This window comes from Equus przewalskii, chromosome 16, assembly GCF_037783145.1.
Source record: "Equus przewalskii isolate Varuska chromosome 16, EquPr2, whole genome shotgun sequence".
In the NCBI taxonomy this organism is placed as follows: domain Eukaryota; kingdom Metazoa; phylum Chordata; class Mammalia; order Perissodactyla; family Equidae; genus Equus; species Equus przewalskii.
Window position 1 is genome coordinate 9,453,543 of NC_091846.1, and position 144,179 is coordinate 9,597,721.

The 144,179-nt window shown below is 39.3% G+C and overlaps 1 protein-coding gene and 1 long non-coding RNA gene across 15 annotated transcripts; one reads left to right on the plus strand and one right to left on the minus strand.

Annotated features, from left to right (window-relative positions):
- Window positions 1-32,594: 32,594 nt before the first annotated feature.
- On the minus strand, window positions 32,595-112,205 carry KATNAL1 (katanin catalytic subunit A1 like 1). Of its 13 annotated transcripts, none has more exons than XR_011527751.1 (13): window positions 111,792-112,205; window positions 93,483-93,658; window positions 91,206-91,366; window positions 71,133-71,301; window positions 63,083-63,210; window positions 62,582-62,687; window positions 58,829-58,987; window positions 57,737-57,863; window positions 57,031-57,165; window positions 43,016-43,142; window positions 41,272-41,481; window positions 33,125-33,232; window positions 32,595-32,776 (listed from the first exon to the last, which is right to left on the minus strand). XR_011527751.1 is itself a non-coding variant. In XM_070577903.1 (12 exons), the coding sequence occupies exons 2-11, from the start codon at window positions 93,642-93,644 to the stop codon at window positions 41,283-41,285; spliced, it is 1,473 nt and encodes a 490-aa protein (XP_070434004.1). In that variant the 5' UTR covers window positions 93,645-93,658; window positions 111,792-112,205; the 3' UTR covers window positions 32,595-32,776; window positions 41,272-41,282. The 13 variants fall into 13 exon arrangements, 10 of the variants coding, with proteins under 10 accessions (XP_070434004.1, XP_008515660.2, XP_070434006.1 ...); XR_544480.2 differs by lacking the exon at window positions 111,792-112,205 and adding an exon at window positions 111,391-111,607; XR_011527752.1 differs by lacking the exon at window positions 111,792-112,205 and adding an exon at window positions 111,452-111,605.
- On the plus strand, window positions 111,626-112,780 carry LOC139076312 (uncharacterized). Of its 2 annotated transcripts, none has more exons than XR_011527754.1 (2): window positions 111,626-111,804; window positions 112,121-112,780. It is a non-coding gene; the product is annotated as an uncharacterized lncRNA (long non-coding RNA). The 2 variants fall into 2 exon arrangements; XR_011527753.1 differs by having other exon boundaries at window positions 111,645-111,819.
- Window positions 112,781-144,179: the final 31,399 nt, after the last annotated feature.

Genomic DNA, 144,179 nt, shown 5'->3' on the forward strand with positions numbered 1-144,179 from the left:
AATTCTTTAATAGATGATCTTTAATGTTCTACGTTAACCTCTCTTAAGGCTCTATTGAGCATGAAAAATGTGTGGACTATTCTTAGTTTTCATTGAGAAGATAAAACATTAATATATTAAATTTGCATTTTAATCAAGTTTTTCTACATGAGCCCTTAAATTTTAGTGTTGTTGTTGACAAATACAAGTTTCACATTTTCCAACCAATGCTGCCCTTTCCCTTTGAGATGTCATCGATGCTGGTTGTAGTCTAGCTTCTCAGAAGCATTCTCCATTTGGTTTCCCAGGTGGTAGAGTCTGTGTCCAATGCAGTCACATCGTGTGCTCCCAACTAACTTTGAGCAGTTGGGTGTCCTTCACAACTCAGGGGAGTACGGCGTGCTGCTTTTGAATCAGATGCCCCCCTCTAGAATGAACTCCTTAGGACACATCAAGGATTGCAAATTTACGTCCTGCCTCAGCAACATGTCATGGAAAGTTTTGAGCTCTGAAACAGCATGTCCTTTGATCTTCAAAGCTAGACAGCTCTTGGGTCTAAGAAGGAAATAGCTTATTTGGGTTGAAAAAGACAATTAGATTTTAGGATGGCTAAACACAAGGTTACCAAAAAATTAAAGCCAAACAAGTTTTAGCCTAATAAGAAACCTACTTTTTTATAAATCATTAATACCACCTAAAAACCAGGCATCCTCCTGCTGGAAACTACAACACTGAGGTGCATAATGGGTGAGATGAGAAGAAGCCTTATTAGGGATTACGATAAAACAGGTTAGGAAGACATATTTTGGAATAGGATTATGAACCATGAGACAGTAACAACATAATCCAAAGTTATCTTACTTGCATACATACACGTGTGTGCATGCACACTCACATACAGTCCATGAACCTATCAGAGTTTGCAAAGGTTACTTGCCTCCTAAGCCAACAGGCTTTCACTAATAACCATGGTCTGGAAGGATTCTGACAGATTACGTTTGACCATAGAGATTTAAAATCTTATTATTATTAGGCTAATTAAACTACTAACTGTGTGACCTTAGGCAAGGTGCTCAACCTTTCTGACCCTCAGTTTCTTAATCTATGAGGTAGATTAAGTAACTCCTTTTATGCATTGTTGTTGATGAGGATTAGCAATAACATAGGTGAAGCGTCTAATACAGACCTGGAACACAGTGAGTGCCCAATACACAGTACTAATTGCTATGACTTTTGTTCTTATTTACAATCAGGGCATGAAGATAAGGAATTTGAGAGAAATGAATGTCAATGATCTTTTTAAAAGGAATGTCCCAGGACTAAAGTAGTTTTCCTTTAAAATTTTGCCCACAGTATCCCATCTTTTCACGTTTTTAAGACTGCAGCTGTGTGTGTGTGTGCATAAATAGCTATTTCAAGATCTTTTAAAATGTGTTAAAATTGCATGTTTAAAGAAAGGATAGGACTTCTGGTTTCCAGTTCCACATGTAAGGAACTTGGAAGTCGCCACTCCATCCTAACAAGTAAAATGCTGAACAGACTGAAAAACCAACAACTCCTCTTGGATCCAATAAGAGAGGGGAGGACACAAGGCAAACCACTGCCCCCAAGACTGGAGAGACAGCAAGTGAACACAGGGAGCTGTGGCTGACCAGAGCAGAGACTCCAGTGGAAACCTCCATGGGAAGCTGCACAAGGATAGGAAAGCCTGAATTGTGATTGAGGTAGAGGCTCAGTGTAGACAGGTCTGAGAGTAAAAAACTTCATGGGGACCCAGTCATGGGGGGCCCCTACAATACTGTGAGATTTACCTCCAGGAGCTCAACCAGATTTCCACAGTAAATATCAGAGAAAAATCCCCTCATGCTTCCAGCAGGGGGAGGGGGAAAGGAACCATTTTGAGTAGGCCAGAGCACTCTGTTCCTAACAAGGCCTGCCCCCAGGGGAAACTAGTTAACCAGAACCCAACCTGCTGGGGTGTTATCAGAGCCTAAGTGAACTAGGGAAGGGAAATACCCAACTCCAGTTCACTCTAGCCATCTTGCTCCACCTAAAAGAGGAGAAAAATACTGAGAAACATGTGAAGCTCACAGTCCAGAGGCACAGCCTCACTAAAATACTGAGATCTAATCATAGGACTATAGAATGCTTCCCCTCCCCTCATGTCTCACCACCACATCACTAAAGGCCTATTCACAGCAGTTCCTTTTACCTGGTACATCATGTCTAGCTACCAAGAAAAATTACAAGGTTACCAAAATGGAAAAATCACAACTGAAGAGATAGAGCAAGCATCAGAACCAGACATGGCAGAGATCTTGAAATTATCAGACCAGGAATTTACAAAGACTATTATTAATATGCTAAGGGTTCTAATGCATAAAGTAGAAAGTATGCAAGAACAGATGGACAATGTAAGCAGAGAGATGGAAATCCTAAGAAAGAACCAAAAAGAAATGCTAGAGATAAAAAAACATTGTAACAGAAATGAAGAATGCCTTTGATGGACTTATGAGAAGGCTGGACATAATTGAGGAAAGACTCTCTGAGCTAGAGGATATTGCAATAGAATCCTTAAAAAAACTGAAAAGCAAAGAAAACAAAGGCTGAAAAACAATAGAACAGGATATCCAAGGACTTGGGGACAATTACAAAATGTGGAACATATGGGAATACCAGAAAGAGAAAGGAGCAGAAGAAATATTTGGAACAATAATGACTGATAATTTCCCTCAAATTAATGTCAGACACCAAACCACAGATCCAAGAAGCTCAGGAAACACCAAGCAGGATAAATATCAAAAAATCTACACCTTGGATCCTCAAAAAATTAAGGATAGATCTACCATATGATCCAGCTATCCCACTGCTGGGTATTTACCCAAAGAACTTGAAAACACAAAGGCATAAAGATACTTGCACCCCTATGTTCATTGCAGCATTGTACACAATAGCCAAGACTTGGAAGCAACCTAGGTGCCCAAGAAGGGACGAATGGATAAAGAAGATGTGGTATTTATATGTAATGGACTACTACTCAGCCATAAGAAATGATGAAATCTGGCCATTTGTGACAACATGGATGGACCTTGAGGGTATCATGCTGAGTGAAATAAGTGAGAGGGAGAAAGTCAAATACCATATGATCTCACTCATAAATAGAAGATGAAAACAACAACAAACAAACACACAGCAATGGAGAATGGTTACCACAGGGGAAGCGAGGAGGAGGGAGGGCAAAAGGAATGATTAAGCTCACATGTGAGGGGATGGACTATAATTAGTTTTCGGGTGGTGAACATGATGTATTCTGTGTAGATGTAATCTACACAGAATTCAAAATATATTATGATGTACATCCAAAAATAAACAAATAAATGAAAAAAATAATAAAAATTAAAAATAAAATCTTTCGATATTTTTGAAAAAAATAAACAAACGAAAAAATCTACACCTTGGTATATCATTATCCAATTACAGAAAATCAAAAATAAAGAAAAAAATTGTGAAAGAATCCAGAGAGAACAATAACCTTATCTATAGAGCAAGAAAGATTCTAATTACATCCACCTTCTCCTCAGAAACTATGCAAGCAAGATGAGAGTGGAGTGAATATTTAAAGTGTTGAGAGAAAATACCCACCAACCTAGAATTCTGTACTTTGTGAAATTAACCTACAAAAGTGAAGGAAAAATACAGATTTTCTCAGACAAACAAACATTCAAGGAATTTGTTGCCAGTAGACCTGCCTTGCAGGAAATGTTAAAAGAAGTTTTTTAGAGAGAATGAAAATAATATGGGTCAGAAAGCTGAATCTACAAAGAGAAAGGAAGAGCGTAAAAGAAGGAATAAGAGAAGGTAAAACAAAAACTTTTATTTTTCTTATTTTTAATTGATCTAACAGTAACACTTTGTTCCAAATAATAATATTGAGAAATGCACAGATCCAGCTGGCAGAAAATCAGTTAGGACATAGTTAATTCAACAACACCATCAACAACTGGACGTAATTGACACCTATAAACTACTTCATCTTAAAACAGTAGAATATATATTTTTCTCAAGCTCACATGGAACATTTACCAATATAAACCACATTCTGGACCATAAAACACACCTTAACAAATTTAAAAGAACATAAATCATACAATGTCTGCTCTCAGAACATGATGGGATTAAACTAGAAATCAATAACAGAGAAATAACTGAAAAATCCAAAAACAAATAGGAATTAAAAGACACACTTCTAAATAACATATGGGTCAAAGAAGGAATCTCAAAAGAAATTTTAAAATACTTTGAACTAAATGAGAATGCAAACACAACTTATCAAAATTTGTAGGATGCTGCAAAAGCAGTGCTTAGAGGGAAATTTATAGCATCGGATGCATATATTAGAAAAGAAGAAAGATTTAAAATCAATAATCTAAGTTTTCTGCTTAGGAAAGTAGAAAAAGAAGAGCAAATTAAATCCAAAGAAAGTTGAAGAAAAGAAATAATAACAATTAAAGCAGAAATCAATGAAACGGAAAACAAGAAATCAATAAAGAAAATCAACTAAACCAAAAGCTAGCTCTTTGAAAAGATTAATAAAATTGATAAGCCTTTAGCCAGACTAAGAAAAAGAGAAAGAGGACACAAATTACTAATAACTGAAATGAAAGAGGGGACATCACTACAGATCTCATGGAAATGAAAGGATAATAAAAAAATACTATGAACCACTCTCTGTCCACAATTTGATAACTTAGGTGAAATACACCAATGCCTTGAAAAACACAATCTGCCAGGACACACAAGAAGAAACACACAATCTGAATCGGCCTCTATCTATTAAAGAAATTGAATCAATAATTAATAACTTTCTAAAACAGGAATCTCTAGGCCTATATGGGTTCACTGGTGATTCTACAAACATTTAAGAAAATTATATTAATTCTCTATGGTCTCTTTCCACAGATAGAAACAGATGGAATACTTCTTAAGTCATTCTATGAGACCAGCATTACCCTAATACCAAAACCAGACAAAGACATTACAAAAAACTACAGACAATTATCTTTCATGAACATAGTTGCAAAAATCCTCAGAAAAATATTAGCAAATTGAATCCAAACAGGTATAAAATGAGTTATATATCACAACCAAGTGGGATCTAACCCAGGTGTGCAAGGCTGGTTCGACATTCAAAAATCAATTAGTTCATGACATCAATAGACTAAAAAGGAAAAATCACATGATCATAACAATAGATGCAGAAAAAACATTTGACAAAATCCAACACCCATTCATGACAAAACTCTCAGTAAATTAGGATTAGAGGAGAACTTTCTCAACTTGATAAAGACTATCTACAAAAAACCTACAGCTAACATCATATTTAATGGTGAGAATCTCGAAGCTCTCCCTCTAAGATCAGATACAAGACAAGGATGTCCACTCCCACCACTTCTTTACAACATACTGGAAGTCCTTGCTAATGCAATAAGGCAAGAAAAGAACAAAAATGGTATGCGGACTAGGGAGAAAGATGAAACTGTCTTTGTTTGCAGATGACATGATCATCTATGTAGAAAATCTTAAAGAATCAACAAAAGAACTCCTGGAACGAATAAGCAATTATACTAAGATTTCAGGATACAAGGTTAATATACAAAAGTTAATTGCTGTCCTATATACCAACAATGAACAAGTGGAATTTGAAATTGAAAACATAATAACTTTTCCATTAGCAAATTAAAAAATTAAATACTTAGGTATAAATCTAACAAAATATGTGCAAGATATATGAGGAAAACTATAAAACTCTGATGAACAAAATCAAAGAAGAACTAAATAAACAGAGAGATATTCCATGTTTATGGACAGGAAGACTCAATATTGTCAAGATGTCAGTTCCTCCCAACTTGATCTATAGATTCAATGCAATCCCAATCAAAATCCAAGCAAGTTATTTTATGGATGTCAAGAAACTCAGTCTAAAGTTTATATGGAGAGGCAAAAGACCCAGAGTAGTCAACACCATATTGAAGTAGAAGAACCAAGTTGGAGGACTGATGCTACCCAATTTTAAGACTCACTATAAACTACAACAGTAATCAAGACAGTGTGGTATTGGTGAAAGAATAGACAAATAGATCAATGTAACCAAATGGAGAGCCCAGAAATAGACTCCCATAAATATAGCCAACTGATCTTTGACAAAGGAGCAAAGGCAATACAATGGAGAAAAGATAGTCTCTTCAACAAATGGTGCTGGAATAACTGGACATCCACATGCAAAAAACTGAATCTAGGCACAGACTTAGGCCCTTCACAAAAATTAACTCAAAATGGATCATAGACCTAAATGTAAAACATAAACTATAGAACTCCTAGAAGATAACATAGGAGAAAGCTTATATGACCTTAAGTATAGTGATACGTTTTTAGATACAACACTAAAGATAGAATCTGTGAATAAATAATTGATAAGCTGGACATCATTAAAATTAAAAACTTCTGCTCTGCAAAAGACAATATCAAGAGATTGAGAAGACAAGCCCAGACTTGGAGAAAATATTTACAAAAGACACATCTGATAAAGAACCGTTATCCAAAATATACAAAGAACTCTTAAAACTCAATAATAAAAAAACAAAAAACCTGATTAAAAAAATGGTCAAAAGACCTTAGCAGACACCTCACCAAAGAAGATATACAGATGACAAATAAGCATATGAAAAAATGCTCCACACCATATGTCACCAGGGAAGTGCAAATTGAAACAATGATGAGATACCACTACATACCTATTAGAATGGCCAAAATCCAGAATACTGACAACATCAAATGCTGATGAGTGTCTGGAGCAACAGGAACTCCTATCTATTGCCAGTGGGAATGCAAAATGGTATGGCCGCTTAGGAAGACAATTTGGTGATTTCTTACAAAACTAAACATATTCTTACCATACAATCCAGCAATTGTGCTCGTTAGTATTTACTCAAAGGAGTTGAAAACTTCTGTCCACACAAAATCCTGCACATGGATGTTTATAGCAGCTTTAGTCATGGCTGCCAAAACTTGGAAGCAACCAAGATGTCCCTTAGTAGGTGAAGGAATAGATAAACTGTGGTACGTCCAGACAATGGAATATTATGCAGTGCTAAAAAGAAATGCACTAGCAAGTCATGAAAAGACATGGAGGAACCTTAAATGCATATTACTAAGTGAAAGAAGGCAATCTGAAAGGCTGCAAACTGTATGATTCCAAATGTATAACATTCTGGAAAAGGCAAAACTATGGAGAAAATAAAAGGATCAGTGGTTGCCAGGAGTAGGGAAAGGAGGGGAAGGATGAACAGGCAAAGCACAGAGAATTTTTAGGGCATTGAAAATGTTCCGCATGATAATATATGTTCTTATATGATGGATATATGTTATTATACATTTGCCTAAACCCATAGAATGTCCAACACCAAGAGTGAATCGTAAGGTAAACTATGGACTAGAGGTAATTATGATGTGTCAGTGCAGGTTCATCCTTGGTAAAAAAATGTACCATTCTGGTGCGTGATGTCGACAATGGGGGAGCCTGTGCGTGTGTGGGGACCAGGAGTATATGGGAAATCTCTGGATTTCCTCTCAATTCTATTGTAAACCTAAAACTGCCCCGAAAAGTTGTCTTTAAAACAAAAATTAATTTTTAAAAAAGGAAAATTTACGTTTAGATAAGACTTTATAATAGAAGCCACTGTGTGGAATTATTTCTGAAAGAACTGTTAATATGATATGCCACCTATTTCCAAAAAGACATAGACAGTGAAAACGAATAGTCAAAAATACGTAAGAATTCCTTTTAAAAGTTTTGTTTTATTTTGTTTTTAAAGACCAACTACAAAGCAATAAAGACTGGGAGAGAGTTTGGTCCAAAACCCTAGACCAATATAAGGCTTTATGACTGAGCATAAGACTTAGCTAAGAACTAAGGCAAAATGAGAAACACACGTAAGCTGCACAGCTTTCATTTTTTAACAAAAGGAAGCCCATCAATGCAAAGGGATAGAAACTTTGAAAGGAACCAGTCATATACAGGTCTTTATATAATAGTGATTTGATATGATTGTTTCTTACATGGACCGTCTTTAAAAGTCAAGGGCACAATGGATTTGTAGTTCTTTGATGGGATTTCTGTGTGGTGCTATTACAATGTAGCCTGGATATATCAACTTTCTGGTGATCAAGTTGACATGCCATGTTAGACATCTATAAATAAGGATGACCAAATCAGAAGAATGTAAAATGAGTACAGATGCCTTAGTAGTGTCTATTGAGTGCCAACGATCACCCACTGCATGTGCTCACTGGCTCCAGTCACAGCTCCCTCCTTGGTGTCTGGCTTTGGCAACTTCCTTGATGCCCCTTCCTGTGAACTTCTGTTACCATCTTTCTTGACACTTTCTAATACAGCTTCTTGGATGGCGAGTCACACTGGCCTTCTATTCTTGTATTACTTGGTACTAATGTGGTCCAAAGTGGAAAGAAGTTTCCAACATTATCCACCTGTTGCTTGGGCTCAGCCTGCAGGAGTAGAGTGTAATTAGAGAGTTTAGTACGCTCTCTCATAATCCTTTAAACCTGTGCCCTCTTTTGATAAACACGCATGTCTCACTCCACTTGTGAGGGGTGGATGAGAGAGGAGCACAGCTCTTCGCTTACCCCCATCCACCAGAGCTTCACATTCTACAGTCTTTATTAAGAAAGGGATAGGTCATTTTTCATTTTTGCAAAAATAAAACTATATTATAAATTTGAACATTCTTTCTCAGACCACTCCTCCCTCAGACTCCAATCTGGGGAAGGGATATGCACCCTCACCTCCAAAACCACTTAGGAGGAAGGGGAGGTTAGAGACCCTTAGGCTCTTTCTTAAAACTCATGTTCACTCTCTTGTTTGTGCAATCAGCGTGGGCTGTAGAAAAAGTAAGATAACAAGAGGTGAATTGCCTGACATGCAGGTATTCTGAACAGTTGATTAAAAGAAAGGCCAAAGCTTTGCTGGCAGTGATGCAGGAAGCAAATCTGCGAATTTCCTATAAAAATTTAAAAGCCAGTTACATACACTTGCCTGGATGGAAGGTCATCTCATCTCCACCGAGAACAGATTAGAAGAGAACTGGAAAGCAGACCCCAGACTTGTCTCAGAAAATAGCTTCTTGGATATGTCCAAATGCTGAAGTGCACAGTTGAAACCCCAGGCTTTAACCTTCCAGAGAAGAGAAAAGGCCTAGAAAAGTTTTAACATGCTTCTGTAAAAGGTTTTGTTTTGAATGGCCACATCCTGTCACACACCACGCTGAGTTGGTCATCAAACACATTCCAGAGAGTTAACCTGTTTACTAGAGTTTATTCACCAGGACAGTCCATCTGGATGGTGAAGAGAATTGCCAGAATGAATAGCATTTGGCAAAATGGACGTTGGACGTGAATATTGAGCTGCTCTTTGATTACAACTGGACAGCAGACTCAGGCGCTTCCTGAGGACGTTCCTGGCACATCAGAGGAGGACCACGCCATCAAAACTCATTTACCCTGGCAGAACTTACGCTCATCTGACAATGACATCACATTTTAAAGATGTTATCAAATCAGAAGGTTGAAAGGAGAGGGCTATAACATTGTGCTATGCCGTTTGGAGTGGAGATTTGCCCTCTCAGGAACCCGTTTTCACCATTTTGTGCCTTGAGGTGATTCTTTTATAAATTCTCAAAAGGAGCATTACACACCCTTATATAGGTTATTCCTGAGGGAGCTTCTATTTATGGAATCAAAGATAGGAGGTCGACCACATTATGTGCCGTGCCAAAACCATTTAGCCTAAATCTGGTCATGAAGAAACAGGTCCCTACTCAGGGCCACTCTACAAGACAACAGATCTAGGCTGCTGTAGACTAACGAGATGTGATAACTAAACTTAATCAGTGCTCTCTGATTGGATTCTAGAGGGAAATTTCGCTGTAAAGGACACTATCTGAGAGGACTTTGATATTTTATTGTCTTAATGGTAAATTTCTTGGGTGTGACAGTGATATGGTGGTTGTGCAGAAGAAGGTCCCTGTTTTTAGGAGACACCTGCCAAAGGATTTAGGGGTAAGAGCCGTGATGTTTGCAGCTTACTTTCAGAACGTTCAGAGAAAAAAGTATATGTGTACAGACGTATCTGTGTGTGCACATGCACGTGCATAGAAGATTAGTAGACACCAAATGTCTTAAGGATGTTTTGGTCAGGACCAAATGTCCTGCAAGGGCATAGAGAGAGACACACAGACACACACACAAAAACCAAATGTTGCAAAACATAAACCACTGGTGAATCTAGGTAAACGAGTTCACTGTATTTTTCCAACTTTTCTGTGGGTTTGAAAGTTTTCATAACACAACAGGTGGAGTGGGGACGTAAGTTCTCTCCACAAGAAGCTGGTCACATCAGTTTCCTGCAGGTAACGGGGTGGCTGTGGGGCAGCAGAAGGAGGGAAATTTTTCACTATGGCATATACCTTTCTGTACCTTTGAAATTTTGAACCAAATAAACGTAGTATTGTCTATACCAAAAATAAATAAAATTTATATTTAAAAACTTAAAGGGGGCCGGCCCCGTGGCCTACTGGTTGAAGTTCAGCATGCTTCCCTTTGGTGCCCAGGTTTGGTTGCCAGATGCAGACCTACACCACTTGTCAGTGGCCATGCTGCAGCAGCAACCCACATACACAATAGAGGAAGATTAGTATAGGTGTTAGCTCAGGGTGAATCTTCCTCAGCAAAAAAAAATACTTTATAAAAAGATAGGTAGTTGATCAATAAGTTTCAAAAATTACAGTGTTGCAAAAAAGCCTTAAATTATTCTTAAATTTTCTCAAATAAGTGAAACTGAGTGTAGCAATAGTTAATTCTAGAATAATTAGGCCTTAGAATATCTGCTTTTTATGTAATATATTAAATCGCGAGGCCCGGGCCTGTGGTTCATGGAGAAGATTATTAACACCATTGACAAGAACGTGAACATTTCCCCAGTCACTTCTGGAGAAACTGCAGATGTGTGAGGGAAGTGCGCGCGGACGTAAAGCACTAAGAAGAAGCCGTGAGAAAATCCTGGAGAAACTGAAGGTTGCTGCTCCCAGCAGGGGTGGGGGTCGTCGGGCGGGGCCGGCAGCCTGGTGCTGCAGGCTGAGACAGGAGCAGGAGAACAGCTGGAAGTTCTGGAAGTTCAGCTCCTGCCATTCTCCCACACTGCCTTGGGACTACCAGAGCTCGTCCATCGTCACAGAAATAGTCAGCAACGGGCCAGGTCTTGAGAGTGCCAGCTCCCCAGCCCTGCTGAGCAGAGAGGATGATGAAAGCAAGGCTGATCTAGGCCCCAGGCCTGGAGCCTTGCAATCTGGGGACCCCAGCACCTCCCAAGGCTGTGTCTCTCTGGGGCTTTACAGATACAGCTCTGAGCAGGGGCATCAATGATGTGGTAGCTGTGAACAGGGAAAATCAAAGGAGAGGCTGCATGGTTCTGTGGTTCCTGGGACTCCTGCTCTGGGGCTCATTCCCTCCTCTCTCCGTAAACTCACTGGGAGGGACACACACAAGGGCCTGAATTTTGGCTTCCCTGCTAACACACATTAGCAGAGGGGGAAGCTGACACTCTCAGGGAAATATGAGCCCCTAGGCCAAACCACACCTCTGAGGAAGACAACCTCTCTAAAAGAAAGACAGCCAAACAGCACACACCCCGATGCAGAACTGGTGGAACAAATGGACCAAGAGTTAGGTTGACATAACAAGCTCAGAGAGATATGGGAGTATAAAAGCAATGTGAACCAGGAAAAAGAAGTTATCAAATAGGAAACAAGTAGCAGTTTTTAGTGCCCGATATACTCAAAGGGGGCAGGGGCGGTTCCAAGACCCAACAAGATTCCCGGTGCAGCAGGGGACTGCCGCCCCTTTTTCTACCTCCCCAGTGTGAGTGAAAGAGGTGATGGGAGCAATGTTAACTCCACCCTTCCTTGTTGTTTTAAGGACGTCCTTTGCAAACCTCAACACTCTGAGCGTAATGAGTTCTCTACCACACGTCTCACAATCAATAGCCACACGCCCGTGAGCTGCAGCACTGAAGTGAGGACTACACTGCGCATGGAGGTTATTTCTGCAACACGGCTCCGACTGCGTTATTCCCCTGCCTAAAAACTTTTAGCGGCTTTCTGTCATCAACAGAAGGAATTCAGAATGACATCTAAGGCTCTTTAGATCCTGGTCCCAAACTGCCATCCCAACTTTGTCCCAGCTTCATCACCTGCCGTTCTTCTCTAAGCCCCTTATAATCCAGCGACACAAAAACTGAGTCCCAGATGGCAGAGAGGCTCCTTCTCAAGCACTGATTCCACAGCCCTGTCATAGCTGCCTGGACCCCTCTGGCGAGGCAGCCTGGGGAGAGACTGCTGTGGTTCATTGGCTTGTCGGCGGTGGGCTCAGGCGGTGGGGAATGGCTTGACGTCCTGTGACTTAATGAGCCTCCACTAGACGATACCCATGTGTACCATGGTTTTTCACAACTTCGTATCTTTGAAAATGCTGTTGCAATTATCTTGAAGGTTCTTTCCCACGCTGTGCCCCAATTAAACTCCTACTCATCCTTCAAGACTCGAGCCCCTTGGCCAGTAGAGCTGGTGTCTTCCTTTCTTTGTGACCACAGCTGGGATTACAGGCACATGTCACATGGTCCTGGTGGTAGTTGTTCACGGATCCATCTCTCCAGCTGTTAGCCCCTGGAGGGCAGGGACCACATTTCACTCTTCTTTGCATTTGTGCAATGCCTGTCATATAGACTCCGTTTAATAAATGCTTGATTAATTAATTAAATATGAATGGCTAACTAGCTAATTAATCACAATGGACCATTATGCATTACTGGAGGATGCGTCCAGGACAGTTCTTTGGAATTCCTGCCTTGAGGGAGGGTAAAATGGGTTGATTCTGGCTTAGCCTAGAGGCTAGTCGGAATGATTTAATTACAGACCCTTGTGATGGCTCCCTCCAAACAGTGGCCTGTTCTCGAGACTGAGGCTTTCCCCTGAAGCGTCCTCCAGCTTCCTGCTCAGCGCAGAGACTGGCCGCTTAGTCCTGCTGGCCAGGGTCAAGCAGTGAATGTGTCAGAGATTAAAGGTTTGCTTTCCAAACCTCCTACACCCAAAGGATGACCTTGTTCTGTGGAGGGAGACTTCATGTTCTTTTACAGGCACAAAAACCTTGGGCCGTTTGCTCAGCCAGGATGAATGATTTTCAGTGTAACGCTAAGCGTACTCTAGGGTCGGGGCTTCATCCAGCGAGAGCCTAGGAGTCCTGGGCACCTTGGTATCTCATCTTTCACTGCACCCCTCCCCCTGCACGTAGTCCCTGTGCTGCCTCATCTTCGGTTGAGGTGTTTCCTCCACCTGGAATTCTCCGTTCCTCTCCCACCCACCCCGCAGTCTACTGATGAATACCCACTCTTCTTGTAAAACTCAGGTCAGGCACCATCTTCCTGAGGAAGCCTCTTTGGATCTCCCATCCCCCACCGCTCCCAGGCCCCAGGAAGCACTGACCCCTCCCTCTCTCATGCCCTTCTATCTGGCACCTGTCACTCCACAGTGTTATTTGTGGGACTGAGTCTGCAGAGGTCCCCGCTGTGAGGCCAGGACAACTAGGAACAAAGAGCCAGGTCCTCCCATCATCACAGGAGACAGCCCCAGACCAAAGCCTGAGACCCCATCCCCAGATGCAGCACGGGTGTGCATGTGGCGCGGCAGGGTTGTGAAGGCGGGTCGTGTGGTCCTGCTGGGTGTGGACTGTCAAAGGCCTACACAAGAGCCAGAGAGTGTGCAGTAGGGCTAGCAGCCAGGATGCAGAGCTCTCCAGGCCATGCAGCCGCTGGCTGTGGCTTTCAGGCCTCGCTCAGGAATTTGTCGGCTCTCAATGGCAACAAGCAGCTTTGAAGCACTTCTTTCTTCCCTCTTCTGATAGAGAGAGAAAACTAACTTAGAGCACAAGAATATTGCAAAATAAATTAAGGTCTTCCTTGCAGGGAACGCAAACATCCTTGGCAGGGTGCAGAGGCCACCTGTGGTTAAGCAAGAGCAATGATAGCTCAACTCAGGGATAAGGAGCCCAGGCACGCCTCAGCGAGCCAGCACGCAGCACGGAAACACCCGCTCAGAAGAGTTTTCGAGCTAAGATCCTGAGTCAGTTCACGAGGAAGATTAAGAATTAGAGAAAATGGTACCGACTTTTCATAGGCATTTCTTCCATGGTTGTTCTTCAGGAGTTAATATTAAGTTCAGCTTTTTCAGGGAAGAGAACTCTTTTCAAAATTACAGACAGAAAAGCATCTGGAATTCCCTTCCCCTCCCTTAAGTCTGGTTTTGATTTTCGCCTTCCTGTTCAGGCTGGGTGGCCAGGCATGCTAAGCACGATGCAATAGCGGCACTCCTAACATTACAGAAACAAGTTCTGAAAAGCTGGCTTAGCTTTTAAAGATTAACTTAGCAAAATAGTAAATACATAGCACTTCTTATGTGCTAGGCCCTGTTCTAAATGCTTCATATGAATTTATTCATTTAATCTTCCCAAGAACCCTGTAAGGTAGCAACTCTTAGGATGTCCATTGTACAGATAAGGAACCTGAGGCTGAGAAAGGGTCACTGACTTGCGCTGGGTCTCACAGCCAGAGAGAGTAAAAGCTGGGATTTGCAGCCAGCCAGCAGCTGGGCGCCAGAATGCACACTTTTAACCACTGTGCTATCCCACGCTCAGCATAAAGGCCACAGACAGCCATGTGCTGCATAACAACATTTCGGTCAACAACAGACAGCATATACCATGGTGGTCCCGCAAGATTACTACCATATTGCCTAGGTGTGTAGTAGGCTATACAATCCAGGTTTGTGTAAGTGCACCCTATGAAATTCGCACAGTGAAGAAGTGGCCTAACAACACATTTCTCAGAACATATCCCCACCATTAGACAACGCACGCCTGTAGTGAAGTGTGCAGGACATAAAGGATGGTCACCCCTATCGTAGTGGGGCTATAGAAAGGCTAAATGGATTTGGGGGGTGACTGTTCATGAGTGAGGAAGAATAAGAAACTGGAGCATCCAGCGGGGGCTCTAGTCAGAGAGGCTATTGCCTGGGTGAGCAACGACTGAGAGCAGTCAGGGGGTCCAAGAGAATGTCAAAGGTCAAAACTAGAGAGTTCCATAAGATAAGTGAAAGCCAAGATGAATCCTAAAGTTGGGGATATGGACAAGAGCAGAAGCCAATGAGGAGCCAAGAGACCAACATGGATGAGGAACAAGGAGATAAGGCTCCGTGTGGAGAGGCAGTGGGGTGGCTCAGCCTGAGCCTCCTGGTATGTGGCTGATGCATCCATCTGAAAGCCACCAGGTCAGGTTGGCCATGAGGAGGAGGCCTGGGTTAGGGAATGTCATGGTAAAATGACCACAGACATTTGAGTCTGGCCACCAGCAGTGAAAACATTATCGTAGAAAGATGAACCAGGATGGACCCATCAGGGTCATGTGGTCAGGAAACGTGTTGGCTGGACCTCTGAGTCCTGCTGGACTAGGAGGCCACGATTCCAAGCTTCTCCCTCAAGGACACCAAGGAAAATCTCCCTTCTGCAGCCACAGTCTCGCTTGCTCTGGCCTTACTTGCTGAGGGTGCTGATGACTTAGGGCAAACCTGCCACCACATCACATCCTATAAATTTTGGGCACTGAGCAAATCCTAAGCAATAAAACAAGAGCACAGAAATCATTAGCAACGTACCAGTGATCTCATAATGTCACTGTGGAGACTTCCCAAGTAAATAATTTCCTTTCCAACCACCAAGTATTATAATGATACAACCAAGAAAGGTTTCTATTTATTCCTGGCCAGTCTCTCTCAGATTTACGTTCCAATCATGAGATGGGACCTCTCACTGCATTTCAATGCATTACTTAATCAAATGGTATGCTGGTTGACCCCAGCGTGTCTTAAAAGTTGGGATTATTTATGGATATGGTTTCTGTGTAGGGTCATCGTGGGGCCTAATCTGCATATGTCTCTTAGGAGAGCTGGGAAGTTATTTGCATAAGAACCCCTGGCTTCCTGGGAGGGCCTACAAAGAGGACTTTTGAGCAGCTGAAGGGCAGATTTGCCACATTTAGGGCCCAGCTACCCAAGGGGACGCTCTAGCCAAATCCCAAAGGAGAGCACTTTGGAAAAGCAAGCCCTTACCACCACCTCAAGTCACAAGTGAGCCAGTCAACATTTGCTCTGCTTGAGAGGGCACCTCAGTTGGTACAGTCTACCATGGCACTGTGAATAGTCTGTCTCCTCAGCTCCTCTGAGATCCTTCCTAGAGAAGGGGGTGTCCTTGTGAGCCAGAGTGCAGCTGCCATGAACTTCCACTGCATTCAGTCAAAAACATTTCTTAAGTGCATCCTGGGCAGGTGAGGTGAGAGAACAAGACCAAAGGCTGTTACGGTCCAGAAAGGAAGAGACAAATGTCATCAAAACCAGAGGGGGTTATCTTTTGTTTTACGGCTTGATGTCTTCCAGGTAGCTTGAGCCTTCTGTCACTATGTAATGTCCCTCTTAGTAATTTCCTTTCCTCTGAAGTCTACTTTATCAGATGTGAATATAGCCACGCCTCCTTTTATTATAACTAACGTTCACATGGCATATCTTTTTCTATCTTTTTAATTTCAACCTACCCTGGTAGTTGTATTTAAAGTGAGTTTCTTGTAAATAACATATGTTGGATCATTTTTTCTATCCACTCAGTCAATGTCTGTCTTTTATTTAGTGTATTTAGACCATTTACATTTAAGCTAATTGTTGATGTGTTAGGACTTAAATCTGCCACTTTTTTGTTTTCTGTTTGTTTCCTCTAATTCCTCCATTTCTCTTTGTTTACCTTCCTCTGGGTTACCTGAGCATTGCTTAAGATTCCATCTTGATATATTGATAATGTTTTTTAGTATCCTGTTTTGTATAGTGTTCTTAGTGGTTGCTATAGGTATTACAATATATACATAACTTATCACAGTCTACTGGTTGCAACATTTACCACTTTCAATGAGGTGTAGAAATCTTATTCCATTTCAGTCCCTTTACCTGTTGCATTTTTAAAATATGTTTTTCTTAAGTATCTCCTCCATCTATACTGAACACTAGATCAGATGGTGTTATAATTTTTGCTTCAACCATCAAATATGTTTTAAGAAACTAATGAGAAGTGGGATACTTTACCCCTATTTTACCCATTCTGATGTTATTTTTCCCTTTTTGAAGTTCCAAGCCTTCTTTTATTATCATTTCCTTTATGTATAGAGAGTTTTCTCTAGCCATTCTAAAAGCATAGGCTTTCTAGCAACAAAACCTCTTAGTTTTTCTTAGTCTGAGAATGTCTCACCCTTGAAAGATATTTTCACTGGATATAGAATGTGTGGTTGACAGTTCTGTTCTTTCAATACTTGAAAAGTGTTGTGCCACTTCCCAATGGCCTCCATGGTTTCAGACAAGAAATCTGCTGTCATTCAAATTGGTGTTCCCCTGCTAGTAACACATTGTTTCTCCCTGGCTGCTTTCAAGAATTTGTTTTTTTGTCTTTAGTTTTTAGCAGTTTAATTAAGATATGTCTTGATGTGAGTTTCACACCATTTGTGTTTATCCCATTTGGATTTCACTCTGACACGTGAATCTATAGATTTATGGCTCAAACCCACTGATACCTTCCCAGCAAAAGACAGGCACCAACTCCCACTGTCCCATTGCCTCCAAGGGTGCGTGTGAGCTCCATTTCCCCCCAGTGCCCCACTGACACCTGGCAGAGGGGAAGTGGAGGGCTGACTCACGCTGCTTTGTTGCTGCAGGGTTGGGGCAGAAGCTCAGCCCCTTGCTGGGCCCTGCTGACACCAGGGAAGGGCATCAGTGAGCCAATTATCCCTTCCTCCCACCTCATTCTGTCTGTTTGATACAGGTGAGTGTGAGGCTCAACCAGCTACTGGACTCCACTAACCCTGGCAGGGAAATTAGAGCACTGCCTGCTTCCACTGAGCAAAGGACGGAAGATCAACTACCCATTCGGTCCACAGACAGCAACCCACAGGGGAATTAGAGCACTTCCTTCTTCCACCAAGTTGGAGATGGAAGATTAGATCTCCTTAGCCCTATGGGTAGGGGAATTGGAGTGCTACCACCTGCTTCCTTGGGGCAGCGGGGTTGTGGTAGAAGATCAACTCCCTGTTTGGCCCTGCTGAAACTCCAGGGGCAAGGAGTGTAGTTTTTCCACTGGTGTTTGGCTGGAGTGGGGTGAGTATGGCCTAAAAGGTTTTCTGTTGTTAGGTCACCCCTTTCTCAGTTTTCTGGCTGTGGGGAACAGGCTTTTCTTTGAGGAAGATTAGCCCTGAGCTAACATCCACCGCCAATCCTCCACCTTTTGCTGAGGAAGATTGGCCCTGAGCTAATACCTGCGCCCCTCTTTCTCTATTTTATATGTGGGATGCCTGCCACAGCACAGTTTGACAAGCAACGTGTAGGTCTGTGCCCAGGATCCGAACCGTTGAACCCTGGGCCACCAAAGCGGAGTGCGTGAACTTAACCACTATGCCACTGGGCTGGCCCCTAAACAGGGTTTTCTTGAAAATTTTTTTGGTCTGTGGCTGTTGGCAATTCCAGTTTGGAGGTTTATGTAGAGCCCCGTTTGGAATAAACAGGAGGCAACAAAGAGACCTGGCAGAGCTCCACTGTGCTGTTCCTGAAGTCCTGAGGACCCTGGGAAGTCTGCCTTCTCCTTTCTGCCTTTTGGAATCTTCTTATGCTTGTATGGTGTATAACGTCTAAGGTCTTTCAGTTGTAAGAGGGAGGGAGGAGCTGGGAGGAATGGGGCTACTTCATCTTGGCTGGAACCGGAAGTCTGACTATATCTGGCAGGTCTTGGAGAGGTCAGATATGTTCCAAGAGACCTATAGTTCCCTTTGGGGTTACAGGCAATCTCAAAGTTCCCTCATGACTCATCCCTCAAGCGGGGGAGAAAAGCTGCAGAGAGAAATTGCCAGTGAGCTTGCCAAAAGGTTGTTATGACATGGAAGGAAAAGTTTTTATTGCTTTAAACATAATCCCTTTCCCACAAATTAAAACTAAGCAATGATCCAGGAACCCAGCACATTGAGCCGGTTTCAAAACATAAACTACAAACTTCACAGAGCACAGCTTACACAGCTCACTTTCCCAGGTTGGAGGGATACATTTGGTTATTATTATTTATCACTCAGTAGGCTACCCAAGGTACTTAAAAAAATTACCATGAGCACCATAAGTAAGCTAACATTTCTAGAACTTAAATTCTACCATTTCTTAGCTGTGGCTTTTTAAGACATTGTCATCAAAGGCCTTTTATAAAGCATAACGTGCACAAGGCACTATGGTTGCACTCAAGCATGCTGGAGCAGCATGCGTGGTTAATTTAAATGGGCTTTCTGGGGAATGTGGTATGAAGAAACCAAATCAATAAGATGCCCATTGAAAAGGAAGACTTTGATATACTGCAAGGAACAGTGACTTTTGTCCCCAATTTCTGACATCTCTTTTAACATGAAGTTTTTAAACATCTGTTTCTGAAGCAGAACAGGAAATCTCTAAGCAGCCATAATTCTTTGGTTGTGTCACATGGCAACTACAGGCTGTCTGCATTTTTTTTTTTTTAATCCTACCAGGAAATCTTTCTTTTCCCTTTTAAACTAGTTCAAAGCAGAGCATTTTAATGGGCATTATATGTAGGGAGAGTTTGAGAGGCCACTTTTACAAACGGTGTCATGAGATGAGTCATGGCTGAGGATGTGTGATTCTGCTTTCAGCAGGGTCATGAATGGGGCTGCTTTATGAACAAGCCATGGGGCTGGGGGGACCACCTGATTCTGCGTCAGTCTCACGGAAAAGGCAAATTGCAAATGTATTTGTCAGGTACTTCTCTTCTGAGCACCTCTTTGAAGCCCAGAATAACTGTTCTGGCCCTTTGTTTGACTGAATGGCTTTTGGAACTGTGTTTCCAATCTTTGTGACAGAGGCTTACATCGCTTCAGTGGCCATGGATCAGACATAGAGGGTGTGGGGGTATGTGTGTGTGTGTGTGTGCCTACGCAGTAGGGGGAGGTCAAGGTAGTTTTTTTTCCTTGATGAAATATATGAGGTGCCATATGGTGGAGCAACCTGAGAATACCAGGTGTGCCTGCATCAGAATCTAATGTGCTGTTACCATGGAGACCAGAGCTCCCTCAGCAATGCAGGGCCTCTATTTCCCCACTCTGAGGCACTTACTTGTCTAACAGGAGCAGGTGCTTTGACATACAAAAGAAGTAAACCTTGAAGGCAAGCCTTTAGTAATTTCTAATTTCTTTTTCCTTGGTTCTTCCTGGAGAGTTTTCTCCCTCTCTACTCTGGCTCTTACTTGAGCTAAGGCCTTGGTAAACTAATAATAATAATAATAATAATAATGACTTTTATTAGGATGATACTTTGTGTTATCCATACCTTATCTACCCTCTGGAGTGTTTTATCTACGTTTTTCAGATAAGAAAACCAAGGCTTCAAGAAAATAGGATAATTTCCCAAAGTCATAAATCTCACAAACAACTGTCCAAGTTGGAACCTGAACCTAAATCCAACTTCTGCTTGTGCCTTAACTTCCTGCAAAAGGTAATGAATTCATTACATCTGCAGTATGTCTTTTCAAAGGATCATCAAACTTTTCTGTCCCATCTGGGCTTTTCTGAATAAACCCACAATGTAATCCAAGATGGTAATGGACTAAGAACTGAGAGGCCAAAGAAAAAGGATGCGAAGTTCCTGAAGGTTTTAGAACAGCCAAGCAGTGACTTATTAACAAGACATGCCACAACTACATTGAGAATGAATGGCTAAGATTTATTAAGCATCTGTATGTGTCACTCACTCTTTCATCATGTATGGAGACCCACCTTAGGCCAAGCATTGTTCTCAGCTCCGTGGATGCAGTGGTGAACAAAACAAAGCAGACAAAAAGCCCCACTTGCAGGCACTTCCTGGACTCCCCAATTTGTGTCTGTGTCAGGCGCTTGGCCCTGGGAACTCAGAAAGGGGTAAAACATGGTCCTTACCCTGGAGTTTACAATTAAGGAGCCAAGACAGATACACAAATAACCTAACTGTAAAGGACGTGGTAAGTGCTCGACTCAAGAGAGGTACAAAGTGCTGTGAAGGCTGGGTTACTGGGTGGGCACGGGCTTCCAAGGCTTTCTCACTAGCTTTCCATGACTAGAGACCTCAAGAGATCCCAGATCCACTGACCCGCCTGGAGGTCCTCTGGGACCCTTAGGACAAACTTCTGGGAAGCTGGAACCCCTCAGCTGACACATACTAGCACAATTTTGTCATGTAGTGACTATTATATCAGGTCTCCCTAACTTGTCTATCAGGCAATTGATAAGTATAGGATTTTACATCTGTTCCTACCTCATTTCACTTCTTTACATTTCACTTTGATCATTCCAGCTCTGCCTTAGACCTACTGAGCTCTTTTTAAATGTTTCAATAGTCTTAATCTAATCTGTCCTTCCCAGCTTTGGGTCAGCTAGAAATTTGTTAATTCATCTTCACCTCCTGTTAAAACACCTGGAGAAGAGGATCAAGTACAAGGCCCAATAGCATGGTATTAATGGAGTAGTCCAGCACAGATCCACTAATTAATACCCTTTGAGGTAGTCATTCGACCAGCCAGGGATCCACGTAACTATCATTCAGTTACATTTCTCTACCTTGTCCATAAAGACATCATTGGAGATGTTGCCAGATGCCTTGGCAAAGATCCTTATTCCACTTTCAAAGACACACACACACACCCCTCGATCTTGATAGAAGGTTGGGGAGACTATAATTGCTTTGAGATTCAAAACGTAAGATGAGAATACCCAACTATCTGGCTGGAGCCTTACTAGCAAGCTCAGGCCCATTGTTTACACTTGGGTTTTGTTGCAATGGTGCCAAACTGTCAGTCAAACACAAATGTAATGTTACCAGACAATCGTCCTACTTTGTTTTATTAATTTTTTAGTATACAGGCATGGTATCAGAGCAACACACAAACACAGTTCAGTGTTAGCATTAAATAAAACTTAGAACAAAGTAAATCTAATACATTTTAATGATGTGCACAGCCATGATTGTGCTGTATGGTAATGAAATTAAGAATGATAAGACATTCACAACAATTGAAATAACTTTCTTACATAACAAAAAACCCCTGGGGTGAAAAATGGGTAAAGAGAGGTTCCAATAAAAAGGAAGAAAGCATATGGGGGAGGGAATTAGGACCATCTAATAAGATCAGGCTCAGGGGTGGGTTTTGCCCTTCCTTAAACCAAGCAGTTTCAAGGACTATAGTATTTCTAATCCCTGCTGGTGGCTGAATTTACAAGCTAGGAATTGGGCAGGCAGAATAGAGTCTAAGAATATTTAATCAGCCCTTCTAAGAGAAAAGAAATTGAAGAATTCTAAAAATAAAAAGTCAACTAAAATCAACTAAAGCTGATTCTAGGAGTATTACTAAGGTACTAAGGTGACAAGCAGCACCTCCCTCTATTACGACAAGCATCAAGAGAACGCAGGCTTTCCTATGCAAGCGTTCTTTCCCAGGGAGGCAAAGAACTACATGATTCCATTCAAATGATCTAGGAAGCTTATTAAAAATTCAGACACCTACAACACTCCAAAGCCTCCAATTAGCAAATCAGGATCTCAAGGGAGGGGGTTTAGGCATGTGTATTTCTAAAAGCTCCCTACGTGGTCCTGATAATCACCCTAACTGATTATCTAGAACCTTTATGGATCTAAGTTTTGTACCTCAGGGTAATTAGAAATTGTAGCCACAGAGAAAGGAAAGATTGGGGAAAACAAGCTGAAGAATACGCAAAGTACTGCAATGTCAGTACATACAACAAAATTGAACCAGATTGCTTTCCTAACACCGCCACTCAGGGCAAAGGCACCCTGACTGAGACGGCGGGTGGGGATATTTCCTTGACGCAATATGGAGCAGGCTGAGTGGATGTTAAAGCGTGAGGTTTTAGAAAACCTAAGGGAACTGGGCAGGTGATTTGTAGGGAGATGTTTTAGGAGGCGAGGAAGTGAAAAAACAGAAAGAGGCCTTTTCAAAATTTAGTCGGACTAACCTTACCTCTAGTCTCCAGAGGCCAAAGCAGTTTTCAACCAACTCCTTTTAGGTGTGTCCTTTCCTCCCCTTTCCTCCCCTTTCCACTGCCATAGGGTAAAGGTGGAAACTGTGTCCAGGGAGGGGGTGCCCCTTCTACCCTATAGCACTACTCATATGTGCCACTTAACCTCAAGAAATTCCCTACTTTTGTGGCCTACATTGTCTAAGACACTGACAAATGCAATCAAATATTTAAATTATTTTGGTCACAGATGCAAGAGATTTTAGAATGAGAAGCATGATTGTTAACCTAGATTTGTGCAGTCATTCATCAATAGGTTCTTGTCTGTGAGCTTTGCCTCCGAGAAAAGAGATTACACTGTACATTAAAGGCTTAGTGGGGCACTTGAGCAATCATCCCACTCACTTTCCTTTCAAATCTTATTTGTAATCCTCTCACGCAGTAAGCACTTGTGTCTCCCCCATAACCACCCCCTCCCCGACGTAGTGGCAGCTCCTATTTTGCCTCCTCCTGTTGTCTCCCAACTACAGTCCTCTACATGGGAGCTCTTCCAGTAACTTCTATCCATTTTATCACTTTGTCATTGGTCATTGACTTCAGAATTTGAAATCTGTGAAGTGGGGTGCTGGGAACGTCAGTAGCTGAATAAAGATTATCCACATTTCCCGCAGGCAGTGCTGGGTTTTATTTTTTATCAGTTAAGCACCAGGAGAACATTAGAAGCCCATGGAGTATCCAGTGAACAGCTCTCACTCAGTTGAACGTCTCCAGTATGAACTCATCCACAGACTGCTCCCCCACACAAAGGCTCAAAGGAAACATACTGCATACTACATACAGATTTTATTTTAAATCAAATAAGCACAGGGTACAGACTATTTATAAAATAGAGATGCAATTTGCCTTGGCAGGAACTGTGACTTACTGTAGCACTAAACAAATCCTGGTGCTCTGTTGATGCTACATAATAAATTTAAATAAGTTGCCCCTAATACGAATGTGGCTGAGAAAAAAAATTGATAGAAAATTGAGCCAGTTTTCATTCCAAGACTGACCATTCAGGTTCTGTTTTATTCCTCTGTCTCCCAGGAGGGGTATGATTTCAGGAACAAGAGAACCATTTTCCCTTACAATTAGCAAAGCAGCAATTCTTCTCCAACATTTTCCAAGTTGATGCTGTGAAGAGAGCACTGTAGTAAAGTCTTGCTGTGCAATCTTGGGCAAATCACCTCACTAGGCCTCAGTCCCTCTACTAGAAAAATAAAAGCACGAGATGAGATCTCTAAATGTCCATCCAACCCTAAAGCTTTCCACTTCTAAAACTTGCAATTGAGAAAAAATGAAAATTAAAAACAGAAAGCCAAACTGAAGAGCCCAGCCAGCCAGAGTGACGAGCGATGGTGAGGTGCACAGCTCTATGGGTTGCCTGTGGTGGAGTGTATTATTGTTCCCAATTACTCAACCCCCTGCCTGGAAGAGGATTATACAGTCACGTGCTGCACAACAACATTTGGGTCAACAACAAACCCCATACACGACGCCGGTCCCATAAGATTAGTACCACACAGCCTAGGTGTGTAGCAAGCTGTATCATCTAGCTTTGTGTAAGTGCACTCCAAGATGTTCACACAACGATGAAATTCCCTAACAATGCATTCCTTAGAACATATCCCCATCGTTAAGCGACATATGACTGTACATCTCTATCCACGGCCATGTGACGCCTTGTGGAGAGAATAATATTTCCCAGTTCCACTGACAAAGGGTTTGGCCATACAACTTGTTTTGGCCAGTGGAACACAACAGAAATGATGTATGGGACATCTGAAAAGAAGTTTTAAGGGCCTGAGTGTTTCAAAGCCTTCTTGCTCTTTTCCTTATGTCCTGAAAACAGGGGTAACTGCAGGTACCATAGATCTCAAAATGAGATAATGCAGGGAGCTGAATCACAGCCAAAACAGAGCTGCAGATGATGTGTGAACAAGAAATATACTTTTGTTATTGCAAGCCACAGAAATTTTGGAGTTATTTCATTACCTCAGTCTTACCTAGAGAAAGCTGACTGATCCACCACCCTCCACTGGGCATATGTGATAAATACTCAAAGAATGACAAGGATGGCTTGGCTAATGTGTGACCTAAGAATGAAAGCTCCTGACAGCAGTAACCTTGTAATTCAGACAGTATGATAGACATCAGAAATATACAACTATTCAAATCTGTAGCACAAGCTGCCTCCCATAGGAATTTGGGGCTGGCATGACACCACCATTATAGTCATGCCCTCAAAACACCATACATCTCATTGGAGTCCAGTGTGGTGAGAGGGACCCTGAACTTGCCATCCAGAGGCCCGAGGCAGCTCCCACTTGCTGAATTCCTTTAGGTTTGCAGGAAACCTAGATCCTATCACTGGAGCCAAATCATGCGACCTTTGAAATCTCATGGTTCTCAATTCAGAGAGGTCATCCCCATAGGCCAGACTGTGCTTATATGTTTTTTGTAATTGTTCACCTAATGAAAACACAGTATTTAAACATTTCTCAAAGGACAAATAGATTTTGTAGCTCAGTATGAGAAACACTGGATTCAATGATCTGTAAGGTTCCTTTCAGCTCTGAAATAAATCAGTCTTAAAGCATTACCTAATCTGGACATAATTTTCCTCACCATTTCACAGGTGCATATCACATCTATTAGTGGCACACATGAACTTGACGCAGCAAATTAGTGCAGAAAAACAGATGCATCTTCCAAGTGAACTGACAGAATAACTTAGGTATGATGAACATGGTTATAAGGCAAACCTGCCCCTAGTTATCAGTCTTTGTTCAGTGAGTAATGCAGATGTTACTTTAAGAGAAAAAAAAAAATCAGAGAACTAATCAGATTTACAATCTGTGAACATAGTCAAAATAAAGGGCTCAAATTTTTTTTTCATTCTTATATGGCCTGAGGGCAATAGCCAAAAGAAATTACTATTAAGTGTGAGTAATGCAAAATAGATTGTGTGAATTTCCATCTGAAATGTGTGAATTTAATATACAACTGCAAATTAAGAAGTGCCTTTTGATTCATAAAGTAGGCCTGGTTCATAAGTGGAAAACATTCTATCCTATAGACAACTCCAAGATGGACTAACAGACTGCATGCGGACCTGGAAAAATGGAGGGCTTTCATAGCACCAAGAAGATATTGTGACTGCAGCGCTGTGTCATCATCCACGGCACATAAACATTAAACCACTGAGAGGAAAGCTGCTGCGCCTCTTGAGAAAGCAGGCAAAGCAGTTTATCAACAACTCAATGACCAGTAATCACAATAACGTACCTTTAAGCTACACAAAAATGCAAGGAAGTGAAGTTTTCTGTTTATTTAGACCATGGTCACAGACAAGACATCCAATTTTGCTCTGGGCTTTCTCTTAGAATCTGACTTCAAATCTGAGCTTTGCCATCATCACGCAGTGAATACGTTTCTTCATGTCAGTGTTCTTCAGAACAGCCTTGCTTACAGGGTCACGACGAAGAAAAGTGACCTTCTTGTATGGTTACAGATTCTCACTGCCCACTGAGGATATGAACACCTACAATACTCAAAGCCTTGTGGAGGAGGCAATGATGAGAGACTGCTCCCTGTGCTCATAGAGATCACCATCTAGTGAAGAAAAGAACTCGCTCTAATAAAAGGCAACTGTAACTCTAACACAAGTCACCAGGAAGGTGGTGACTGTTTCCTCTGCATGGGTTAGTTTTCCCTCTCTTGCCACCTAGTATACTCTTCTTCATGCTTCAGAACATAGCTGACATCACCTCCTCTGTGAAGCCTTCCTTGTCCTTTTCCTCCTCCACACTTCTCAGTCACATACTCACTGTTATTAATGCACATACCGTCACGCACCGCATAATATTTCAGTCAACGACAGACTGCGTACACGACGAGGTCCCGTAAGATTAGTGCCACATAGCCTAGGTGTGTAGCAGGCTATGCCATCTAGGTTTCTGGGAGTACACTCTATGACGTTCACACAACGATGAAATCGCCTAACGATGCATTTCTCATAACATATCCCCGTCGTTAGGTGACGTATGACTGTAGCATTCTATGAGGGTTTGTTTCAGGGCTTTCTCGACCAGGACGAGTTCCTTAAGGCACGGGCTGTGCTTAGAATCTGTGGGGCATTCAATAACTTAAACTGACTTTATAAAGGTCTAAATAAATTTACATAAATAATAACATATTTGTCTAAGATTCAAATTCAAATAGATGGAAAAATAAGTCCTGGCTAGATCCTCCAGCCCCCTTTCCTGCATAATTCCCCATGGATTACACAGAAACTTCCTTACACAGAAAACCTTGGAAAGCTCCCCTTTCTGGAACCTGAGACCCTCTGACGTGATGTAATGCTTTTTCTTTCTTGTAAAAAGCAAATGAGTAACAACCTGCAACTCTAGTCTGTGATTCTTAAGAAAGGAACACAAAAACTTGCGCGATCCTCTTGCGAAGATATGTATTTATCTGCAATAAGACAGAGTGGAGTTGGTAAATTCCCTATTTAAAGAGCTGCTTTTTTGGGAAATTATGCTTGTTTTTTTGTTTCTACTGTAAATAGGGAAAAATTTGATCCTTAGTGTGCTAAAAGAGACCTCTAACCGGGTGCTACCACCAAACTCCACTTTTTGGTTCAGGGAAGATACTAAAAGAAGTGAGGACAGAACTCCCTTTCCTCCTGCCTCTCCTACCTTTGCTGAAAAACAGCCAAACACCTCTCACAAGCACTTGGCAAAACACGTCCGTGTGCAAGTGTCTGACATGACCACGAGGTAAGCCAGCCCAGTTTGGGGGTTCAGAACCTTTGGGGAGACTGAAGAATCTCACTGTTAGCAAAAGGCTGAAGGCACTGTGGTATTGCCTAGAGCGAGCTCAGACTGGATCAGTCAGGGAATGAAACGGCAGTGAAATCCTGTGATCTATTTCTGGCATCCTAAGATTTCTGTTACACTGCAGTGAAAGCATCAGAGCAAAGTCTAGCTCAGAGAAGAGAGTGGTCTCTAATTTTGGCAGATCCCAAACAGCCATTCACCCCTGGAGACGAAAGTGGCTCACTGCAAATTAAACTGACCCTATTTGCTATGACTGGTGAGGGTTAGGAGTATTATTCATCACCACAACTACTTGTTTCAGAGGGACTGACAAAGAGCCACGCTAGTTATCCAGAGCTGCTCTATTTGCAGAAGCAAAAAAACCCCACAAAATAAAGATAGTAACCAGTGATGTGCCGGTAAACTGGCTCTCCAAGGGAGTTGTGTGAAGGAGGGAGCCTTGACTTGTAGAGAGTGTAAGGACTCTCACTATGGCCAATTTCAGCAGTTGAAAGACTTGCAACCTTCCTTAATATTCAACAATTGGCTCTGGGAAAGCCTGTTACGTGCCAGCTCTAGCACACCTTGCAGCTAACATATACTGAGGTTTTATCACAATGCTAGAAACTGATAAGCACTTTAAATTCAGTATCTCATTTCATCTTCTCAACAGTCCAATAAGGAATGTACTATTATTATCATATCCATTTTAAGATGAGATAACAGAGGCTCAGAGAGAATAAGTAAATTTCCCAAAGTCACACAGCTTGGAAGTGGCAGAGCTGGGGCTGGAATCTAGGTTTCTGACTCCAGAGTTGAAGTTCTCATAATTCCATAATGCCTCTCATGATCCAACAGACAGACCCCTCGTTTAAACAGCTAACAGATCTCTAGCCACAGACCAAGAAAGATTCTTTGACTAGAGTACGCACCATCCAAGTAAGACCAAACATCTATGGTTCATGCCACTCTTCTTCACCCAGTCATAGAATACATGGGGATTTCTTCCCTTGGAAAGCTCAAGGTCCTCCTTCCCTGATTCTTCCTTCCAGTCTGACTCTCATACCTTACCACTTTCCTGTTAGTAACTAAAAGTCTCTCTTCTACTCTTGGTCCTCCCTTTGACAATTCCACTCACATCTAGTTGAACATGAACAAGGAGTCAGCAAGCAACAGCACTGCCTCTGGTAGCTGACAGCCATCTGAATGTCCTGCACCAGAACCTGGGGAGCTGCAACAAGCTGGTGCCTCCCAGGGGAAGTCCCTGACATAAGCTGGAGGGACTGCTGTGGACACTGGCACAGAGACCACTGATAACTGAAGTGGAAGAAATGTACAGTGACACACTCATACTATACCTACAAGTCAGGAATTACTTTAAGACTGAGGAGGATGAAAACTCACAACAGGAATTAAACTTATCCTAAGTCATTTAAGGACTGTCATGTCCAGATGGAGCAGAACCAGGAAAACACTCAGCGGGACTGGCTGAGAACTGGAATTCCTGGGCACATGAGGGTCAGGCAGGCCGAGGGAAGACTCCCTGACCTAGAGCATTTATTTCCATTGTTCCGTGATTTTGTTGCCAAAAACAAAACAGTGAATCTCTCATTAAAAACTCTAAAATGTACAACTTAAACTTGAAACAATTTTCCTATTTGTTTAAAAATCTTCCAAATGAAGAGGTTCAGTGGGTTTTGAAACTATTCATATAAAATGCAAACTTCCAATTAATTTGCAAGAACTGACTGATATCAGGGAAGATGCAAATTTAACAGCCAAAGTTAAATGGAAACTTCTGCATAATTAGAGGGCATGATTAAAAAATGAAGCTCATGACATGTACTTGCAGCCAGTGATTCATTTCTTCCACTTGGATCACACACCATTGTGAAGTAACTTTTTCACCTCCAACAGTCATTAAAATTAAGCACTAAAATAAACTAAATCGCTGTACCTGGTTAGTACAAGCTTTAAAAAAAACGAAGCATATTTAATCTCATGGCCCTCAATACAAATATTATTCAGTTTTTTTAGGGCATTTTGTACCAATAAAATTATTTTTCAGTGTTTTCATATTTATAGTCTTTAAATTTTCTAATTTTGTATTTTTATAAATTACATACAAATACTACTGTAAATTACAAATATTCTGTAAAGCATCAACATAGTAACAGTATAAAACTCACAAACATTTTATTGATGGAGAGGCATCATCACAGAACTTTGCAGATCACTGATCCAGGTTACAGTGACAATGGGGATCACTGATCAATGATCCCAGGATCATTGTCACAGTGACAATGACCAGAACAATCTTGCCCTGTGAGTCAAATGAAATAAGGTCCAGAGCCACGACCGACTTTTAGGCCAAAGGCTTTTGGGAAGCAGAAGTAAGAGCAGGCATTTACTCAATTTCTATAAATATTGCTTTTTAAAAACTACCTTAATATTTTGTAAGCATATTTCCTTTGTAAAGTAAAATAATTACCATACGGAAAAATACAAAGTAAAACTTAAAAGTCTCCCCTCACGCATGAAGTTTTTCATTTTGGTTTAAACAAAGAAAAATTTAGGTGTTAATTCTTAAAAGGAATTTATCTATTAATTTATTTATCTATATTTCCTAAAATATTAAGAGTTCATTAATAGCACAAACTAACAAAATATGTAAGAAACTGTATGGTTTAAAAAGTACAGAGAAGATGGTTTCATTGTTTAAAAATCCCACACTAAAAAATTCAGGGGAAAAAACGATAGTTTCCATTAAAAATAGGAACTTAAGAGGCTATTTCTTGTGATTAGCACCTATGTATTTCACACAATTCCCTAATGAGAACCCAAGAAAATGCTGCTGTCTTTCTTTTAACGTGAACATTTCTGAATGCAGGTTCTAGCTGCCTTAAGCAAACCCCATTCTTTTGTTGCTATGTTTCTGCAAATCTTTTCCAGAGTTGCTGTGGTGTATGACACTCTGTCCAATTAGCTGTCAGCTTATTTCCTTTTACCTTCACTGCAATGACCTTAATTTTTCTAAGAAGATTTCATACAATCAAGCTGTTCCATTAAAACTACACAAAGAGCTGTTCTCAAAGACCTACTTGCTAGGCAACAGAAACCTGTTGACTAAGTCTCAAGTGAAAGACATTTCTGAAGAGAGATGAGAACAATAAATCACTAATTCATCCAGAATACAGTAATGTCTTGTGAGAATTATAAGTAGAGGTAAAAACAAAAAAGATAGCCTATAAAAATTTAAACATTTTTATGAGTGTGTACATGTATATTTGAATATGTACAAATATGTATACATATTCAGCGCACTAAACAGACACTTCAGTTTGACATGTTTGATCAACCCACGTCTGTCACCTGTGCTATGACAGCATAGAATGTCAGGGCACTGTGTTTTCAAAAGAGCACACTGTGATTACAAGCTCTCTGCAGAGACTTGCTTTGAAGAGAGACAAAGCAAGTTCTTACAGTAAAGGCAGAGTAACATTACATTAAATTCAGAACTAGCTTAGATTGTGAAATATGGGCTCTAAATTGTAAAATGAACTGAAACATTTCATGCACATTTATCCTTGGAGAAAAAAGTTTTGATTGGGGAAAAGGCTTTCAAAGGATGATAGAATTCATGAGAAGGGTTCCTAAGGCTTCTTGGAAACCAAATTGTTCTTAAAAAATAACTTAGATGAGTTAAGTGCAAATGAATCAGAAACATATGGATTAAATTTCCCTTAAAATACACAAGGGTTTAAAAATTAGAGGAAATCTGCTTGGTAAAGTATGTTTGAGAAATGTTACAAAATATATTTCAAAATGTTTGAAAAATAGCTTGAGGTATTTTACGAATCCCAAATGAAGTTGATTCACCCATCTCTAATTACACAATAATTACTAACACTATAGCTTAAGATTTATGTTATGGAATACAGTAGTCATATCATGATTAGTTATGTCTTTAAATAAGTTATTTAAGATGTGCTAAGTGAAACCATTTTGAACATTCAGGACTAAACTCAGCTCTGGGGTAGTGCTTCAAACACGGACACTGAACCCTGGGCCAAGTACACTGGGGCTGCTCTCCTAGTAACTGACGGAGACCATGCATACAGCTAATGACTCTGGAGCTGCCATCCGGGGGGCAGACCGCTGTCAGGAAGCTTACTAACAAAAATGACTGACAGCGCTCTAGGTCACTGAAGTTGGTGGTCTAAATGTAATTCATAAAAACTCTTGGAATGATAGGCTCATTTCATAAAGCCTTCCATGAAAAACAAGTAGGTATATATTTACACTCTGATAATAATAAATGGCAGCAATATTCCCAAATTCATTTTAATCTCATAACACAAGAGCCACTATTTTTTCCTGTCATTATAAATGTAAATACTGTAACAGAATATATCACAGCAGTCTGCCTAAAAGTCTGGTTAAAAAAAGCATACAGGAAAGGGAAGGTAAAAGACAGATTAATAACCTCAGAAAAATGGGTGAATGTAACATATTTATTTCAAGAATTGAGTTTGCATTTAACATTGTTGAAAGTAATCTTGGAACATGGCAAAGGAATAGGTTCTACAACTAAACTGACCTAGGTTCCATTCTTTCTTCCATTTCTTAGTAGCCAAATAACTAGAGCAAGTCTTTCTATAAAGCTCAGTTTCCTCTCCTGCAAAAAGAGAATAGCAGTAAATACATTTTAGAACTAGCGTATGAATTCAATAAAACAATAAAAGTATCTAGCACATAGTAAACACTATAAATGTTAGTTCCAATCCTATGGTGTCAATTTATCCTCCATTTCATATTCTTAACATCAACTTGGGTGACTACTCTGTATTGGTATCATGCTTCAGAGGCTTAAAGATCCTTAATAAATGTTTGGTCATCTGGCTTGTCTGCTTTGCACGTTATCTGCAGCCTTCTTCAAGATCAGATATAGATAGAAGTCTTATTTCCCAGTTCAGAATGTGATCTTGAACACGTATGTTAAAATCCCCCTGGGTTCATCCTTCACCTGTAAGATGAGGGGACTGGACCACACCATTTGCTCCCAGTTTCAGGTCTCAAGGCCCTCGGTCACTGCTGAGCCTCTCCAAATTTACAGGGAAGGTCCCAAGAAGACCTTAGAACAATTAAAATTAGAGAAGAGTTGGCCATAAAACTTTTCTGTTCAGAAAGAAGACAGAAAGTAGCCACTGAACATGTGTCCTCCCCCTCGATCCCTTTTCCCACTGTTCGGGGTAGAAGGAGCAATGGCTGTAAGGACTGGAGGAACCCCAGGTGAATCCCCAGGGGTGTCCGGGACAGATGCAGCTGCCTGTGGCAACATCCAGTCAGGGAGCGAGGAAGGCACATTGGCACCAGCCTCAGGGATCTGAGCCTCAGTGGATGGAATCAGTCAGTGAGACTTGAGCCCACCCTGCCTTTCCGTGTTTCCATTTGAAAGGCAGCAGCTGGCGCTAGCCAGGCAACGCCTTTATCTTCCCTCATAGTTTCCAGCTAAATTCCTGGCTTCTCTGGGCAAACATCCCGACGCTCAAGTATGTTCTGCCGTATGAGCCCATCGCCATGTCACATCACTAGGCAGCACTGGGCATATGCACTGGAGAAAGTAGAAAGGATTGAAGGGAGAGGGGGAGGCTCTAGCCGTAAATATTTCCTATTTTTGTCCCACTTACCTCTTTTCCTTTATATCCTTTAATAGATCAAATCCTCATTAATGGTCACAGCAAGAAAAAAAGAGTGGAGCCATGGAATTAAACTGTTGCTAGGGGCCTTCTAGCTATAAGTATTACACAACTACACGACAACACAATCATGCATAAACATCTTCTTCACACTTGTCTACCTGGAACACTTCTGGGAACCAAAGATAGTGCTAAAAAGGCCACAGATGGCCTAGAGAAATGACATAAAGCACTAAAGATCACAGAGGAGACTGCCCCACCACTTCCTTATCCCCAAACGGCTGTACTCCTAATTCACTCATAATTCTAACAAGCCTAACAACTGTTTCGCTAGGTTCACTGAAGACTAGAGGTGGGAAATCGGAAGAGGAATAAAGGTTGACAGCCTGATAACAGACAAGTAAAAAAGGCTATAAAGGCAAAATCAAAACTCACATAGGGACAGGCAGAAAACCACTGCTACCCCACCACTAGCTGCATATCATAAGGACAACTCTGAATCACAAAGAAAGGGTTAAGTTCAAATTCTCTATTTTACAAAGCCAGACAACAAGTATGATACATGTTAGCAAGGTTTCAATAAAAAACAATTTAAAAACAGATAAGCATATGAAAAGATGCTCAACATCATGTCTTTAGAGAACTGGAAATTAGAACAGCAATGAGATACCACTACACATCTATTAGAATGGCAAAATCAGAACAGTGACAACACCAAATGCTGGTGAGGATGTGGAGCAGCAGGAACTCATTCATTCCTGGTGGGAATGCAAAATGGTACAGCCACTTCAGAAGACAATTTGGCAATTTCTTACAAAATTAAACACACTCTCACCATACCTTCCAGCAATCGCACTCCTAGGTATTTACTCAAGTGACGTGAAAACTTACATCCACACAAAAACCTGTACATGAATGTTCATAGCAGTTTTATTCATAATTACCAAAACTTGGAAGGAACCAAGATGTCCTTCAATAGGTGAATCGATAAACAAACTGGCACATCTATGTAATGGAATATTATCCCATGATAAAAAGAAATGAACCACTAAGCGACAAAAAAGACATGGAGGAACCTTAAATGCATACTGCTAAGTGAAAAAGTCAGTCTAAAAAGGCTACATACTGTATGATTTTAACAATGTGACATTCTGGAAAAGACAAACTACAGAGACAATAAAAAGATTGGTTGTTGGCAGAGGAAAGATGAACAGGCAGGACAGAGGATGTTCAGGGCGGGAAAACTATTCTGTATGATTCTGTAATGGTGGATACACGACATTATGCTTTTGTCAAAACCCACTGAACTGTACAATACAGAGTGAACCTTAATGTAAACTATGAACTTTAGCAATAATAATGTATCAACATGGATTAAATTATAACAAAAATACCACACTAAAGCAAGATATAAAAGGGGAAACTACGGGGAGGAGGTAGGAAGTATATGAGAACTCTCTTTGCTGTTTAATTTTTCTGTAAACCTAAGACTGCTCAAAAAAATAAAGTCTATGAATTAAAAAAATAGCTTTGGAGGATTCATAAAATAAGACACAGTCATCTGGAAAATTCACCATATGGAACATCCATTTTGCAAGGGTGACACACAAATAAGACAAGTATATTTATTAAACCAGTTGGAATTAATTGAAAAGCCACTCTTATCTTACTTGCATCAACCTTGAACTTATTAGTACAATGCATGGCAAACACAAAATGTCAGGTTTACCACGTGATTTTATAAGAACTAAAACTCTGGGAAAAGTCATTCCTTCCTGGTGAGGGGTTTGTTATTCCCACTGGTGGCAATAAGTGGACCAGTGACTATAGATCAAATATGAACCACAAAGAAAACACTGACAAGCAACACTATAAATTTATTACCAAACTACAACCTATGTACAAACACAACTAAGCTCATGAGACTGGCAAAGTAGCAGCACAAAATGTAGGCAAAAGCACATTTAATAAATACAATTTAGAAACGTCTTTTTCTTTAAATTAGGTTCAAAATACTGGGAGACAGACAATGAAACAAAAAACTTAACGACACCCTTACAAACCATGGTAAGCTGTAGTGATCTCGCTGGACATGTCCACACAACGCTAACTGAAGGAGACGCCCTGCTGCTCTGCCATATGAGCAGACAGGTGTCCGTTTCTGTATGCTGTCAGTAAGTACTCAGGTTCTTAGAGAACGGACACAGGAACTGCTAGGGTCCAAGGCTTTTCATGTTGTCACATTAATTTGTCTTTATGAAGCTATGAGAAAATAGGAGGACGTGTGTTGTGTTTCAAACTCCTCCTTGAAATGAAATACATCCAAATAATGAAGATAGCCATAACAAAGAGAGAAAAAGAATTCAGACATTTCACAGAGGCTTAATTTGGAATATATGGCTTTGCCAGAGGAAGAAAGACAAATGTTTTAAATTAAAATTTCAGGATTAAAAAAAATTAACTAGAGTAAGGCAAGAGGAGAGAGAAGGAACTGCTTAAACAAACAAACCTGCATAGATGATGAACCGAATTTAAACATGGTTTCAATTCATTCCTACCTAAAACTAAACCTGGTTAACTGAGGTAGACTCTGGAAATAACATGTGCAAAGATTCAGGTTTTCCAAGGGCAAGATTTAGTCATTTCAGAGACAGTAAAACAGAAGTACATTATATAGTTTTGAACATAAAATCAAATGGAAGCCCTTTTATAGGAGGAAAACCTCTATATTAATTCCCTATTTGCTGTGTGAAATTTCCAAAGAGGGGCCGGCCCCGTGGCTGAGTCATTAAGTCCGCGCGCTCCGCTGCGGCGGCCCAGGCTTTCACTGGTTCAGATCCTGGGCGCGGACATGGCACCGCCCACATGCCACAACTAGAAGGACCTACAACTAAAATATACAACTATGTACTGTGGGGATTTGGGGAGAGAAAGCAGGAAAAAGAAAAAAAAGAAGATTGGCAACAGTTGTTAGCTCAGGTGCCAATCTTTAAAAAAAAAATAATTTCCAAATGTTCAAAAACCTGTACACTCCTGGTGACCAAGCAGTATCCAGGTTATTTATATACATATACAAAATAAGGTCAATCAAGAAATGAGAAAGGTAAAATAAAAAGAATAAATTTTATGACATTACAGTCTTGTGTCACATAATGATGTTGCGGTCAACAAGGGACCACATATACAACGGTGGTCCCATAAGATTAGTACCATATCGCCTAGGTGTGTAGTAGGCTATACCATCTAGGTTTGTGTAAGTACTTCTATGATGTTCGCACAAGAACGAAACTGTCTAACACTGTATTTCTCAGAACTTATCCCTGTCTTAGGTGATATATGACTCTACCTTAATATTTTTCCTGTTTTTATTAACAAGTCACCAGGAAATGTAGAAATACCATTAAAGCCGAAGGCTGTCCAGAGTTAAAAAATCTAACAAAAATTCAAAGAATTATTGTTAATTTCTGAATGTGTAAAAACATATTATCTTAGGGATTTTATTTCTAAAATACTCATACAGTTTCCATATTAAGAAACAATACTAAAAGTAAATGTCCTTAAAAAATTAAATAAATAAATATGAAAAGCTTAACTTAGTATAAATAAGTAAACATAGTGTTATAACAGCATTTTTAGTTTTTTCCACAAAAATAATTGGTGGAGTCGAGAATAAAACATTTGGGGTTTAAATATTTTTATCCCCTTAACATGCCCTCCAACTGTAATTCCTACTCTTTTCTATTGTGACAGATTCTTAGAGTCACGTAAATATTACATGCATCACAAATTAATTGGTATGTAAAAAATATTATACAATCAAAACAGTTAAGGAACAGTAGGTACAAAAAAAGGTTAAAAAAATAATTACTATTGTTTCCTCATACAAGTTAAGGTGGCCCTTTCTTGGAAAAGGCCAACAAATACCCTTAACATTTTATGCCTGTCATATAGGATATGTCCTAAGATGATTTATCATTAATAAGAAGCGTGGGAATCTACCATTATGCAAAAAAGACAATAATCCAGACAATACTGAAGGAGCCAAAGCCCACACCACATGAAACACCTGCCTAAGTCCTTCACTTCTCTCAGGCTGGGGTGGGGGAAAGTGAAATATATCTATGTCAACTAGTTACTGTTTTGTGATTCTCATCATGGATTTGACAGTGTCTATTTCCAAGGAAGGAATTCAAACAAACTCAAGCCGTTCAAAACCTAGAGTATCAATAATTTTATGTTCAATAGAGTCAGGCTACAGGGAGCAAAGTGAAAGCGTGACAATTATATTGTAAATTTGGGCTGTATACACATATTTTTTTCTGGTGTTTGTTAATAGCAGATTCACCAGATACTTGCTCACTTTTTAGTAATTAGTGATTTCAGCCTATTTTTTGACAGTCAAATATCACATCATAAAAATGGCCATTTCAGGAGCTCAAAGGAAGCCCCTAGTTACACAGTTGGACCACAACATGTTTCCTCTTCCAAGCTGTCTTGGTAGTTTTGGAGGCAGAGTTCCGAGTCCAAATGACGTTTTGGTCATTCTGGAATACCTATGCTGCTACTGACTAGAAGATGCAGACTGTGACGCCATCGTCTATTTTCTACTTGGATTACTAGAAGGTTTCAGTCTACGCTAGAGGGCCATTTGTCTGGTACATTTCATCAATATTAATTTCCTTTAAAAAATAAAGGAACTATGAGAGTAAAATGTTTACAATAAACATGTAGCTGGGAAACAGAAATGGTTCATGAAAATAGTTAGACCTATAACAGTTATATTGTTCAAACAAATGGGTATTGGTTCTAATTTTAAAACAGATTTAAAGAGAGAAAAACTTTTATGTATCATCTTTCCAAAGCACACACAGATTACTGTCCCTCTCTGTTTATGATATGAACTCGTTTCATCAGTTGGAGTTAAGACGCTGTACACTGTAATTACACAAAGTGCCCAGTCGGAACTGCACTGCCTAGTCCGACTCTGTAAGCCACAGAGCTCCCACGGGAGGGTGGTGCACACAGTAGGCAACCAACGCAAGTCTGCTGAATGAAGGAACCCTCTGATCAAATATCTGCAAGACAGAATGGTACAAAACTTAGTCCTAACATCACTGTGTTGCAGAACCCAAAACACTCATGTTTTCAGATGAATTAAAGGAACCAAATCTTTCTAATTTGATAACACAACATCAAAAAATAAAACAAAGCAAACTACAACAATTCTTTCATTCTGCGTAAGGCAACACACTGTCTTGCAATAAAAACAATGTACATACAACGGACAGTAACAGTTGGACAGAACACCAGAGGGACCTCCTCAAGAGCCTTTAAGGAGTTTAAGATATACAAAGCACTATCTACTGACAGAGCAAAATGAGAAACAACAGAAACAAAATAGCACACTTAACATCGTAAAGATAAGCTTCTAGGAAGCCTGAGTAACTCCAAATACTGCTTAACTGATCATTTTTAAAAATCATAAATACCATGTTATCCATGAAGAATTCAGGAAAAAAAAACCCCAAAAGGCATGCCAAAACAAATAACACAAAACCTGGAAAAATGGTCTAACTAATCAACTAAAATACACAAACAAGTTTTAGCAATAAAACACTAATGTTTTAATGATTGCTCCTAAGACTTCAGGAAAAAAACAGGTTACTGGATGGCAATAGTTTGCAAGATTATCTTAGTGGGATTATTTATTTCTTTATTTAAAAAGTTCATGAATAAAAGGAAACTTCAATTTCTAAGATGAATTAATTCAACTGAAATAAAATCACGATGCCTTCTGATTTTAACTCTTATAATCTATGCCTCAGAGGAAAGGGGGGTAATTTATAGCATTAGATAAACAATGAAGTTTAAAGGCAGACTTAAGTTATCTGAAAACTACATAGTTCTTAGTGAAAAAAAATCTCTTAAGCAAGATACTAAGAGTTTTTAAGTATCTAAAAAGTTGTATTATTTTTAGTTTTAAACCAGTAGGTGCTGTCAAAAATTGGAAATTCAGGATATCATCAATACAAATTTTAAAAAGCTTGACCATTAAAGCACAGGTTGCCCAATTAAAATACGATAAATGTAATTTTTAAAAACTAACACCAAACTACAACCATGCATCGCTTAACAATGGGGATACACTCTGAGAAATGTGTCATTAGGCAATTTTGTCGTTGTGCGAACATGATAGAGCGCACTTACACAAACCTAGATGTGTGTAGTCTACTTCACATCTAGGCTGTATGGTACCAATCTTAAGGGACCAACGTTTTATACGCAGTCTGTCGTCGACTGAAACGTCGCTACGTGGCGCATGCCTGTACTCTACTTGCAATTAGACATGTGCCATCTACCTTTTCTGGCCTCTTTCTATTGTGTAATTCTTGCTAAACTGAATGAGCATGTCAGGTTTCTATCCTAATCTTACTGTGTGTACAAGTTCTCAACCTAGGCAAGGAACAATTTTAACATTTTCAAATAAACATCGTCCACTATGTACGATGTTATTTTCTTAAACAAGCTGTCTGGAAAACTACAAAGATTTTGTTTTGTATGTTTTGCATTAGCCATAAGAGAGTGGACTTGTTTAGAATACCAAAGTATTTATTTAGAATACAAAAGGCAAATTCAGCAAAACGCAAACAATGTTGGAGCTGAGAAAAATAAAGGGTTTATGTGTTTGAACATATTGAAAGAAAAGTGAAAACAAACTTAGAAGTCTAGAATGAAGAAGTGCATCTTCTGCGGTCATAATACACTTCCCACTCTTCTGATATGAAATATAAAAAGTACCGGCAAAAAATAATAAAGAACAGAGAAACAACCTGGCAAAACGATTCAAAAACCACAAAACATGAGGATATTCCCCCATAAAGCTTAATAAGTGATTAAATAGCTAAAAGAAGAAATGGTGGGGAAGACAGGGTAAAACTCCAGACTACATAGATAGACTCTAATAGTCATAGGTGAATTCTAAAGGTTTAACTAGCAAATTCATTATTTAATCCAAAACTGTCATTCTTAACAACAAATAAGGAATTTGACACAAACCCAGTTTTGGTGTTGAAAGTCAGCATATACAGGTCCCTCATGTTCAGAGCAAAGAATAGAAAAAAACAAAAAACAACAAATGGGAGAGAAATAGAGGTCCTTCTAAATCTTCTGTAAACAAGTTCCTACCACAGCATGCTGATCTCTTTCTGCAGCCCCCCTGACGCCCTGGTCTGGGCGTGCAATACCAATGCATGAGCACGTGGAATACCAGCACAAAGCCAGGGGACGGAGACTATCAGGCTCTCTACGTAAGCTTTTCTTATTTCTCAACTACATTTATATTCTTTGTGGTTTTAGGGGTTTTTTTTTTCCTTTACGTGAAAATCTCTCCAACGAAAAGTTCCAAACCTATTTTTTTTTTTTAATTGCAGGAATTCTTCACATTTTATAAACAAAAATACCAGAAATGAAAGACCTGTCAGAAATTCAAGCAGATCCAAATTCAACCATCCATTTTTCATACTTCTCCAAGTCTGCGGCAGAGACAGACTTAGCAATTTTCTTAAGAGCCAATTCGAAGTCTCCTCTGGTCACAGGCATCTGAAGCTCCTCTTTAGAAAGCGCACGGATCTCTTCTGGACTTAAGCCATTGATTCGCCGTCTCATTGCCATTAAAGAGGCATCCCTAAAAATACACCAAAATCAGTGAATACTCACTGTGGCAAATATTTTAAACACTTTCAATTGTAACCAAGTTAAAAGAAAACATTCAAAAGATCATTTTATATAATTTTATGATGCTGCTCAGAATTTTCTACTTCAGAGATATCCTGAAAGTTCAGAAAAGGTTAAAACAGCAAGCAAAGGACTTAAACATAAAATGTATTGTTAATGAATCCTAAAAGTCTAGGTTGTGCTCAGATAGTACTGAATTTTCAGTGTAATTTTCAGTACATTCAGATAAATTGAATTTTCTTCCCCACTGTTGCTTTCAAAGACAGCCAAGAAGCTTAGGAAAATGAAGTAGAATTTTGAAATACTGAATTGCACACTTGAAAATGCGTATATGGCTAATGTTAAGATAATTCAAATCTTATCCTGGTTTGTCTACAACCTAATTAGAGGAAGTAAAGCCAGGAAGCTGTCTCTCTGGAACATGAATATATCTACATATAGGATGTGGAATTCCCTACATGGAGTATTTGTGGGCAACTAAAGAGATAAAATCTGACTTCTCCAGATCCTATTTTCAGTCCCATTCTGATCACTTGCAAATAATTAAGAAGGTTTGGAAGAAATGGACAATTACTGCTCACAAAAAAGCTTATAGGAAGCCAAGCCAACCAAAACTTCAAATTTTTATATACTTTACTATAGTGATAGTGGAAACTTGTGTGAGCTTATTGAGTGCCACCCAACTTAGATGCACACAGAAAAAATACTAGCAGAAAAAGTGAAAAATACAGATGTTATAATTTTAAAGAAAGCCTACTGATGTCAATTTAAGTACACTTAGGGAAGTAACTAGAAGAGGGGCTGGCCCCGTGGCCGAGTGGTTAAGTTCACGCGCTCCGCTGCAGGCGCCCCAGTGTTTCATTGGTTCGAATCCTGGGTGAGGACATGGCACTGCTCATCAAACCACGCTGAGGCAGCATCCCACATGCCACAACTAGAAGGGCCCACAACGAAGAATACACAACTATGTACTGGTGCGCTTTGGGGAGAAAAAGGAAAAAAAAAAAAAGAACTAGAAGAAAAAAATCCTCTTCATTGAGTGATGTGAAATGTCTAAAAATTATGATGTCACTAAATTGAAAGAGAAATTTTAATATATATCTTTCACAGCTCAAATTGATCAAGTTTGTTCATCTGCATGTGGTAAAATGCCAACCAAAACTAAATGATGATATTTTATGTTGATGCAGCTAGGCTCCAATTTAGGGCTAAATTAAACTTCAGTTGTCAAAGTCACTAGTACCAAGTTAGATACAATAATTTCTTAAAAATCAAAGGACAGAAAAGGTGACTGTATTCTTACGTAATTATTCAATCAAACAAGGACCAATGAAGTTATGCAAAAAAAAGACAAAGGGGAAATCATTTCAAGGCAACAGGCAGCTGCTTTCATGTCAAGGGCTAATAACTACACTGACTTTAAGACCAGTCCTCCTGCCAAACCTATAACTAATGTGTAAGGTCACAGATCATTAAAAAAATACCTGCAAACATTAGTTATATCAGCACCAGAATAGCCCTCAATCTTCTCTGCTATATCTTCCAGTTGAATATCAGGGTCCACTTCAACCTCACGAAGATTGATCTTCAGAAGCTCAGTTCTTCCTTTTGCTATTAGAAGAGTTTTTTGTTACTGTTAGATGTTTTATTTTACAAGTCATTTTGATGAGAAATCACATATTAACATTCAGGAAAAGAAAGAGACACTAACGCAAAGAAGAATCAATAACTGTGAGTCCACGAGTTTCATCAATTCATTGCATGACTCATGGAATCATTTAACTTCCTAAGTGCCCTGGCTGCAATAACCAAAAACTGAAACAAAACTCAGAGTTTTCCTTATAGATTGGGAAGATACTTGCTGTGAGAACAAAGGGTCTGAGATCCTTTATGAAAAATAAAAACATTAGCATGCAAGCACCAGAAATGCTTTTAGTAGAAAAATATTTAGCCTAGTTTTATAAAACTAGATTGCATGAAGCGTAACTCTGATGAATTACTATGCTCACCTTTTGGTACGATATAGGAAAAGATTTCCATAACTCTAATCAGTAGTTTAAAAAAAAACTCAGTTTTCTTTTTCTGCAAATCAACAATTGGCACAAAACATTTATTAATGTATTTTTTTACTTCGAGAGCCAGCCTACAGACATTTGCTGTTCCAGTATGATTGAAATGTGTATTGAGTAAGCGCAAGCAAACTACAGCATGTTTTAAAAAGACAATCGCACTTGCTGTTTTACTATCAGTTTTAGTGGTACATCTCCTTAACACAGCATACCAAGATAATGCAAAATTAGCATGGATCTGGTTCTCTACTATCCTGACATACAAAATGAAACATAATTTTCCCCAACTTTTATTTCGAAAAAATTTAAAACTACAAGTCAAAAACAAAGAATCAATGAACACCTATTTACCTTTCATGTGGATTCACCAATAGTCAACATTCTGCCATTATCACTCCTTTCGCATCTCCTCTCCTCCCCCCCAACACTTTTTTGAATTGAGAGCTAGCTGTCGGCACCAAAACACTTCACCTTAAATTCTTCTGCATGTATCTCCTAAGAACAAACGTATCCATACAATTATCAAACTTATCAGGAAATTTAACATTGGTACATGAGTATCATCTAATACACAATCCAGACTAAAATGTCCCCATTTGTCCCAGGTCTTCATAACTTTCTTAAAAACTATCACATGATACATTTAGTTATCAGATCTCTTTAGTCTAATCTAAAACAGGCCCCCAGTATTTGTTTGTTTGTTTTGTCTTTCATGACATTGACAATTCTCCCCCAAATGATCTTATAGAGTCAAGTCATTCCAATAAAGATCCCAATAGGTCTGTTGCAGAACCCAACAAGTAGATACTAAAATGTTTATGAAAATGGAAAGAACCAAGAAGAATCAAGACACTCGGGAAGAACAGGAGCAGGCTAGCAGGAACTGCTCTATCAGATTCCAAGACTTATTACAAAGCAATAGGATTCAAATCAGTGTAATACTTCTGCAGAGATAGACAAACAGATCCGTGATACAGAAAAGGAGCCTAGAAGCAGATCAAAGCATATACTATGGACATCTGACTTATGACACAGTGGGGGAAAGGAGTGTCTTTTCAATAAATGATGCCAGAACAACTGACTATCTACGGGGGGAAAAATGAAATTGGGTCCTACCTCATGCCATACAGTTGTCATGCTGTGGTGGTGGCTCATATAGAAGAACTAGAAGGACTTACAATTAGGGTATACAACCATGCACTGGGGCTTTGGGGAGAAGGAAAAACAAAAAAGAGCAAGATTGGCAACAGATGTTAGCACAGGGCGAATCTTTCCCTGTCAAAAAAAAAAAATAGACTACAAAGGAAAAGACTGATAAACTGATCACACTAAAATTACGAACTCCTAGTCATCAAAAGAGACAGTAAATACAGTGAAAACACTAAGTTACAGAGTTTGAAAAGCTATATTCAACATATATAAGTAACAAAGGACTTATATCCAGAGTATTTAAAGAACTCCTATAAATCATTAAGGAAAAGTCAGACCACTTAATAGAAAACTGGGCAAAAGACTTGAACAGATATATCACAAAACCCAAATGCCCAATAAATAAAGGAGAAGATGTTCAAATTCTTCAATAATAAAAAAACACAAATTAAACCACAATGAGATAGCACTTCACACAAGAGACTGGTATAAATTAAAAAGTCTGGCAATATCAGGTGCTGGGAAAATGTGAAACAAGAAGAACTCTCATACACTGCTGGTAGGAATGTAAATTGGAACAATCACTTTGGAAGACAGATTGGATTTATTTATTGATGTTCCAGCTATGCAACAGGACCTGGCAATTCACTCCAGGATGGAAAGCTCCCTCCCAGCCTAAAGAAGCTTAGGGATTTCCACCATTATACATGTGTGAGAATGTTCATAGCAGCATTGTTCATAATAGCCTAAAACTGGAAACAATCAAAATATCCATCAAATAATATGAAAGACAATTATGGTATAATCACATAAGGCATGTTATGGGCTGAATTGTGTTCACTGCTAACTTCTTATGTTTAAGTCCTAACCTCCAATATTTCAGAATGTGACTGTATTTGGAGACAGGGCCTTTAAAGATGGTAATTACGGTAAAATGAGGTCATATGAGTGGGCTCTAATCCAGTATGACTAGCATCTTTAGAAGAACAGGAGATTAGGACATAGACACACACGGGGGAAGACCACATAAAGACACTGGAAGAAAACGGCCATCTACAAGTCAAGGAAAAAGGCCCCAGAATGAAACCAATCCTGCTAACACCTTGATCTTGGACTTCCAGCCTCCAGAACTGTGAGAAAATAAATTTCTGTTGTGTAAGCCCCCCAGCCTGTGGTACTTTGTTATGGCAGCCCTTGTAAACTAATACAACAGAATACCACACAGCAACAAAAAGGAACTGCATCTACATGTCACAATATGGGTGAGTCTTAAAAATGTATTGAGCAAAAAGCAGCAAGATATAAATGAACACAGTCAGTGTGATTTCATTTATGTAAAGTTTAAAAGGAGGTAAAACCGTTTGGGGATACATTAGTAGGTAATAAAATTATAAGGAAAAACAATAAATTATTTCCATAAAAGGAATAACAGTGATTACCACTAGGGGGCAGGAAGGGAGCTATGCTAGGGAAGGAACATACTGGAGAGCTTCTGAGGTCTGATAATGCTCCATTTCTTGTCCTAGAAGGTGGTTATATTGTTGTTTGCTTTGCCAATTATTGGATCAATTGAACATTTTAATACATGTTTCTGTATCTGAGTTACATTTCTCTCTCTCTCTCTCTCTCTCTCTCACACACACACACACACACACGCACACACACACACATTCCTGAAGTAAGACAAAGCAAAGCAACACAAAGAGCAGCCACAATGGAAAGAGAAGGAAGCAGGCTTTATCTGGCATTGTCAGAAAAAAAGAAAAGGTGTGACTACGAAACCTTTACCTCCAGAAGTCCTTAATCTCAGGAGCTCCCTGTCCTTGACCATCCCCAGCCAACAGGCCCACAGTTCACAGGGGTACACCACAGGTGGTATATGGCCAAAGAAGTGCTCTCAGGTGGTCAGCCAAAGGGGTGTGGAAAGAAAGAGGGAAGGGGAGGAAGATCCTAGGTTTGCTGTTACAGAAGGTGGCTATGCTCCTGATGCCCCAGTAAGAACTCTGAATTTAACATAAGAGCATCCTTTCATAGTGCTCCACACGCAGCAGGTGAACGTTAGTGAAGGAGTATCTCTTTGCTCTTTTAGCCCCAATGTTAGAATACCACTGTATTTGTAAATCAAATGTTTTACTGTGGCCTGCCCTAAGAACTTAAACACCAAGCTTAACATAAGGTACTCTCCCACAGAAACAAAGTTCCAGACAGCCAACTTAAACGAACTTTGGAGCACAGACCTGTTCATTCATGAGGGCCTGGTGATACTGAAGCTGAGTAGAAAGCATCTTCCTTTTCCCTAGTAACCATGATTTGGTGAAAATTAACTTTTAATACTGGTTGTATCAGTGATTTCTTAGAAGAGACTATGTAGGATTTATCAGCTCTATAAAACTAAATTTACAATATTTAATAACCTTATGAAAGGATTTAACGAGGGGTTAATGTGTTAATAATAGTATAAAGATCTGCGAATGCTACATAACCAAGTTAAGACACATTCTAAATTTAAATAAACACTGTTAGAAGGATCATACACTTCTTGTAATACCAATTCTTCCTGAGCATACTGGGCAGTCAAGGGCAGTGGACAGAGCATGTGCTCTGGGGTCAGACTGTCCAGGCTCACATCCCTGTTCTGCCACACTGGGTAGCATACCTAACCTCTCAGTGCCTCAGTTTCCTCGTAAGTGAAGTAAAGATAAGAAGAGAATCTACCTCATAAAGCTGGTGTGAGGGTTAAATGAGTTAATACATGTAAAGTCTGGTCCACGGTCAGCACTCAATACATGTCCATTGTTCTATCACCACCACCATCAGTCAATCAACAAAGAGGATTAGAGGCAGACAAAGAAAACCTAGATATCTTCTACTACCGAACATCTGGGAGATAGATAAGACAGATGAAACACTCAGGAAAGTAAGTCCACACAAGGGAGACAGGCCAGAGCAAAGAAGACTTCATAGAATTGGTATGCTTTAATGTCAACTTTGAAAAATCACTAACATTGAAACAGGAGGAAAGAGATGGAACAATCTGGGAAATGGGAACACCATAAATAATGACATGGAAGTAGGAAAAAGCAAGTGTATATCAGAGTGAAAAAAAAAAGGTTAAGTGGAAAAGTACAACAGAGCACCAAGAGATGCAAATAGGCACAAATAGGATAGATAAGGTGTGAACTTGCAATTTAAAAAAAGGACTCTGACAATGATGTGATAGGAAATTAAAGTCTAAGAGACTTTATGATGCCTTGGTGGTTTAGGGAGTTTAGTCTAAAAAGCAAAATACAATTAAGTGAAGAGGCTGGAGAAAGGAGTTCACTAGGCTGAGCAGGTCGTTGCTGCCATAATTTAGATGCATAAAGAAGAGACTTAGTGTAAGGCTAAGCTGCGCCTGTGCCTGTCATTGCCTGTTGTTGAACATGGCAGACTGTATTTACAAGATGGCTGCAAGAGTCTCTCTCATCCCACACGTGCTTCGACAATGTGGCTGTGCCACTCTCCCACCCAGAGCTGGTCTAATTCCCCTCCTCTTGAAAATGGGTGGGCTTGTAAATGCTTCAACCCAGAGTACAGCAGAAGTGACACTACATGACCTCCAAGGCTAGCTTATAAACAGCAATGCACCTTCCATCTTTTCCAGTGGAGCCCTGAGCTACCGTGTAAAAAATGTGACTACCCTGAGACCACCATGCCTGAAGAAGCCCAGGCCACATGGAATGGCCACAGGTAACACAGAGGTGCTCAAGAAAGACAACCCAAGCTGAGGCCCCAGGCCTCAACCCCCAGGTATGTGAGCAGACACTCCAGACGATCTCAGGCTCCAGATGCAGAGTCACCCCCAGTCTCTGATTCCCAGTTGAGACCCCAGGCATCACAGAACAGACACAAGCCATCCCTGTGGTACCCTATCTGAATTGCTGATCCACAGAATCTGTGAGCAAAAGAAGATTGTTTGGAGTGGCTTGTTAAACAGCAAGAGTAACTGATACACTGACTTTCTTTGCCATCAAGTTCTAATTGCCTCTCAGTCTTAAGGAAATTTGCATATTTCTTTATGTAAATTACATAATTTATAATATGCCTTTTTGGGTGGCTTTTCCTGTTTTATCTATTTTCATTCTTGCCTTTTCCAACTACAAGTTTCTTTTCATGTTGATTTTGTTCATAAAATGTCCTTCAATTTTTTACTTTAATATAATCCATAATTTTCCATTAATTTTACTCTGGATTTCCAAATCATTCTTTCATGTGTCTCCCATCTTTCCAAATTGTCTTCATTGTTCTGCCTCTTCCAGACCCTTCTATCCTACAGATGCGCGAGCCATGACAGCTATTCATTTTCAAGCAACCAGGCCTTTGTTCTGTCTTTCTCTATGGAAATTCAGTGAAAATGCAACTTCCTCCAGGAAGTCTGCCCTAAGCACGTCAGTCAGAATTTATTATTCCTTATTCTCCATTCCAAATGTAGTCTGGAGAACTCCAGTATCACACGTTCTGTAGTTTTCACTGCAGTTAGGTTAGTGTATGCCCACCTTCTAACCACACAGTGAGTTCTCTAAGGCCAAGGATTGTATGTTATTTACCTTTATATTCCCACAGTACCTAATAAATATCTTTCAGATAGCAAAGAGTCAAAAACCACCTGTTGAATTCATTAATAAAGATGAAAGAAAAAGTTAGAAAAAGTGGCATTCTAATTATGATTATTTGTTTGGGAGCCCTCTAAGAGAAAGCAATTTCTCAAGTTCTATGGTCATAAGGTACACACCTTCAGACTAGTAATGAGCAAAGGGACCATCCAAAAACGATTACCTAAAACGGACACAACCTTTTCATAAAGGAAAACAAGTTTAGAAGAAAGTCCTTTAGTCAGCCAAATCTATTTTCTTCTCCAATACTTCAAAGAAAGCTAAATTCCCACCTTTGTACCACAAAGCATGCCTTTCCCTCAACACCTAGGCTTTCCAGCAATTTATAAAATTGCTGTCATTAACTCTTTTTCCAATTGCATTTTTTTCTCCCTATTATAGTGAATTAAAGTTCAAAGTAAAAAAGTTTAAATGACATCAGTTTAAGTAGTAAAACTTTTCTTCCCCCATCAGTATTAATTTTTTATTTATAATCATGGTATATGGTAGTAAAATTAAAATATTTCATATAAATATAGTAGATATCACACACATTTTTTGTTTAGAAAGCAAGGAAAAAGAGAAAAAGGGGAAAAAGAGGAAGGGAAAAAGCTTATTAAATCAGAAGTGATAACAAACCATTCACATCTCAAATCTTCAAGTAGCTAACACAGCAGTGAGCCAGGTAGGAAGGAGCTGCCTCTGGAGGTGTAATATTCCAGGACAGCTTATACGTGCTAAATTGAATCACTTCCACTATTGCTTTCAATAAGCTTACTATTTTGTAAGCTCAATCAGTAAATTAAGCACTGTTTTAAGAAAAAGAAAACTGTTCTTTTTAAGTAATGAGATTATTAGAATTAATAAAATACACAGTAGTAGCCAGGAAAGACAATACAAAATGGAATCTGAGAGAAATCTACCAATTAATTATAGGATACAGCCTTGAGATCTAGTCACAAAAGTGAGTAATGAATATGCTACAAAAATTAAGCTTCAAAACTCACAGACGAGGCTTCCACTTCCGGTCATTATGAAAAAATTCGTACCAGACTTGTCCTTCTATGGTAAACAACTTTAAAACAAAACGTAAGAGGCAACTGTCTTCAGGCATTAGCCAAGAGACAGCAAAGACTGTAAGGTGGCTTTTTCTTATGTTCTGCCAATAATCTGTGTGCCTGTCAGAACAAAACTGCACACTCTTTAAAGGAAAACAACATAATCCAGACTCCCTACAATGTAGAACATACAATAAAAATTACTGGACTTGTGAAGAAACAGAAAAATATGACCCATAATCAAGCAACTTAAAAAGTAGCCAATAGAAACAAATGTTCCAGATGTTAGAATTAGCTGACAAAAACTATAAAGCAGTATATTAATTACCTATTTCTGAATAGCAAATTACACTAAAACTTAGTGGTTTAAAACAACCATTTATTATTCTCACAGTTTCTGTGCATCAGGAATTTTGGGAGCAGCTTAGTTAGAAAGTTCTAGCTTAGGGTCTGTGACAGTTAATTTTATGTATCAACCTGGCTGGGCCACAGTGCCCAGATATTTGGTCAAACATTATTCTAGAAGTTTCTGTGAGGGTGTTTTGAGATGAGATTAATATTTAAATCAGCAGACTCTGAGTAAAGCAGATTACTCTCTGTAATATGGGTGGGCCTCATCTAATCAGTTGAGGACCTGAACAGAGCAAAATACAGCCCTCCCCAGAGCAAGAGGGAATTCTGCCAGCAGAAAGCCTTTGAACTTGAATTGCCTACCCCGTGGATTTTGGCCTTACCAGTCTCCGTAATCGCATGAGCAAATTCATTAAAATATATATACACACATTCTATTGGTTTCATTTCTCTGGAGAATGCTGACTAATACAGGGTCTCTCATAAGGCTGCAGTCAATCTATGGGCCAGGACTACAATCACACAAAGGCAGCTAACTCATGACAGGCAAGCTGGTGCCAGCTGTTGGTGGGAGACTTCAGTTCCTTCCCATGTGAGTTTCTCTACAGGCTGTTTGCCCTTATAGCGTGGTAACTGGATTCCCCAAAAGCAAGTTATCTGAGAGAAGGAGAGCCAGGCAGAAACCATCCTTTTTATGATCTAGCCTCAGAAGTCATATAGCATCATTTCTGCCATATTCTATTCCCCAGAAGCAAATCACTAAGTCCAATCCATTTTCAAGGGGAGGGGAATTAAGCTCCTATTTTTGAAGGGGAAAAGTCTCAAAGAATTAAAGGAAAAAATATACAAAATGAATGTACAGATGAGGAATCCCAGCAAAGCAATGCAAATTATAAAAAATAACCAAATGGAAATGCTAGATTTACAAAATATACCTGAAATAAAAAATTCATTGAACAGGATTAAAAAGAAATTGGCGATGGCAGAAGGAAGTGTCAGTGAACATGAAGATATGTGAATAGAAATTATACAACCTGAAGAACAGAAAGAAAAAAGATTGAAAAAATTTAACAGATTGCCAGTGATCTGTGCAACAATATCAAAGAGTCCAACATATATGCAGGATAAATAAAAAGAAAACCCCACAGAGGTATATCATAGTCAAACTGCTGAAAAACAAAGATAAACAGAATAACTTTAAAACAACCATAGAGGACAACTACTCAAGAAAATGTCAACCTGTTTTCTAGAGTTAAACATATACTACCACATGGCCTACTTATTTCACTCATAGGCATTTATCCAAGAGAAATAAAAGCACACGACCACACAAAGAACTGCACATGAATGCTGATAGCAGCTTTATTCACAATAGTCTCAAACTGGAAATAATCCAAACATCCATCAAGAAGAGAACAGATAACTAATCTGTGGTATGGTTATATAATGGAATTAACGAATCTCAAAATAATTATGCTGCATAAAAGAAGCCAGTCACAAAATAATACATACTATAGATCCTTTTTTATATGAAATTCAAAATAATCTATAGTGACAAAAATCAGATCAGTGGTTGCCTGAGTTGGGCAGTGTTGGGGGGAGAGAAGCATAGGGGCATAAGAAATTTCATGATTAAAGATATGTCCTGTATCTTATTTGTGGGGTGGTTTCATAGCTGTATACAACTGTCAAACCAATCAAATTTTAAATGGATAAAGTTTATTATATATAAATTATTATGCAATAAAGTCAATTTTAAAAAACAATAGCCAGAGGGAAAAAGATACATTATATACAAGATACATTACATACAATGACATGAAGGACAGCTGATGTCACATCAAAACACAATGGAGGCGAGACGATGATAGAATGATATCTCTACAAGTACTGAAAGAAAAAACAAACAGAAAAACCCTCTTCCAACCCAGAATTATTTATCAATGAAAAATATCCTTCAGAAATAAGGGTGAAACAGATACATTTTAGATAACAAAACCTGAATTTGATGTTAGCAGACCTTAACTAGAAGAAATGCAAAAGGAAGCTCTTAAGATAAATTGGAGATGAACCAGAAGTTAAACTTGGACCTTAAAAAAGGAAAACAGTGGGGGCCACCCCAGGGTCAAGTGATTAAGTATGTGTGCTCTGCTTCAGTGGCCCAGGGTTCACCAGTTCAGATCTTGGGCATGGACCTACACACCACTCATCCAGCCATGCTGTGGTGGCATCCCACACAGAAGAACTAGAATGACTTACAACTAGGATATACAACTACATGCTGGGGCTTTGGGGAGGGAAACAAAAAAAAAAAAGGAAGATTGCCAGAGATGTCAGCTCAGAGCCAATCTTCCTCACCAAAAACAAGTACTTTAGTCAACTACCAAAAAAAAGGAAAGTAGAGCAGCAGATGGTAAATATGTGAGTAAACAGAAAAGACTACTTTTTTGCGCTCCTCTTAATTTCTTTAAGTTTAAATTGACAATTTAAACTCCATTATATTGTGGGATTTATAATGTATGAAGATGTAAAAGACATAACAAAACAGCACAAAGGCTGGGAGAGGCAAATAGCTCTTACATTTTACATGAAATGGTACAATATCTCTAAGTTGACTGTAATAAGTTACAGATGCGTATTGTAATCCCTAGAGTAACTGCTAAGAAAAGACAATTAGGTATAGCTAAAAATCCAATAAGGGATTTAAAATGGATAAATAAAAAATAGTCAATTATCAAAAGAAGTTAGGAAGGAGGTACAGAGAAACAATCTTAAAAAAGGGACAAATAGCAAGATGGCAGACCTAAATAGAGCCATATTAATAATTACATTATACTTAAATGGATGAAATACTCCAATTAAAACACAGAGATAAACTGGACAAATAGCAAGACCCAATTACATGATACCTACAAGAACTGCACTGCAAACATAAAGACAGAGAGGGTAAAAATCAAAGGAAGAAAGCAGATCCATCATGCAAACAGTAAGCAAAAGAAAGATGGGGAGGCTATATTAATGTCAAATTAAATATCAAATCAAAGGGTATAACCAGAGGTAGAGAGACATTTCATAATGGTAGAATGACCAAGAAGACAATTGTTTATGTACACCTAATGAGAGAACTTCAAAATACATGAAGCAAAAATTGACAGAATTAAAGCAAAAATGACACAAATTCACAATCATAGTTGAAGAGTTTAACAACCCACTCTCAGTAATTGATAGAAAAACCAGAGTAAGAAATCAGTAGAGAATCTAGAAGATTTTAACAATACTATCACATCAACTTGATCTGACACTTATAGAATATTATAATCAACAGGTACAGAATGAAACATTCACCAAGATAGATTATATGCTGAATCATAAAATAAATCTCAACAAAATTCAAAAACCGACATCTTATATAGTAGTTCTTGACTATAATGGAATTAAACTAAAAACCAACAGCAACAAGATACCTAGAAAATCCTCAAATATTTGGATACTAAGTCACACATGTCTAAATAACCCAAGGATCAAGGAAAGAAAGAAAAAGGAAAACTAGAGACTATTTCTAAATGAATAGTAAATACAATACAGCAAAATTTGTGAGATGAAGCCAAAGAAGTACTTAAAGAGAAATTTACAGCTTTAAATGTTTATATTAAAATAAAAAGAAAGGTTTAAAATCAATAGTCTAAGTTTCTAACTTCAGGAAAAGAAGAGAAAATAAAACAACATATAAGGGAAAAATAATAAAAATAAGAGAAAAAATCAATGAAATAGGAAACAGAAAATTAACAAAGCAAAAAGTTAGTTATTTGAAAAGATTAATAAAATTGATAAATCTCCAGCAAGAATGATCAAGAACAATACAGATAAAACACAAATTACCAATTTTAGGAATGAAAATTGAGCCTTTACTATAGATCCTACACACAATAAAAGGAAAATAAGGTGTATGGATTTGTATTATGTTCACTTCAGCAAAGCTGGAATTTCACCTCCCAGAATTCTTTCACTACATGGTTCTGGGTTAGTATGGACCACATGAGTCATTACGGGTGAGATTTGAAAGGCAGAAATGAATTAACTCAGAAAGCTGGTTCAGGGCATGAGGTGTATTTGCAGCCCATGCATACTGTCACTTGTCTGCTGGCTCACTTTGTTAGTGAGGGGCAACACCTGAACTCCAACTCTTTCCAGATCCTGCCAGATTTCCTCTTTGAGCTTTTTTGACTCCTGAGCCAGGTGTATATTTGGTACTTATATTTGTTGGTCACAAACAGTGCTAGCTTCTTCTATAGGACACCCCAACCATCAAAATTGGAAGTCTCAGGGGAAATGAGAGCCCAACATGGGTTCCAGCACATCCCCACAGGTTACAGTTTGTCCTTGTTTCCACCACTTCATCTTTTCTATCTGACTGCTTTCCCTGCTGAGTTCAGGCTCCAGAAGCAGACATGAAATCAACAGCTTCACACAAACCATTTAGTGAGCTTCCACATTTCTATTAGGTCAAATCCCAATAAATTAGACAACTTAAAGGAAATGGATAAATTCTTTGAAAAACACAAGCTATTAAAGCTTACTCAAGAAAAAATAGATAACCTGAGTAGACGGCACTATATCTATTTTTTTTAATAATTAAAAAAAAATTACAACAAAGGTGCCAAAGAAATTTAATGGAAAAACAGAAAACTCCTTTTAACAAGTGGTGCTAAAACAATTCAACATACGTATGAAAAAAATCAAACTCAACCCCTAACTGATACATGTACATAAAATTAATTCAAGATGGATCACAGATCTAACTATAGTTTCTAAAAGAAAATATAGGAGAAAACCTTTGCCCTCTTAGGGTAAGCAAAGATTTCTTAACACATAAAAAACACTATGCATAAAAGGAAAATGACAAGAGGACTTCATCAAAATTTAAATGCCTGCTTATCAAAAGACAACATAAGGAAAGCTGAAAGGCAAACCACAAACTGGAAGAAAAGATTCACAATGCACGTATCTGATAAAGAACATCACAGCATTAGTAAAACAGCAAATAAGCCAATTAAAAACTGAGAAAAAGACTTGGAAAGACACTGCACAAAAGATATACCGATGACCAATGGGCACATGAAAAGGTGCTCCATCATTAGTCATCAGAGAAATGGAAATTAAAACCACAATGAGACAGCATTTCTCACTCACTAGAATGACTAAAATTCAAATACTGACAATACCAAATGTTGGCTAGGATGTGGAAGTATTGGAATTCTCAATCCTTGATGGTAGGAGTAAAAATGGTACAACCACTTAGGAAAACAGTTTGAGCTTATAAAGTTAAACATACACCTACCCTATGACCCACCTATTCTAGTCTTATCTATACTACCCAAAAGAATTGAAAACATTCATCCATAAAAAGATTTATACAAGAATATTTATATGGTTTCATTCATAATAGCCAAAAACTAAAAATAACTCAAAATGTCCCATCAAAAAGAGAATAAACAAATTTTGGTACTATCATATCACAAATAAACTACTGATACATGTAGCCACATGGATGAATCTCAAAAACATTACACTGAGTGAAAGAAGCCAGACACACAAGAGTACATACCTCGTGATTCCATTTATATGAAGTTTAACAATAGGTAAAACTTATCAATGGTGATAAAAATCAGAAAAGTGAATGCCTAGAAGGGGCTTGAATTAACTGGTAGGGAGCACAGAGAAACTTTCTGAGGTGACAGAAATGTCCTACATCTTGATTAGGGTATTGATTAAACAGGAGTATTCATTTGTCAAAACTCACCAAATTATACACTTAAGATCTAACATTTCACTGTATGTAAATTTTATCTCAATACAATAAGAAAAAATTCATTTATGAAAATTTCAACATTCATCAATAGGATGAAATTATATTTTTCAAAGCAGCATATTTTGAAAAAGATCCTAAGAGAACTTTACCTGTAATCACTTAAGGTCTACTGAAGACTCTTCAAGTTTAAAACTAAAAACTTAGATGTCCTACCAGGTCTATTAACACGAATACAGCTCTGAACGTAAGAATTACTCTGAAATGTAAGGAACTTCAACAGAGTCCTGTGACCTGCTGTCTACTACAAACTGCTGGTGTGATGCTACAAACTTCTTTAAGCAGAATACTAATGGAATAAAGACCTAGAGAAATAGAAAAAGGTAACAGAAAGTAAAAGGAAGAGCAAAATACAGCAAAAGGAAGGTATCATACCTGTTGGGAGTGGTATATATATCCTTTTTTCTAATCTCCTTCGCAAAGCTTCATCAATGTCCCATGGGAAATTAGTAGCAGCCAACACCATAACCATTTTGGAAGGATCGTCATTCTCTAAAGCTCCTCCAACTCCTGTACACAGTAAGGGGGAAAAAGATTGTTTTTCTTACAATCTTTTATTCTTTCACTCGACCAACATTTCTAACCATCAGCTGCAGGCTTGGTGGCAGGCTTAGTGACAAAAATAATGCAGTCCTGCCGACCTCTATATGGTGGCAAAACCAGACACATCAACAGGGAACTATAAAACAAAGAGGTAGAAGTCACATAATCTATCGCAGGATTCTAATCCAGTAAGAAAAACCAATTTTTTCTGTAAGAAAATGAATGTATATTTCCTCTGAATAGAAAAAGCAGGAGAGATTACGCTGTTTTATTCCTTTCTTACTTTTTTAAATCATGAAGTTCCTCAAAAATGTTATTTTAGTTGTTAGTCTAATTTACTTGATTTTCTCAAGAAGAGAGAACAGAAGAGGATTCACATTTACTTAACATGCGTGCAACCATAAATTTGAAAGACAGGTTACACTGTAAATCCAGGCTGCCATTTAGTTCATTCATTAAGAATTTCCAAAGTATGAATCTACATAAAATTCAAAAAGGCAATACAACAGTTTTGAGACAGTAATAAAATATCAATTACCATCCATCTGAATGAGTAGTTCAGACTTGACTCTGCGACTGGCCTCATGTTCATCAGAGGTTCCTCTTCGACTGCAGATAGAATCTATCTCATCAATGAAGATTGTGGTGGGGGCATAAAATCTAGCCTTTGTGAAAAGATTTTAAAGAAATCATTCAATTCTCTCATAAAATAACCTGAATTTTTAAAACTGCCATTTCTTCCTTCTTAAACAACATTCTCACTGCTTTAATCCCACCAATTGGCTACTGACAGAGGTTAAATCAATCATTCATATCAGAAAAAAAGAAATTTCTAAAAGTAACAGGTAAGTTGTATGTTGAGTGAAGTTGAGTGACAGATACACAGGGATTCATAGTACTATTATTTCTACTTTTGTGTTTGAAAATTTCTGTAATATAATTTTTTTTTCGTGAGGAAGATTCACCCTGAGCTAACATCTGTTGCCAATGCTCCTCTTCTTTTGCTTGAGGAAAATTAGCCCTGAGCTCACATCTGTGCCAATCTTCCTCTACTTTGTACGTGGGATGCTGTCACAGCCTGGCTGATGAGTGGAGTAGGTCTGCACCCGGGATCCAAACCTATGAACCTGGGACACCAAAGTGGAGCACAGGGAACTTTAACCACTAAGCCACAAGGCCAGCTCCTCAAAAGTTTTTTTTAAGATAAATTATCAACCTCTAGCCTCAAATATGCATTCTTACGTAACTACTGCAAATCCTTTATGAAAAAGAAACAGATTTTAATGACAGGTTAATTCCTAACTAGTTTTTAAAATATACTTCTGTTCAATCAGTTCATTAAAGATCCAGAAATATCGGTCAAACCACACACATTTCCAAAGTCTCTTCCACACTCACTGGACAGGATGCCAAAGGGCCTTCTTTTACCTCAGAGAGGAGGATACATTGAAGACACATCGACTAGTCCACAAAACTCACCACCCCAAATCTTGTTAGTGTGTTAAGAACTATCAAACGAAACTACACTTGCCCTTTTTAAAAAAAATCCTTGGGTGAACGGATCTAGATTATAGGGACATCATTCGTCTACACAAACAGTACCTTGAAATCTGAATATATCATCACTCACCATTTCAAACAACAGACGGACTAACTTCTCAGATTCACCTCTATATTTAGACGTCAGTGTAGAAGAGGAAACGTTGAAGAACGTTGTGCCACATTCCGTGGCGACAGCTTTAGCTAGCATAGTCTTACCAGTGCCTGGGGGTCCAACCATCAGCACACCCTGAAATTTCAAAAGGTGTATTAAATGATTTATCAGATTAAAATGCCTTCTTAATGTACATGAAAATTTTCCCATCAAAAGACAAACTCAACTGTCGCAGTAAAATCATGGTGCATTTAGCACAAGTATCACTTTACAGACAGAAAAAAAATGAAGAGTGATTCCATAAAATGTCTCAAACCAGAGGTACTCAGAGATGGGCTAACAAACGGTCTACAGAACAAGGAATCTTCTGATATATTTAGAAAGAATCTAGCCAATTTTCCTGAACCTGGCAGAAGACAACTATGTGGAGTCTTGAACACCACTTAAGAATGACTGCTGTTAAAACACAATGAAAACAAGACAACACCTTCTACCACGTGTAGAATTATACATTCCTTGCCCTTCTAAGGGACAAAACTAATCTTCCAAAACACACTTACAATATATAGCTTTTAATCAAAAATAAAGATTCATTCAGTAGCTATTAGTAACTAATACTAGTTATTCTGGGGATTTAAACTTTGAAAACTGTGTGCATCAAAGTTTCATAAAGTCTAAATTCAGAAACTGTCCAAATCCTTTTCTAGCTATAGAGTTTTGGTACCCAGAACAACTAGGGATCACTAGGATTTGAAACGTTAGTTTTATAAAAAATTCGTGCTTTGCAAAGAGCCTTTAGCTGTGCATGAGACTGATACTTTGAAAATTGTAAAAACAACTAATGGGATAGGAACAACTGTAGCAAAGTTCATATTTCTCTTTCTAATGTCCCCTTTCAATGCCCTCTCAGTTCCTGTATTGTCATTAAATGGCCCTCCAGTAGGAGTTAATTTCCACCGTTAGCACCTGTACATAGGTACAGCTCATAGATACAATATTTATAAACTTCACCTCCTCATGACATTACTCCTTCAATCATCTCCTCTATTTTCCATCTCCTTCTCTATTGGCTCTTTCTCCTCAGTAGAGAAACATACTCAAATCTGTCCCATTTGAAAAAAACCCTTCACTTGACCCTACAAATCCTTTAGCTACTATCCACCTCTCCTTCCCTTCTCAGCCAAGCTTCCTGAATAAATGGTTTATGTTTACTATTTTTTCTCCACAAGCTACAGTCTGACTTCTGCCTCCACTACCTCACTAAAAGTACCTAATTCACTAAGTCAGTGGTCAATCTTCAATTCATATCTTCTTTCCTTCTCTCTGACCTTTGACACTGTTGATACCTGGTGTTCATTTTCTTCTTCTTGAAGCCCTTTCTCCCCAGGTTGGTTCTGTGGCACTGCTCTTTCCTGATGCCTCTCCTGCTCAAGACAGTGTCTTTCAGGTCTCCTCTTTCCCCTGCCCTTTACATTCCCAAAGCAATTCTGAGTCTTTTGTTCTTTTCCCTTTATAAAACTCCTTGAACAATTTCTATATGTATATTATCAATCACCACTTACATCTTACAATTTTAATTTAAACTCAAATTCTATTTAAGCGCTAAACCTCTATTTCCAATTACTTACTGAGTATTTACCTACATATATTTTGTTTCTATTTAAACCTTCTCCTCTTCTCAATATCCAATATCAGCTCATTGTACTGGCCTTTTCCCCCAGTTCCTGGGAGGTAGACTCTAAATCCTCAGAATTTCCAAAGTGACAGGATTACCTTTGTTGTTCATGTTGGGCCCTGAATGAGGTGACTCATGATGGGCCCCTATATACTTGATGCTAATGAGATGACTTAGGACAGAGGCTGGCCTCACCAGAAAAGCCAACCACAAGATTAGAGGACTGGGGCTTTAAGCCAGTGCTATCAACTGGACCTCTGGGGAGAGAAGGGGGACTAGAGACTGAGACACATGGGCAATGATTCAATCAATCATGACTTTGTAATGAAACCCCAATAACAACTCTGGACACCGAAGCTTGAGTGAAGCTCCCTGTTGGCAGTACTCTACGTATCGTCACACATCCACGCACAAGGAGGGTACAGCATCCTCATTTCACAGGCAGAAGACAACAGGAGCTCCACCTTCACTATCCTCCCAGATCTCGCCCTGTGCATTTCTTCTTTTGCCTAGTGCTGATTTGATTCCTTTTGCTATAACAAAACTGTAATTGCAAGCATAATGCTTTCCTAAATCCTGTGAGTTATTCTGGGGAATTGTTGAACCTGAGCAGGTAGGGAGAATCCCTGAATTTTATAGCCCACTGGTCAGAAGTGAAGGGGACCTGGAGACCCCCAAGTTTGCAGCTAGCATCTGAAATTAGGGCAGTCTTGTGGAAAACTGCCCTCAACTTGTGAAGTCTGGCTCAATTTGGGGTAGCTGGTGTCAGAAGTAACTGTATACTCCTTCAGTTCAAACCTGGAATCTAGGAGTCATACAACTGGTCCCTCTCCCTCATCCCTATAAATTATCAGCCATAATGTTATCACTTGTACCTTTTAAACACCTCTCAGAAACACACCCATTTTTCATTAGCCAAATAAAAAATGCCTTTGTTCAAGTCTTCATCATCCAGCTAGACTACTGCAACAGATTCCTCATCTACATCCATCTATGCCCATCTCCAACCCATCCTCCATACTGCTGCAATCCATCTTTCTATATTTGCAAATCACTCTCCTGCTAAAAACTTTACAGAGCTCATCATGATGGATAGGTTACACTTATCACTCCAGGTGTTTCACAATTCCTTTAAATATCTATTTTAAGACCTTAGTCTCTCTTTTAAATATTGCTGTAAAAGTTATAATAAAGGGAAAATGTATGGTAATACGTTCCCCAAAATACCTAAATCTATAACAAACAGTCTATAAAAGTTTTTAAGTTGTGAGAGGCAATCAAAATGCCACAGGTGTTCCAAGCTACTTATGTAAATACACAATTTCTCCTCCTCTCTACTTTTGGGCACCTCGAAAGAGGAGGTTACTGAGAAGAGAAAGAGACCTTCCTAGCTAATTCAGAAGTGCAAAGTAAGATCACGCTTTTATTCCCCTCTACCAGCCAGAATAAAGGAAGACTCTGCCTATGGCTAAGACCAAAAGGAGTTCCAGGCAGCAGTCGCTGGAAGGATTTTTAATACGCCAAAATGGAAACACTGGACCTGGGAGGAACTAGTCCCAGGCAGGCTTTAAACTCAAAGCAGAGGGTAAGCTAGAAAGAAGCAAACATTCTGATTATGTCTGCGAATTATACCAAGCCTTGATGAAGTGATCAAAATAATTAATTCGTGAGAAATATGCCAACTTTTAGAAAGATATTTATTTGATAAAACACTTATTCTGTAAGACTATGCATTATTACTATTTAGTTTGCTTGTTAACTTTTTACTTATAGAAACAAACATCTAGGAAGTTCTTAAAACTAATCTCTAGCTCAGTGCCCCTGAGGGAAATGACTTTAAATAAAGACTATAGTTCCAAAACTCCAAGCGCCTCTCCTGCTGTGCAGAGGGAGCCCACCTCAATCACAAATTCAAATCCAGATATCTGGAGGGCACCCAAACCTCCCTAACTTTTACAAACTGTGTCAATAAATACGTTAAGAAACTACAATGCTGTCTTTCATTATCACGCAAGCAGCATTTTTATCCCTATATTATTTTAATAAATTCTCACCTTCCATGGCCTTCTAATCCCTTTGAAGAAGTCAGGCATCCACATCGGAAGAACAACAGCTTCCCTCAGCAACTTCTTAGCTTCTTCCAGATCCGCTATGTCATCCCTTTGCGAGAACAGCAAGTTTCATGTTTATTCAGGGACAACTTTCAGTTATGGTTAATACTGATTCTTTTAAATTTTTTTACTTATGAAATTATTATTATATTAAGAACATTATTCTAATTCTTACAGCATAAAATGATCAGTGAAAACATACTGCAGTTATTAATTAGGACATGTTATTCAATTAACAACCTTTGTCAGTTATGTCAACATCAAATTAACATGTAAAATGTCTTGGTTATATTCTGAAAGATCTGTCCTATCAATTCTACACACTCACGTTATGGATGAAGTCACAGTCAGGAGGTTAATGGATAACAAGAGAAGACTCACATCAAGCCAACCTATAGCTTACTTTCTCCACCGTTTTAATTAAAGAACTTAAAAGACTCTAACCAATGAATGCTAGGATTCCTGGACACGATGTCTCTCTCGAGGGCCTCCACCAAGTCCTTATCATATCCAGCACCATCAAATTTTGGAATTTCACCATCACTTGCACCATCTTGCATATGTTTCCTTCCCTGGGGACAGGTGTAAAAAAAATACTGGTCAATAATTAAATTAACATCGTTAGGCTTTCAAAATATTGTAATGTAATCATTTTTAAAATGACTTTTTATTATTTTCTTATTACCCAATGCCATCCTCCCCTATTTAATTCATCAATAACAGATGAACTAGCCAACTTTATTATACACTTCTTCAAATTTACATTCTTGGGGACAGTTGTAGGTGAGACTAATACTTGCTAGAAACCTCTGAATTTGTGGATGCAGGGGATCTCCACCACCACCAGAGAATATTTAGAATATTAATGCAGAGGAAGAAAGAAAATTAATTTACTGAGAGCCTACTATACGGCAAGAAATCTCACCTACATTATCTAATTCAATACTCACAACCACCCCACAAGGTAGGCATGATTATCCTTATTTTTAAGGATAAGGAACTGGGACTCAGAAAGGTTACGTAACTTAAGTTCACAATTATTAAATATCTGAGTAGAGAGGTTAACTCAGGTCTTCCTGACCCCCCAAACCCGTGCCCCTTCCACGACATCAGACTACCTCGCGCCTGGCCCAGTCAGCTTAAAGCTTACGAGAGGGCTGCGTACGGCAGAACTATCACACCCTCCAAAGCATCCAGGAAAGAGCCTGCGGGTGAGGAAAGAGTTGGGACTCTGAACTGCACCTCACAAAGTCTTTTCCCTGTTACTCTAAGTACAGCATTCAGGGTTTCTTCCTAGTAAGGTCCTTGGACCACATCATAAAGTCACCGTAATGACAATGGTAAAGGAGCTTTTTAAATTGTAGTATTAATACCATCAAAGCAATATACTTTACCCCAAATTCCTTACTTAAAAATATGGTGGCTTTAAAAAAGAATTATATACTATGGTTTCTATGGGGTTCTCCCAAGACTTGGGGAGCTGTGAGGAGTTTTAAATGAAATGTGCTCAGGCCCCAGAGTTGGTTCAGCCACTGGAACTGCTTCAGCAGACAGAGCCAAGTGCCCCCCAGAACGTCAGCCCCACAGCTACTGCTGAAGACAAAAATGAAGGGGGAAACGCTCAAAACATGAGTCCATTTCCTAAGCTTAAATCTGAAGAGAGAGAAGAGGATGAACCCCTCCTACCACACTTCAGCTGAGATAAACTACAGGCTTGACTGTAAGTGCTGAGAGGGGACTAAATAGGTCCCTTTGGGCAAATGAATAATTTACTGTTTCTAGGTAGCATGATGACAATATTAAGCTAAATTTTCAGAAAGATTCTTGTACTTCAGATGACAGATACCAATATTGACACTATTAAAAGGAGTAAATTTCATGGGGCCAGGCTGGTAGCATAGCAGTTATGTTCACACATAGCAGCCCAGGGTTTGCTGGTTCAGATCCCAGGTGCAGACCTGCACATCACTCAACAAGCCATGCTGAGGCGGCATCCCACATACAAAATGGAGGAGGACTGGCACAAATGTTAGCGCAATGACAATCTCCCTCGAGCAAAAAGAGGAGGATTGGCAACAGGTGTTAGCTCAGGGCCAATCTTCCTCACCAAAAAAAAAAAAAAAAAAAAAGGAGTAAATGTCTGACATACTTACACAACAACAACATAACAACATCAACAAATTTAAAATAAACTCAGCCTAGAATAACATTTTATAATAAGATAGGCCAAGGCTACAAAGTCACATTCAAACAAATCATTGGAACACTCTATAATCATTTTAAAACTCTTCTAGAAATAAATCAACTAAAGAATGCAACAGAAATGATATATCTGGGACTTAAAAAGCCTCGATATGGCATTGCAATTTGAGACTTACCAAAATTTAGTATTAAGAAATATCAGCAGACAGCCATTTTAAGATGAATGTCCAAGAGGTCGGGAGGACTTGATAAGCACTACCAAGGGAAAGGAAAAGCTGTACACTTACCTGAAAGTAACAGGAATCATAGGATTTTAAGGACAATAAAGATGTGAGCATCTATGTCTAACACATTTTATTGTGCATTAGGTCTTAGATTAGTGATTGAGAATACACTATCTGCCTTCATGGAGCATCTAGTCTAGTGGGGGAAACAAGTAACAAGTAAACAAACCAAAAACACATTATTACATACTGTGAAGTGCTATGAAAAAGCTGAGTGGTCACTGTGGCTAAAAGGTATTGAGCAAAAGGAATAAATTGGAGAGACGGGCAGAGGCCAGCTCACCCCAGCTCCTATAGGCCATGGGAAGGAGTCTGGATTTTATTCTGAGTGTAGGGATAAATTTTTGAAATGTGTTAAAACAGGGGAATGACAGGATCTCACATTTGTAAACGACCCTTCTGGCTGTTGTGTGGAAAAAGGATGAAGCAGAGGGAGCAGCAGAAGCAGAGAAAGAAAAGCCTATGGAGTGGAGCACTCCAGGCCAAGCCTCTGAAGCCACAGAAGAGCAAACGTGGGCACAAGCCAGTCAAATGACGTGCCCTAGAATCCAGTTCCTCTACAGTAGGGATGAGACTCGAATACAAATTAAGTCCTCCAAAGAAGATTCTAGGAACTTTTTCAAATCAAAATGGTGAGGTTATTAAAAAATAGGTGTAGGAAAAGTAAAAATAAATAATTTGGTTACATTGGGAAATAAACAAAATGGGGGACTATTACCTTTCAAAATATGTACTCAAAGAAATTGGAATAAGATATCAAATATAAGTAACTGGTTTCAGGTAACCAGCTAGACTAACTGCAATACCCAAAAGAAACTTCGTTTTTAGGCAATAAAGCTAACTTCACCCAAGACATTATTACCTGTACAGTTTATAATAATACTAGCTGCAGTGCCACTGAAATGATCTTACAATTCTCTGATTAGATTTTCATATTAATTGACTAAGGTCAACACTGGCAAAAATTTGACATTTATCGTGAAATTTGAAACACTTTTTTTCTTGTTAAAGCAAAACATTTTAGCTTCTTTTTACTAATATCCAAATTACCCCTATCAAGAAAGTCTGTTAATGATCTTTCACTAGTATTGGCTAATCATTCTATTTGAGGGAAATGGAGCTAAAATTAGTGACTTATTCAAAGTAATACAGCCAGTCATGACACAGGTTGACCTAAAATGCAGATGGTTTTTGCACTTTACTGTGTGCTTTCTCACGGCGGCAGCTCAAGTGAGACACGGTCAGTTACTAGCTCTCAGTCGTACATCTTAAGAGAAATGCTGACAAGTGAATTACCCAAAGAAGGATGACCAGGGTGATAACAGGTTCAAAAAACAAGTCATACGGAGGAGGATTGAGGGCCCTAGAGACATTTAAGCTGAAGAAGAAAATGCTAAAATAGCAATACAACCAACTGACCTATTTACCTCTATTTACATTACTCCAAAGGAATGAACCAGGACCACGATGAAGTGACAAAGAGGTAAATTTCAGATCAACAAAAGAAATAATTTTCTAACAATGAGTTCTATCCAACAAAGGAGTCATCTCTCTTGTTAGGTAGTGAGCGTCTCACATCAGAATTACTGGCTCATTAGTAATAAAAACCACCGATCCACAGTCACAGGGACGTCTAAGCTGAATGATAGCTGACCTTTGGTTCTTTCTGTAAAGACACTGTCTCTCACTTGCCCACTTACTCATTTGTTTCCTGAATTCAACAGCCCAAGGCAAGTGCAAAATTTCTTGGAAACCTCATTTTCTCTTTTTTAAGAAAGTGATTTATATTCTGTACCATATCTGTGTTAGTTCCCCACTTTCATGTTACCTTTATAGCTAACACTCACCTACTGCTTACTGTGTGCCAGGCACTGTTCTAAGCACTTAACAGAACCATCTTAAAGGTCCTATGAGGCAGGTACTCTGATTATTTTCATCTCATAGATGACACCTGAAGCTCAGAGAGGTTAAGTAAATTGTCCAAGGACACACAGCTATATCCTTGGCTGTCTGGCTCCAGAATCAGTGCTTCCAACTACTTTGTACACTACGGCATACTGCTGCACACTTGGGGCTACTCCTACCCCGGTGTGGGAAGCAAACACAGGAAAAGTTAGACAAGATCTCTCAACTGCATCTCATTCTAAGTCTTTACTATTTTACAAAGGAAAATAGGTTGATCAATGCAAAACAGAGCTTACTAATTTCAGTGCTATGCCCTGTACTGGGATGTTAATACAAAATACATTTAAGTTGAAATAATGAACCCACAGCTTCTGCATACTTATCAATAAATATGTTCTTTCAACACATTTCTATCTACGAATATTTACTATGTGCCAGGCACTATTCTACCTCCTGGGGAACAGCAATGAACCAAACAGACAAAATCCCTGCCTTCATGAGGCACACGTTCACATTAGGGGACACAGCTCATAAATAAGTAAAACACACAGTAAAACACTTAGGGACAGAACAGTAACTACTTTACTGTAATCTAATGTAATAAGGTAAAAAGCAAAATAAAAGCAAAAAACACCACTATAAATTAGCTGCCATCAGATGAAGAATCTGTAGAGTGATTGAATATCCAAAGGATAGAGAAGATATTTCTTAAAAACAAGTCATTGATAACACAAGTGGCCAATAAACAGACAAAAGCATTTTCAACCTTGTAAGTTATCAGGTAAATATACAATACACGTTAAATATACTGATAAAATCACAACGAGCTATGATTACACCCACGAGAGACAGACAATATCAAGTGCTGGTGAGGATGGGAGCAACCAGAACTTTTATACTCTGAGGTGGGAGTGGAAATTGGTATAATCACTTTGGAAAACTATCTGGTGTTATCTACTAAAGCTTAACACACGCATATCCTAAGACCCCCCAATTCCACCCCTAGGTATAAGCTCACTAGAAATGACTGCACATATATACCAAAGGATAAGCAGAAAACTACCCAAAACAGCACTACTAATAATAGTTCCAAACAAAAAGCAATCCAAATATCCATTAACAGTAAAACAGATTTAACTGCGGTATAATACTGCGTATGAATGAAAACAAACAAACTTTAGATATATGCAACAGCATGGAGAAATCTCACAAACATATGCTGAGTAAAAAAAGCCAGACAAAAAATAATACTTACTGTACATAAAGTTTCAAAATAGGCATCAGTCATTTACGGTATTAGAGATCAGAACAGTGGTCACCTTTGGGGGGGAAGTGGCGGAACAGTGGTCATTTGGGGGAAGGACATGGCAGGGATCAGGAGGGACTGTGAACATGCCTTCCGAGGCGCTAACTGTTCTGCTCTTGACCTCTGAGTGATAGCTGCGTGGATTATACGGTGGTTACTGGGGTTACATGCAGTGGTATGCTGAAGCTGACTCTTAATGGTTTGCAAGAGCCCATCATTAAATTTTCAGGACATTTGCAAGCCAGCTGTAACACACACCCATTAATAAAAATTAAATTACACAAATTTAAATTATATTAAAAACAAAGGTAAAAAAATACTCAAAACTGCTCACCTTTTCATTATTTACCTATTATCCATGCACTTGGAGTTTATAAGCTCACTGTATCTGTTTAGTGGAAACACTACATAATGGTAGTCTACTACCCATACCTCCTCTCCACTCTGAGTTCGGTTCAGCTTGAAATTGGTCTTAGTGGAAGTATTTATACCATAGAAATTAGCAAATACTACAAATCGGGGCTTGACTTGTTATTTTATTAATTGTCTAGACTTAAGAAAATAATGGGGAAAATGTTAATAATGCAGATGAAACTTAAAAGTGTGTCATTTCTGTAGCTGCTACATTGTAAATAGCACAAAAATTAAGGAAATATTTTTCGAGTATTTGAAAAGTATTATCTGATTCATCAAAGTTGCTCGAGTGATGGACGAATGAGTGAAGTTCCAGTGTTTTTGTCTCACTTTCATCTTACTAATTAATGGAAACAAAATATCAACCAACATTCACACCAGAACTACATTCCCACTCATCTGTCCACTGCAACCATAGGTTGGCTACAGATACACGAGCTGAGCAAAATACAGCAAAGGTGGTTCTGTGAGAGACCACTGGCTCAATGAAATTTACAATAAAGAGCATTGTATATTTTATTATTTGTAAATTATGTGCTACACATTCTTATAGACAGACACACACACTTTTTTTCGGAAAATTAATTATTAAACACGTACCAGTACACTGCTGGTTAGATGATCATCATTCATCAGTTAGTACCCTTCTAATTTGTGCACACTTCTTCAACAATAATTTTTTTAAGTCACTGTTCATTTGTGCAATCACCAATCAACAGCTCTCAAAAGAATACTCCAACCCAGTTTACAACATTTCTGTACATCAGACATCCCTCGACTTACTCAGTTATGAGAAGGAGTGTATTCAAAAATGGCCATCTGTTGTAGGTAATTCAAGGCTGAAGTCAAGTTTAATAACTTTAAGTTAATTTTATGAATATAATTTATCATACTTTAATCTGAATTCTATTTAAAAGTATATACAGCTTTAATCATGAGATCATAATGGAAACACTGCTCATTTCACTAAGAGTTAATTAACCATAAAGTTAGTCTTAAAAATATTTGAAAATCAGAGTTTTATGAATTAAATTTATTTTTTGTTATAAGACAAAACATTTCTTCTGCTAACTAATATTTTTAGACTATCTCTTTTAAATAAAAAATGGATTTGTTATTTCTATGCACATTTCTATACTGATTCAAGACAATAAAATAATAATACATCTAATTTTCTCAGGTACATTCAAATAAGACTGAAAAATACAGCTGTAAAAGTTAATTTATTCATCTGACTCCCTCTCTTCAATAAGAAAAGATCAATTTGAGGCCAGGAGTTATACTTTATTAAAGTTTGTATTCCTAGTACCTAGACATAACGACTGACACAAATACTCACTTAAATGTGCTTCAAGTAAATGGGGTAACAAACTGGCCTTATGATGATTCTGTGACCATCAGGGGAGAAAAAACTGTAAGGCCTGAACAACACATCACCATAGAAAGTGATTCTTACTTACTGAAAAACAGTGTTTTTAAGCTTGGATCTAACTTGAAGCCTGTCAACAGTTTAAACAAAGTTAAAGAAAAGATTTAATCACTCTCAGAAAATGAACTGGTACTCTCATAAGAAACAGGTATTCATGATACATTAAAATAAGACAGTAAGCATTTTCAAATAAGAGGCTGCACAGTCTAATGATTAAAAGCTCAGGAACTAGAGTTCAAATCCTAGTTCCACCATCTACTTGCAGTTATGACTTTGGTGCCTCAGTTTCTTCTTACGTGGAACAGGAGACATAAAGATGAGTTCACAGGAATTTATAGGAATTAAATAAGCCAAAATAAGTAAAAAGCTTCAAAAAGGGCCTGGTACGGCAGTACAGAATTTCCATCCAATACTATGTTTATTCACTGACCAACCTCCCAGATAAAGTCAATAGACACAGTGAACCCTAATCGAGGGAAATTTTCTCATTAAAGAAAAAAGAAAACCATGTTCTACTCTGAAATTTACAGATAAATCAAAGATTTTTTTTTTATTTTTAGCAGCAGTGAATCACATCCATCATTTTATTCTATGAATGTATACATCTATTTCTTTATAGGTCTTTTCCCCACAATTATGTTTTCATTTATTGTTCATTTCAATTGAGAATATTCATTAAAATATTTTTTAAAGTTTTAAAACTTTATTTTAAATATTTCTACAAAAGACCCATTTTACTAAAGATCGTGTGTGTGTATTTTTTTAATATACCTCTGAGGTTACTGGCATTGTAGAATGGCCTTCGAAATGCAAAGACTGCTTAGGGTTTTGAATCAGACTTTTTCTAATCTCTTCCATGTCAAAATCAGGGTACTCTGAAAAGCCAACACAAATTATAATATGCACCAAAAGTCACAGGCTTCACGTGAGTGAGTTACAAAGAGACGGTCTTGCCTTGTCATCTCTCCCTTTGGCTCTGTAATCCTTGTCCCTACTTGTGGAGGGTTTTTCACTCTTTGATATAGGATGCGCTCGGCCGACAGGTCCCCGGGCTCCTACTCCTGGCATTTCTTTTCTCAGAGGTCTTACTTCTCGATTGGGGCGCCTTATCTGAGGCGGAGCTCTGAGAAGAAAAAATTAAAATTAAAATTAATCAAAGGCAAAAGTATTTCAATACTATCTTAGTCAATAAAACTATTAAATCAAGAAACCCAAAATATCAATTTTTCTCCCTTTTGCCAATTCACATCCATAACTATTAGGTCAGTTTTTAAAAGCACTTTTCTATAAAATATACTGGTTGATACAATTATTAAATACACATAAATGACATATATAGCAGCAATTATTTTGTAAACAATAACTAATAATCACCAATAGAGGGCAATACAGACTATTCCCATCCAATAATCTTAACAGTGCAATGGAAAGTCAATTACTTTATTCATTACTATCCCAAACCAAGAATAAGTAACTTTAAAGAAAAAAAGCAGTAAAAGCTGAAAGGACAAAAATTCAAAATATATCTTTTTGCACAGTTTACTAATTTATATTTTACAACCAAAGTTATTTTCTCTGCTTCTGTACTGGAAAATCCAACATTTCATTCAACAAATTACAAACAGCAGGGCTTAACAATGAAATCTCCTTATAAACAAAAGTAATTTCTGGGTAAAAATATCATCCATGCTTTGAGGGTGTCAAAAATCACAGGATCATTCCAATTATATAGGCTTCTAAATGGAAATCAAGAATTCTGATAACTATATATGGTGACAGATTTTAACTAAACTTACTGTGATCATTTTGCAATATATACAAATACTGAATAATTGTCATACATCTGAAACTAATATAATGTTGTACATCAATTATACCTCAATAAAAAAATAATTTTTATAAATATATAAATGTAACCATGCACACAAAGTGGTATATTTTGTTTCATGTAATAAGAAACATGTCTTCTTCAAAGAGTGTAGCTGTGAGGTTTCTCAGCACAGTATTTGTCTCTCTTTGGGTGCTGGGGGGACTCTAGCATTGTGTGAATCTCTCAGTTCTTCTTTGAACTCTCTCTGCCTCTGTTTTCCTACCTTTTCTCTCTCTACAGCTCTGCCTGTATTTTAGCTCTTCAGATCCCATATGTGTATTCCTTTTTCACCCATATGCCATATCTATTATTATCCTTCTTCCAACTTCATGCTTTTAGTTCATCTAACTCATCATGGAGTTTCTCTCCCTGGTATCAGAAAAAGTGACACAAGTATATAACTCAAGAACCCAGGAAAATAGGAAAACGGATGAAAGGCCAGGAATGTTGCAAACTCAAGTCAAAAAAGGTAAAAAATTGTTAACATATTGCGGGTCTAATATAGCACCTTCAGATTGTTGGAATTAGACCACCACATGACATTGCTAAGGATTTAAGAGACGCTGGTGAAAATTATCTATCTATTAGGTTACCATACATTGATATCTGAATCCTTGGAGTTCAATGCAGTGAAACAATTTTTTACTGAACACCCATTAGGAGGTATATAGCCTTTACTATGCCAGGCCCTAGCAGGAGACAAAGAGGAATAAGCAATCTTGTGAAAGAAATCCATAGGAAAGGAACTAGAAAATAGTGTATAGTAAAATGGTTATAAGGTATTTTATAATTTAAAATTTATAAGGTACTATTCAAATTTAAAGGTACTGTTACATTATTAGTTTGAGTACATTATTAGTCTTTTAAGCATTCTGATAAAATAAAAATGTGATGAGACTAGTAAAAAATAAAAAACTAAAAAGGTTACATTGCTCTATTCCCAGTATTTCATCACAATCACTATTTTTTGATTGAATGTTTGTTTTGGTTGACGAAGGGGTGGAAAGTAGTAGAGCAGAACTCTACACTTATTTATACACATTTGTGTATGTATAAATGTCTTTCCTGAATCAGATTCATGCATACGGCCAAAGACAATAAAATGAGAGCAACAATCTCTTCCACACAGAACACACGTCAAGTTTGCCCTTCCGTTAGCAGCTGCGTCTGCTATGTAAATAGCCTGGCATTGTCTGTGGTCTTGCTTTTTCAACGCACAGCCAGCCTGAAGCTTTTGCTCACAAGCAGCAAACCCATCCCTTACAGCTGCATGCCAGGCTGCTCGTCAGCTGCTGGGCTTACCCCAATAGGCCTCGTTGCTTAGGGGTGAATTATAGTGAATCTTGAAACATTTCTTCTGCCTTCTTGGCTTGTGCTTCCCCACCTCAGCTTGCTATTTAACAGGTGCTTAGGAGTCCTGCTGTAGTTCATTTTGCACTCACATCCAGCTCGGCAAAGCGGTTATGAGAAGAATTATTTCAAAGCTTGTACATAGGCTGCATTCCAAGTGTTTGTTGCTGCTGACCTTGTCCTGCCGCTCAATATTCTGAGGAGCTCATAAACAGTCTGAATGAAACTGCTCAAGAAGCCAGATGTGCCATTTGTGGCAAGTCCCATGTCTCACAGAAAGCCTGCCTGTGCTTTGCAGGTCTTCAGTCCCACCTCACTGCAGTTTGATATCACATTTGTAACAAACTCTGTCAACTTCCCGAAGGACACCCTTGAGGCTGTTCTGCACTTCTTCCTCCATTAGCGTATCACTGCACAACGTCATACTTCAATTTACGGACTCAGTGACAGCTTCCAGGCCGCATGAAAATTAAGTCTCAAGGCTTCTTTTACTAGTCTCTTTTTAAAAAGAGACTTTAGGAGGGTTATACAGCATCATCAATCTCTGCCCTAACGGTCAAATAGAGACTGACACTGTACTAGCTTATATATTTCAAATACAGAGAATAACTGGTGGATCTGCAGATAAAATACTAGAATGTCTACACCATGTTCAGTTCTCCTATTTGAGGACATTTTCCTAAAGGAGTGAAAAAATATGCCTTATTCTATCATATGCAATAAACGATTTCCTCCAAAATCCAATACATCCTCTTTCTAAGCTATATTAAATATCACTATGATATGTAAATGTTCTTATCAGCACTGCTTGTAATAGCAAATACATGGAAACAACTCACATGTCCAGTATCAGAACAGATACATTATTATATATTCACATAATGGGATATTACATTCACATGAACATGAATTACGGCTACACGCAGTAACAATACACGAATCTCAAGACCATAGTGTTGAGTAAAAAAGTAAGTTCAATGAATACACACAGTATAATTCCAAGCAAAGTGGAATTACTTTTTGGGAATACAAATGTATGTACCAAAAGTATAAAGAAAGGCAAGGGTATGATAAACCCCAAATTCAGGATAGTGTCTAACTCTGAAAGGGGAGGAAAGGAAATAGGATGCAGAGGAGCTCATAGGGGGACTTCAGAGGTAACAGTAAAGTGCTTTATCTTAAACTCCATGGTAAGTACATAGATGCTATTGTATTGTGATTCCCTATACCTTATACAAATTTTAATTATTCATATTATCTACTCAGTAGTTAACAAAACTTTAATTATGATTATACTTCAACAACACTAATTAAAATATCTGAGTACCTAAAAAGTGGGTTGCTACAAAGTTTTTGGCATGTTCCAGAAACACATGTTCTAGGGATGCGGGCTCAGAGTATCCACCTTCAGTTGAATATACAGGATTACTGCCTGGCAAATCTCCATAAGAGATCGGACAACAGAAATGGGACTATCTGTCCCAGAGCACCACTCTTCCATGATTCCAGAAATCAAAGGGAAAGAGACCTCTTCTGAAGATGCCTTCATTCCACATCATATTAAGAAAGAAGGTCTAAGATACTTTCACAATTTTCTCTAGTTGCTATCTAGGCGCATTCTTAAGATTCCCATCTACTAAGTTCTTTCCATTTCTTCTAGCTTTCTGTTTAGCAGTTATTCTGAATTCTTTGGTTATATCTATTTGTTTATACATTGTTAGAATTTGGTATAAGAAAAAGTAATTTGGAACAGGTCCTATACATGCCCAAGAAGATAAGCCAGATTACCTACAGTTAACTTCTGGAAAAGAAAAAAAAATTTTTACTTTGCTAACTCCAGAATTAAACAAACAGGAAAATATCTCTCTCCAGAGCTAATAAAAAGACAAGAAAGTTAAGTTCCAAGTAGTTCATACTGATATTTTTACTATAAGGATTTGGAATCAATACATGAGGCTTCTGAGTCCAAGGGAAATTATTTGGTAAGAAATTAGGAGGCAAAAAACAAGGCTTAAACAGAAATTAGAAGACCTATGATTTGAAATTAAACATTCATGTTTAAGAATTTTAATGTCCACTCTCATCAAATTTATGACTGCTATTTTTTCAAATCAGTAACTTACTGATTGTTTACCTAATAAGTACAGGAACTATGCTGGATGTTATATTGACACAAAAGTGTTAGAAACATAATTCCTACCTTCACAGACAAATAGCATGGTGATTTGAAGTCAGCATTAGATTTAGAATCCTAAAACCTGGGTGCCTTTTTACTCCCAAATCCACCAATTACTGATTAAATGAGTATGTCACTTGACATCTACAAGCCTCATGCTCTTCCTCTATAAATGGAGATGATAATACTTCACAGAAGTTTTTAAATCTATTTTTCATTGAGATATAACATATATACAGTAAAATGTACATATATTAAGTATACTACTCAATAAATTTTGGTACCGTATAACCACCAGTAAATCAAGACAGAAAATTTCCCAATATCCCAGAAAGTTTTTTCATGGCTCCTTTTAGTCAGTATCAGCCCCTAAAGCTAACCACTATTCTGAGCTTACTATCATAGATTAGGTTTGCCTATTCTAATAGTTTCATATAAATGGAATCCTACAGCACATACTCTGTGTCTGGTTTCTTTCTTTCAACATTACTTGTGAAATTCATCCATGTTCCTGCATATAGCATTAGTTTATTTTTCTTCATTGCTGTGTAGTATCCTATTGCATAAATATAATACAATTTATCTATTCTACTGTTGATGGACACGAGTTGTTTTCCATCTGAAGTTGTTATTGCAGCTTCTATGCATATGGGGATCATGTTCTTGGTAAACATAAGCATTCCTTTCTTTCAGGTATGTACCCAGGAGTAGAACTGCTGGATCACAGGGTATATGTAAGATTGGCTTTAGTAAATATAGCCCAACAGTTTTCCAAAGTGGTGATGCCATTTTACACTCCCATGAACAACATAAGAGAGTGCCAGTTGCTCCATCCTAGCTATCTTGGTGGAGGTGTAATGGTATCTCATCGTGGTTTTACCTTGCCTTTCCTGAATGACAACGGACGTTGAATACCTTTTCAACAATATGCTTATTGGCCACGTGAGTATCTTCTTTTATAAAGTATCTATTCCAGTCTTTAGCCCATTTTTTTTCAATCAGGCTGTTTGACTTTTTCCTATTCGTTTATTGACTGTCATTCTTTATATATTCTGGATATAATCCTTCTTATAAGTCCTATCTTCTCCTAGTATATGGCTTACCTTTTTACTCTCTTAATGGTGAGTCTCTTGAAGAAGAGAAGTTCATAATTTTAGAATTCTGAGTCATCAATCTTTTATCTTTAATGCTTTAGTGTCCAGTTTAATAAATCTTTGCCACCCGAAGGTCATGATGATATCCCCCCATGTTTTCTTCTGTCAGCTTTATTTTATTACCTTTTACATTTTAGGTAGTTATCTATTTCAAATTAGTTCTTCTACATGGTATAAAGCAGGGGGTCAAGGTTTTTCCCCCACATGGATATTCAGTTAATCCAGAAGCATTTATTGATAAGATGTACCTTTCCCTATTGAATTGCAGTAGTGCCTTCTTCATAAATCAAGTGACTTCATAAAATTTAACCTTTAATGAGAAGTTCCAGTTCTAAAAAGAAGTTTAAAATTTTAGTTGTTTGCTATCAGAAGACTATAAACAAATATTTTATTATGATATATTCCGGAGTCTGTTCAAAATTATTAATTTTTTCAATATCTGAACTCCTAATGAATCCAAGATGCTACGCCACACAACACGAAAGACGTCATTAGATTAAGTCTTCCTTCGTTGTCTAACAAGCAAATCAGCGACGTTCAGAATACATTAAGGACAACAAGCCATGCTGACATGAGTTGTCTCCTATACTCAAGGGTGCTTTTTGTGCAGAAAATATACTCTTCAAAGGCTTACTCTGATTTTTTAAATATTCAACTTATTAAAGTAAAAAAGGCAAAAACTCAGTTATTCCTTGAATTTTTTAGATTCATTTCTTCTATGCACAAGTAGCAGATTTTAGAAGTCACTTTTAGGAGGCTTTTGAATAATGTTTGGTCCCATTTACAAATCTGGTTAATTAAATGCCACCAAAATGTTTTACCTACATTTATAAATTTAATATATTTTATTTCTTTCTTAGTTCTCCAATTGTCTTACTTAATAAAGCATAATGACTTACATATAAATACTTTTATAAACCTAGTAAATTAAATTTATAAATATGGCAAGCCTAAATTTCTCCTAAATGTTCCCCAAGAGGAGTTAACATAAATTTTTATGTAAAAATTCACAGATCTAAATTATTCCATAATACATTTTAAATTGGACTTGCACGCTATCACCCTTATTAGACATATTTTCTTAAATTACAAGTACATAAAAATAATAAAATAAATATGCAAATATGCACATATCCCTTAACAAAAAAATATTATTACTATAGCTTTGATTCTCTTAGACATGTCTATTCTTAATTCTAAGTCTTCCTGCAGTTAAAAGATGGTTACCCACTATAGAAAGCAATTATCATCCAAGTTAACCAAGGTGACATTTAACCAGAAATTTCAGCTGACATGAGATCTAGAGCTACATTACTTCTCACACCAAATATTATACAATCCCATTTGATATCATGGGGGTTGTCTTCTTAGCATTTTGATGTTACCCACAACCAGATATTTCAGCGAGGATAGTGACTGAATTCTTGTCAGTGATTCTGATGGGACACGCTAAGCCTAATTTAAAGTCGCTAAGCCAGTGGTTCTCTCGCTTCAAAGGTGTGGGGAAAGCCGACTAGAACACTACTGATTTAGTCTAATGGTAGAATTCCACCACTCCCCGGCAGGGTAATTACTTGATTGTACCTTGTTCTTCTGTGGCTCTAAAGATAGGCGCTTGTCTTTTCCATTTAACTCTAAAGACCCTTGAACTTGCAAAACTTAAAACATTTAATTTATTTTCTGCCTAACCCTAAAGACCTTAAAACTAGATGGACAATGGCATTCTTTCGGACTAGAAGGACTACACAACTTTTACAGATATTAACATGACACCACTTTACCTTCAGCTACCTCACAGTCCTCTGTCTAGCTTACAGCCAAGCTCTGAGAGGATTCTACTGATTTTCAAAACACGAGGATATGAAAAGCATGACATAGTCCCTGTATTCAAGAAGCTTATAATTTAGCTAAAAATATACACATATTTTAAGAATTATACCGGGCATCCCTTTCTGTCCACACATAAATCCTACAACTAAAGCCTTACTGAAGAAGAGTTCCCAACTAAACTATCAAGAAGAGTCCTCAAAAGTAACAAACCGTGTGATAAGACCCCCAAGAACTTATGACAATAGAAATACAACAGTAATAAATATATGGTAACAACAACAAAAATAAGCTGAAAACCTTCCCACTATAAAACATGTAGGAACTCTGGATAAAATAAAACAAATATCCTTTTACATGATCCTACCAGAGGGTAAGAGAAATACCTAATGACCAAAAAATAAATAAAAGAAGAGAGCTGATGACATGGCAGTCCAGTAGGGTTTCTAGGCCGGAGACACCTAAGGGCTTGAGACCACACAGCGAGACCTGAGACAAGGTCTTAAGTTTGCACAAGTCAGAGAAGTTGAACGGAGACTACCACATGGAGCCAGGACTCTCAAAGGGCTACACCTTCAGTGAAAGGGGTAGAATTAAAACACACACACACACACACACAGTTCCAGGCCTATGTTCTGTATCTGGGGAGCGAGGCAAAAGTCTCCCCGAGACATAGAAACCAAGGGTCTGCTCTCATGTGATCTGGGATTCAGCAAAGAAATTTACCTAAAAGTGGTCCTAGGCAGGTGATATCCTTAAGGCACTTGGCTGAAGCAAACAAAGACCCTCTCAGGAGTGACATCCCGCTAAACAAGCCACACATTAGAATGACTAAAACCTTGAAGAGACATTCTCAAATTTACCACAAACAAGAGTCACCAGAAATAACAAAAAAAGATAACACTCCCAATAACTTCTGATAATAGAACTATCAGATATAGACTATAAAATGAATCTTTAAAATGGTTAAAAGCATTAAAAAAAATCTGAAACAAAAGAAACACAAGTCTTAAGTAGTAAATCCACACTTAGATAATTCATAGCAAAACTGTTTAACACCAAAGACAAAAAATAAAATCATAAAAACAATGAGAGAGAAAAGAGAGGTTATCTACAAATAAACAACAATTAGACTGATAACGTAAGCCAGAAGGCAAAATAATACTATTACTAATGTCACCTTCAAAGCAGAGAATAAATAACTACCAATCTAGTATTCTATATTAAACTATCAATTAAGAGTGACAAGAAAATAAAGATATTTTGAGAAAAAAACCAAGAGACCTTTGTTAAGAACTACTAAAGAATATACCTCAGCAAAGAAGAAACTGAAACTAGAAAGAGCGAAATGCAAGGAATGGTGAACAAAACAGTTGGTAAACACATGGAAAAATCTAAAAAAGCATTTTATTCACTCATTCACTCGATAAGTTTTATTGAATGCCTACACTGTGCAGGCGCTATTCTTGGTGCTGGGGGTGCCGCAGGGAAAGAATCAAAGGCTCTGACTTACAGAGCTCACAACATAGGGGACGACAAACAATAAACACACAATACAAGCAGTAAGTACTAGGAAAAAGAATAAAGCAGAGTAAGGAGACAGAGTGATGACAAGAGAAGGGGGTAAACATTTTAAATAAGGTGGTCAAGGAAAGACTCTCTAGGGGACATCTGAACAAAGACTTCAGTGAGGTGAGGGCACCGGCTATCTGCGTACCGAGTGGGGCAGTGGTGAGGGGGAGGGGAGTGAGTGATGAAGACTGCAAATGTCTCTTGAGCACTTCCTATATCCAGGCTGCTCTTTAGACTTTACTTATATTCAATCATTTAATTCTCAAAATAACCCCATGAGGTAGTGTAATATCAATCACCAATTTATAGAGGAGGAGAATGAAGGAGAGGTTGAATGACTTGTCCTCACACACACTAAGTGGCAGAGCTAGGATAAGAACCCTCAGTGTTTGGTTAATTACCAATCTCTGGGCAAGGGAAACAGCCTTCCTAGAATCTGAGCACCTGGAGAGCAGGAACCTTCCTCCTCCTCTATGCACCCATAGTGCCTAGTACATAATGGGCTGGATATGTTGAGCTGAACTGAACACAGAAAGAACACAGGCACAGGACTAGGGAACAACAACGAGATAAAAGAGAAGAGGCCACAGCCAGAAAAAAGAAAAGCAGAATAGTCTAACATCACAACAGCTACACGATGAAGAGAGTTCCAAAGAAGAACGATGGTAAACAGTATCGAAAGTTACAAAAGTGAAATAAGTCTTGAGGATAGGTGCTGCATTATCAAATTAGGAAATTATCTTCAAGAATTCAGTCCCAATACCGCAATGAACAGAGATCCAGGATTTCTAGTTATTAAGGAAAAAGGGCAGTGAAGGCAACAGATGTACAGTATACCTTACAGTAGTTTGTAAAAGGAACAAAGAAGGGAAATGACAGTGTCTAAAGTGCAGCAAGGCAAAGATTTTTTCAATAAAAATTTAAAAGTAACATGTTATGATTTCATTCTGACTTACCACTATCTTGTTCCCATTCCTTAGTTTATCTCTAATGAATTAAAATTTCTATCTTTCAGTTGTCTTTTCTGTAATATAAAAAAAAATTATAGGGGCTGGCCCCGTGGCCGAGTGGTTAAGTTCGCACGCTCCGCTGCAGGCGGCCCAGTGTTTCGTTGGTTCAAATCCTGGGCACAGACATGGCACTGCTCATCAAACCACGCTGAGGCAGCATCCCACATGCCACAACTAGGAGGACCCACAACAAAGAATATACAACTATGTACTTGGGGGCTTTGGGGAGAAAAAGGAAAAAAAATAAAATCTTTAAAAAAAATTATAGAAATACCAAGTTTTTAGGCAATTACTGTAATAAATACCTAGGTTCCAAAATAAAGATTTCAAATGAGTGACTACTGAGTTCTATAAAATAAGACAAATGCTCCCTAGAGAAAACTTACATAAAAGGAATAAAATAAAACAGTCAAATGGAATGACCTCCCACTTTGGGGATACTTCAGATCAGAATTTAGACCCTGGAAAACATCTGCTCCCTCTGTCCTCAGTCTCAGATGATCTTGCTTGCTGTTCCCTCACTGAAATAATCAGACGAGAACGTTGACAAGCGCTCACCTCCATATCTAGCCACTTCTCTACATCCATACCCTTATAACTAACTGCCTTCACTCCTGTTACTGTGAATCAGCTATCCATGCACCCACTCCGCTTGTACACGAGATTCCATCTCCTCTTAGCTACTCAAGGTCATTGCTCCAGTAGTCATCCACATTCTTCCATGCAGCGATTTTCCCCTTTCTACCGTAGCATTCTCATCAGCATACAAACATCTTGTCATTCCTCTCCTCTCTAAAACAACAACAAATCTTGACTCCATGTCTTCCCCAACCATCACTCAATTTTTCTGCTCCCCTTTTCAGCAAGACTCGTTGAAAAAACTATATATACTCATTGTTTTTAATTCCTCTCTTCCCATTCTCTGAACCAACTCCATTATTCTCTACAATTCCACCCAAACTGATCATGATGGTCACCAATGAGCTCCATATTGCTGAATCCAATCCAATTCTCAATCTTTATTTTATTTGACCTACACATAGCATTTGATAAAGATGCTTAGAATCTTTAAACTTTAATTTCTTCTAAAAATAGGGATGATAATAACAGTAGCTATTCCAGACTGTGTTGTAAAGATTAAGAAAAAAACTACATAAGAAGTTTGTTAGCACACTGCCTGGTTCACAGTTAAGAACTCAACACCAGTTACTGCTACCTACATTCTACCCACAGTCGAAAGTCCATCCCATACCCCAGAAATGGAATGTGGGAAGAGAGGGTAACTCCAGAATGTTGAGAAAATGAGTGTAATCTCAATTTACCAATCATTAGACAAATAACCTACTCCACCATAAAAAGAATGACCTTAAAATTTCTTTCTCAAAATTCCGTACTTGCTGATGATTCCTAAATAACTGCCATTAATCCCAATCTCTTTTAAACTCTGGTTCTCATACGCAATTCCTATTCAACAGCTTGGTCTAGATATTTAATTAGCTGCTCCAATTTTTCTTTCATTCTCTGTATCTCATTAATCACCAAATCCAGTCCATTCTACCTCAGTAAAGGCTCTCACACCCATTTCACAAGACCACATGCTTAACAGGGCAAGGAATGTGTCTGTTTCTGTATCCCACCACATCCCAGCATAGTACCAGCACCTAGCACAGTACTTGGCATATAATAGATGTCAGCATCCTAGCTCAAGTTTTCCAGAATGTCTGGATTATTTTCTCTTGCTTCTTGAGGCCAAGGTCTGTGGGACTCTTTTCACCTTTAAACTTTCCACAGGGCCAAAGACCATGTTTAGTATACGATGAATATTCATAAAACACATTTTGGAGAGATCAATGATAGAGTGTTTTTCTTCCTAAGACTTCAAAACAATTTTACAAAACAATCTCATCACGATATACATTTTATAAAGGGAAAAAATGAGGCACAGAGAAGTGAACTTAACTTGGAGGATGACTCAATCAGCAGTGGAACTGATACAAAAAGTTGCTCTCCTATCCCCTAACCCTAGGAAAATAGCCGAGCTGGAGCCCGGGTGAAACCCCTGTAAGGATGAGACGGAAGTTTACTCTCTACTTGATGTGGCCTTAACTGATCTTTTTCCACTGCAAATTGGGATCTTAAATGCTAGCAGTTACTTAATCTATTTGGGCACCCAAAGAAACATAAAGCAACAACTTTGATACCAAGTCAGTAAGAATTTCCTCTTTGCTGAAATTCTACAAAACAGCACAAATTTGATTAAAAAATCAACCTTATTATCTGTATGTACACAGAAACACATTATTATGCCTTTTCCCTCGGTTCCAGATGAAATAATGTTAGAGGTTCTACTGGAGTTCTAATTTACCTACAGAGAATAAGCCAACTTTTGGGCTTGTGAATCCTATTCTTACTGCCATCTCTCTCAAAAGACGTAACTTAAAAAGAACACACTTTTTTTTTTTTAAGTTGAAGAAAGAATAGTTTACTGAATATATGCTATGTCAAACACGCTCCAACACAGAAAATCTTAGTTTCGTGGCTTCAGGTCTCACTGGGAGAGGTCATTTTAAAATGGTCTCCTTAAAAACAATGTACTTAAAACCCGCATATGGAAAATATTATAAAATAATTTAATTGACACCAGATATCATTTAACTTAGGACACTAAGAATGACTTGGAGGCTTCGTTTCTTTGGAGTTTTAATTCTGATATTGACTACCTCCCACTGTAATCCTACTTTTGTAGCTCAACTTCTTATGTTTAGGATAATGAATCTAACTCATTTTAAAAGATTGTTTTGATTTATCCAAGCAGCTGCTGGTGATTTAAAACAGGATCATGATTAAACTCAGCAGATGCATGACATATAAGGTATAACTTCAAACGATGTGGCAAACCACTGCTGGAAACCACAGCGTACAGATTACCTTGGTGTGCGGCAACAGGGATAGAGGATAAGTTTTGTGTTAAAAGTCTGTGAAGTAAAAAGGACAGAGCCATAAACAAGGCCACCAAATTAGTGGCTAATGTCTGCCATGCATCCCAGAAACATTTTGTACAAAGCAAGGTAAAGTAAATTATATTTTCCTATTGAATTACACCGTAATTTCAGTGTAGTGTTCCCAGAAATAAATTTTTTTAATTACATTTAACATATCAATATTTATTTCATTAAGCATTTTCAGTTTCTTTATTCTCCTACTACCTCTAAAAAGAAGTAAACCAAATGGATAAGAGATCTATATAGCATGTGTTAGGATATATAGATGTATATCAAAACATACCCACAGATACCACTGAGAATCATAGGTGGGAAAGTAACACAGCAGAGTGGGTATAAATAAGACTCCTGAAGCTGAGGAGATTTGGGTTCAAATCCTGGCTCTGCCACTTTCTTGTTCAGATGACTTTGGGAAAATAACAAATTCTGTAAGCTTCAATTTCCTGAGCTGTAAACGGGGTTCCTAATAATAAGTTAGCAATAGTAATATGGGTACACAATAACACTAGCTACTTCCTGGGATCACTGGAGGTATAAAATAAGATAATCAATGCTAGTGAAACCTACAGTAAGTGACCAATAATTAGTTATCATCCTTTTCCTGAAAATGATCATCAACTTCATGAGACTTGGACATTTAAAAAACCACATCCTCTCTGCCAGAATTATTCAAAATGTTTCAGAAAACTACAGATTTCTGGCCACTATTTTTAAATTCTGTTATTCTCTTACCATTTTTCTGAAAGAACACTGTAGTATGTTCAGAATTCACATGCATTTTAATTATTTATTACAAATCAGTTACTCTGAGACATTAAATTCTCTTAATTAACTCCATGAGGTAGAGATCTCCATTTCACAGATAGTGAAACTAATGTTTAGAGAGGCTTAATAACTTGCTCAAGGTCATAAAGCAAGTAGGTGTCAGAAGCAGAATTCAAACTCAGATCTCATGGACTCAAATCAAGTGTCTTCCCGTTAAACCAAGAGTATCTAAGGACTATATTCACTATTCACTATCTCTAGCTGAAAATTTTATGATGTTTGTTTTCCACGACCTGTGAAAAAACAAAATTGTAAAAGCAGAAAAATATTATACAACTCTAACCTCCCATAACTTTCAACCCTAAACTTATAATCTTAATATTTCCTTATTTTATCAGCCTATGCACACATTCTGTGCTACAAACCTGTGTAACATTTATTTCATTAACATCTGCCTTACATATATGTCACTACGATGCTATCACTTGATGAAGGAACTGTGGCTTTGCTTATTTAAAGATTTTATTCATAAAGGTTAAAACTCCTAATCCCATGCTATCACCTAAGATAGTAAACAGAATTCCTTCACTAGCAGAACCATGTGGATGTGTTGGAGGTTTTTCTACTGTTGTGATGACATATGTGGGAATGGGAATCTTTTTTTTCCTCAGGCAATATACAGTCTTATATTTTTTTTTATTAAGGCTTTCTCATCCACAGAGGAAAAAAAAATACACAGAATAGCTATATACAAGGTAAACTTTTTTTTAACTTAGTATGAAGAAAGGAGGTTTGGAGAAATATATTCTAGTCCACTCACCTTTTGCTTTCATTAAATATAAGGATTAAGGGCTGGCCTGGTGGCAAGTGGTTAAGTTCACATGCTCTGCTTCAGAGGCTCAAGGCTAGCCGGTTCAGATCTTGGGCTTGGACCTACATACCGCTCATCAAGTCATGCTGTAGTGGCATCCCACATAAAACAAGAAGATTGGCACAGGTGTTACCCCAGGGACAATCTTCCTCAAGCAAAAAGAGGAAGATTGGCAACAGATGTTAGTTCAGGGCCAATCTTCCTCACCAAAAAAATAAATAAGGATTAAAACACAAGTATAAAAACAAATAAGATTTGTGTAATGGGCAGTTAAGGGAGGACAAAGAGAAGGAAATAACTGGGCTGGTGTCTCTCTGATGAGATGTTTTCAGGTAAGTGTTCATCAATGGGAAAATTTCAGCCACACTTTTTATTCAGCTTGAGCCACTGTTAGAGTTATTATGTGTGGCTACCGCTTTTTGAAATACATCATGGTGCTTTATCAATTTAGAACAGGTATTTCCTATATTGAAAGTGATTCCCAGGACCAGATGGCTTTACTAGTGAATTCTACCAAACATTTAAAGAACTAATGTCAATCCTTCTCAAACTCTTCTAAAAAACTGAATGAATCCTTCCAAACTCATTTCATGAGGCCAGCATTACCCTGATACCAAAGCCAGATAAGAACATCACAAGAAAAGAAAACTATAGACCAATATCCTAATGTATACACAGGCAAAAGTGCTCAACAAAATATTAGCAAACCAAATTCAACAACACATTAAAAGGATTACACAGCATGACCAAGTGGGATTTATCCCTGGGATGTCAGCATGGTTCAACATACATGAATCAATAAACATGATACACTACCTTAACAGAATGAAAGATAAAAATCATATGATCACCTCAATAGATGCAGAAAAAGTATTTGACAAAATACGACATCACTTCATGATAAAAACCCTCAACAACCTGGGTATAGAAGGAACATATCTCAACATAATAAAGGCCATACATGACAGGCCCACAGCTCACATCACACGCAACAGTGGGAAACTGAAAGCCTCTCCTCTAAGACCAGGAACAAGACAGGGATGCCCGCTCTCACCACTTTTATTCAACACTGTACCAGAGGTTCTAGCGAGAGCAATCAGGCAAGACAAAGAAATCAAAGGCATCCAAATCTGAAAAGAAGCAGCAAAACTGTCATTAGTTGCAGATGATATGATCTAATATACAGAAAATCCTAAAGACTCAACCAAAAAACTGTTGGAACTAATCAACAAATTCAGTAAAGTTGCAGGATATAAAATCAACATACAGAAATTAGTTATGTCTCTAGACATTAAAAACAAAGCATCTGAAAAAGAAGTAAAGAAAATTATCCCATTCACAATAGCATCAAAAACAATAAAATACTTGGGAATAAATTTAACCAAGGAAGTGAAAGATCTGTATGATGAAAACTACATTTAGTTTTTAATGAAAGAAATTGAAGAAAACACAAACAAATGGAACAACCTCCCACGTTCATGGATGAGAAGACTAATTTTGTTAATTTTGTTAAAATGTCCATACTACCCAAAGCCATCTACAGATTCGACACAATCTCTATCAAAATGCTAATAGGATTTTTCACAGAAATTCAAAAAAATCCTAAAATTTGTATGGAACCACAAAAGACCCCAAATAGCCAAAGTAATCTTGAGAAAGAAGAACAAAGCCAGAGGCATCACATTTCCAGATTTCAAATTACACTACAAAGCTATAGTAATTAAAACAGTATGGTACTGGCATAAAAACAGACACACAGACCAATGGAACAAAATAGAAAGCCCAGAAATAAACCCCTGCGTTTATGATCAAATATTTGACAAGGCAGCCAAGAATACTCAATAGGGAACGGATAGTCTCTTCAACAAACGGTGTTGAGAAAACTGAATAACCACAATCAGAAAAACTGAATTGGACTACCACTCACAAAAATGAACTTGAAATGGATTAAAGAGACTTAATCATAAGAACCAATACCATAAAACTCCTAGAAGAAAACATAGGAAAGAAGGTCCTTGACATGGGTCCTGGCAATGATTTTTTGCATATGATACCAAAAAGCACAAGCAACAAATGCAAAAACCAACAAATGAGACTACATCAAACTAAAAAGCTTCTGCACAGCAAAAGAAACAATCAAAAAAATGAAAAGGCAAGCTACTAAATGTGGGGAAATATTTGCAAACCATATATCAGATATGAAGTTAATATCGAAAATATATAAAGAACTCATATGACTCAACAACAACAACAAAGCAATCTGATTTAAAAAGGGGCAAAGGAGGGGCCGGCCCAGTGGCATAGCAATTAAGGTCACGTGCTTCGGTGGCCCAGGGTTTGCCAGCTCAGATCCCAGGCGCAGACCTACACAGTGTTTATCAAGCCACGCTGTGGCAGGCATCCCACTTATAAAGTAGAGGAAGATGGGCACAGATGTTAGCTCAGGGCCAATCTTCCTCAGCAAAAAGAGGAGGATTGATGGCAGATTTTAGCTCAGAGCTAATCTTCCTCAAAAAAAAAAAAAGAAATGGGCAAAGGAACAAAATAGAAATTTTTCCAAAGAAGATATCCAAATGGCCAACAGATAGATGAAAAGATGCTCAACATTACTAACCACCAGGGAAAGACAAATCAAAACCACAATGAAATATCACCTCACACCTGTTAAAATGGCTATCATCAGGAAGACAAGAGATAAGTGTTGGCAAGGATGTGGAAAAAAGAGAACCCTTATGTACTGTTGGTGGAAATGTAAACTGGTTCAGCCACTATGGAAAACAGTATGGAGGTTCCTTAAAAAGTTATAAATAGAACTACCAGATGATCCAGCAATTCCACTCCTGGGTATATATCCAAAGGAAATGAAAACAGGACATCGAAAAGATATATGCACTCCCATATTCACTGCAGCATTATTCACAATAGCCAAGATACTAAAATAACCTGAGAGTTCATCAAAAGATAAATGAATCAAGATGATGTGGTACATATATAAAATGGAATATTATTCAGCCATGAGAAAGAAGGAAAGCCTGCCATTTGCAACAACATGGATGGACTCTGAGGGCATTAGGCCAAGTGAGATAAGTCAGACAAAGACAAATACTGTATTATATCACTTACATGTGGAATCTAAAAAAGCCAAACTCATAAAAACAGATTAGAATGGTGGTTACCAGGGGTTGGGGGATGCAGGAATTGGGGAGATGATGCTTAAGGTACAAACTTGCAATTAGAAAAGAAAGAAGTCCTGGAAATGCACAGCATAATGATTTTACACAATACCGTATTATAAACTTCAAAGCTGCTAAGAGACGAGATATTAGTTGTTCCTATCACAAAAAAGGAAATGATAACTATGTGACGTGATAGAAGTATCAGCTAATGCTATGGTGGTAATCATATTGCAATATATAAATATATCAAATCAACACGTTGTACACACATCTTACACAATGTGATATGTTCATTACATCTAAATAAAAATAGTTATTGTCAGCTTTTAGCTTTAAACTAGAAGTAGGGGCCGGCCCAGTGGCACAGTGGTTAAGTGCGCACGTTCCGCTTTGGTGGCCTGGGGTTCGCCGGTTCAGATCCTGGGTGTGGACATGGCACCGCTTGGCGAGCCATGCTGTGGCAGGCATCCCACATATAAAGTAGAGGAAGATGGGCATGGATGTGAGCTCAGGGCCAGTCTTCCTCAGCAAAAAGAGGAGGATTGGCAGTAGATGTTAGCTCAGGGGTAATCTTCCTCAATAAATAAATAATAAAATTAACAAAAAAATAAAAATAAACAAACGAAGTATATTTCTGAATTAATGACTTTCAGAAAAAAACAAAGTATTTTATTTTATATACATTCACAAAATGTTCAAGTTCTGATAGATTAAAATGCCACTATTTCGTTTTTTCAATATTTACTTTAGAACTTCCATGGTTACAATCCTATGACTTGAAACATTGCCTTTTGAGGGGTTAAGGTTACCTTAATCCAAAACACATGGAGGAAAGCACTATATTGTTGTAGACCTTAGAAAAGAATCATTGTCTAGTGTTTTTATAATATGAATCACAAAATTATCTGTTCAGCGGAAAAAACCCTGAAGGAATAAATTAACCACTTTTCACAGTTCTCCAAATGCTTTTAGGAAATTTTAAGAGATCAACAAGTAAAAGACACGATCACAGCTACTGACCAAGGGGAAAATTATTTTTTATGATGCAACGCTCTGGCCACAATACCACTTCACAATCAAATGGACTGAAAGCCAGAAAGACCTACACTCAGATCTGGTCTAGCCTATCTTATAGGTCAGGGTCTCTCAGGTCTCAGTGTCCTCACCTACAGAATTAATGGAGCTATTCATTCAATGGGGACTGAATGCTTACTATACGCCAAACTCTGTGTTACCAAGGGAAGTTCATTATTACTCGTTTCTTTTGTTTTGTTTTGTTTTGTTTTGTTTTAAAGATTTTTTATTTTTTTCCTTTTTCTCCCCAAAGCCCCCAAGTACATAGTCGTATATTCTTCGTTGTGGGTCCTTCTAGTTGTGGCACATGGGATGCTGCCTCAGCGTGGTTTGATGAGTAGTGCCATGTACGCGCCCAGGACTTGAACCAACAAAACACTGGGCCGCCTGCAGCGGCGCGCGTGAACTTAACCACTCGGCCATGGGGCCAGCCCCATTATTACTCGTTTTGAGTAAATAAAATCATGGTTCTTTCCCTTACAAAGCTCCTAATCTTGTGAAGAGACAAAGAAATGCAATATGATAACTGCTATGAACAAACCGTTAATGCCTGGGCAAATTGAAAAAGACTACAGAGAGGAAATACAGTGGGGATAAGACTTGAAGAATGAATACGAGCTGCTTAGATGGGGATTATGGGTAGTCCTTGAAGAAGGAACAGACTGCAAAGACAAGATGACAGGAAAGAACAAGAAGAGGGAGGTTTAATGTAGATAATGCATAGGAGATAAACTTAGATCCTTACCTGCCACTCTAGGGAATCTGATCTTTAACCTTTAAAGAATGGTAAGGTTCCTTCTACACTAGGACTCTGGAAACTGGCTGTAGGCTCAACCAGATGAATCCAATTTGTCCACCATTTCATCTAAAGTTGTTAGAGTCTTTTAAAGCAAAAAAGCCATCCAAGTTTTGATGCTGATATTATAAATCTAAAAGAACTCACTTAACCGATAAATTTTATGACTACAAGATTTCTACTGTTATGATTACAGTAGTAAAACATTCTAAAAGCAAGATATATGACAAGTGACTTACTTCTGTTCCTTATCAAATAAATCTACACGCCCGCCCCCCAACCAAAATACTTTTTAATACTTTGTTCAAATAAAGCTTCACCCTCTTCACTCTGAATATCAATTAATTACAGAAGTACCTAAAGAGAACATAAAGTCCCACCCACCTGTGTTCTGCAGGTACAGGGGGCGGCCAAACAGCGGGATCTCTAAACGGTTCATCTTGAGAAGACACAGGGAAATCTGGGGGCTTGTCAATTTTAAAACTCTCCAAAGTGCTGACAATACTTTTAACTTGTTCATATTCTTCCAATAATTCCTGCCGAACCTTAAAAAAATAACCTTTATGCTAGAAACTGTTTAAAGTTTATATAAACTGCAAATAATAAATTGCCATAGAGTGCAAGTTTTCTTAATGTCACTTAAAGTATGCAAAATGAGTCATTAAAACATAGCCAGAAAACAAAGAACTACTTAAACTAAGATAGGAAGGTGGGAATCGGTTTGAAAAAAGACATAATTACATACCTTTTTGTAGGAAAAGTAGTTATTTATTTTTCATAATGGAACTCTATTTCCACCAAAGAATGTGATAACCATTTATACCATTTAAAAAAAGCAACTGAGTCAGCAAAAAGTTAATCATTCCCAGAAATCTATAATGTTATGCTAAACACTTTTAATATATTTATAAATACCTTCCAAACAATTATCAGCTAAAATTTCACCAGCATTTTCTACCCCCAATATCACTATGTAATGCTGCCGTGAGTATCTGAAAGCCTGAAGTGGTACAATACTTCAGTTCATTCTACATGAGTTCATTCCACATATTTATACCATGGCAATGGGTATGAATTACCCACCTCCTATTTTTATTTAAATTCTCCTTCACCTAAAATCTGAATTCTTTTGCACTTGTTTAAATTCTTTCAAGTTCTGGGTAAAATTTATTTTGAGCTCAAAGGCAAGATTCTTCCTATATTTACAAAACTTCGCTGAGCACCTACTAGGTGGAAATTCTTGTTTACCCAAACTAGTTTTCAAAGGCAAACAGATAATAGATTGAAAACTACATTTACAAATTCATTTTAACAGTTCTGATTTTTTTAACCAGAAAGCAGAGTTTACTGTAAAGCAGAGCATAAGAAACTCTCCCTTAACTTTATCTTGATTAATATATAGAAAGGAACATATAGGAGTTGTAGAACCAAAGAAAAATCTAGGTAAAATTCAACTGTTAATATATGCAATTATATGCTATACTTGGAGAGACGAAACTTCAGAACCTAATGAAAAGAAATATAGTAGAAATATCTCAATAGAAATGGTCACTAAGACAATTAAGAACATGTCAAAAACATTTCCATGCTACATTAATAAACAACTCTTGCCTCTGGCTAGTATGCAGAATACAAGAATACAACTAAAAATTTCAACTTCAGTTACAGCAAGTATATTCTTCTCACTCAACATAATTTGGTAACACTTAAGTCGGAAAATAAGCCAAATTTACCCTGAAAACTTAATCAAACATCAATTTCTGACTAACGAAGAAATTAGAAGAAACACTTGAAAGGCATTACTACATAAAATGGAAACTTCAAAGAAATGCCTGACTTTGTACTTTTAATTTTAAAAGGATTTTAAGTTTTAAGAATAAGTGGGGAAATACAATTCAACTTTTTATTAACTGTCCTATTATATAATCAAGTTGTATAGTCAAGAGACATAACAAATACATTAGTGTTTTTTATTAGATTACTGACTTCTCTGTATGTAAGGAGTCTTTCAAAAGAAGAGGAAACTTTCTTAAAAAGAAAAAGGTCAAAATACACGTAAAAATTCTGAAATGGGTCAAAATACATGTAAAAATGAAAGGAGAAAGGGTGAATAGAAATACCTGATTTCAAAAATTTGTAATCACACACAATCAGACAACTGATCATGAAAATTAAAAAAAAACATTAAAAGTAGATTCAATTAGGGGCTGGCCCCGTGGCCGAATGGTTAAGTTCACGCGCTCCGCTGCAGGCGGCCCAGTGTTTCGTTGGTTCGAATCCTGGGCGCGGACATGGCACTGCTCATCAGACCACGCTGAGGCAGCGTCCCACATGCCACAACTAGAAGGACCCACAGCGAAATATACAACTATGTACCGGGGGGCTTTGGGGAGAAAAAGGAGAAAAATAAAATCTTTAAAAAAAAAAAAGTAGATTCAATTAGAATTAAATATCTTTGAAATATGTCTGATGAAATACATTATCAAAAATATATAAAATATTAACTGGGCAAGACAAAAAATTATTCAGAGTACATTTTAAATATATTTCAGTAATCAATTAAGAAGTATTTACAAAATCTCAAACTAACTTTCCAACTCTAATCTTTCAAGCGTAATAGACTACCGCCCTCACTCACTGAACACGTTGATGTGGCCTCACCTGCTGCCATTTGCCTTTGACAGCCGGGTCTCTGACTGACTGGCAGTGCCTCTGAATCTGCTGTATCACTCCCTGATAATACACCATTGATGAGTCATAATTTCCAAGAAGTGCATATTCTCTTCCTTTCTTTGCATTGTCACAAATCTCAGCCAAATTCATCTTCTTTCAGAGACCTAAACATAAAACATAAGGACTTGTTATTAAGTTTTCAGCACTGACTTTAAAACATTTTTTATTATTCTTTAAAATATCTGCTTAAAACTACTTTGGAAGTCAAAGTGGTTCTCTCAGTCTTTGAGGTTATCCGAATGCATCTTATAATACTGAACAAAGTTTCTAATTTTGGAAGTGCAAAAGAGATCATAAAAGAACACCCAAGGGGATAAAGGAGAGAAATCACGCAGCTCTGAACTACTGATTTATGTTACAGGTACCTAAATTGGACACTAGTTTTCCAGCCTCATTTATAATTACACGAGCTGCAATAACAGTAATGACGAACTTGCTTTATTTTATTCAATTTATTCTTGACAATCCTGAAATAAATATATGAATAACATATTTTCCACTGATGTCAATTAAAACTGCAGAAATTACTTCTCATTAAAATTTTTTGGCCCCAAGAACAAAAAGAATCTTACTTAAGGAATACATTTTAAAGGAACAGCCTATAGTTGTCTGTCCATCATTTATATACATTTAATTGTCCCATATAACTTAAATCTAAGCAAATACCTCTGAATTAAACTACCGGAGCCCTTTTGGCTCCTCAACTCGTAATCTTCTACGCTCCTGTTCTTCTCTCTGACTTTTTGTCTGTGCAAATAACTATCATTCATCTTTTCCCTTCTAGAGGTGATAGGAAGGTATCACGTGAACCCCTGGTTTCCACCAAGGCCCTCCAGCCCAGTAATTCTGGCTTTTCTTCCAGGCTTCCCAAAAGTCTCCCAGAATCATCCAAGGCTTCTATGCAAAGACACTTGCCACCCAAGACTACAAAGAGTAGGAAGTCCAGAGACAGAGAAGAATGACATCCTAGGAAAGAGTCCAAATTGCCCTACTCATTTCCTGGAACAATAAGCCAATGAATACACTTAGTAGAGAAAATCAAAACATTTCTCCATGCCTTCCTGAGGGAATTAAATTTTGGTGTGGGTAGCTTGGCTATTTCTCTCTGCCTCTTATCTATTCTTGAGGGGCAAAAAACTCTTCTTCAAAATTAACCACATCTAGTTCTAGGCATTTCAACTGACTCCAGCACATCCTTGAGAGCTGTTTGCTTTTTGTATTTTGGCATATTATTTGCCCCTTCCCCCAGCATAGGTTCCCTGAAGGCAGCATCTATGTTGCTTAAGAATCACACTGCAGCAAATAGTATACTACTTTCACAAAGTAAGATATTTCAGCATACAGTAGATCTACCCACAGACTACAGGAAGAACACTGAAAGCCTCTTCTTCAAATTAGAACACGAACACAAAGCAGTAAGGTCTTATTACAATGAATAAGCTGCAATTAACAAATCCAGCAGAAACAAAACTGTTCCATATATTATTTTCTTTTAAAATTACTGTGAGACAAAAGCCTTAATTCTGCTAATAAGTGCAGGTACACAACTATGCAGAATAAAAATATCTTGATGTAAAGCAGGGGTCAGCAAACTTTTTCTGTAAAGGGCCAGACAGTAAATATTTTAGGCTTTGAAGGCCAACAGGCAAAACTGAGGATTTTATGTATGGACTTATATAACAAGAAAAAAATTTCCACAATTTTTATTGATGAAATTCAAAATATTATAATAATAATAGCTGAGAACAACTTTTTGTAAAAACAGGTCTACTAAAGGGAATGGAACTCTATGAGGGGATAGTATTTCACTTAGTCTTCTCCATCATCCAAACCAACTGCAAACGTTCATATGTTAATGCTGCTTTTTAATAAGATTTTATGTATTTCATGTCTGAAAATGTAATTGTACCCAGACAGGTACTGTAACATATTGCTATCAAATCTCAAGCAAATGATTTCAATTCAGCATATCCATTGTTTGGAGGGCACTTAAGGAATTTATTCTCCTCTTGACATTTGTCTCTGAGCATGTCCTTACACTGCAGATTAATCACTTCCAACTGAAAGCTGGGTGGAAGCGCCTCAATTGCAGAGTTAAATGGAGTTTGTAATATGGAAATTTCCTTTGCACTTGCATCAAAGTCTGAAAAATGTTGCTGAAACTGTAGTTTGAGCTCAGAAAATAAACCTATTGTAAATCTGGGTAGGAATGGAGATCTCGCTTCTTTGCTTTAACTTTTGACAGCATGGAAAGCTACACAAAACAGTTCCATATCACTTGTGACTCAAACATTAGTTGGCATCAAAATAACTTTTAGTTTTGCATATAAGCACTGTTTTGTTTTGTAATTTTATGTTGAATTCATTAAGAAACATTAGCAAGTCTGCGGCAAAAACTGACTGCCAAAGCCATGCAGTGTTCAATAAAACTACCTGAGAGTAGTTCCTCTCATTCAGAAAAATTTCAAATCAGCCCTAAGCTCAAAAGATTGCAATATAACTTTACCACTACAAAGCCACTGAACTGTGGTGTGGCAGAGCAAGTCACGCTACTCAGCTTCTATTTCTGACAAAAATTCATGGAACTGACATGGAATGACAATGTCCACAACAGCAACATTCTTGAGTCCTGAGGCACTCCTGGTTCCATATCACATGATAGATTCAAATTCCTCTGCAAAATACCTGCTGAATAACCTGAATATACCAAAATACCTGAATGAATAACCATAGACATTAACCACCCACATTTTCACAGCTTTGTAAATTTGTTCACCTAAGCCTTTTTCTGTTCTAAACACATTTTTACCACCATCAGTTGTAACACATCTTAGCAGATTCTACTTTAGGTTGTAAAGAATTAGTGTTTTCTCAACTTTTTGTAAATATTCTGGTCTGTAATTATTCCACGAACACTTTTCATTAAAACTAATTCTCCAGTAACTTCAAACTCAGCATTGACTTCTCAATTAACAACAAGTGAGTTGCACTGGTAACATTTGTCAATTCATCAAGAGCCCAGCAAAACCACTCAAAATCATTTGCCTTGTTTTTTGATTATTCCATTGATTATTGATGTTCTCAACTCTCCCATCAACTGTTCTTGCCAAAAAGCTAATAGTCTTAACAAGACTATAAAATTATTTTCTCCAGACACATTTCTTTGGCTGCTACAATCAAACAAGATTTAGTAAAGTTACCATCAGTAAATGACTCCTTTGTTTAGCTAACAAATGAGACACTCATAAACGTACTCTGAGTGCAACCTGATTTTCGTTTTTTAATTTTGTGAAGAAATTTTGCTGTGGTAAGACACTCCTTAAGTTTTCTAATTTTTCTGACCATTGTTTTCTTGTGTATAGAGAATACTGTGAGGAACGATTAGTCTGGCAATGTCAGTATATACTGTATTTCTTTAGCACAGCTATGGTGCCATTGCATAATAATCACAATGCTTTGTCACCTAACTCAATAATCCACATTCCACTGTGCCTTAAAAGTATAACATGTCAAGTCCATTTTTCTTATCTGTTCTTGTTTTGACATGATGGGCATGTGCTGATAATAAATAACTAAAGCAAAATCTCTCAGTACAGTGATATGCATGGCGCTTGAAGCACTGTGATTAGAGCCCACCAAGCAGCAGTGCGAAGCACTGAGAACAACACAAGTGTCTGTCACAACCACTCGACTCTGCCACTCTAGCAAAAGACAGCCACAGACAATATGTAAACAAATGAGTGTGGCTGTGTTCCAATAAGACTTTACTTATCCACACTGACATCTGAATTTCATTTAATTTCCACATTTCACAAAACAGTATTCTTCTGACTTTTTTAACCACTAAAAAAATGCAAAACCATTCTCTGTTCGTGGGCCATTCAAAAACAAGTGGCAGGCTGGATTTGGCCCCCAGATTGTAGTTTGCTGACTCCTGCTTTCAGCTTCCAGCTTGAGAATCTAGAAAAATAAAAGCAAACTAAACCCAAAAGAAGGAGAAGGAAGAATACAGTAAAGTTAAGAGTGGAAATCATAAAATAGAAACAGAAAAACAAAAGAAAATTTCAATGTAGCCAAAAGATGGTTCTTCGGAAAGATCATTACAATGGATAAACCTGTATTAACATTGACCAGGAGAGGGAGAGAGAAAACACAAATTTCCAAAATCAGAAATGAAGGAGGGGATGGCTATCACTACAAACTTTAGAAATACTAAAAGGCAAAAGAGGGCTTAATGAAATGGACAAATTCTGTGAAGGTCAAACACACCAAAGCTTACTCAAGAAGAAATAGAGTAATTAATCTGAATAGTCCTATATCAATCAATGAAATTCAATTTGTAATTTAAAATCTTTCCCACATACACAAAAAAACCCTCCAGATCCAAATGACTTCAACTGAATTCTCCCAAGCATTTAAGGGAAAAATAAAACTAATTCTAAACAAATTCTCTAAGAAAAAAGAAAAGTCGGAAAAACTTCCAACTCATATTTTAAGGCCAGCATTACTCTGATACCAAAACCAGACATTTAAAAAAAAAGAAATTTACATACCAATATCCCTCAGGAATGCAAAGCCAAAAATCTTTAAATTTTAGCTAATCAAACCCAGGAATATATAAAAAAGATAATGCATTATGACCAAGTGGGGTTAATACGAAAACTTCAAGGTGGTTTATACTAAAAAACCAATCAATATGATTTCAAGAAACTAGAAATGAAACATATGATCATCTCAATAGATGCAGAAAAAGCATATGACAAAATTCAACACCATTCACAATAAAAAACTCTTAGCAAACTAAGAAGAGAATTTCCTCAACCTAGTAAAGAGCATCTACGAAACACCTACAGCTGACATCAGATTTACTGTGAAAGACTGAATGCTCTCTCCCAAGATCAAGAAAGAACGAGGCCAGTATACTTGCTCTCACCCCTTCTATTCAATATTAGAACTACAGGTCTTAACTAGTGCAATAAGCCAAGAAAAAAATTAAAAGCACACAGACTGGAAAAGAAGAAGTAAAATTGCTTTTATTCACATACAACATGATTCTTAATGGAAAAAAATCCTAGGAAATCTACTATAGTTACTAAAACTAATAAGTGAGTTTTGTAGGGTTGTAGGATACAAAGTCAATATACAAAAATCAATTGTATTTTTACATACTAACAATAAATAATTGAAAATTAAAATCATTCAAAAATATTAAATACTCAGATAAACTTAACAAAATATGCGCAAGATCTGAACACTAAAAACTACAAAAAACTGCTAAGAAAAATTAAAGATGACCTAAATTAATTGATACAATATATGTGTGTGTGTGCAGCATGTTTATGAATTCAAACACTCAATATGGGTAAGATGTCAACTCTCTTGAAAGTGCTCCAGAGTTAATCTGATCCCAATCAAAATTTCAGCATCTTTTCTTGTAAAAATTGACAAGTTGATTCTAACACTTATAGTGAAATACAAAGGACACAGAATGGCCACAACAGTTTCAAAAAAAGAGTAAAGTAGGAGAAGTTATACTATTTGATTCCAAGATTTACTATAAAGTTACAGGAATCAACATAGTGTGGCACTGGCATAAAGATGGACACATAGACCAATGGAACAAATTAGAGAGTCCAGAAATAGATCCATACATAAATGGCCAATTAATTTTCAACAAAGTTGTCAAGGTAAGTTAACAAGGAAAGGACAATTTTTTTTCAAAAAATGGTGCTGAAACAAGTGGATATCCATATGCCAAAAAAAAACTGAACCTCAACTCCTACCTAACATGATATACAAAAATTAACTCAAAATGAATTATTGACCTAAACATAAGAGCTAAAAGGGTAAAACTTCCAGAAGACAATGCAACCCAAAGTATTTTTTTTTCGCACCAGTATCAAGCCCCAATTGCCACGGGGCAACACACAATGGGCCAGGTGACACCTGCAGATGGTATAGGCTGCATTACAGGAGAGGAACCCTAAGTTTAGGAAACCCAAGTCTATTATACTGAACAGTATGCATGCCTACTCTTTGTTCCAAAGGAAGATACTCTCTCTTTCTTCTAGGGCTCTATGCAAGCCTAACCTGTGCTCTGGAGGAAGACACTATTATCTCCCTTCCAAGGCTGTTCAACTTGGTATCTCCTTTCATCCTGGAGAGCCGTGTGCCTCTTCTATGTTGAATCCTTTTTTGTCTATCACACCTTTCTCTTTCTTGGTTTACTCCTTTACCTTTATGAAGCACATTTTCCCTAGATGGGAGGTAAAATTTTTGAGACTGAATATGTCCAAAAATGCCTTTATTTATCCCTCAAACTTCAGTGATAGTTTGGCTGGCTATTGAATCCTAGTTTGGAAATAATTTTCCTTCAGAATTCTGAAGGCATTGCTCTATTACCTTCTAGGTTTCAATATTAAGAAGATTGAAGTCATTCAAATTCCTGATCCTTTATATGTCATCTTTTTTTTCCCCTTGCTGCAAGCTTGTAGGATCTTCTCTTTTTTTTAAAAGATTGGCACCTGAGCTAACAACTCTTGCCAATTTTCTTTTCTTTTTTTTTTTTGCTTTTTCTCCCCAAATCCCCGCAGAACATAGTAGTATATTTTAGTTGTGGGTCCTTCTAGTCGTGGCATGTGGGACGTCACCTCAGCATGGCCTGATGAGCAGTGCCATATCCGCGACCAGGATCCTAACCACTGAAACCCTGGGCCGCCGAAGCGGAGCGCGTGAACTCAACCACTGGGCCACAGGGCCGGCCCTGGATCTTCTCATTGACAAAAGCTTTCTAAAACTGTTGATGTGCTTTGAAATGGGCCTATTTGGGACTCTTTCAATCTAGACATTAACATCTTTCAATTTTAGGAAAATTTCTGAATTGTTTCATTGATGATTTCTTTCCATTTTTTCTGTTCTCTTTGGAACACCTTTGATTCAGATATTGGACTTCCTAGATTGGTCCTCTAATTTTCTTATCTCTTCTCTCCTATTTTCCATCTCTTTGTCCTTTAGCTCTACTTTCTTTGAGATTTTCTCAACTTTATATTCTAATCCTTCCCTACAGTATTTTTTTCTTTTGTAGTCTATTACTGAATTTATAACTCTATATAGAGTACACAAGTTTTAAGTGTACAGCTCAACGAATTTTAACATTGGGTACACCCAGGTAACACCCACATCAAGATACAGAACATTTCCACACCCTAGAAGGATCCTTCATGTCCCCTCATAGTTACTACTTCTCCTCAAGGGCAATTATCATTCAGACTTCTATTACTATCAATGAGTTTTGTCCACTTTTTTTAAATAATCTTTACTGAGGTGTAATTCTTATACAATGAAATTCACTAATTTTAAGTGTACAATTTGATTTCTGTTGAAAAACATATACAACTGCATATTCACCACAATCAACGGATAGAATATCCCCATCACCCCAGAAAATTCCTTCTTGCCACTTTGCAGTCAATCCCTATTCCCACTGCGCATTATTCTGTTCATTAACCACCATGGTTTTGTCTTTTCTAGAATGTGACATAAATAGAATCATACAGTATGCATTCTGGTGTTTGATTTCTTTCATTTAGAATAATGCTTTTGAGATTCAACCATTTTGTTGCATGTATCAGCAATTCAATGATTTTTATTACTGAATAGTATCTCAGTAGCATACTAAAATTTGTTTGATAATTCACCAGTTCTCCACAAGGCACTTCACAGAAACAAACACAAAGGTACAGGATATATCCTTGATCCAGACCTTACAGTATTTCCACTAAGGTTACACCCAAAATTTCAAGATACAAAAAATACAATCCACCATGACAGTGAAATGATACAACATATAGCAGAATTAATACTATTATCTAAAGCACTTGAAAATCTATTTATTACTGCAAAAAAATAAGTATATTTAAAAACATAGGGACATTTACAAAATGAATAGGCAGATATAAAAAAGAATCAAACAGAATTTCTAGCATTAAAAAATATAGTCACTGGGGGCTGGCCCCGTGGCCGAGTGGTTAAGTTCGCGCACTCCGCTGCAGGCGGCCCAACGTTTTGTCGGTTCGAATCCTGGGCGTGGACATGGCACTGTTCATCAAACCACACTGAGGCAGCATCCCACATGCCACAACTAGAAGGGGCCACAACTAAAAATGCACAACTATGTACCAGGGGACTTTGGGGAGAAAAAAGGAAAAAATAAAATCTTAAAAAAATATATATATATATAGTCACTGAAATTAAGAATGCAATGGACTGAGGAAATAGCATTGTAGACACAGACGTAAGGAGAATCAAGAAACCAGAAGACAGAGCTATAGAAATTGCCCAGAAGGCAGCATATAAAGATAGAATAAGTAAACCAAGAGAAGAAATACAAAATGGAGAGATGGTCCACCCTAAGTCTATTATGAATTCCAGAAGGAAAAAAGGAGAGGCAATATCCAAGCATACAATGGCTAAGAAATTTCCAAAATCTATAGAAGACAATAACTCTGTTTCAAACTAAATAAAAATAAGTTCACACCTAGAAACAACACAGTAAAACTGAAGAACACTAAAAGCAATACAGAGAAATGATACATTGTCTGCAAAGGAAAGATAATATACTGACAGCTAACTTTTCAAAAGGAGCACTGGAAGCCTGGAGACAGTGGAATATCATCTTCCAAGTGCTAAGGGGGGTTGAGTGGGGAGGGAGATTGCCAAGCCAGAATTATATCCCAAACTAAATCATTCAAGTGTGAAGGCAATATAAAAACTTCAGAAAGAAAAACGTGGGTATGAATCCAGGCACCACAAATTTCTAGTTGTGACCTCAGGCAGATCATGTAATTTCTCTACGTCTCAGTTCTACGTCTATAAAACAGAGAAAATAATATTTATCATCATAAGCTTATTCCAAAAATTAAATGTGATGTTAGCATCACTCCTAGTATATAATAATAATTGAATCAATGTAAGCTATTATTTTTACTCCACACTCAACATTAATATAGAGGTTTGGAGCAGCTAATTTCTCCTCAATAATCACAAGAAATCAACTGATCCAGTTTTCATTATAAATTCCTAGAAGCTATACCATGATTGTAATTACTTTTAACTACAATCTTGAAATATACAGGTTTTTAAAAAATCCCTTTAATACAAATTAAAAGTTTCTAGGACTTTTAAAAGGTCAGGTTACATCTACAGAAAGCAAGACAGATTTTAGCAATGATTAATACTTGACAATACTTCCCTTGAGTTTATTACACATTCAAAAATGAATTCAGCATCTTCTTGCAATACTTATTACTAAACTAATCCAGTAAGGTCATCTTATACAAAATGATCCAAGTAATATCTTCAAGGAGAGTTCTTCGCTCAGAATTAAAGAAGAGATCAGTTCAAGTTCCTGCTCAGACCAAGAAGGAGGAATACTGGTTCATTTGGCCCTAGATAATTATGACTTGTCTCTTCCATGACTCAGATCTAACTAAACATAACAAATAAAGCCTGGTTCCAACCTCTTTCTCCAGCTACATTTCCAACCACACTCTTCTCTCCTTTAAATTCACCATTCTCCCACACACACATGCACCACAAACACACATGCACACACACAGCCTTCTCTCCCAACATACTTGGATTTTTATCTCACACTGAGACTAAGATATATATTTGGGAAAACTAGAAACTAGCTTATATCCTGAACCCAAAACTGCTTAGGACGTAACCAAGAATTCTTTTTTAAAAATAATTTTAAAATCATAATATTTATAATTCTTCTGTCTCTACAGCAATGGTTTTTAAATAGGGAAGAAAACATTTTCTCAAACTAATTTTTTATGTGAGTGACATGTATCTACTTTAATTATAATACATATGGGGCTTAAAAAAATTTCTGCTTTAAACTGTTTTCATTCTCTCACTTCCATATTTCTCTCATATTCCTCCTTTTCCTTCTAGGAGTTGTAAACTCCTGAAAGCAGACGTTCATTTTAGAAACACTGAAGCTCAGGGTAAATCTTCCTTGAGCAAAAAGAGGAAGATTGGCTATAACAATGTGAACAAAGTAATACTAGTTAGTGATAGCATAACAACAAATTAAGTTTGATTTTCAGCATTTTCTAACACACTGATTTCTACCAACATCCAGGCTCTATATATTTAAAAAAATTCTTTATCCAAATCACCAAAGTCCAGTTTATTTCATGCAATGACTGCTATAAACACATGCCATCAGGGGCCAGCGCCATGGCATAGTGGTTAAGCATGCATGCTCCACTTCAGCTGATTAGGGTTTGTGGGTTCAGATCCTGGGTGCAGACCTCTACACCGCCTGTCAACCATGCTGTGGCAGCGTCCACACACAAAAAAGAAGAAGATTGACACAGATGATAGCTCAGGAACAATCTTCTTCAAGCAAAAAAAGAGGAAGATTGGCAACAGATGTTAGCTCAGGGCCAATCTTTCTCACCAAAAAAAAGAAGAAAACACACACATAACCACAACTTCTCAAATTATTGCATCTTCAAGTATGTTTTAATAGCAAGAAATTAACCTACTATGTGAGTACTAGACACCAAAATAGTTAACTCTGAAAGTCACAATACCTCCCATCTCTTTATGTTGGGTTATATTCTCAAGGACTGCAGCTTGCCATCAACAATGAAGAATATGACTTAATCACAAACCCAGGGATAAGAGGAGAATACCTGTAGCAATGAAGCCTTTTCACTTGTTTCCCCACCTGAGCTCACATCTCAAATACTTGAAAAAGAGAAAAATAACTGTCCATGCAACATAAAAGAATCTAGATAGATAATTCTAAGCTTTACATGTTTCTCAGAAGTAACCATCACAATAATTCCTGCCCACGTACTAGATTCCACAGGCATCTGTTTTTTAAGATTTTGGTTTTTTTCCTTTTTCTCCCCAAAGTCCCCCAGTACAAAGTCGTGTATCTTTAGTTGTGGGTCCTTCTAGTTGTGGCATGCAGGATGCTGCCTCAGCATGGCCTGATGAGCAGTGCCATGTCTGCGCCCAGGATTCGAACTGGCGAAACCCTGGGCCTCCGAAGCAGAGCATGAGAACTTAACCACTCGGCCACAGGGCCGGCCCCTCCACGGCATCTTTAAAACACTACAAAAGACAGAAAATGTTTATCATCTGCCACTCCGTCTCAAGATGGCAACTTAAACTACAAATTTTATCCTAAGTGCATAAATACCCTTTTAGCACAAAAATAATAGTAACAATATTTACCAAATGCTTACTCCACATCAGGCAATGTAATAAAAATGGCTTTCTAGTCATTAGCTTATTTAATCCTCACCATCCTACTAAACAAAAATGGTTAACTCCATTTAATAGAAGAAAAGACTGAGGCTTCAAAGACTTTAAACTTGCCCAGAGGCTGGATTTTCACCCAGATGTGTCTAAATCAGAGCCTGCACTCTTGGCTCCTTATACTCTGCTGCCTCAAACTCCTTTAAAATCCATCCACCCCTTCAAAGTTATACAGCTAATCCAAAAATAAAAACAAAATGCTAATTAGTAGAGATGAAACAAAAAATGTATTTTCTTCCAGTTGCCTATGTAACTAAATACCATCATTCCTTAATTTCATGGTGTTTTGAGGATATAACATAAAATCTTTCAAAACCCTGTCTTCTTCGTATTACCTGAACAAGTAGTCTTTAAACAAGTAATTTTATCATATTCACTCACTCATACATTCATCATCCAATCTACACTATTTAGTAAATACCTATCCCATCTAGCAAATACCTATGTATATGTAAGGCCACGTGGAGTTACCAACATAGTCCTTTTTTTTTTGTTTTTGCCAAGGAAGATTCACTCTGAGCTAACATCTGTACCAATCTTCCTCTACTTTGTATGTGGGTCGCTGCTACAGCATGGCCACCAGCAAGTGGTATAAGTCCACACCCTGGAACCAAAGCTGGGCCACGACGTGGAGCACACTGAACTTAACCACTAGGCCCCAGAGTCAGCCCCCAACATAATTCTTGACTTCAAAGAATATATAATAATGCAGAGGAAATAAGAAGAGTATAAAAATATCTACATTCACACCAGGAAATATGTGTTAAATACCACTTTCATCCATATTCTCCCATAAGTAGATGAGAAAAATAAAACGGAACCTACTGATTCCCTCTCATTCATTTCCTCCTTCTACCTCCTAATTGCCAAGAAAATTGAAAAGAAAGGAAAATCATCAGAAAGGAAAGGATACTGAAGGATAAAGACACTCACGGAGACAGAGGCATAAAAGACAATAAAAGGGCCCAGCCTGGTGACACAGCAGTTAAGCTCGTGCACTCTGCTTCGGCAGCCCAGGGTTCGCTAGTTTTGGCATCCCACATATAAAGTAAAGGAAGAGGGGCATGGATGTTAGCTCAGGGCCAACATTTCTTAGCAAAAAGAAGAGGACCGGTGGTAGATGTTACCTCGGGGCTAATCTTCCTCACAAAAGAAAAAAAGAATAAAGAAAGAGGACATCGAAATGTAACAAATGAAGTTATATTACTTGTCCCTCAAACATGTGAAAGTTAGAAAGGTTAGAAATAAAATAGATTATGTTCTTTGGAGACTATCTCCTTAAGAACCACAAGAGTGAGTATACCACAATTAAATATCTACTGAGCATTGACTAGACAGCAAGCTCCTCTGAGAGAGGGGCCAGATCTTATTCGTGTGTTGTCAGGTCTGATGCAACGTTTGACAAAGAGGCACACAATGTTTCTTGAACTGAAATGCCAGGCACATGTGCTTGATAAAGATCCATGTAATTTTCATTCTAAAGAGTTCAAGAACAGCTTGGGAAGTAAATGCGATTAGTGGTCAGTACCTAAGCACAAAACACAAAACAATACAGACATGCTTATAAACTATAAAAGTGTTTATAAAAAAAACTTCATATCAAAAGAATATTAGAAAGAACAAAAATTTGAAATTAAGCTCACTTTGTAATAGGTTGCTTAATAGGAGTTTTTGATCAACAATTACGAATAGACAGTTACTAATTTAGAATTACAAAGTTAGGAAGAGACTTAAAAGGTCGCTCATGTCATCTCCATACCTTCACAGAGGACCACAATCAAGCCTTCCCTAGCAAAGGGAACAGATTCAAAGACATCTAGTGGAGATTAAACAACCAGCCTTGGAAAATGACTCCATTTGTTAACTCCTCTCACAATCTATGCCTTAAACTCACCTAGCAAATGCCTGTATGTACCAGACTTTCACTGGGCATTCTAAGGTACACTTTCACTAGGTCTACCATACATAAGTATAGTTATCTAGGAGAGAAAATGTTTAAAATAATGCTGAGTACATTAAAATATACACATATTTTCACTTATAAACAGATGCTTAAATATTAGTGAAATCATAATATAAATTAGTCTAGAAATGAGATATAGTCAGAGAATAGAAGAATTCTACAGCTACTGGGATCTCAAATCATGTAGTGGAACTTTCTGTGTCTTTGAAGATGAAACCGAGGCAAAGATGTTGTTACTATTAATAGTCTATATAATAACATTTTATAGCATTTGACACCTCATTTAAAAGAATAATTGATGAATCCTTTTACAGATCAAATCATCATTTTGTAATGTAACTACTACCTAATCTACCTGCTTAATATGGTCAGGTAAAGTCACAGAACATGGTCTTCTGTCAAACAGACTGACAATCCTGTCACATTGTCGGTAAGGATGGAGAAGGGGAAGAGAAAGGCCTTCAGTTATTGAGCACTTAGGATTTACCTCCATCAAACTGTCTAATCTTCCCAACAATCCTATAAAATAGATAGCATTAACATCTTTTTGAGTAAGGGTACAGGTTTGTAAACTTGCCCATCATCACATAGAAAATAAGCTGTAGTTCTAGAATTGGACCGCAGATCTATCTGACCCCTTCCACTATATCACATTCAGCAAACGATCTTTGGAGAGATGTTCTCTATAAAAGAATACCACTGTACATGTTGAAAAAATAAAGTATTGATCCAAAATATCTGTAAGGGCCTTTCTAGTTTTACTGTGATATTTACACAAAAGAGACAATAATTATCAGTTAAATGAATAAATTTAAAGTTGTTGAGGAATGGTGTAATCATAAGGTCTTGGCCTGGATCCCCGTCTCTTCAGTAACACCTTAGGCTTTTAGTTTCCTCAATATTTTAAGCTCTTCCTTAGTAAATCAATCGAAATTTAAGGGGGAAAAAAATCTCACAACCTCTTGTTTTACCGTCATTGAAAATTACTGAATTCTAATCTTGGCTCAGTGAAACAATTCTTTCTTGTTCTAGCTCAGTTTCCTTTCTACCACTCTCCTTTCCCAACCCCAATCTCTTCTCTCATGAGTTGACTTTTATTCCTATCTACCTCTTAGAGGCCATAGCGTTGAACTCTCTCACCTTTTACCACCCAACTTATAAGTGTCTATTCTCACTTCCTTTCTTCCTTTTTCAGTGTTCTCTCTTCACCTATCAACACTAGCACACTGCCTAGGCACACAGCTAGCACTTAGGTGATGCTTATAAAATGTAACAAATTAATTCTAGACTACTTCTTTCACCCTGCTCATCCCATCCTTTCCTACATTTTCAAGGACCTCTGTAAATTCTCTCCTCTCTCTCCATCTCCTACATCTTCAAACAGTTCCTCTTTATTGGCTCTCTCCCTAATAGCTTGTTATCAATCTAAAAAAAAAAAACTAAAAAAAACAAACCTACAAACCTATTTTCGTTACTGCCTCATCTCTTTATTTTCTTCATAATCAAGCTTCTTTAAATAGAAGTGACTGGAAATTTTATATTAAGGAAGTAGTATCAATTTTTTTCAGTAGCATAATATTACAGTTATATTTTTTAAAAGGATCCTTAACTTTTAAAGATAGATATTGAAGTACAGATATAAAAGATATGATATCTGAGTTTAGATTTAAACAATCCAGTTGAGGGGCACAAGTTAGAGATGAAACAAAATTGGTCACGTGTTCATTCTTCAAACTAGGTGATGGCTACATGGGGGCTCATTATTCTGTTTTCTTTGGTACATGTATTATTATGGAAAAATGTACACTTTTTTTCAAGTAGCCTATGGTCAGATTCCTCTTCTTCATTTGTGCAGAGTTTAGAAATGATTCGCAGCCACCAAATCCACTGGACACTTTTCAACCTTTACCTTACTCGCCCTCTCTGAGGCACCTGACACTCTGGACCACTCCTGTTTCTTACTTTCCCCTCCTTTGTCACTTGTCATGCATGCTCTCTCGGGGTCCTCTCCTTCCTCTCTGCCTCCTAACCTCTGGGTCTCATCTGTGGGCTTTTCTCCCACTTTCTCTCAAACACACCCCCCCAAACACACACACTCCATAAATGCTGCTTCCCAAGAGTTCCATATTCAAAATTCTTCCTGTTTCATTTCTACACATTCCTCCTATGTGAGCTGGTCCATTCTCTCCTATAACTGCAGCTACTTACCTACATGCAAACCTCTACCTCCAGTGCTGAACTTTCTCCTGAACTCCAGAAGCCAACGCATCCTTACCTGAATATCCCACAGGAACCATGAACAAATACTCAAAACTGAGCTGATCTATGTCTATCTTTCGCTCCAACAAAAACCTGCTCACCTCAGTCAATGGTTTCACTATCCTGTCAGTGATCCTAGCCAGAAAACTAGGAATCATTTGTCTCAGGATTCCAAATCTTTCCAGCCCCCAACATTCAAACTCTTATTAAGTCATATCAATTTTACCTCTCAAATATTTTTACAATGCATCTCTTTCTACAACTCCGACTGCTTAGTTCAGACTGTCTCCATTTCTCTACTGGACTTTTTTTTTTTCTAAAACTGGTTTCTCTTAAAACCACTCTAATCTCTCCTCTCCTAGGTCCATTCTCCACACTGGAGCTGGAGTTATCTTTACAAAATACAAACCCAATAACGCCAATACTCCATTTGAAATTCTTCGATGGTAGCCCCGTTGAAGAAAAATTCTAAACTCTTTATCGTGGTACCAAGTACTTTAAGATCTGGCCTCTCCCACTACACTGCATTTCTGCACTACACTGCAAGTATTCTGGGATTCAGTCATCAGAACAACCTAGGGTTTTCCAAACACAAAACACCTACATCCATCATTTGCTTCTGTTCTGCCAGTTGCCTAGAATGACCTTCCTCATTTTCTCTCCAGTGAAAGCTTACTCAACTTTCTTAGCACAAGTCAAACGTCACATCATACCCGAGACTTCCCCTGATCTCCTTAGACAGTCAGGATCTTTTCACCAAAGGGTACAGAGAATGGCATCAGTGGTTGAGATCATGACTTAGATGACCTGGACCCATCTGGGTTGAAATCCCAGGTTCACGCCTTATCAGCTATGACTCTCAGGCAAGGTCTCAAAGCCTGTTTCCTCCTCTCTAAATAACAGTAGCTGCTTCACAGGATTGTGAGGATCAAACAAGGGGATGCATGATAAATACGCTGCACAGTGCCTCAAACATGGTAAGGATTCAATAAATGTCACTGTTGTTTATTCCCACTCTGGGCTCATATAGTAACTTGCACCTCTCTCAATCACATTATTGCAATGATAGGACTGTTTGTGCATGTCGGACAGACTATATTCTTTCTTCTCTTTATTCCCAACACCTGGCATAATGCCTGGCACATAATAGGTGCTTAACAAATCTTGAATGAATAAACACTTCAAATCCCTGTACTATACAAGGCCTCAAATTTTTTTTTTCTAATGGTCTTACTAAACTACTTCCCATCTCCTGTACAAAATGGCTACTTTAGGCAAAATTTACAGAGGCCAGCTTGATTTTGAGGAAAAAGGAGTTCTACAGGGCTTTATGTTGTTTTTTTGTTTAAAAACACACAAACACAAAATAAGCCCACAATACTGTCAACAACTTTCCAATATACTACATAAAATACCAAATTTCTAGAATGGTTATCTGCCTATTGGAAACATTTTATAGGGTAGTCAGGCAGGTTTTCTAAATCTGTGTCAGCTTCCTTATCACCAGGGCCTGAGCCAACTATAGGGACTATGATTGTTTTTTTTTAATGCTCTTATTCCAGAGCATTAAAAAAGCAATTAGAACATAGCGCTTTTTCACTCCGAAAACACGCTCCTGATAAATTCTTTAAAACACTGGAATAATCAAAGAAAATAATTATTACTACCCACTGCTAAAAAAAAAAAAGAAAAGAAAAAAAAAGGACAACTCTGTGCTTTAAAAATTACTAGTAATCTAAAGTTGAACTAATCTTCAAAATAGAATCAAAGGATGTACTGGCAATGTTCAAGCTAGTAGGTCGAGGTGGGAGGTACTCATTTTGCAATTCTGATCCTCATTAAATAAAATGCAACACGCAAAACGGTAAGAATACCAAATACTATATAATAGCATGGTATCTTTGTTTTACTTCTACACTTAACCTTTCAACATTAATACCCTTTGAATTAATTAATTATTAATGGGTTTAATATGCAAAACCTCTGAGCTACTTCAGAATAAGCATTAAATACCTAGAAATAAATGTATCCGGGAAAGGAGAAAAGCCTGTTAAAACAGTTTCTCGGGTCTCCCATCACATGTGTGACATACATACGGTTCTGCACCGAGCGGCAGCAACCTGGGAGGGTGAGAGGCGCCGAAGGCCCGAGGCCCTGCAGCCTGGGCGGCTGCTCATCCCTGAGACTAGGCGGGCGGCGGCCCAGCCGGGGTGGGGCTGAGCGCTGTAGCCCGGGCCGGCCAAATGGCAGGGCGGGAAGCACACGTCTCACCTCCACTTCCCCTTCCCAGCGCACAGAGCCCAATTCCGCGACCACCCAAGAGGCCCCTCACCACAAAGAGAGATTTTCTCTCTCCTGGTCGGCTCAAAGTTTATCGGTCTTTCCCAGCTGTCGGGGCCGCCGGGCTTTGTAGTTCGCCCGTCCAGGCCACCCCGCCAAGGCCGCGAGGCCGAGGAGCCGCTGAACTACAATCCCCATAATGCCCCGCGAGGCTCGCGCGTCCTCTGCTCTCCCCCTCCCGCACCGCGGCCCGCGCCGGAGAACCCGCGCCGCGCCCTGTCCTGCTGTCTCCCGCGGCAGGAGACGGGGTGGGACTGTCAACCGTGGAGGGGGTTGGCCGGCACCCCACCACCTGCTGTCCTGCTCGCGCCCGTCTACCTAGGAGTCTTTACCTAGGTGCTGCAGGTCGGCCGACCGCAGGTGATGCGGGCCAGGTCGGGTGGGGGTGGGGCACAGGCCGCCGCCGCCGCCCCGGAGTCCGTTAGTTCGCGACGTGCGTGAAGAGGCGGTGGCGGCGGCGGCGGCGTACGGTTGCCATGGCAGCCGTGGGCCGCGCGGTAGGGGGGAGGGCGGGTGCTCCAGTCAGCTGGCGGGAGGAGCCTGGGAACCCCGCCCCGGTGCGGGCGAAGCGGGGCGCGAGGGTGGGTCTGGGAGAGGAGGCAGCCGGTGACATTGAGGAGGGCCGTGACTGATTGAGCGCTGGTTCTGCCTGCCGCGGCAGCGCCTCGTCCCCGTGGCAGGACGCGTGTCTGTCCTCGCGGAGCGCGCTGCTGCCCGCGCTGTTCTCGGAGGATGCTGGTGGCGTCAGAGGAAGGAACAGCAGGGCGTCTCCGCGCCCGGCTCGGTGAAGAGCGTCTGGTCCAGCCCTCCTCCGCGCCCATCCGGGCTTTCTCCTGGGCTCTGCCGCATGGCGCGTTTGGACCCTAAACCACCTCTCTTGAGGCTTCTCATCAGTAAAGTCGAATTTGCAGTCTTTCACCCCTTCTTTCTGCCATTTTCTGAGAAGTGGGACAGAAAGGAATCATTTAGCAACACGTAACGCATATGGCCTTTAGGATTTTGAGAACTTGTAAGTGGCATTGATTTAAATTGCATTTTGACCTGTAATCTTCCTTAGGAAATCGTGTGTGGCTCTCTCTGACCCGCCTCAGAGATGCAGTATGGTGTAAACTGGGGTTGAGAGCACGGGCTTCTCACCCGTTGCTCAGGTCACGTCCTGCTGCTACGCTCGTAGCTGATAACCGGGGACAGCTTGCCCACTCTGATGCTCAACGTTTTAATCTGCAAAATGAAGATAGTATCTATCTCAACGTGCTTGTGAAAAATAAAAGTATTGATACTGATGAAGCGTTATAAAACAACGCCTCGCATTTAACAGTAACTTTTAAATAGTGGTTATTTAATCCACTGGGATAAGAGAAGAGAGAAGCCTGGAGTTGAGGGTGGGGTTTGAGGGAAAGGGGTATTTTCTGTCGTGATCTTGCTGAGGGTTTGGTTTACAGAGGTATGTGCTTTTGTCAAAACTCGTGAAATGGTACACTTAAGATTTGTACACTTCACCATGTAAATTTACCTCAAAAAGAACAAAAATATTAGTTATTATTAGAGCTAGAGACGCTAATACAGACCATGGAGATGTTCTAGGTCCGGTACCCAGATTTTGCAGATGATGAAAATGAGGCCTAGAGATTTAAGTAAATCGGGGGTGGGAGGGGTCTGACCCTGTCGTTCTCTAGTAATAAATATCTCTTGAGAAATTATGATTGAAAATAGCAAGCTACTGTGTATGTCATCCAGTTCTCAGTTGGGGTCACCTTGTCCACAGAGATTTTTGTTGAAATTGACTCAAGTCCCCTTTGCACCTCCTGTGGAAAGGCCAGTGTCCTCTCCAAGACTGCACATTCCGTGAGGGCTTACCATCTCAGGGTCACTTTTGGCTCTGAGCTCTTGCTTTCTCTGAACACTTAGATTTCCTCACATCTCACCTCCTGCAACTCTTTTTCTCTCTACTCCTACTGACAACTAATGTGGAAATCAAGCCCTTTTCGCTGGTTGTTTGTAAAGCAGACTCTTCTGAAGGTTTGGAGCAGCTGAGGGATTTTAAATGAAGGATGCAAATAAACTAAAATTAGAATTTCCTGCTCTTAAAAATCCTTCAGTATCCCCACAGTATTGGGATTCTCTGACCCCCATCCTCTTTCAGCATAGACTGCAACTTCCCTCTATCCACCATCTCTCTGATCCCCTCCCTCTCCTCCTCTTTTCTCTCTTTGAATAGTACTTTGAGTTATCTCTGTCTCCTAATCAATACCTTCAGGGCTCCCTTCCCTTCCTAAGCTGTTTCTCTAAGTATTTTCCTACACAAAGAAAGTAAGTTCCCCAGGAGGAACTGTAGTGCCAGTTATTAAAATAATAGTTCTTCGCCCCAGGATATATCTGCATATTCTGTTTGATTCAGCCTACAGTGTAGTTATTCAATAAATATTATACAGCTTACACACATGACCTGTCCAGGCTACCTACATAGTGGGTTCAATTACGAAAACTATTTAGTGTAAATGAGGAAGCAGTTGATAGTAGCTGGAATCTGATGTCTGAGAAAGAAAAGAAACCAAAGTCTCCATGATCATAGTTTATATTGCACGGAAGAAATGACAACATTCAAGCAATAAAATCCAGAACGAAATCTGAGTATTAAGCAATAATGACATCCTTATAGAAGCAACACCTAGATCTGTCACCTCTAGCAATTTGGTCACAACTCTGCATGTATAATGAGCATATAAATAGATTCTCCTTTACTCCTGGAGAAGATGACACTGATACGCTATCAGCTGAACACATGTTTTTGTAGTAGGGAATGAGCGTTTCACCTGATCCATCTATCCCTCATCTGGTTTCCTTGTTACCAGTCGCTTGCATTTGCCGAGCAGCTGGGTTGTAGTGCAGCCTCCAGCCATGAGGAAGTCTCCAAAAGCAAGACCCAATGCATAACCCTCCTTGTTTTTTGAAGTCAGGATCCCATAGCATCCGCTGAGCAGGACAAGCTACTTGAGGAGAATGGATGACAGCAGTGAAAGGAAACAGCTGCTCTGCAGTAAGCTGAAGGAGGGCAGTCACGCGAAGGAAGACTGAGCCACTGAAGCACAGCCTTGAAAAGCTAGCATGGCTGTGGACAGCTGGGACACCATGAGGACCGACAATAAACTTTAGTTTATTGTTTTCACTACATACTTTGGACCAGTTCAAGCGATAGTTAAACACACTGTGTAAATTCAAAAGATGGAGCTGAAAGTAATAACAGATTGATCTACACCAATGCACAATATGGTTAAGAGCCACTGTCCTGTTAAAGAGACCTAGTGCGTCTGGTTCAAATCCAGAAGTTTTTCCTCGGTTCTCAGTCTTCTTGGCCTCTGTAGCATTGGACTTTGCAGGCCACCCTCCCTAGTGGTCCGTGCCCTTGGTTCTCTTCAAAGCACACGTCATTGTGTTATTCACCAGCTCCTCTACCTACTCCTTAAATGTGGGAGTAGTTCCCAACATTCAGTCGACACACCCTCTCCATTTCGAAGCTTTCGTCTCTCAGTGATGGCGATGCTCAGATTCCCCAGGCTAGTTCTGATCCCCAGGTTCCAGTACTTCCCCAAGCATGCTGTGTGCTCCCTTCCCTTGCTCTATCGCTCCTAATGTGCTCTTCACCTAGAATGCTATCCCCCTGCTGTAAATTCTACCTATTCTACAAACACTAACTCAGGCCTTTACGTGAAGCCTTTCTAGGTCATTCCTGCTCGCAGTATATCACCCTGCTCTGTGCTCACAATATTTCCTGCATATATCACCTACTTGACAACTAACCATACTGCCTAGTGGCCACTTATGTATTGTTTACTCATTGGCTTTTGTTTTTTCTTCTCATTAGATTTCAGACTCCTATGATGTACATTTCTGGATACTCCCCAAAATATCTCTGTAATACCTTTTATATAATAATGATACAAGAAATATTTTTGATTGTCCTTGGTAAAACCTCCTCTCTGGTAGCTCTCCCCTTCGAGTACTATACAGGACATTTGCAGCCTCTTATTATAAATATCCCTGAAACCTATGGAAAAGTGTCGGTCCCAATATGTATTCAGTGGCTGGGTACATTGGGAGGCAATTCTTTTAAGCCATTCTTGATATGGAGGGAGATCAGGAGGTGAGTGATACTGAATTCCAGTGCTCAAAGTCACCACTACCCTTGAAGATGTCCTAGAACAGAGTTTAGTAGGTCATGAAATCAATTTGATGGGTTCCATCCAGCTGTTTAATATTTAAAATGTGTTAGGGTAAGGTAGAGTAGGGTAAGGTGAAACAGAATAGAGGCAATAGAAATCTACATGTAGAGCGCATGCTCATAGTCTGCGGAAGTGTATGGCAGTTATTGCGCTTTCAGCTTCAGCGTACCCTCCATCTACTGCTTTGTGTGCATGGAGCTGGAACAAGCAAACACGTTTCCCCTTTGTCATCTGGCTCCCGGATGCACTAGAGGAAGAGCACAGGCTAAAAGAGGGGAAGCCACTTGCTCACGAGGTTGCTTCCTGTTGGCTTGCTGTGCCTGTCAGCATCACCCCAGCAGTGGCCTTTTTGCCTGGTACCAGCATTTCCTGTCTCCAGCTTCTTACTGCACTTCCAGAATCAGCCTCCTCAAGCCTCTTCTCCTTCGACCCCAGTCTTAGCAGCATCAGCCAGGCAGCCCCCTCTTCCGAATCTGGGTCCTGCTCCATGGCACCTCTCCTCTAACGTGCTGGGTTCTGACAAGCCCGGCCTCTCCTCACTTTGATCTCCAGCCCCCGAGGTGGTAGCTGCTTCTGGCATTATTACTCATGTGTTATTCTATGTTCCTTTCTTAATTTTTTCAGTCCTCCAACATCTGTAAATCAGTTCCCTGTGCTAAATTCTTTCTGTTGAAATACTCTGGTTTCTTTTTTCCTGACTGGGGGACCCTGACCAATATGGATTGTGAAGTAAAATGTATTTCCTGCTGTGACTGTCAGTCCAAAAGGTTTAAGAAACACGACCTTAGAGGAGTGGCAGAGTTCTTAGGTAAGCAGATGTGCTAAGTGCCAGAGGGCCAGTCCTGACATGGAGAGGTGCTCCGGATTTCATTTGAAGAGCAAAGAGCCAGTTCCAATACACTGGCTGTTACTGTTGGACCCCAGGTCTGGCCTGGCCTGTCAGGATCCCTGCTGATGAACCTACAGTTGTAGGTTCAGATGAGCCAGAGCGTGGCTGGAACCCCGAGCTCCATCTGGAATCTGACCTCTCTCAGACATGTAGAAACTCAGCTTTTTAACTTGCCACCCTTCTACCTCTTATTAGCAAGCGGGGGAATCAAAAAGTTAGTGGGAACAAGGAAGTCGTGCCAGAGACCTCATAGAGTGGAACTTGGTGAGTGGAAGAGAAGGATTAGAGAAACAGATTTTCAGGGTGGCAGTTTTGTCTCTCTGATGCTGCCTTTTCTCACAGGTAATATGAGGAGATAATAGACAAGAGAAGGAAATGAGGAACCTTATACCTGTGTTTCTGCCTTATCCAGCCAAAATGAGGCTTTTGCTGTATTTTATTCATGAACTTACTATGCTTCTGCTTCAGTGCTCCCATTAGAAGAGAGACTGAGACAGTCCTTAAAGACCAGAACTATTAAGCCAGCCGCCCTTAATCACATATTCCTAATGAAAAGAACTGCTCTACATTTTAGGAATTCAAAATATTTCTTATGTATACTAAAATAAACACAAAACCTCTTGGCAGTAGCCCATGGGGATTCTTCTTGCTTATGATTTTGGATTTCTTTATGCTAATTTAGAAATATGAACAGAGAACCCAGGACTCAAGGCTGTTAAGTGGATTTGTAACACTCTGGAGTGTTGTGGGTACGTAACTCTGTGAATGAATATATAGTCCTCTTTGAGAGCCGCAGTCATATAATAGTATTTTCACTGAGCACTGCAGTAGGTCACCGTGTATACAATGCTAATACGCAAGTCTCGCACCTAACGGTTTCAGGACCTTACATTTAGTAGATGAATACATAACCAAATGTGAATTACTCGGGCAAATGTTGGCAAGAGTTACTTCATTTGTGACATGCAGGAATGTTTTCCAGTGAACTGAGAAGCATGTCACCTTCTGATTTAGCCACTGAAGCATGTCACAACATAGGTGGCATGTCACAGAGGAAAGGCAGCTTGTGCTCAGGTTTTCTATTCATAGAAGGCAGTGTTGTCCCCAGCAACCCCAATCACAAAATATATTAAGTCTGAGTGGAAAAAGGATCAGGACAGCTGGGATCCCATTTCCCCTTCTAAGATACAAGCCACTCCAGGGGGCCCCTCCCATTCTTGGAATCTGTTTTTTCTCCATTTTTCTGTGTCCTGTTCTACTTCAGCTGTAGAGAATTGAGAGTGGTGGGTGTGGGGGGTAAATTCCATTTCCTTTCTTGCCTCTTGTTTTTCTGCTACATTTTAGGTCTTGTTTGTGACTTACGTTCATAAATGAAAAAAATCGTAGATGTTGACTCCATGAATCATCCCTAAATGGTTAACCATTCAAGCAAACTGTTCATCACCCTATTCTCTCTACACTCTCTCCTTATGTTCGCCAGGCTACCTCGCTGGTTTCTCAAATCTCACCTCAAATTTCACATCTCCAAAACCCCCAGACAGCTGTAAGAAAGAATTCCAACAGCCCTTGTTCAACCTCATCTCTGGCCCTTTTCCCCGCCTCACCGCTTACCTGGTCCTACTATCTGAAAGCGAAGTTAGGAGGAAATAAAGTAAGGACAGCAATTATTTATGTTTTGTAATGTTCCTCCCTCCCTGATCTGTGCCAGGATTTATGCCTTCATGACAGATAAACAATTCAGGATTTTTTTTAACATTTAAAACATATATGAAAATTCTAGAGAGTTGTATAACAAAAAAAAAAAGCAAAACAATCAGAAAAACACCTGGTACCCACCACATCGTGATTTTAATGTTATTTTTCAGATGCATGTTTTTTACTGTTACTATGTATCTCTATATCGTAAGCATCATATAACATTGCTTTATATGTTTTCAGACTCTATATAAATGTTTTTATACTGTGCTTTCCTGAGATGGCCTTTTTTCTATTCAGCATTGTGTCTCTGAGGTTTATCCATGTTTATAAACGTAGTTACTTCATTTTAATTGCTGTAACTGCATAGCACAGTTTATTCATTTCTCGTTGATGGATGTTTAGTTTCTTTCCAATTTTCCTGTCTTAGTGCATCTGGGCTACTATAACAAAAATACCATAGACTGGGAGGCTTATAAACAGCAGTAACTTATTCCTCACACTTCTGGAGCCTGGGAAGTTCAAAATCAAGGTGCCAGCAGCTTCGGTGTCTGGTGAGGGCCTACTTCCTAGTTCATAGACAACCACCTTCCCACTGTCCTCACATGGCAGACGGGGAGAGGGAGCTCTCTGGGGTCTCTTTTATAAGGGTAATAATCCCATTCATGAGGGCTCCACCCTCGTGACTTAATCACCTCCCGAAGGCCTCACCTCCAAATACCCTTACATTGGGGATTAGGATTTCAACATATGAATTTGAGAGGAACACAGATATTCAGTCTGTAGCATTCTACCCTTGGCCCCTGAAAATTCATGTCCTTCTCACATGTTATCAGCTCAAAAGTCTAGAGTTCAAAATCTCATCTAGGGGCCGGCCCCGTGGCCAAGTGGTTAAGTTCCGCAGCCCAGGGTTTCGACAGTTTGGATGCTGGATGCAGACATGGCACAGCTCATCAGGCCACGCTGAGGTGGCGTCCCACACAGCACAGCCAGAAGGACCACAACTACAATATACAACTATGTACTGGGGGGCTTTGGGGAGGAGAAGAAGGAAAAAAAAGGAGATTGGCAACACATGTTAGCTCAGGTGCCAATCTTTAAAAAAATATATAAACTCATCTAAATCAGACATGGATGAGACTCAAGGTAAGATTCATCCTGGGGCAGATTCCTCTCTAGCTGTGAGCCTGTGAAACCAAACATGCCATGTACTTCCAAAATACAAACGGTGGGAAGGCACAGAACACACAGTCCCACTCTGAAAGGGAGAAATACAAAAGAAGAAAGGAGTGACAGGTCCCTTGCAAGTCCAAAACCCACTGAGGCAAACTGCTTCAGTCCTTAAGCCTGGAGAATCATCCTCTTTGGCTTGATGCTCTGCCTCCAGGCCCATGGGGGCAGGGGTCCCACCTTCCAGACACACTGGGGTGGTGGTCCTGCCCTTCCAGCTTTGCTGGGCATAAGTTGGGCCCCCACAACTCCAGACAGCCCTGCTCCCATGGTTTTGGGTGGTCTCATCCCCATGGCTCCCACTGGACATTGCCCTATGCCCTCTGGCTGGGCACCACTCCTTGGTTCCGTGGGACATTGGTCCTGTCCTTTGAAATCTAGGTGGAGGCAGCCATGCCTCCTGGGATCGTACACTCTGCAGGCAGTGCAGATGTCACCAAACTTTGCTGCCTACGCCTTCTCGAGGGGAAACTACTGCAGCCCGTGCTGCATTCAGGGGGGCTGGCCAGGGCCTCACCTGGGGCAGCTGAGGAGCACGGTGCAGGAGTGTGGGTTGCAGACAGGTAATGTGGCCAGTTCCTCTGCTATTCCCAAATAAACTCAATTTCGGGTAATTTGAGCTTTCCTCAGTTTACCTCTTTATTTAGGTTGACACTTGCAAGTTCTAACTTCCATAAAACACTAGAACATGAACACAATTCAGTTCTTTGCTGCTTTGTAAAAAGGATGGCCTTTCCTCCATTGTCCAATAAAATGTTCCACATTTCCATCTAAGACCTCATCAGAATTGCCTTTACCATCCCTATTTCTACCAACATTCTGTTCAGGATTAGTTAAGAAAGTTGAGGCTTTCTCTACAGCTCTCCCCTTTCTGAGCTCCCACCAAAATCGCCCTTAATGGTCTGTTCAGGGCAATGTTGGCTTTTTCACTGGACACTAATGCACCTCAAAGCTCTTCCAGCTTCTACCCGTTACCCAGTTCCAAAGCCACTTCCACATTTTTAAGTGTTTGTTACAGCAGCTCCCCACTCCTAGCACTTCACTAATATTGAGGATTGTACAATGAATACCGTTGGATACTGTTCATATATGTGACAAGTTTTGTAGGGTTTATGCCAAGAAGTAAAAAATGGATAGTGAAGCATGGTCATCTTCAATTTTCCTAGATTTTACCAATTATTTCCTAAACTGGTTGTATCCATTTACACACAATAGCAGTGTAAGAAAATTCCTGCTTCACCACATCTTGGAGTTATCCAACACTTTTATTTTTGCTGAGGTGCTGAGTGTGAAAGTCTGAAGGTGTATTTGGGTTTGAGATGGTATCACTGTATGAGTGCTGTCAAGTCAGGAATATGAAGCTAAAGCCAAGGAAGCAGAGGAAGTAAAATATAAATTAGGCAGTGTAATAGTTGTCTATCGCTGCATGACAAATTTGCAGTCTTACAGGCTCATGACAACACACGTTTATTATCTCACTTTCTGTGGGTCTGGAATCCAGGCACAGTTTAGCTGAGTCCTCTGCCTCAGGGTGTCTACTGAGCTGTAATGAAGGTGTTGATCAGGGCTGGGGTCTCATCTGAAAGCTTGACTGGCGAAGGACCCTCTTCCAAGCACACATGGTTGTTGGCAGGATTCAGCTCTTTGCAGATAGTTGGAGTGAGAGCCTTCATTCCTTGCTGGCTGTATGCCAGAGGTTGCCTTCAGTTCTTTGCTATCTGAGCCTCTTCATAGGGCAGCTCATAACATGCCAACTTGTGTCATCAAAGCCAGCAAAGGTGAGACTAGTTGGCAAGATGGAAGTCAGAATCTTCAGTAATCTATTCAGGAAATGCCGTCCTTTGCATATTCTATTGGTTAGAAGCAAGTCATAGATCCCACCCATACTCAAGGGGAAGGAATTACCCATAAGTGTGAATACTAGGAGGTGGGGATCATTATGGGCCATCTTAGAGTCTATCTGCCATAGGCAGGTATAATAATTAAGGATATTTGTTACTTGCCATTACAGACCCAAATAGTAGTGGGCTAAACAAGACTAGAGATTCATTTCTCTCATTTAGAAGACTGGATAGGCAGTGTAGGGCTGGTATGGCAGCCCCACAATCATCAGGGACCCATGCTTCTTCTATTCATTAATCTGCCATTCACAACATGTGGCTTCTACCTCACTGAACAAGATAGCTTCTCCAGCACCTGCAACCACACTGCATCCCAACCACAAAAATCCCTTCTACATACTGTGGCCAGAATAATTGTGCTAAAATGCAAATCTAATCCTGTCACTCCTCCGGGTAAAAGCCCTTCAATCGCACTCCCAGCCTACACCAGAGTATCTCAACCATTTTTTACTATTAAACTCTGTACTCAGTACAGACATACATATATATGTGTAGACACATAAACACTCAAACATATATCTATAATTGAAACGTAAGTTTCATGAAACAAAACTATATATCATACATCCTGATATTCCCTATGATTGGCTTGCTCTCTATACTCCAGCCCTCTCACGCTCCCAGACCTCAGTGCCTATGCTCTTCCCCCTCCTGCCTATGACCACCTTCCCCGCTGTCCCTCTCACCTTCCTGCTCTTCTCTGCTCTTCACGAGTCAGCTCAGGCATTCCCTCTGGAATCCCTGCCCCTTTCCCCCTTGCTTGTGCCCCATAGAACTCTCTGCCCCCCACCATCATAGCACTTACACTGATTCTACTTATCTGTTCACATCTCTGCTTCCCCGCTGGACAGTCAGCTCCTTGAGAATGAGGACCATGTCTTTACATTGCGTATCCCCAGCCCTTGCATCATGCCCAGCATAAAGTGAAAACAATAAATATTCCTTATGTGAATAAATAAATGAATGAATGTCATAGAGAAAAAGTTCCTGACAATGTTTATTGAAAATCTATTGTATGCAGAACATTGTGCTGGAGGGAATTATGAAAAAAATAGTGGAAGTTGACAGTGACAAATTTAAAAAATAGGTATAAAATGATGTGCTTTTATAGATAAGGAGTGTCTTGATATCTACGACTAAGTACTGTCAGATGTCTCACTGACAGTAGAGTGAATGATGAAAATGGGATTGAAAGAACTCATTCCTTTCATCCCTTCTCTTGATTCCCTATTTTCATCTCTTATGAAAGACCCTCAGACACCCCTAAGATGTTCCCTCCTAACCCAGGTCTACTCTCCATCAGTGAGACCAAATGTCGAGCAAAGGAACAGAACTGTTCGTGTGATTTTGGATCAAAGACCCCACGTGACTAATTCGGGGCCCTCCAGAATAGACCCAGGGAGCCAAAATGAGGTAACGTGACGGGCTGCAGATTTTAAGGGTGGCTAAGGACACAAACAGCAGCTGCTTCGGATGGCATTATGAGCCAGAAAATTCAGAAATGCAGCAGGAAGGGAAGTGTGAATCCAAAATGGATTCAGGGTCTCACTCAGACCCTCCTTCGACCTTGGGAAGCCCAGTCCGCTCAGGTCAACTCTGCAATCCTGGCTGGTAAATTACTGAATAAACCAGGCCAAGACCATATGCACACTCTATCGGAAAGAACGAAATATTGGAAGGTAACAACTTACACTTTGCAGTTGATTTAAAATCCCAAGTGCGGGAAAACAGCATTGTAAATTAGCTGACCTCTCTCAATCACCGCTTTCTCCCACTAGTGAGTAAGAATAGCAGCAGCTTGTATTTGTACTGAGTATTAGAGCCTAGAAGAAGCTTTATCTCACTCGATCCCGGAGCAGCCCTGTGACGGAGGTCCAAGCACTTTCCCAATTTTATAGATGAGGAAACTGAGAGGTTAAACAGCTGCTCATGGGTTCCACAGTGCATGAGTACCTAGAGCTGTATGGGACTCTAGTTTACAATAGTACCAATTTGTTACAAGGGAATAGCAATCGGAAACCTGGATTCTAACACCAACCCTGCTGGCTACTTAGCTGTGTGATCTTGGACATGTCATTCAGCCTTTCTGAGCTTCATGTCCTCACCTGTGAAAAATGTACATAATAATCCCTTCCATGTCTGCCTCACAGGGTGCTTAAGAGGACAAAACTGGTGGTCTGTGAGAAAATGCTTTATAACTGGGATGGCAATACAGTCACGTGTCGCTTGACAGGGATACATTCTGAGAAATGCATGGTTAGGTGACTTCGTCATTGTGTGAACATCATAGAGTGACTTACACAAACCTTGATGTGATAGCCCGCTACTCACCTAGGCGATATGGTACTAATCTTATGGGACCACCATCTATATGCGGTCGATCGTTGACTGAAACATTATTATGCTGTGTGTGACTCTACACAGACGTCAGCTCATGGCAATCTTTTCTAACAAAATAATAACAGTAATATTTGTTATCATCTTTTTATTTTGACAATAGCTTCCATTGCAGCCATTCAATAATTGCAGCATATTATTGCCTACATAACACCCCTGTTGCTACTGTCTCTAAATGGGCACCAGCAGCTGGCCAGTGAGGGAAGAGGAAGCTCTCTTCTCAGAGTGACTTTAGAGCAGTGGTTCTCAATGTTGTAACATATTAGCATAACCGGGGGAAACTGTAAATATACAGGTGTCTAGGCCCCACTGTGAGCAATTAAAATGTTAACCTGCAGGGGGAGGAACTGGACGTCAGTATTCTTTAATTTGATTCTAATTTGCAGCAAAGGTTGGGAGCCATTGCTGTAGAGAATACAAATGCATCCATTTGTTCCAGAGATGGAAGTACGGAAGCCGAGTATGTCTGAGGTCACTTGAAGAGATCCAGGGGTGGGACCTTGGACCGCAAAGATACCAACAAAGATACCGCAAAGATACTAATGTCCCACGGCGACAGAGCCGTCCTTTCTGCAGCCGCGTGGGAGGAAAGCACTGGCAATGCGTATGTGGCGGAAAGACGGTGAGCCCAGCGGAGCAGCCTGAGTGTGTTGAACACCCTTTCCTCGTCCCTGTTTCTTCACTAAGATCCTCTTGTCAAAAAACATTCTCCAGGGGCTTGCCGGTGGCACGCGGGTAAGTTCGCACTCTCTGCTTGGCAACCCAGGGTTCACCGGTTTGGATCCGGGTAGGGACCTACCCACCGCCTATCAAGCCATGCTGTGGCAGGCGTCCCCCATATAAAGTAGGGGAAGATGGGCACGGATGTTAGCTCAGGGCCAGTCTTCCTCAAAAAAAAGAAAAAAAAAGAAAAAGCACAACCAGAGGCACTCACAACTAGAATATACAACTATGTACTGGTGGGCTTTGGGGAGAAGAAGGAAAAAAAGATTGGCAACAGTTGTTAGCTCAGGCATCAATCTTTAAAAAAATAAGAAGAAACTAATTAATTTTAAAAAAATTTTAAAAGCATTCTACAGTAACTTTCCTATGTCACAGGGATTTGAAAACTGAATACCTTTATTTTAAAAAAAAACTCAGAAGATAAGCACATAATCTACAACTGGCCAATCCTATAATTTTTCCCACTAATATAAGGAAATAATCATGCACTATTTAATATTAGCTTCTTCCATTTGATCCTGCTGAACTTAGAAATTAACATGTTCTATGTGTTTCATTTTATGGTTAAGCAAATAAGCATAAATTTACTTTATAAATATGATCTATTTCATATCTATTAAAAGTAGTTTATAGAACAAAGATAGGTTTAGCTGTTTCTCTTAAATTCCTTTAAAAAGCCATTATTGGAAGAGGAGATCCAGCTAAAATCCGGAGTCTAGCTATAACTAGAACTTGGTGTCTTCATAGGAGACGAAGTAACACTTCCTCGGCTATGCACCTCTGAACTCCCTTCTCATCCCGGAAATGAAGAAACAGAATAAACGATTTGATTTTTCAGGATCCCCCCTTAGATCTGGACACTGCTAGAAAAGGACATTCCCTCAAACTTGTCCCACTGGAAGTTATCTTCAAGTGAGTCACGTCGTCTCATTTGATCACCTCTCTCACCAAGACTGGAAACAATCTGTTTGGAGTAAACCCCCGTTATAAGACCCGGAGATTTAAATAATGAAGAGGTTTATCTCTCATCTGAGAAGAGTGTATGGTCCACCGATAGCCTGGAGACAAATACTCAGGCCTCTGGAACCCGCAAAGGCAGTAATTTGGCAGCGTTTCGTGGCGATGCCCCGAGTGTGTGCAAGATGGAGCCAAGCTGCTCTCAGGGGCTTAGGAACAAAAGTGGCTTCCTGGACACCCAACAGAAGAAATTTGGTAGCCTAAAAATATTTAAAGAGCTTAGGACCCCCTTGGGAGAATGTCCAACTGTTGAAATGGAAAAGATTAAGCATCTGCTAAACCCAAAAAGGAGATTTTTAATAAAAAGGCCGCAAAGTGCACAAACTTTGGTAGGGCATCTTAAAAAAAGGTAGTAATTAAGGTCACAGCTATCATATACAGAGTAATCAAACTGGAGACTTTATATTTTCTTTACAATGACATAAGAAAAAGTGTCTAAAAATAGACTCTACAGATAATGAACACTTCTATCTCCAGAGTTCATTAGAACACACCACCTTCATTATACAGAAGCTATGTTCCAGCTCACCACCTCTCAGGCGTAAATCTTGACGTGTCTTCAAGATCTTTTCCTCTGTCCTCTAATTGTAATTCTGCCACTTATTCCTCAAGACAGTCCACGTTTCATATGCTCCTTATATGAATGAGATGCAGTGTGCACTGTGGTTAAGCCCTGGGGCCCCAGGCCCAGCTGCCTGGCCCAAGCTCTCTGACCCTGGCAATGACTTCACCTCTTTGTGCCTTGGTTTCCCTGGCTGTATAAGGGCGATAACAATAGCACCAGCCTCATTGGGATGTCGGGAGAATTAAAGCAGTTATTCCACAGAAAACACTTGGAAAAGTGCCCGACACACAGTAAGAAAGAACTCAACAAATATTTGCTATTATTATCACCGCATTTGCATTTCCCTTAGTGCCTATAAAAATATTTAATGAATTTTCAACATAAAAAACAAGACATATGGTCTAACAAAGGATTGTTTTCAGATTTGTGGATTTATTTATATGGAAAGTCTCAACAAGCCATTGAGTTACACATTTAGGGTATCATTTCTTATTACATACAATCCTAAATCCAGGAAGTATTCCACAATGTGGCCCCTGATCTCGACCAGTCTATGCTGTATTTGAGAGAGAGTGTACACTTATGAAACATTAATTAAAAATCTAAAGCAGTTCATGATTGTGTATAAAGTAAGCAGTTCAGAGGGGCTGGCCCAGTGGTGCAGCAGTTAAGCTCGCACATTCCCCTTCTCGGCGGCCCGGAGTTCACTGGTTCAGATCCCGGGTGTGGACATGGCATCGCTCGGCAAAAGCCATGCTGTGGTAGGTGTCCCACGAATAAAGTAGAGGAAGATGGGCATGGATGTTAGCTCAGGGCCAGTCTTCCTCAGCAAAAAGAGGAGGATTGGCAGTAGTTAGCTCAGGGCTAATCTTCCTCAAAAAAAAAAAAAATAAGCAGTTCAGACGACAAGAGCTACAAAAATTTGGAAGAGAAGGAATTCTGAGGGAATCAAGTCTTCATTGTGCACATAAAGTCGATGGAGAATCGCATGTGGGCCATGAAGCACAGGTAAGGAAAATGGGAGGATGTTCTAGCAGGAGGGGAGGCCTGACGGTAAGGCGAGCAAATAGAACTGTTCACCTGGAACAGGTGATTTGTGTTTGAAATTAGGTGAGATAGATTGTCAAAGCTACTCCAGGTATAGACTACATGGTGGAGGGCTTCAAATACCAGACTGAAGAGTTTGATTTTGCCCTGAGAGTCCTCGAAGTTTTGTTAGTTGAGAAGTGGCATAAACTCAGATCTATGCAAGATAGGTTCATGTGCGGAGAGAACAGAAGCAAGAAAACAGAAAAGTTGGATGGCTTTTAATAATAATCTAGGTATGAGGTGATGAGGTCCTCGACCAAGGTGAGGACATTAGGAACAAGAAGGGACAGCCATAAAAGGCATGACTAAGATTTGTCCCCTTCCCTCCAGTCTCATAGCCAGAATATTCCCTAGGCTAGACCCTTGTCATCTGAGCACACCAGGCCAACTTCAGGAGGACCAGATGCGTTCCTGAGGTTTCCGAGGATGTCTGGGCTCTGCTGCTTCCTCTCCCCTCTTCTTAGTGATAGAAGACAGAGGCCCCAGAGGCTTCCAGGAAACTCTTCCGGTGTCCCGGTGGACGGTCTCATCCTGATTCCCATTTGCTCCCTCTTGCCTTTCTGTCGCGTGTGTTTCCAATACATTCCAGACAGTAAGATAAAATCATATTTGTGTCTTACTCCCTCTGAAAGTCACGTGGTACTTCCCAATTGTGCAGAGTTTTTAAAACTATTTTTTATTTATATTGGTGAATAACAATTAATAAGCCATTAGTAAATTGATAATTTAAATGGTTAGAATAGTATACACTTTAAATGGATGCAGTTTATTATAGCTAAATTATTCTTCAGTAAAGTTGATTAAAAAAACAGGTTTGATGATTGAAGATACAGAGAGGTGACAATGACAGCTTGAAGCTCAAGTGAAAAAGCTTAACTGATCAGTTGCTTTAGTCCCAAGGCATTAGCATCATAGTTTAGAAGGCTGTGTCGTTTGTTATGTGTATGATAATAGGCCTCATATTGTATCATGGGATCACTTCTTATGCAAGATTACAAACTGTATAAGCAGAACAACTATGTCGATGAGTATCAGGATGTGAAACTGCAGGCATCTGCTTTTACTTAACACCTCCTTGGAGCAGCCGTGCTTGGATAGTAGTTGAAAGTGATGATTAGTGTAGATAACCTCTAAAACGCCTTTCAACTCAGCAAGTCAGGTATAGATTAGTGATTTCGGTGCTGAATTTAATGATGGAGACAGTGGCGTGTGGAGCAGCGCTGCTCACAGAGTGGTCTCTGGAGGGGCTGCGTGGCATCACCTGGGGGCCTGTGCTAGCAACGGATTAGAAAGCAGGTGCTTGAGCCCCACCTAACGCCTTCCAAATCAGTGGGGGTGGGGTCCAGGAATCCAGCAATCATATTTTAATCAGGAATGGGGAAGCTCTGTGTGTGTGTGAAAGCTGTGGTCCACACAGCGGGTGGGAAGCAGAAACACAACAAAGAGCCATGTGGCTAAAAATAAAATAAATTTAGTTGTTTTGTAGTTACATAAAAATATATAGACATATGTTATACTTTTTTTTTTTGGTGAGGAAGATTGTCCCTGAGCTAACACCTGTTGCCATCTTCCTGTATTTTGTATGTGGGACACTGCCACAGCATGGCTTGACAAGTGGAGTAGGTCTGTGCCCACAATCCAAACCTGTGGACCCAGGCCACTGAAGTGGAGTGTGCTGAACTTAACCACTACACCACCAGGCCGGCCCTAGATATATGTTTTATAGTTATATATCTCTATAGAGACAGAATATTCCTCTAATTATTTTTAAATTTTACAACTTATTATTTCCAATCAAAATCCAACAACACTTATATACATTAAGTACTGTCTGATGGCCATTTCCAGAAGGGGAAGAAATAAGGGAAAGAGAGTGGGAAGACCTAATTTCATGTATATATTGGTCCAAGCACGAAAAACAAATATGTTACCCTTTTCTAATATTGTGATCACTTGGGGGAGCACGAGTACCCTTTAGCTTAAACATAGTTTAAACAGACTTTATTGTAAATTGACACTCTTACCAACATTTTTTTTTAAGATTGGCACCAGAGCTAACATCTGTTGCCAATCTTTTTTTTTTTTCTTCTTCTCCCCAAAGCCCCCAGTACATAGTTGTATATTTTAGTCATAGATCCTTCTGGTTGTGCTATGTGGGACGCTGCCTCAGCGTGGCCTGACAAGCAGTGCCATGTCAGCGCCCAGGTGAAACCCTGGGCCACCGAACTGGATCGAGTGAACTTAACCATTCGGCCATAGGGCGGCCCCTTACCTACATTTTTAAAAGCATACATCTTCCTGAAATGCTTTGCTCCCAGGATCTAATCACAGCGCAGGCTCTCCCCTCCCGCCCAGCGCAGGAGTCGTGCAGCCTCTGCTTTGGTGTCTGTGGTTGTCCTGCCCTCTACCTTAGAAGCAGCCATTTTCAACCAAAACCTCCAGCTGCCTCTCAAAGTTCACATCCTATTAAGGAGAGGTCCACCTCCTTCCCCAAGGGTGCCTGGCTGTGACACCGTTCAGTGCCTTTGCACATGCCCTTGCTTCTACCTGAAATTCCCTCCCTCCACTTGTCTACCAGGAAAAACCCCACCCATTCATCGAGCCTCAGCTCAAATGCTCTGTCTTCTGGAAGCTCTTCCAGAATCCCCCAGGCAGATTTAGGGGCTTCTTCTCCTGGACCCCTCACACACACGTATGACACACACACACCCCTTTGTACACAAATCAATTATAGCCATTGTATTTTCTCTCATTGCATACGTTTATACTCAAATTCATCTCTCCATTGGACTATGTCCTTTGAGGGCAGGAATGATGTCTTACCTTTGCATTCTCAGCGGCTGGTTTATTGCCCGGTTTGTATTGTTTAAGGAATAGATCGAATGAATGAATGAGTGAATGATATGTAAACAAAGTTCTACAGGAGCATAGAAATGGGAGCTTTAGCCACTGACTGACCACACTGAAGGGGTAGCATTTGACCTGGGTATTGAAGGACAAATGTGATTTTACTTGGAAGAAAAAAGAATCATAAACAGAAGAGTAGCAAGAACAAAGTCATAAGGGTTGGAATATATACGTCCTTCTCAGAGAGTAACTATGTAATATTTTGGGTTCAGTGGAAGACAGATGTGAAAGAGGAAGTTGGGGCCAAGGCTAGAGCCAGAATAATGTGTTAGGGAGTTTAGGGTTTATTCTGGATATAACGAATGACCATGAAGGAATTTTGAATAGAGGAGAGATGTGATCAGATGTGTGACTTGACTGGAGATTGGTGAGGAGGAAATTGCTGTCGTCCGGGCAATTATAGTAATTCCCGATAGAGCGCAGTGACAGTGGAACAAAGAAAACAAAGGACATTTGAGAAGCATTTTAGAAGTAGGATCAAGAAGACTTGGCAACCAGCTGAATGTGGAAAGTGGGGAACCAGTGCAGGTGAAGATTGACCTGAGCTTTCTGAACTGGTGACTGAGCGACACTCAGACAGCACCACCCCCGGCGTGTCTTGTCTTCACAAGCAGATTGCCAGCTCGGAGAGAGCAGGATCTCCATGGATTCCCTACATCTGCAGCTCTGAACGCAAGACCAGACATTCAGAGGGACTTTGTAAACACTTGTTGAGAGAATTAATGTTTCTGATACACATTCAATATACAAAAAAGGAAAATATTACAATAATTATAGTGTCTCTTCTTTAGAGACTCTGAGCTTTTCTTAGATTCTCAGCATGCTTTTCATCCACAAATGGGTTCACCACTACTTCAACCAAATCATTCAACTGTGCACCCACTAAACTGACACTTGTCTTGCAGAAATGGAATCGCCTTTAAGACTGTCTGCTGGGGGACGACAGGCCAGTGGTTGGTATTTCTACCTTTGTGGAGGGAGGGCTATGATAGTTTCAGTACTCTAAAAATGAATCCAAAACAATAAAACAGGCTGAATGTTTTCTCCAGTAGAAGAAAAGAAAGCAAGCCTACCACAGGTAAATTGAAATCTTCAGATAGACCCATTCCGCATCACTGAGACATTCCCGAGATGACGGCTTTAGTTAGACTGGGGCCACAGAGCTTTACATTTCTTCATTCACCTGACAGGACTAATGAGATTTTATGCCGGGCAAGCTGTTTATCCCTTGGGTGACATTGGCGAGAACAACTATATCTTGATCAATCAAGAGTTTTCTGCACTGCCACTTTTCTCCCCACAAAAGACTCCCCAGCCTAGATCACAACATCTGCGACATGGAAGCACCTCATTTCTTCATGTAAACACTCCACCCGTCTCCTTCTATCATTTAGATCTAATCATTCTTTCCTAAAATCACATTACTCCATAAAAGGGGCAGGCAGAAGAAATGGATATAAGGAAAAGATAAGAAAACAAAGTTTCAGAAGGGTCCTACAAAGAGATGCAGGGCTGACAGCTCCACATCTAGAATATTATGTGTCCAATAGACCATTAGGAATAGAGCTACACACCAGCTGTTGCCTGCAGTACCAGAACTGCTGCACAGACAGAGGAGGCTCTGCTCGTATCAGCAGTGACTGAGAATAAGAGCATGGTGGGGGCCGGCCCGGTGGCACAATGGTTAAGTGCGCACATTCTGCTTTGGTGGCCCGGGATTCGCTGGTTGGGATCCCAGGTACAGACATGGCACCACTTGGCAAGCAATGCTGTGGCAGCCATCCCACATATAAAAAGTAGAGAAAGATGGGCACAGATGTTAGCTCAGGGCCAGTCTTCCTCAGCAAAAAGAGGAGGATTGGCAGCAGTTAGCTCAGGGCTAATCTTCCTTAAAAAAAAAAAGCATAGTGACCACCACTTCCGTCTGGGACAAGGATTTGGCCCCTCCTTGGAGCTTTCATAATAGCCTGCAATCTCCTTTTTTAGCACTTAATTAGCACTCACATACACACAAATATATAAACTCAAGTATTTGACAATTGTCATCATAAACTCGTATGATGACATATCCATTCTACCTTTGTAACTAGGAAACTGTTGCCAGTTCTCAGACCAAAGGGATATTGGACAAACGGCTCAGCAAAAGTCAGTGCACAGGCTCTAGTTCTGGGTAAGATGGAGTAAGCACACTCCACTCTGTTTCTCGCACTGAATACAGCTATAACACCTGGACAGAACAGCTATTTGAGGACTCTTTGAAAAGTAAAGAGTAGCAGGTTGATTGAGGAAGAAAACACGAATTCAAAGTACCATCAAACTGGCTGTGGGTTTACCATTTTTCCCCTTGGTAGTCCCTGGTCAGGACTCAAGGCAGCCTGAAACCCAGAAGTGGGCCTCAGTGTGGGCAGAGAGAGCTCCAGCAGAACCTTCTAGTTCAGGCTCAAGGTGTGAGAAAGGAGCCTTCTGGTAGTGACAGCAGCAGTGGAAGGCCCACAGCATGGGAAATGTTGAGGAAGGGCAGCCTGCATCTTCAACCAAAGGAGAGGTGGTCCCAAAAGCACACGTTTTCCTCTCTCTGTGCTCCCACCACTTGGCCGTGGACATGGGCAGAGTCACAGGAATTGCACAGAAGAGCAGGGTAAAGGAAACCCCAACTTTCTGGATGGATGAACAAAAAGGAGAACCCCCAGGAGACTGGAAAATACCAGGGAGATCAAGGGGAGAGGGAGGTTGGGAAAAAACCCATAAAGTTATTTGCTAACTTTGGGGCTCACTCCCAAGATAGGCATGCTTGGATTTGACCACAAACAGCAAACAGAGACTTTGAGAACTGAACTAACAGATGCCTTGCCATCTGGGCCCCAGCCTTACCATGAGATGGCGGGTAGTCAGGAGAAATCTGCGGAGCATTGCAAAGACTTTGCAAATGGAAGTGACATTGGAACCATAACCCCCAGAAATCTGGACAGAACTTGCCGCCTAAGCCCAATTGTGTCAATTGTCTGCTTTAAAAAAAAAAAAAATCAACAGTCTCTACAGGATTTAAATAAGACCCAGTATTTCATAACATACTACTCAAAATGTCTGTGATATTATCCCAAAATACTCAACATATGAACCGGGAAAATCTCAACTCACATGGGAAAATACAATCAATGGATGTCGATGCCGAGATAATACAGATACAAAAGTTATCTGACAAAGATTTTAAAGCAACTATTATAAAAATGCTCCAAGAAGTAAAAATAGACACTGTAGAAAGCCTCAGTAAAAAAATAGGAGATATAAAAGATGAACCAAATAGTTATTTTAGAACTGAAAATACAATGATAAAAATTAAGTACCCACAGCATGAGTTCAAAAACAGAATGCAGATAACAGAGGAAAAGGCCAAACAACTTGAAGATACAGCAATAGAAAGTATCCAATCTTAACCAGGGTGAATAAAAATGGAAAAATAAATGAACAGTATTTTAGGGTCCTGTGGGACAATTCCAAAAAGTCTAACATTTGTGTCATCAGAGTCCCAGCAGGACAGAAGAAAGGGTATGGTGTAGAAAGATATTTGAAAAACGAAAGACTGAAAACTTCCTAAATTTAGCAAAAGGCATAAACCTATAGATTCAAGAAGTTCAGCAAACCCTAAACAGGATAAACCCAAGAAATCCATGCCCAGACACATCATAATCAAACTACTGAAAACTAGAAACAAACAAACAGAGAATCATGAAAACAATGAGAGAGAAACAACGCATTATGTACGGGGCAACAACAATTAAATGATGGTGGAATTTTCATCTGAAACCTTTGGAGGCGAGCAGCCAGTTGAACAACAACGTCAACGTGCTGAAAGAAAAAAATTCATCTCAGAATTCTACATCCTAAGAAAATATCCTTCGGAAATGAAGGTGAAATAAAAACATTCTCAGATGAATGAAAAGAGAACTTTTTGGCAGCAGACATGCTCTAGAAGAATTACTAAAGAAAGATCTTCAGACAAAATTATTTTGTGTGAAAGAAGCCAGACTCAAAAGGTTATGTGCAGTAATGACTTCATTTCTATGATGCTCTCAGAAGATAAAACCATGGGGATGGAGAACAGATCAGTGGTTTCTAGGGGTCAGGGGTGGGATGAGGGTGTGAGTAAAATGGGATCGCATGAGAGAATTTTGGAGTGATGAAGCTGTCTGTATCCTGATTGTGATGGTGGTTACAGAAATCTCTATACATGTAGTAAAACGCATAGAACTCTACAGACACACACACCAAGTCAATATTGCCACATGTTAATTTAAAAAAATAAGTCAACAAAGAGAGATGTTGCTCCCTAAGAACCTTCTAGTCCTTGAATGATACTTGAAGCTTCTCCACCTCCCTTAGACACCTGCTTGTGAGGGCAATCAATGAGGGCATGGCCATGGTCAATGCAAGACTGTTTCTGCTGCCTTTGAGTGCAGCTAATAGCTGAATTTACCCACCCCGCCTGCCCTGCTACAAGTTCAAACAAAGAATATCACATGCTTGAACTGAACGAGGACTAAGAAGCCAGGAGTCGTCTTGTGTGATAGCCCTCTAGTTCTACACTGCTATAAGGCTGACCCCCTCACCCCTCCCTCTAAGCAAGAAAAAATCCACTGGACTCATAGATCTGTATGTCACCTCATCACTGGAGCACCAGCTTCTGAGTTTTCTCCTAGCTGCTGCACCCACAAAAGTGCAGCAAACCCCTGGCACGCCCTGGAGCCCCTGCCTACTCTACCACTCTATCACTTCTCTGACATGTAGAGTATTTCTGTTATAGCAGATACCCTTTTGGTCAAAGTGATAATTCTCCTTTTGTGTCAGGCGGCTGGTATTATTAGTTTTGCCTTTGGCAGACCCATAGGTCTGAGGAAAAGGGAATCCGCCTGTCTGCAGGGGAAGGAATAAGAAAAAAGAAAGACCTTTAGCACCATTCCAATACTACAGTTCTACATTGTTTAAAAGTTGTGTTTATGTGACTCTTGACCCCTTAAGGCAGGAATTGTGCCTTACTCAGTTTTGTGTCTCCAGAGACTTGCACAGAGGCAGACACATAGAGGTACTCACATAAATGTAGGTTGTAAACTAGTGAATGGATGCATATGTGACTGAATAAATGAACCGTATAGGCAGAGTCCTGCAAATACATCAGATGGCCGTTCTCCCCTCCGTCCAACCATGTCTCTTGCTACTGGAGACAATGGGCGGTGGCGATCCAGTAGAGAAAGGAGGGTGCCGACAGAGGGACTCAGTCTGGCAATGGGAAGGCAGGAGAATTAGCCACAGAAGGTGACTCATCATCCTGCCTCATGGATCGGCACGAGTAGTCCATCTCTATGTTGAGCAGAAGGAAGGAAACAAGCAACAGGAAACAGCACAGTGAAATGCACTAAGGTCAATGTGCAAACCAAAACATCCTCTAAAGCATTTTCTGTTCTCCGGATGCTCCTTCAAAGAGTGGTCTGTCTACAAATATGTTTAAGAAACACTCTATACGTTGTCTCCTTCTTAAAGATGTACGATGCATATTTGCTTGACTAACACCTCTGAAAAGTCCCATAGTAAAGAAATATGTTTAAACTTCTTAAAAGATTTAATTGAGGTATAATTAACATATGCACAGACCTTAAGTGTTCAGTTCGATGAGTTTTGAGAGTTGAATACTCAATGTACCACCACCCAAAACAAAATATGGACTATTTCCATCAATCCAGAAAATTTCCCCATTCCAGTCAATCCCCTATCCCTGCCCAGCAGCAACCAGTGTCTGACTTCTCATCACCATAATCTGGTTTTGCTACTTCTTAGACTTCACACAGATCCGTTCATGCCACATGGATTTTCAGGGGTGGGGGAAGGGTCTGGCTTCTTTTGCTCAGCGTGAGATTTTTGAGTTTCATCAATGCTGTTGTATATCTCAGCAGTTCATTCTTTTTGTTTTTAATTGCTGAGCTGTATTCCATTGTGCGTGCAGGCAAATCTCATGATTTGTGTATCCATTCTCCTTTTGGTGCACATTTGGATTGTTTGCACGTTTTGACTGTTATGAATGAGGCAGGTATGAACATTCTTGCGCAGGTCCTTTTGTGGACATATGTTTTCATTTTTCTTGGGTAAATACTTAAGGGAGGAATTGCTGGGCCACAGGGTAGATATGTTTAACTTTATAAAAACTGCTAAACAGTTCTCCAAAGTGGTTGCACCTGTTTAACTTTTTAAACTTAGTATTTCCTGTATTCATTTGACCGCAGAACCCCAGACATCTGTACAATGAGCAGGTAGGACTAGGTGACTTTCATATCCCTCCCAGCTTTACCCAATAAGAAAATGGCCAAGGCATTCAGAAGTGGAGTTGTTTGGTCTTCTTGTAGGCAAAAGCAAATGAGGTGAAAGGCAGGATGACCAGAAAGAGTTAAAAAGTTTGGCTGTGGGGCCAGCCCCGTGGCCGAATGGTTAAGCTCGCGCGCTCTGCTTCAGGGGCCCGGGGTTTTGCCAGTTCAAATCCTGGGCGCAGACATGGCATCGCTCATCAGGCCATGCTGAGGCAGCATCCCACACGCCACAACTAGAAGGACCCACAACTAAAAATACACAACTATGTGCCAGCGGGCTTTGGGAGAAAAAGGAAAACTAAAATCTTAAAAAAAAAAAAAAAAGAAAAGAAAGAAAGAAAGAAGACAGCGCTGAGTCCAATGAGTGGGGAAGAGGTGCTGGCAGGCAGTTGTTTGGACAGAGGCATGAAAAAGTGATTTTTAAGCTAGAGGGAATCAGAGATACAAAGTTAGAAATAATTCTAAAATCAGTAGCTTTTTAAAAACCAGGTCCAAGAAATTAAGGCTTTCTCAATATGCTGTTAATTTTTAAACCTAGGGGCTCTGGGACAAGTATTTTCCTGCACTTTTTAGAAAATTATTTTGCTGGCACCAGCTGGGAAAAGATACTCCCCTCATTCTAGGATCCAACACAATAAAACTTCTGTCTCAGATTCTGTATCACAAAGAAGAAAATCAGGCTCAGCCTCAGCAGCCAAAATCACTAGTGTTGCCCAAGGACAAGGGCCTCTCCTGCTTCTTCAGTTTCGAAGGTTGACTGTCTCACTGCTCCCACGGAAGCCCTGAGGAGGGCATATTTCCTCTGCAGGTTCTTAAAGTGAGAGGACAAGTGTCCACACTGCAAACAGTTGGAGACCCCTAGACAAATCTCCAGTCAGAAAGCAGACGGTCAGTGGCAGGATGCCCATACACCCAACTTGCCGGGAACAATCCAGGTTTACACCTGTCACTCCCTGTTTGGACAGTAAATTAGTCATCCTAGTCAAAAGACTCAGAAAGACTCTTTACCCCTTTAATTCCAACCTCCACAGCCCACATGTCACCTCCTCTTTGTTCCAGTCACTTTTTCATTGAACCCACCTTTTGAAATGACTGAAGTCTTATGAGTGCTCTCCACAAGTGCTACCATCTTCATGTGAATTTTATTCACCTCTAAAATCATGACCTTCCTTCACCCGTTTCTCTGAAGGACCAGCACAGATCAGGGAAGCAATGCCCTTCTCTACTTCGAAACCAGGGTTCCTCTGCTTCGACAGCATTCACTCTTGTCTTCAACCGCTGAACCAGATGATGTCTTGAGATTCCTTCCAGATCTAATATGTATCATTCAATGTTCCCCGTTCACTTATTCACTCCCCTTAAAATACACACATACCTCCCAAACTGACATTGATCCTACACATGTTCCCTTCCCTTCTAATTCAACCTCCTAATGTAACCAGTTTACAAGTCAATTCACTCCTGGATAATTTCCAAGACATATTTTATCTCTGTATGCTGCAGAGGCAGTGTGCTTAATAAGGTTCCTAAAGATGTCGTCATTTCAAATCTGATGAGCATTCCTTCCCTCCTCCTCATTGTCTTTTATCCAAGGATGTGTATATGTGTGTCAGCGTGTGTGTGCCGACGTGCAGTTTATTGGTGCTTAACCTTGCTATGCCAAGCAACTCTCAAAATGAAGTATGCTTATTATGTGTTCTACTCTACATAGCATAGTCTATAGAGTATATTGTTCTGCTCTAGCTGCCACAACAAAATACTACCGACTGAGGGGCTTAAACAACAGAAATTTGCTTTCTCACAGTTCTGGAGGCTAGAAATCCAAGATCAAGGTGCCAGCAGGGTCGGGATCTGGTGAGAGCTCTCTTCCTGGCTTGCAGACGGCCGCCTTCTCCCTGTGTCCTCCCATGGCCTTCCCTCTGTGTGTGGGAGGAGGAGGGAGCGCAAGAGCTCTGGTGTCTCTTCCCCTTTTGATAAGGACACTTGTCCTATTGGCTCAGGGCCACACCCTTACGACCTCATTTAACCTTACTTGCCTCCTTAAAGGCCCCATCTCCAAGTACAGTCACATTGGGGTTTAGGACGTCAACATAGGAATTGGAGGAGACACAGTGTGGTCCATGACAGTAGGATGCAAAGCATACGTGAGACATTAGATAATTACAGAGTGACAAGGGCAACAGTAAAGGTCACAGCTAAAGGGGGAATGCTAGCTATTCTCTGTAGAAACAAGGAACAGAGAGCAAATGCAGAGGTTGCTTTATTTAGATTTTAAATAAGCTCTTCTTTCAGCTAACGTGTGTATCTTGTTTACTCACCCTTCGTGGCCACTGATAAATACAACTATTTTAACTTGACAAGCACAGTTACATTTCACAAAAAAGGCAGGCGCAGTCAATATTTTCATACAGTAGCACCTGTGAGAGAGGGGGAAAGTGTGACTTCACATGAAATGCAAAAGGCAGGAAATTTATTAATGGTTCTTTCATCTTTCTGGCATTAGTTGGAGATCTTTGCTTAAGAACGAATCATTTTGAGAGGCTTGACGCCTTTACAATTTAAAGAATTCTCTTTAAGGAAAATCATGAATACAAAATTCTCAGGGCTGGCCCGGTGGTGTAGTGATCCAGTTCACATGCTCCACCTTGGAGGCCCAGGGTTCACAGGTTCGGATCCTGGGCGCAGACCTACACACCACTCATCAAGCCATGCAGTGGCAGTGTCCCACATACAAAATGAGGGAAGACTGGCACAGATGTTAGCTTAGAGACAATCTTCCTCTTTTTGCTTGAGGAAGATTGGCAACAGATGTTAGCTCAGGGACAATCTTCCTCACGAAAAAAAAAGAAAAAAATTCTCTGAGAAGGGGCCTGTATAGTGATGGGTTCTGAAGCTTGAGTTTTATCAACTTTGTGGTATATCTACCTCTATCCACCACGAGTTTCGTTTGACCCAATGATTTTTCCTCTTTTAGTCTATTTTTTTCTTCTTTTTCCTATGAACATTTCTAATAAAGCAAAAATTAGACAGATTAAGACAATGATCTTCTATGCATCTGCCACCCAGCTTCCACATTGATCAGTCCTTGGAGAGTCCTAATTTATCTACAGCCCATCTGCTCTCCTCCATATATACCGCGTTATTTTCAAGCCAATCTCTGATATCATTTTATCTCTAAAACATTTTAGTATGCATCTCTAAAAGATAAAGGCTTTCAAAAACATAACCATGACATCAACACACCTAAAAAGAATAATTCCCTAATCAATTCAGTGTTCAAATTTCTCTGTCTCAAATATTTTTTTACAGTTTGTTTGAATTAGGAACCAAATAAGGTATATATTGCAACGGATTGATATATTGTTTAAGTCTCTTTTAATCTATAGGTTTGCCCTCCAAATTTTTTATTTTCCTTGCAATTCATTTGTTGGAGAAACCAGGTCATTTTGTCCTACTGGGTTTCCCACAGTCTGGATCTTGCTAGTTGCATTCCTGTGGTGTTATTTAACATGTTCCCCTATCTCCTTTCTTTCCTGTAGGTTGCTAGTTATATCCAGAAGCTTGATCAGATTCAGGTTTGATTTTTTTTGACAAGAATTCTTTCTAGGTGTGTACTCCTATCAGAAGGCACAAGATAAACCGTTTCTTTTTGTCAGCTCAGCAGCCATTGCTGGTCATTGCCGAGACCTTTTGTCCCCAGTGTTTGCGTGGTTTTTATTTAAATGTGAGCGCCTCTAGGCAGGTGTGGTGCACACGGCAGGGGGCTGGCTTATGTTCCCCTGGCTCACCTCACACTCATACGTTTACCTGGCTGGCTCTCAAAGGCACCGACCTATTGGGAGGATTATAAACAAGGTGCGATCCTCACCTAAAGGAGTCTGTAGCTGGTTGTTGTAAACAGATGAAAATAACAATAAAAGAGATGTCATAAAGTGGTTCGAATGACTGTGCAGTGTTCCTTCTGGGAGTCTAGAGGAGAAGGCAGCAATCGGCTGGGACAGTGAGGGAAGGACTGGAACCCAAACACTGACTTTCTCCAATTGAAACAGAATATCATATTGACGACTGCTCTGTAGTCCCAGCTACAAGCTGGTGTCCACCCAGGGCTTCCTGTTGCAAATCGTCCTGTCCGTTCTTCCCCACTGTGTGTGTTGGGCCACAGGTTTCACAGCCAGGTTTCTGGCTCCCTCTTGGTTACACGCCACCTTGTGTTATGATGACCACAAGTTACAACAGGTTTTCCAGCCGTGAAGAAGGGGGAAGTGATCAACCATCATCCCCTGTGGGAAGTGTAGAAAGAAGAATATTTGTTGCGTGTCCACCGTGCGCCAGGCCCAGAGCTGGGCACATTCATGTGTGTGATCTCATTCACACTCTCACAGCACTGAGAGGCCAGCGTTTGTGGCAAACACTTCTAGATATCCACATTCGCCTTCTTTCTTTCTGACAGAATCCCAGTTTTGTTCACCGTGGCAAAGCGCCTGCTACACTTGCCGACTCAGACTCCCTCATAGCCAAGAGTGACTGTCTGGAACAAAGGTGACCAAGTTCTGGCTGGAAGCTGGCTAGCCATCTCTGGGAAAGATTTGGGGGCTTTCCTTTCTTCCTTTCCTTCCTTCGTCTCTGTGCCTGGAATGCAGAGTCCAGTGGGAAGTAGAGCAGCCATCTTGCGACCACGAGGAGACCGCTGTGAAGGCAAAAGCCTCCTCCTGAGGATCATGCAGCAGGAATAGAGAAGCAACGTTCCTGATGTGACCAACCCTCCCCCAAATGTCTACCTCTGGAATTCTCGAGAAATGTGAAAACGGAAAGCTTTGCTTGGTTACACCACCATAGTGGGCCATCTGTTACATACAGCCCAAACGGTATCTGTCTGATTGTTGTTGGTATCGTGGTAATTATACTTATGTATTAAGATACTGAAGTCCAGGTAGGTTAAGAAACTCAGCGAAGTTCACACGGCCGGTATTCAACTCTTCTACCCGCCCCCTGCCACCTGATTACAAAATAAAGGAAACTTTTGCAATTCTATGAGAACTCCCATGGACAAGTCAGAGGCTCTTTCTCAGCATTTGAAAGCCAGGTAGGACGGCATTTTTCCCTTCTCCTGGCGTCTGCCATTCAGCTCTCTACTACTGGGCTGTTGTGTTCTTCTCCCAGTCAGAGCTTAGGCTGCTGGCAATGAAGACATTGTCCCTTCCTTTCCAGGCCAGTCTTCCTGAAAATAGACCAGTGCAGTTGCTGGAAATCCCTTCTCCCCTCAAATCCTCCTCTACCTGTTCTTTCTACGGTGCCCAAATTCCACCACTGGGGCATATCCAGAACATCCATGTTAAAACAGAGCTATCTTGGGCCAGCCCAGTGGCGCAGCGGTTAAGTTCACACGTTCCACTTCGGAGGCCCAGGGTTTGTTGGTTTGGATCCTGGGTGTGGACCTACGTACCACTTGTCAAGCCATGCTGTGGCAGGCATCCCACTTATAAAGTAGAGGAAGATGGGCATGGAGGTTAGGTCAGGGCCAGTCTTCCTCGGCAAAAAGAGGATTGGCAGCAGATGTTTGCTCAGGGCTAATCTTCCTCAAAAAAAAAACACAAAAAAACAGAGCTGTCTTGCCCAATGGTTCCCTGCAGGGTTGTTCCACAAAACCTTAGTCTCGAAGGAAGTTATTGTGTATTACTGCATTTAACTAAGACTAAGGTGCACAATCTTTCCCTTTCTAATGTCTCTGAAATCCAGATGTTTGTTACAACTGGTGGATCTTATAATCATCATTGACCATTTTTCTCTTTCTTTAACATCTCTGAAATCATAATGCAACTTATAGGCACTGGCATTTTAGTTTTATTAGAATATGGTGCTTGAAAATAAAAAGGTTCCATGGTCAAATAAGTTTGGAGAACTTATTAGCAATGGAATAAACTAAATCAAACAAAAGTTTTTAACACAGCCCTTCTCAGAGCCTTTAGCATGCTAAAGTGCATCTCAAGAGATATGCTAAAATCATTTGGCCGTGGAATTCTCTGTTTTTGTAGAGCAACTTATAGTACTGGTGTTATATGGAACATACATTTTTAAACACTGCTTTAGGCCATTGTATTTTGGATTAATCGATCAGATTTGCCAACCAACTGTCTTCTGCAACAGAATTCTGAGAAAGTTGGTCAGAAATGTAAACTGTGAAACTGGCAAATCAGAAGTATGGCCCTCTAGGGGGAGGGTCAAAAACCTTGTAGAGGCACCATTCACCTGACTAAGTCACTGGAAAACAGAGCAGACACCGGCAGCGGGAACCTTGGAAAGTGGAGGGTAAAATGATACCAAATTCCATCCTTTGGCTATTTTTACTGGCAGTCAAGCCCACTTGCCTTCCTCCAGTCCAAGAGACAAGAGTATGGCTACAGTCATGCCTCCTTGGTGCCTGGGGACTGTCTGATTCCCAGAACCTCAGGACAACATCAAGAGTCTTAGAGATACCAATAATCCTGATGTGGTCCCTGTCATGCCGAAAAGGAGAGACTTAAAACTTTAGATAATTCTTAGTACTTTTTAAATTCCCCAGGTAATTCCAATATGCAGACAAAATTGAGTGCCATACTTTTAAGGAACTGACTTAATTAAGAGTGTTTAAAGTCTGACAGCTGGTGAGAGGTGTATTTAGCTGTTGTGATAATCTAAGCCCTAGGCGATAAAGCCATAAGGGTGGTGGAAATAGAGAACAAGAGATGGAGGCAAGAACTATTTTAGAGAAAGGATCCCAGGGAAGGGCTTAAAATAACTCAGATTTCGAGAAGGTTGAAAGAATTTTGTACCACTGAAAAACACAGGACAGTGGCGGGACGGGTGGGGGCATCCTGGGTTTTGGAGAGAAGATAATTGTTTGAGTTTACACGTTGAGCCGTAGTTTTTAGAATGATGTCCAAGTGGAAATGCCCAGAAGGCAGTTGGAGATGAGGACTGGGTCTTATCTTTGGAGCAGAGTTACAAACTTTGAAGTAATCTGTACCCAGGCAATGTTTGAAGCCTTAGGAGTTTAAAGATGGTCTTTCCCGCAATGCGATACCATTCAGGATACCATACATTTATAACTGCCGGAGTCAGCCAGGAAGACTTGAAGTTCGAGTTCTACTTGTGCCGCCCACCAGCTGTGTGGCATTGCCCAGCATCCCCTACCTTCTGAGCCTCAGGTTCCTTAACTAGAAAACAGGAATAATCACCCCAACCTCTCTGAGCTATTGTGAATATTAAGTGAACAGATCACTGTAAAGCGCCTGGCCTCATGCCTGGTGCAAAGCATGGCCTCGAGCCTTGTTGGGTATCTCTTATTTCCCTTGCCCCACGCAACTGCCAAGCAGGCCATCATACAAGTCCACTTCTCTTCATTGTCAAGAGTGAGTCTAGCAACAGTAAACAATCAGTTTGCACTCACCTCAATGGTATGTGAAGATCAAATCTTGGCAGACCAATTTAATTTTCTTCCATGATAGATAGGCTATGTAGATAAGGAACAGGAAAGAGATGTAATCTCTCTATGCTGGAGTATGACCTTAGATTCCGTCGCCAATGACTTTTCATCAACGAGATAGAAAGAACTAAGAGAGACTCTTTTCTTTCTTAGGCTCAGGCACCAAGAGCTGAATAATATCACCCGAAAGGTGGCTTATCGATGACTCAGCCTCAACCTGGAAACATCCTGCATGCTCTCACTCATGTCAGAGCTGGAGCCCGTGCCGAACA

What these genes read in the sequence shown, in the direction of transcription:
- KATNAL1 (XM_070577903.1), bottom strand. Translation starts at nt 93,644, where the DNA reads ATGAATTTGGCTGAGATTTGTGACAATGCAAAGAAAGGAAGAGAATAT. An exon ending in CCTGTACCTGCAGAACACAG is followed by an intron (nt 71,302 to 91,205) that starts GTGGGTGGGACT and finishes TTTTCTTCTCAG; the next exon opens with AGCTCCGCCTCAGATAAGGC. An exon ending in AGGAATCCTAGCATTCATTG is followed by an intron (nt 62,688 to 63,082) that starts GTTAGAGTCTTT and finishes GTTCTCGCAAAG; the next exon opens with GGATGACATAGCGGATCTGG.